General features: G+C 45.6%; 4 protein-coding genes across 6 annotated transcripts; all 4 read left to right on the top strand.

The window, feature by feature from the left end:
- Positions 1-32,336: 32,336 nt before the first annotated feature.
- On the top strand, positions 32,337-42,880 carry LOC141171606 (nicotinamide N-methyltransferase-like). 2 transcript variants are annotated; one of them, XM_073655278.1, is made up of 3 exons: positions 32,337-32,433; positions 34,655-34,862; positions 42,078-42,880. In XM_073655278.1, the coding sequence occupies exons 1-3, from the start codon at positions 32,388-32,390 to the stop codon at positions 42,502-42,504; spliced, it is 681 nt and encodes a 226-aa protein (XP_073511379.1). In that variant the 5' UTR covers positions 32,337-32,387; the 3' UTR covers positions 42,505-42,880. The 2 variants fall into 2 exon arrangements, with proteins under 2 accessions (XP_073511379.1, XP_073511380.1); XM_073655279.1 differs by lacking the exon at positions 32,337-32,433 and adding an exon at positions 32,454-33,053.
- Positions 42,881-60,203: 17,323 nt separating this feature from the next.
- LOC141172609 (nicotinamide N-methyltransferase-like) lies at positions 60,204-93,350 on the top strand. 2 transcript variants are annotated; one of them, XM_073657011.1, is made up of 5 exons: positions 60,204-60,361; positions 70,664-70,860; positions 72,536-72,743; positions 86,441-86,835; positions 92,743-93,350. In XM_073657011.1, the coding sequence occupies exons 2-5, from the start codon at positions 70,710-70,712 to the stop codon at positions 92,754-92,756; spliced, it is 768 nt and encodes a 255-aa protein (XP_073513112.1). In that variant the 5' UTR covers positions 60,204-60,361; positions 70,664-70,709; the 3' UTR covers positions 92,757-93,350. The 2 variants fall into 2 exon arrangements, with proteins under 2 accessions (XP_073513112.1, XP_073513111.1); XM_073657010.1 differs by lacking the exon at positions 92,743-93,350 and having other exon boundaries at positions 86,441-86,959.
- A 25,400-nt stretch (positions 93,351-118,750) lies between these two features.
- LOC141172608 (nicotinamide N-methyltransferase-like) lies at positions 118,751-125,116 on the top strand. Its single transcript, XM_073657009.1, has 3 exons — positions 118,751-119,033; positions 119,620-119,827; positions 121,577-125,116. The coding sequence occupies exons 1-3, from the start codon at positions 118,880-118,882 to the stop codon at positions 122,013-122,015; spliced, it is 801 nt and encodes a 266-aa protein (XP_073513110.1). The 5' UTR covers positions 118,751-118,879; the 3' UTR covers positions 122,016-125,116.
- A 195-nt stretch (positions 125,117-125,311) lies between these two features.
- LOC141171607 (indolethylamine N-methyltransferase-like) lies at positions 125,312-131,068 on the top strand. Its single transcript, XM_073655280.1, has 3 exons — positions 125,312-126,226; positions 127,434-127,641; positions 129,544-131,068. The coding sequence occupies exons 1-3, from the start codon at positions 126,073-126,075 to the stop codon at positions 130,016-130,018; spliced, it is 837 nt and encodes a 278-aa protein (XP_073511381.1). The 5' UTR covers positions 125,312-126,072; the 3' UTR covers positions 130,019-131,068.
- Positions 131,069-144,179: the final 13,111 nt, after the last annotated feature.

Genomic DNA, 144,179 nt, shown 5'->3' on the forward strand with positions numbered 1-144,179 from the left:
TTTACATAACTCATTTGAATTTGAACCCAAATATACGCATCATCCCAAAAAAATAATGGTAAGCCTGAGGCTTCCTGTTACATGAATAGTCTTATACAAAGCTGGGAGAGTGGAAACCCTACCTGCACTGATCTCACTGGAACAGTGGGATAAATAAGGTAACTCTTCCCTGAAGTGACAGACCTATGACAATAGCAGGAGATTCAATGGATCCCCCCCCATTCACAAAACAGGAAACTTACATTAAGGAATTTAGCCCCATTGATTACTTCAGCTCTTACTACGCTCCAGAGAAAGGGGTTCTTTTTGGAGAATGGACTGAATTTGTTTTACAAAATCTTTAGGAAACCTTCACTTCCAGGTAAAGATTTGATAGAATTTCTCTCTCAATGACACACCCATGGGTTTCAGGGAGCTGAGATATGTTGAGTTGTTTCGAGGGTCTTCATGGTGTAGAGCTGCTCTATCTGCTAGAGCTTTTTCTGTTTTCAAGGTAGCCAGTATAAATCTCACCTAAACTACTTATGGCACTACACTGAGGTAGAAAACAGCTATTCATGTGTATTGGTCCATCACAATCGGTCATATGATACCTTTTGTAATGACAGATGTTTTCACCTTTTACCTTTTCTTCAAGTGTGTTAATTCAATGATATATTGTGCCATGTTATCAAAACTGTCAGACTGTCATGCACATCATAGCGACGACTGGGTGGTAACATACAGACACATATAGCATAGACGTCTCCCGACAGAGTATTGAAAAAGAGATTAGTTACTTACCGGTAACGGGATTTCTCGGAGACCATTACAGCACCACGAGAGAGGGAATCCGCCCACCAAGGACAGGAAACCTACAGGCTTAAAAGGGGGTGGCCCTCCCTCTCGCCTCAGTTTGGATTACAGAGCATTGAGAGGACCGCCCGGTTAGTAGACATAGCAACATAATCATGAAACACAGTATATACATTTTCTTACAACACCAATGTGTGAGAATAAAGAATGAAAACAGATAAGAAGTGCTCCCAAAAAGGGGTGAAGGGAGGGAATATAAGGGTGCTGTGATGGTCTCCGAGAAATCCCGTTACCGGTAAGTAACTAATCTCTTTATCGGTCGACCATGACAGCACCACGAGAGAATTGCAGAGCTGAAGATTCTAGGGAGGGACCACCGCTTGGAGCACCCTTCTCCCAAATGTGAGGTCAGACGAAGCACCCAGATCTAGTCTATAGTGCTTATAAAAGGTAGATGGAGAAGACCAGGTAGCTGCCTTACATATATCCTCCATCAAGACGCCAGACCTCTCTGCCCATGAGGTTGCCACCGCCCGGGTAGAGTGAGCTTTCAGGCCATGCGGTGCTTCTTCTCCGCTGGATACATAGGCTAGCGTAATGGCCTCCCTAATCCATCTAGCTATGGTAGATCTAGAGACCTTAAGCCCCTTCCTAACCCCCTGATAGGAGACAAACAGGGAACTATCTCTCCTAAAGGGCTGAGTGACAGCAAGGTACCTAACCACACACCTTCTCACATCTAAAGCATGGAAATCTGCTTCTATCTGATTACTAGGGTTCGGACAAAAAGAGGGTAATATTACTTCCTGAAGTCTATGAAACCGGGAAGCTACCTTAGGCAAGTATGCTGGGTCTGCTCTAAGAATTATTCTGTCGTGCAGAACCTGGGTGAAGGGAGGGCCAGAGGACAGAGCCTGAATATCACCAATCCTCCTAGCAGATGTTAGGGCTACAAGAAGTGCTGTTTTGAGGGTAATAGATCTCAGGGATACAGAATCTATTGGTTCAAAGGGTGCCCCAGCTAACGCTTTCAGAACCAGGTTTAGGTCCCATGGAACGACATTCGTTTTGGTAACCGGCCTGGACCTACCTACTGCTTTTATAAAGCGGGAAATCCAATAGTTTTCTGCGAGGACACTCTTGCGCTCTTTTGCTGGCACATGAACGCCGAGTCGCGGTGACGTCATCGGGCCGCGACTTACCGAAACCCGGAAGTACGCGCCGCACGAGCTTCGCGCGAGGACGCATGCTGTCAGCGCTCCCTCAGGTAAGCCACGCTTTAGCGATGCACCGCGCTGCGTTCACCCAGGGCAGGGCGAGGGGACACAATCACCTTGGCCCTCACCCCCCCTCCCCGTACTTACGGAGGGTGATGGTAGGCTGTCACCCCCACTCGGGATGCAGACCCCACCGCACTTTTGGGGCTCAGCCAGGGCCTACATTCCCACGGGAGGCGCACCTGGCTTGAGGCAGAAAAGGGGATGCCATCCCAGACAGGGGCGCAGCCCCACTGCAAAAGGAACCCCCAGTGCTCAGGATGCTGTGCCTCTCCCATATAGGGGCGCACGAGCATAGGCCAACGCTGGAGCTGCCGTCCCCAGACAGGGGAGCAGGATTGACAGCCGTCGCCATCCACGTTCTTTTGCCTGCGACCGGCTTCCTCCATCAAGGACAGGAAACCAAACTGAGGCGAGAGGCAGAGCCGCCCCCTTTTAAGCCTGTAGGTTTCCTGTCCTTGGTGGGCGGATTCCCTCTCTCGTGGTGCTGTCATGGTCGACCGATGAATATTTTTTTTTACAAACCTAGTCATATTGTGCCACATATCAGAATATTTTGAGTCAAGCGCAAAACTAAAGTAGGACACCTCCTATTTTGATTGCATTTTGGTATTTGAATAATGTTATTTGATCATTTATTGTATTTATTTCTAACTCGTGCAAATATTTGGCTGAAGCTTAAAGGAGTTGTTTAGTTTCATAAACTATGGGCAATCATTAGTTTTGCTTCAACATATCAAAATGGGCAGTATTTGCTTACTGTTGCCCTTGCGGTTCCAGCACCACCTCACCATTGCTCCCAGCCGGTGCAAGGTTGCGTCAGTGATGTCCTATCTCCAGCGTGTGACCACTGCAGACAGTCACTGGGCTCAGCGGTGTTACTTGAGACAGATTGCACAGTACCACTGAGGTCAATGACTGTACATTAGACATCACCGCAGCAAACCTGTGGGCATACACGGAGCGGCAGCTCTGTAGTTGATGAAATGTAACTTGTGGGATGCATCCTAGGAGTTAACTCAAAGATAGCCTATTTACTAAATACAGTTTCTCTATTTACCCTATGCAGAACCTCTTCAATGTTGGTTGTCTTCCTGTAAGTTTAGCTTGTTTTGCACATTTCATATTCACAGTATCAAAACTTACTTCCTTGAGTTGAGCAAATCTCTTGAAATCTTGATTCGCGCAGATTTGCTCAATTCAATTGCATCTGAATGGAAGGGGTTAAAAGAAACCTCTTATACTCTCCTCCCCTCGGCCGGGTCTTCTATTCACTAGATCCCCCGACATCATACATATTATTGATGTTCGTCGAGCCCCATGTGATGTTGTGGAGGCTAGCAAATGGTAGACCTGTCCGGAGGACCAGAATAAGGGCGGAAGAAAAAAGATACAAGAGCCTATTAGAGGACCAGGGGTGGTACTATAGCAGGTATGGGGAGGGTCAAGGTGAGAGAAGTATAAGATTGGATTTTATTAAAATAAATTGCGTAATTTTTAGTGACTAATCCAAAAATTGAGATTTGGGTAAATGCATTTATTTTAATTTGAGACTAATTTTATTTTCTATTAATTGATTTTATCATCTCTTTTAGTCGCCCTTGGTATGGAGACACGTAGGCAGTAGGTGACTTCATTGGCTCAATATTATCGAGTTCTAAACGTTTATAAAACACGCTGAGAGAGTTCCTATCCTGATTTTACCTTTCTATAGAGATGAAACATGGCATGGATGGCATCAGCCATCAAACTGAAATTAAGTTGGAGGGGTTAGAATGGCCTTACAGTGATGTGAGTGAATGCGTTATGTTCAGCCCTTCGCTACGACACCGAAAATATATCTCCCATAAATACTGGATTAATGCAAACCCTAATATTCATCACTGACAACTGGCTCCAAAATGTCTCAGAACATTGCTTTGTTCAGAGGAAGCTCTTGCTTTGGAACGGTGCTTCTCCACCTCTGCATAAACGAATCCCTGTCTGGGTGGCTGGTTCCCATAACAGATCTCCTGTTGTAATTACCTGGTCACTGCAGGAGGTCCCTACTTTAATGGAGGTTGAAGTGTCGGCTCCCTCTCACTTCCCCAGTTATGGGATTAATTATATGTTCAATGTGATGGTGATATGTCCCCTCTCTAGAGATGTGGAGAAAAACTAAAACCATAAAAGACAACACAGCCCTATGAATTTGAAAAAAGTGTAAAATTTGCCTTCAGCCCCTTCCCACCATGTACATTGCATATCAGATGCGGGTGTATGTGACGCGCCCCCTGGGCCATGTGTGTGGGGGAATACCCAGAGCCGGGTCTCTGTGTAATGCTAGGGGTTGTAGTCTCCGTGGCGGCGACCCTGTCCCGTGGCTCAGGGTGGTCAAACTAGTGGCGGATCTGTTTCTTTGGTTTTATAATGTTTAAATGTTCGACTACACCACCCGTGGATTGCGGTCACTGAGAACTGCCGCTGCGGTGCAGACCGCTGAGGCTGATGTTGTGTGCGCAGCAGAGGGTAGTATAACTCCCCACGGGAGGAGTATAGCCTCAGGGCAGTGAGTGCAGATGGTGGGGGTGATGGTGCGCGGGAGCAACAGTGATGCAGTCCAGGGTCTTTACTCACAGTTTTACACTCCAAGCCACTTCTGCAGGTAATGGCTGCCCACGTCGTACTGTGCTCACCAGGTGAGGGGCTCGGCCAACTCCCAGGTACCTTTTTGGAATGGTTTTCAGGACCCCCTTTGTGTGTCCTTTTCTCTGGCCCGTCGTACCCCACAATTGACCACGTTTCTGTCCAGCTGCCTCGGGCCTTGGCGGGCAAACGTATGTTCAGTTTCCCTGGGCCCTATATGGTGCCTTCCTAACTGGTGTAGTGAGGGGCCATAATACGTGCAATGCCACTGCCTCCGGTTACTAGCTGAGGGTAGTTGCTCTCCTCCACTAGATGAGGGATCCGGTTCCCTTTCTTGGCCTGACCCCCCCTTACTCTGGTAGCGGCAGGCGTACGGTGGCGACTGACCGGTCCGCACCCCTGGGGTCCCTTCACTCCACTCCTGGAGCCCCTTCCGTTCCTCTCCTCTCTGTTTTCTCTTCTCCAGGCTCAGGCCTTGAGACTTGGCCTGCCTGCGGAGCAGAGCCCATACAGAGCCCCTGCTCCCAGTCTCGTTCTCTCCCTGCTCTCTCTCCTCTCTCTAACTCCAAGATGGTGCCCACCATATATACTCCTCCTTACAGTGCACCCGGGATCTACTCTCTCCACCCACACACTACTGGGTTCCCCCTTTCTAGGTGTTCCCTCCCCCCACTCCAGCCAGGGATAGGGGCAGTTGTGCTCACCCTTGGGAGCATTGTCGCCCTGTCCCCCGGAAATGATGTGTAGTGCATGTGGGTGTTAGGGTCCTGAGCCACACTCCATCCTTACGTGGAAGTGAGATATCACACCTCTGGGTGAGATGCAATACCTCTGTAGCGACCGAACCCTTGGGGCGCTACATATGAACCAAGCTTTACCTGTTGTTTATCCTCTTAAATGGCAGACCATAGCATTTAAGTGTCATCAGTCAGTAGCGAGGAGCAAATGTGGCCACCAAGTGAGGCGCCACCGCACCAGCCAGCTCCTTACCCATAATTCTCAAATCCGCACACCGCAATTGTTGCTCGTGTTTCATAAGTTATATTCCAAATTTATGTTTTATTTAGGAAGTGTGAAAGGAGACACACTCATCGACTTCGGAACTGAACCACAATTTATCATCTGCTCTCCGCCTGTGAAGTGTTCGACAACATCATAACTTCTGATTTTCTTGAGCAAAACCGAACTCAACTGAAGAAGTGGCTGCGAAGGGACTCTGAAGCCCTGGACTGGACTCGTGTCATCAAATTTGTGTGTGAACTGAAAGGTAACAGGTATATAATATAAAAACTACAGAAATGGTATATTGGGGTTTGGGTTGTAGTTAACCCTAATATGACACTCTTTGCAGTCTTAGAAGCCATATTGTACCTCTGTATGCCATATTATGAAGGTACTTATGAAGTTTTGCTTATAGGACAGAAGAATGTCTCTGTACAATGGTTTTGGAATTAGATCCCATTTGGCAAAGCACAAAAAGCCTAAAACTAAAAATTAATTGCAGATTACAAAGTGCAAGCCCCATGCTCGCTTGTCTTCCATGTCCATAAGAACTTATTCAACAAGACCACTTATAATCCAGAAGGAGTCAAACTCCGTATGGTGGGAAATTACATTTGTTTCTGTATCTAATGCATCACAGGAACAAATCTGTTTTCCTTGTGCTAGGTAATGGGAGAAAATTACTGTTGTCCCAAGAGGTGCTGGAAGTCCAATTGGAGGTCTACCGTCATATCCGGTAGTCAATTGCAAAACACCCGGGTGCCGGAGAGACTCAAACTTTGCCTCTACTAGAAGGGAAATGAATAACTTAAATAAGAAAACTTAATCTAGCATGGTTGGCAGCTAAAAAATTTGGATATCGGATGACCATGTTCTCAGAGCGCTCGGATCCAAGTCCTGGTTACTTTATCAAGAAGAGTAAAGCTGGTTTACCCAGCGCCACTCTGGTTTTAGATGTTGCATAATATAAAACAAGCACCGTCCACTTTATAATGAAAATGGAATCATGCTTTGGCCTTTGTAATTTACATGGGGTACCCCTTAAGAGTCAAGCAATATTTTTGGCTATTTTTTTTACTACTTGCATTCCAAGAGCTACACATTTATCTGTATGAAGGTTTGTTTTTCCCTAAAATGAGTATGGACCGAGTATGGATACCAGGCCGCCGACTCAGCCATGACGTGGTGGCCAGATTCCGCCTCCACATGCCTAAAAGGCTCAATTTCAAGTGCAAGTAAGCAGTATGGTATTTAAGCCTGGGGGTGGGTGGGTGGTTGGCTGCATACTTGCGCTTGCATTGCAAGGAATGGGGGAGGTACAATTGACACTGCCCTGGGACAAGGACTTGCACGGGGCTAGTTGCAAGTCTGCATCTTCTGATGCGGCAAGGATGACTTCTGATGGGCACACTTTTAGGTAGTGACCTGGGTGTCAGAGATGCTTTCAGGGGTCTTCCCCATGCTGTTCCCATGTCTTTTCAGTACTGTATGCATGTGTCACACAGCACATGGCCAGATAAGGTTGTAAAATGTTAAAATGACATTTCCCGGTGAATGCATTTGTCACTGTTGAAAGCAATACAAAAGTGCAAAAAAGCATAAAAAATGCTACTTGTGAACATAGCCCAAGGTGTGGAGGAGTATTTTTGTTTTTGGTTATTTATTTTACCCTATACACAAGTCTTTACCCTGGAAAGGAAGTTCCTTAACATATTTCACAGGAAAAGTTTCGGTTTCGTTTTTGAATGTTTTATTGTGAGCCCGTAAAAGTGGCTTAATACCTCTGACCATGTTGTTGACAGCAGTGACCTGGGGGTCAGAAATGCTTCCTGGGGCGATCCCCATGCTGTCCCCTTGTCATTTGAACACAGTCACTATCGTCTTGGGCACTTTTTAGGCTTTTTACAGACTGCCGGCGGTGCCGCCGCAAAAATGCTCGGGTCTCCCATAGACTAACATTGGGCTTGTTGCTCGGGTCGAGCACCCGGGTATCACGGTGAGCTCGACCCGAGCTCCGAGTACCCGAGCATTTTAGTGGTCGCGCAACACTAATTCTTAACCCTTTTTAAACATTTTATTTCCATCTCTGATGGAAATAAACAGTTTAAAAAGGGTTAAGAATCTTCATACTAGTAAGGTGTAAGCAATGACTTTTGTGTTTTCATTGGTTGTAAGCCATAATCAACATTAACAGAAATAAACAAGTGAAATAGATCACTCTGTGTGTAATGACTCTATATAATGAGTTTCACTTTTTGTATTGAAGAACTGAAATAAATTAACTTTTTGATGATTTTCTAATTTGGTGAGATGCACTTGTAAGATGTGTCACATTATATATAGTGTTGAGCCACCCCCGTAGTGTTCGAGTTCGGTTCGGTTCGTCGAACACCCGTGTGTTCGCCGAACTGTTCGTCGAACTGTTCGTCGAGCACCTTCGAACACCGTTAAAACCAATGGCAGGCAAACAAAAACACATAGAAACACATAGAAAACACCTTCAAAGGTGTCCAAAAGCTGACAAACTGCTCAGAAGACACAACTAACACATGGAAAAGTGACAAGTACATATAGTCATGCGAAAAGAAAAGAGGTGGAGGAGTAAAAGGAGGGGGAGACACAGATATAGGCATGTCATGCCCTTCTAAAATCCAAAAAGTGAGAAGCCGAGACGGCCAGTCCGCTCCTGCCCGTGCCACCTCCGTGTCGCCGGGTTTGTGCCAGAGCCGCGGTAAACCCTGACGGCCAGCCCCCCTCTCCCAATACTGGTGCCTGTCCGCTGGTGGGTCGAGAGAGCCCCCCTGTGGTGGAGGCAGCTCTAAGCTTTTTAATTTAAATTGTCCCTCTAATTTGAATGAATACACTTTAAATCCATTTACAAGGATCTATTGGAGGGCAAGTCTCATGCCAGCAGCCGCGTAATTCCAGCTCCAGTAGCGTCCACTAAAGCTGCTGCAGTTAAAAAGCTTTTATAAGGATCGAGCTCGGCTGTCCACCGCAAGGCATCCTAGTGCCAGTCCCAGCCCCTATGCCTTGGGGTGCCTCCTGATGCTCTTCACTAAGTATCCCGTGGTCCCGAAGCATTTCCTTTGAAAAAATTAAGTGTCCAAACTACAGGTGGTGTAGCTTGCTTAACAGCCGGGATAATCCGCTGACTAGCAGACACTGCTACTAGGCACAAAGTATTTCCTGGGCTAGATGCAGTTAAAAATTTGTAAGTAGATACTCTCGTTGGATGCTGAGAAAGCATTCCATAGAGTCTCCTGGCACGCCATATATGATTCTCTTAAAAAGCTTGGGGTAGGGGTCTAGGGGACCCTTTTATAGCCAAAATCACGGCCCTGTATCACAATACGTCACCTAGGCTGAAGATAAATGGAACTGTAGCACCGAGGGCTCAGTTGCTACAGACGTATTGCACCTCACCCAGAGGTGTGATATCTCACTCTCAGATAAGGATGGAGTGTGGATCAGGACCCGACACCTGCATGCATTACACCACATTGCCGTGGGGCAGGGCGACCAATGTGCCCCTGAGATGGGCACGACAGTCCCTGTCCCTGGCTGGAGTGGGGGGAGGGAACACTGAGGAAGGGGAACCCTGCAGTGCAGGAGCAGGGAGGAAGCAGTTCCTGGGTGCATTGAGAAGGGAGTATAAAAGGTGGGCACCATCTTAGTTCAGTGCAGAGAAGTCTGAGCAGAAGTGGCAGGGAGCAGGGGCTCTGCATGAGCTCTGCTCCGGAGGCGGGCCTAGTAACAGAGGCCCAGGCCTGCAAGAGGGAGAAGGAAGGAAGAGGAGCGGAGAAGGCTCCAGGAACGAGGAATGAAGGGATCCCAGGGGTGCGGACGGGCGAGTCGCCACCGCACGCCCGAATCCACCTGCGTGGAGGGGTCAGGCCAAAGGGGGAGACCGGTCCCCGAACTAGTGGAGGCAGGAAACGACCCTCAGCTAGAAACCGGAGGCTCTGACATTTTATGTGGCGCAGCCCCTTGCTCCACCCGCTAGGAAGGCACCACATAGGGTCAGGGAAACTGGCGCCAAGTTTACCAAGAGGAGGCCCGAGGCAGCCGGACAGAAGTGTTGGTAAGAAAGGCCAGACAAAGGACACACAAAGGGGGTCCTGTGAAGCGCTCCAAAGTTATCTGGGAGTTGTCTGAGACCCTCACCTGGTGAGCACAGTACGACGTGGGCAGCCGTTACCTGCAGACGTGGTCTGGATAATAAGAACTGTGAGTAAAGGCCCTGAACTGCATCACTGACTCCGTGTCGTTACTGCTGCTGCCCTGCACCATCACCCCCATCCTCCGCATACACTGCCCTGAGGCTATACTCCTCCCGTGGGGAGTTATGCTACGCTCTGCTGCACCCACAACACCAGCCTTAGCGGTCTGCCCTGTAGCGGCGGTTCACTCTGACCGCAATCCACGGGTGGCGTAGTCGGACATTTAAACATCAAAACCACATAAATAGTCCCGCCACTGGTTTGACCGCCCTGAGCCACGGAACCGGATCGCCGCCACGAAGACTACAACCACCAGCATCCACCAAAAAGGGTCCGGCTCCAGGTGTCCCAAGGCCCAGGGGGTGCATCAGAACATTTTCATCACCTTTCACAATCACCAATGGGACAAGGCAGGGATGTCCTCTGTCCCCTCTCTTATACATCCTAGTGACGGAGCACCTGCTCTCATCAATTCGCCATAACCCCAATATTAGGTGGATTGAGGTGGGAGGCACCGAGTACAAGTGCTCTCTATTTGCTGATGATGTCCTAGTATATATCACTCAATCACATATATCCATCCCTGCTGTTATGGCTGAAATAGATCACTTTGTTACATGGTAAAATTTTAAAATCAATGCAGCGAAGTCTGAGGCCCTCGATGTCTCCCTCCCTAAATCCATATAGGATTCCATCCAGTCCAACTTTCCCTTTGCCTGGCCCTCACAGGGTATCAAATACTTAGGAATTCCTATTCATAGAGACCTCTCCCATCTATGTTATCTTAATTTTGGGCCCTTTATTGAACAATTCCATACAGTTGGCAAGTTAGAACTGTGAGATTCACTACGTGCACCACTGGTATTTTGTGGAAAAGCACATGTAAGATTCTGCAACAGTCTCTGCTGATACTCCTGCATGCGTGCATCCCTTTCTATGGCAGGAATAATTTCTGCAAATTTACTTTTGTACCGGGGATCTAACAGTGTGGCAACCCAGTAGTCAGGATTATTTCTAATTCTCACAATTCGAGGGTCATGTTGCAGGTAGTGCAGCAAGAAGGCACTCATGTGTGTTGCGCATCCAGGAGCACCAAGTCCCTGTTGTGTTGGTGGCGAGGTAGCAATCATGCTTCCTTCCTCTGTCCTCTCCCCCCAACCTCGCACAACAGAAATGTGATCAAGGTCTCCCTCATCTGATGAGTCTTCCATCAGTTCGTCCTCCACTTCTTCCTGGGCTCCTGCACCTTCCTCACTAGTTTGGCTGCTACCATGCGCCCTGGTAAAATCATCTCCCCCACCCTCACATGCCTGCCGCCTTGGTGCTGCCGACCGTCTGGACCTTGCAGATGTTAGCCCTTCCACATACAACTCCTCCTCCTCTACTTCCTCCACCTCCTCTTGTGCCACCAACTGACTCCGAATTCTGTTTAACATGTGCTCCAGCATGTAAATCACCGGAATAGTCATGCTGATAATGGCATCGTCAGCACTAAACATCTTCGTCGCCATGTCAAAACTGTGCAGAAGGGTGCATAGGTCCCTGATCTGAGACCACTCCTCCAGCGTGATTTGCCCCACCTCTGAATCTCGTTGGCCCAGGCTATACGTCAGAACGTATTGCACCAGGGCTTGTCGGTGCTGCCACAGTCGCTGCAACATGTGCAGAGTTGAATTCCACCGGGTAGGCACATCGCATTTTAGCCGGTGAAGTGGCAGGCCCAACGACTTCTGTAGAGATGTAAGTCGCTGAGCTGCGGGATGCGAACGGCGGAAGTGAGCACACAGCGACCGTGCCCTCTGCAGAAGGCCATCTAGTCTGGGATAGTGGGCTAAAAATTGCTGGACAACCAGGTTCAACACGTGAGCCATACAAGGCACGTGTGTGACATTGCCCCGGCGAAGGGCCGCACCCAGGTTTGCAGCATTGTCGCACACGGCCTTCCCTGGTTTCAGGTCCAGTGGAGACAACCATTCATGAAATTGGTTCTCCAGAGCTGACCACAACTCCTCAGCTGTGTGACTCACATTTCCCAGACATTTCAATGTAAAAACCGCCTGATGACGTTGAGCCCTACTGCCAGCATAGTAAGGAGGTGTGCAGGATCCCTTCTGCGCAGTTAGAAAGCTTGTGGCATGACCAGACAGGCTTTGGGTGCAGGTGGAAGACCGAGAGGAGGTTGAGGAGGCAGAAGCAGTGGAGGAAAAATGACATAAAGAGGATTGACGCACAACTCGGGGGGACGGCAAGACTTGGACAGCAGCCCCTTGTCCTGCTGTCACCATAGTTACCCAGTGCCCAGTCAGCGACATGTAACGCCCCTGTCCATGCCTACTCGTCCAAGTGTCTGTGGTGAAATGCACCCTGTCACACACAGAGTTTCTCAAAGAAGCGGTGATGTTGTGTGCGACATGCTGGTGGAGCGCAGGCACACCTTTCTTTGAGAAGTAGTGCCGACTGGGCATCTGGTACTGGGGCACTGCGACGGACATAAGGTCTCGAAAATCCTCTGTGTCCACCAGGCGGAAAGGCAGCATTTCTGTAGCCAAGAGCTTGCAGATGGTGAAATTCAACCTCTTAGCTTTCTCATGGCTAGGAGGAAATGGTCTTTTACTTGTCCACATCTGAGGGACCGAGGGCTGGCTATTGTGCTTAGACGGGGTTGATAAGGGTGTCCCCGGCAAACTGCCGGTCTGTGAGGAAGATGCAGGCGGACATGTTAGGTTGCCTTGATCCAAAGGTGGTGCTATCGATGTCGGACAGCGCTCAAGACCAGCTGGTGTTACCACCTCCAAAGAAAATGATGACCTGCCAATCACGCTGGCTGTTGCGGGTAAAGAGGTGGCAGGTCTGCGCCCCAAAACAGGTGTGACTGCTGTCCCCCCAGTCACAGAGGATGAAGAGGCCGCGGATGCACAAGATATGGCAGACGGTGGTTGGCCCGGCCGGCTAGACCGCATTGTAGCACACTGAGCTTCCCACTGCAACTTATGCTTCATGTCCATGTGCCGGTTCATGCATGAAGTACTCAAACTATGTATTTTTTGGCCTCTACTTAGCTTTTGCTGACAAATGTTACAGATAACACGAGTTGGGTCATCTTTATCGATCTGAAAAAATGCCCAGGCTATGCAAGGCTTAGCACCCATGCGACCTGAAGAGCCACCACGACTTGTGGTGAGAGGCAGAGTTGTGTTTGAGGATGCAGTTGTTGACGTGCTTCCAGTACTACGTCTCTGTCCAGGAAGGCGCAACCTGACCTCGTCGTCACTAGCATCTTCCTCCACCTCCTCTGCTGACCTCATCTCTTGGCTGACTGTGGGTTGACAGTAAGTGGGATCTCCGACCTCATCATCATCACCCTGTGCGTTATCACACCCGTCGTCCTCAGAGCCAACCTGTTCCTGCCCTGACAAAAAACTAAAGTTGTCGCTCCAATCAGGTATTTGAGTCTTATCATCGTCTTCCTCATTGTCTCCACCAACAGGAGTTACAGTTTGGGAATGAGGGTCTACATTATGGTCAGAACCTTCTGCATCTGGTCCTGGATCCGACTCATAAAGATTCTGGGCATCAGTGCAGATCATTTCCTCGTCTGGATTCACAGAAGCGCTGGAGTCGACCTCTGATTCCCAGGCTATAGTATGAGTAAACAGCTCTGCAGACTCAACCATCTGTTCTACCTCATACTCAGACGGGCAGCTGGAGATTTGGGAGCTGTGAGGAAGCAAGTGCGATTTGGGTGACACCTTTGAGGACTGGAGTATTTGTGATGTTGAACTTGATGTGGAGGAGAGCCCACTTAAAGGAGCACTTGATATCCGTTGAAGCACCTGCTGTTTTTGTGCCTCATCTGGAATTTGTAGCGATTGGCGTGGCCGTAAGAAAGGGATCTTATCACATTGTCCGCTAAAAGAAGTAGACATTTTAGTTTGGCTGGAAGATGGTCTTTCTTCTGCACCTACCCCACGGACACAACCTTTTTTCCCCTTCCCAACACGCCTATTCCCCTTTCCACCAGCAGCAGGCCTTTTTCCACTCATTTTGGTGGTTAACTAATTCACAACTCTGGAGTTGTTTGCACAAAAAAACAATGGATGGTAACCGAGCAGAGCTGAGTGGCCAAACTGTGGTATTAGGCCAAAACTATTGGCTGGGTTAGATGCAGAAAAAAATTATTTTTAATTTGCAACCTGATGGAGGTCAGTATAGATGGACTAATAGACCAAGTCCCACACACCGCTAGAAGCCCAAATATTTTTTCAGAGCTAGATGCAGAAATTTTTTTTATTCAATTTGCAACCTGATGGAGGTCAGTATAGATGGACTAATAGACCAAGTCCCACACACTGCTAGAAGCCCAAATATTTTTTCAGAGCTAGATGCAGAAAAAAATTATTTTTAATTTGCAACCTGATGGAGGTCAGTATAGATGGACTAATAGACCAAGTCCCACACACTGCTAGAAGCCCAAATATTTTTTCAGAGCTAGATGCAGAAAAAAATTATTTTTAATTTGCAACCTGATGGAGGTCAGTATAGATGGACTAATAGACCAAGTCCCACACACCGCTAGAAGCCCAAATATTTTTTCAGAGCTAGATGCAGAAAAAAATTATATTCAATTTGCACCCTGCTGGAGGTCAGTATAGAAGGACTAATAGAACAAGTCCCACACACTGCTAGAAGCCCAAATATTTTTTCAGAGCTAAATGAAGAAAAAAATTATTTTTAATTTGCAACCTGATGGAGGTCAGTATAGATGGACTAATAGACCAAGTCCCACACACTGCTAGAAGCCCAAATATTTTTTCAGAGCTAGATGCAGAAAAAAATTATTTTTAATTTGCAACCTGATGGAGGTCAGTATAGATGGACTAATAGACCAAGTCCCACACACCGCTAGAAGCCCAAATATTTTTTCAGAGCTAGATGCAGAAAATTTTTTTATTCAATTTGCAACCTGATGGAGGTCAGTATAGATGGACTAATAGACCAAGTCCCACACACTGCTAGAAGCCCAAATATTTTTTCAGAGCTAGATGCAGAAAAAAATTATTTTTAATTTGCAACCTGATGGAGGTCAGTATAGATGGACTAATAGACCAAGTCCCACACACTGCTAGAAGCCCAAATATTTTTTCAGAGCTAGATGCAGAAAAAAATTATTTTTAATTTGCAACCTGTTGGAGGTCAGTATAGATGGACTAATAGAACAAGTCCCACACGCTGCTAGAAGCCCAAATATTTTTTCAGAGCTAAATGAAGAAAAAAATTATTTTTAATTTGCAACCTGATGGAGGTCAGTATAGATGGACTAATAGACCAAGTCCCACACACTGCTAGAAGCCCAAATATTTTTTCAGAGCTAGATGCAGAAAAAAATTATATTCAGTTTGCAACCTGATGGAGGTCAGTATAGATGGACTAATAGAATGATGCTATGCCCAAAAGATTTTACTTCACTAGGTGCAGTAAAAAAATTGGTATTCTATACACAGGTGGTATATCTTGCAACACAGATAGGCTACTCCACTGACTAACACACTCTGCAATAGGCCAAAAAGGATTAGCTTTGCTAGATTCAGCCAAATGCTGTGAAAAAAACTTGCACAGCACTGGCACAGACCTGCCTGGCAAAAACTGATAGGAACTGATGTAACCTAGTCCTGAAAAGGACTCCAATTACAATTAGTCTTTACTCCCACAATCTATCTATTTAAGAGCACAGACCTGCCTGATAAAAGTCGTAGGAAATGCTGTAACCTAGTCCTTAAAAGGACTGCAATCACAACTATTCCCTACTCCCAAGCTATCTGTATATTTGTGCGAAAATTGGCTTGAAATTAACAAGGTATAGCGCACACAGCAACAGCGGTGCCGTCTAACACGCAGCTGCAGCAGTGAGAAAATGGTGGCGACGGGGAAAATGGCTTGGTCTTATAGGGCAAGGACATGTGACATACACTGCCAATCACACATGCCCTTGCTTGTGTGAAAAAAAGCACTTCGCTCCGTGTGTGCGCTGCTGATAGGCTGACAGATTGCACCTCCCCACTGCAAATGCGGGAAAGAGAAAAAAAAATGGAGATCTTCATTGTTCCTGCAGAGATCCATCCCCTGCCCCTCCCCCCGCCCCGCTGTACACTCAAACTGCGTATTAACATTAATTTTCATCATTACTGAGAAAAAATCCAGTTATGATTTTGGTGCACGAACAGTTATCGAACATAACCTCGAACAGCCGAATTTTTCTCAAATTGTTCGTGTTCGCCGACCGGCTCGAACACCGCCCAAAACAGCTCGAATTTGAGATTGGCGAACAGTTCGAGTAGAACAACGCTCATCTCTAATTATATATACAACGTCTGCAAAGACAAATAGGAAGGAACCTCCGAATTGCATGCTCTTACCAGATTTATCGTTCATCCCTCGAGCATCCAAGAAATCCTCACGATCCAATCTTTCTGTTTTTCTATGGTCCAATGAGAATAATTTAATTTCTGTTTTACGTTACTTGCATGTCATAGTTTAGTATCAAATAAAGACGTCTGACATTTTGGAATGGATAATCTTTGTTGTGTTCAGCATCTGTATCTTTTTCATCCTTGAGCTACATAGGGATGACATGGCATAGGATATATTGGTCAGCGAGCGACCATTCAGCTTAAAGGGGATCTGTTATTCGATTTCACAATACAAACTGCATACATTATTAAATAGACCTAATGAGGCTGATGTACTTACTGTGAAAATCCAAATCAGAATGAGTGTATGGTCTCAATATAAAAAGGAGTATTTTAGGAGTTCAGTGGAGAAGTGAGAGACCTCATGAGTCCAAGTATATTCAGTCTATCGCCAACTACCCTGACTGACAGCTATGGCTTGTATTGAGCAGTGTGAGATCTCAGCAGCAGGGAGGAGGGACACTGAGGAGCTGTGAATCAGACTAGGCTGGAGGAGATTCAGCAGCAGGGAGGAGGAACACTAAGGAGCTTTGAATCTGACTATGTGGGAGGAGATTCAGCAGCAAGGAGGAGGGACACAGAGGAGTTGTCAATCAGGCTAGGTTGATGGAACCTCAACCGCAGCTGGGAGGAGCACACTGAGGAGCTGCCAATCAGGCTAGGTGGTGATGAAGCTAAAACTTTCAATTATGATTGCCCAGCCAATTTGACAGGGATTTCAAAGTAAGTACACCAACTCCATTGGGTCTAAGGGCTCTATTTAACCATGTATTTTGTAGTTTGTACTGTGAAATCCAGTGACAGATATCATTGACTTTTGCAAGGACCAAATTATGATTGTAACATCCCTGGCGGCGTGCTGGCATGGCTTACCACCTCCCACCAAGCAAGACCGCCAACTTGCCTATCAATCCAGGCTGCACTCTTTGCGCCAGTATCTGCTGTGTCTATTGTCTGATTGCTTAGGGCGGTGGCACGGTTACTGCCTGATTCTTATAGTTACTGTGTGCGCACTCCTAATGCCTCCCCAGCCTATTGCTGTGAGTCACTGGATACTTAAACTCCCTCCACCCAGTTGCAACACTTTTTTTTCAGTGTGTTCCTTGCAACTGAGTTGCCAGGTCCTGTCCTGTATTTTGTCTGTTCCGCCCCTGGGGGCTGTATACCCAGGCCTGTTACCTGTATCTGTGACTTCTAGTCTGTCTCCGCCACACTGGGGGCTGAGTTACCAGTCTCGTTCCTGTATGTTGTTCCTGGTTCAGTTCCTGTCTGAACTGTGTCCTAGCCTGTTACCTGTTTGTCTCTATGTCCGAATCTTCCCTTTTCCTGCAGTGTCTGAACCTGCACCTAACTCCAACTCGTTGTCTCTGAACTTCTGTTCGTGAGTTTTGCGTACACTCGTTACTTCATTGTAAGTACCTTGTGTGTATCTGGTTCTGCTTGTTCACTGCATCTGCGGTTTTGCTCTGCTCTGCTTGTCTACCGCACCTGCGGGTTTTGCTCTGCTCTGCTTGTCTACTGCACCTGCGGGTTTTACTCTGCTCTGCATGTCTACAGCACCTGCGGGTTTTTCTCTGCTCAGCTTGTCTACCGCACCTGCAGCTCCGTTCCTGTATCCCAGTCTGTACTGGTGCCTATCTTGCCTGCGTTCCTACCTGCCAGTACCCGCCTGTCTGAATGCAAGCCGTGCCTGCCAGTGCCCACCTGTCTGCATGTCAGCCGTGCCTGCCAGTGCCCACCTGTCTGCATACCAGCCGTGTCTGCCAATACCCACCTGTCTGCATACCAGCCATGCCTGCCAGTACCCACCTGCCTATATGCCAGTCTAACCTGCCTGTTCCTGCATTCCCCGGTGTGGGTGAACAGCTGTGACCGGGGTCTGACCTGGGGTAGCACCTGGTCACTCTGCTCGGTTCCTCCCTGGTTCACGGAGTTGACTGAGCCGCCGTGCGTCCTTGGTCGGACCGGGTTGATACTTAGTTATGCCCCTCCAGGCACTCCTCGGTTCATGGTCCAGTGGGATCACTAATCATGCTCATGCCAGTCTGTCCGGGCGTGTGCGTAACAGTTTGCTCAGGCCATGGTCCCCGTTGAGCCCCACGGCCCTTTGCTCTCTGAGACATTTGAATTCTTGTCTGGCGAATATGTGCACCAAGGAAAAAAATGTTCTCAAGTTGATGTCCAGGCGATTTACGCACCAGCCCAAATGGAGCTATCAGCACTCGTTCCTGCGAATCCACCATGGTACTATGGGGATCCAAAACAAAGCCGTGCATTTGTGGAGCAATGTGTGCTGCATTTCAAATTCTATGCTCACTATTTTCCCACTGATTGGGCTAAAGTAGCATTCATGATGTCCTACTTAGCGGGTGATGCCTTGAATTGGATCACCCCCCTATGGGAATCATGGGATCCTATCGTCTGACCTGCAGGCCTTCCTAGTGGCCTTTCTAATGGTCTTCGATGACCCTAACCCTGAGGCTTCTGCTAAAGCTTCCCTTCCCAGTATCCTGGAGCAGTACCGATGGGTGATGCGTGTAGGTAGCCCACCAGCTCTCCAGCCTGAAGACTGCTGCCCACACAGAATTTACACAAGATGACAATGCTCCACAGAATACTTCTCTTCCCAACCTCAAGAGGGAGTCCAGACGTGCAAGGCGTAGAGGTAAACCGTCACACCAGGTTCTGTCCTGCCAAAGACCTACTGTTCCCCAGCCTGTAGAGGCAGCTACCCGCACAGAATCCATGAAGGATGACCATGTTCGTCAGGCAAAGCAGAGGCCGGAACTCGGTCACAAAATCAGATTGCGTTCTCGCTGCAGTTGTTTGGGACACCCTGACGGTCTCTGTCCAGCGAAGGTTGGAGAATACCAAGACATTAGGCCTGTAGGAGAGGCTGCCCTTGGCGTTATTGTTTCCTCTCCACAGAAGACCGTGACTGTCTCCGTGGCAAGTGAAGGCCTCGGATTAACCGGAAGTTTTGGGCGTAAAGCCTTGAAGAGTCGGTGTCTGATTCCCGTTCGACAACTACAGAATCCGGTTTGGGCATTGTCAGCGGAAGGACGAGCCCTACTTAGAAACAGTCAAAATATGTCTGTACAAATTAAGCTCCAGATTGGAGCATTACACATGAAGAAGTTCACATTCCAGGTGCTGTCTGGTTTACCCACAGGTCGTCCAGAGCCGAGCGATCTAGTGCCCGCTCAGGTCTGGAGATCCTGCAAGGTGTTTCCTGGGGGACTGTTGAGGTACAACGGGTGTCCAGTCCCCATATCTTCAGGACAGTCAGCAGTGTCTTCTTCTTCTTCACCAGATCTGCTAGTCGCTGACTCGCTGCGCGCTGAAGTCTCCGAAGGAAGGGAAGCGGAGGCATTGTCCCCACACAGTCTCGACAATTGTATCAATGATCAGGCTTTAGGCACCGCCCTGCCTCGCAGATGTGTCATCTCAGAAACCAGTGTACATCAAGGCAGTGGTTACCCCCGAGTCTCTGCACCCCTCCAACCAGGTGGAGGATCTCCAGTTGTCCCGTGAATCTTTTGGGGTGCTACCCAATATTAACAAATGGAGAGAGACTTTCCTGTGTCCTGTTCCTGGTACTTCACTCACTTCATCTGTTGCTGAGGATGGCTCGATGGGAGGAAGCATCCTAGTCACCAAGATGGTGAGACCAGTTTCGCTCCCTCTAGTGGACAGAAGAGGTAATATTCTTGAAGAGAAGGCTCGGCCTCCAAATTCTCTGCAGAAAATCCTTGCTAGCTTGAAGAAGAGGGGGCGTAAAGGGGGAGGTACTGTAACATCCCTGTCGGCCTGCTGGCATGGCTTACCACCTCCCACCATGCAAGACTGCCATCTTACCTATCAATCCAGGCTTCACACTTTGCTCCACTACCTGCTGTGTCTCTTGTCTGATTGCTTAGGGCGGCGGCACGGTTACTGCCTGATTCTTATAGTTACTGTGTGCGCACTCCTAATGCCTCCCCAGCCTATTGCTGTGAGTCACTGGATACTTAAACTCCCTCCACCCAGTAAGGGGTGCCTGAGCAACACTTTTCTTCAGTGTGTTCCTTGAAAATGCGTTTCCAGGTCCTGTCCTGTATCTTGTGTGATCCGCCCCTGGGGGCTGTATACCCAGGCCTGTTACCTGTATCTGTAACTTCTAGTCTGTCTCCGCCACCCTGGGGGCTGAGTTCCCAGTCTTGTTCCTGTATGTTGTTCCTGTCTGAACTGTGTCCTAGCCCGTTACCTGTTTGTCTCTATGTCCGAACCTTCCCTTTTCCTGCAGTGTCTGAACCTGCACCTAACTCCAACTCGTTGTCTCTGAACTTCTGTTTGTGAGTTTTGTGAACACTCGCTACTTCATTGTAAGTACCTTGTGTGTATCTGGTTCTGCTTATTCACCGCACCTGCAGTTTTCCTCTGCTCTGCTTGTTCACCGCACCTGCAGTTTCACTCTGCTCTGCTTGTTCACCGCACCTGCGGTTTTGCTCTGCTCTGCTTGTTCACCGCATCTGCGGTTTTGCTCTGCTCTGCTTGTCTACTGCACCTGCGGGTTTTGCTCTGCTCTGCTTGTCTACTGCACCTGCGGGTTTTGCTCTGCTCTGCTTGTCTACCGCACCTGTGGCTCCGTTCCTGTATCCCAGTCTGTACTGCTCCCTATCCTGCCTGTGTTCCTACCTGCCAGTACCCGCCTGTCTGCATGCCAGCCGTGCCTGCCAGTGCCCACCTGTCTGCATGCCAGCCATGCCTGCCAGTGCCCACCTGTCTGCATACCAGCCTTGCCTGCCAATACCCACCTGTCTGCATACCAGCCGTGCCTGCCAGTACCCACCTGTCTATATGCCAGTCTAACCTGCCTCTTCCTGCATTCCCCGGTGTGGGTCAACAGCTGTGACCGGGGTCTGACCTGGAGTAGCACCTGGTCCCTCTGCTCGATTCCTCTCTGGTTCACGGAGTCGACTAAGCCGCCGTGTGACCTTGGTCGGACCGGGTTGATACTTGGTTACGCCCCTCCAGGCACTCCTCGGTTCATGGTCCAGTGGGATCACTAATCATGCTCACGCCAGTCTGTCCGGGCGTGTGCGTAACAGTGATCAGTAAACAACTTGGTTTGAGCTTCTCCAAAATGCCTTGGTGTTCCTGATTTACAGAGGTTAGTAACTACCAGAAGTGGTCCAAAGAAGGAAAATTGACAAGTGACGGTTACAGACTCCTGCGACTCTTTGGATGCAAATGGCACACAAAGGCTAGCTCATCTAAGTCCAACGTCACAGAACAAGGCTATGCTAGAAAGGGGATAAAGCACATCAAGAAGATTGCTAGCTTCAGATCCATCAAACTGCCCATGCTGACCGCTACCCACTGCAAACAGCACTTACAACGGAGACATGATTATTACAATAGGGTCATGGAGCAATGGAAAAAAGGTGGATTCTGGGCGGCTGGATGCATGAGTGCCATTAGTTAGGGAAGACATGGAGCCCAAATGCAATGTGGGCAAAAAGTAAGCACACAGAGGCAGTATGACGGGGCAATGCTTTGCCGGGAAACATTGGGCAGAACATGAAAAAATAAAGTTGTGCTGTATTTCTTTACATGTCAGAACCCATTTATACAGTCAAATCCCCAGATGGCTCCTGAATACAGAATATACAGTAGCTGCATTATCTGCAAACACTGGTGAATATGAAGAGAAGGCCACCAATAAGGCAGGTAGATTAGAGTAATAGTAAGTATACAGAATGTGTGTTTATGAGTGACAGCATATCTCCTATTCACTGTAAGGTGCAGGACCCGGCAGCAGGCACTAAGCAATGTACAGGGCTGCTCTGTGATCCGCTCAGTACATGGGTGACATCCAGCCATTACAGGAGCAGATATAAGCTGATCGGTGGGAATGTTGGAGGTCAGACCCTCACAGATCTGTTATTGATGGCCTAAGACCTGGATAGCCCTTTAATCTAGTGTATGAGTTTATACTGCAATATTGCCAGATAGCACAAGGTGTCTCTGTTGCAGCAGGAACCCAGAGGTGGAGGAGGATATATATACTGCTCAAAAAATGAAGGGAACACGTAAATCACAAATCAGATCTCATTGAGCGAAAATTACGTATTAATATAAATTTCGTAATTCATTATAAAACATTGAATGGAAACCAAAATCGGCTGAGTGTTGTAGTCCAAATCAAAGTAAAAAATTGAAATCACAGGCAAATCCAATTTTACGTGAATTTCTTCTCAGCAACTCATAATGTGACTCATTAGTTGTGACGATACAGCTTAAACTCTTAATTATGCTTGACATACTTTCTGATGTCAAGAGCAGTATACTTTTATTTTTATGTTGACTTTTTAACCTGTGTTCTTCTTTAGTTGATTAACACCGACCAGTATTTGTATAACCCTGAATGTTGAATTATATTCTTTTGGAAACCATTATGTTTACTATCCTAATGACAAATTGTACTAAAAATCAGCTAGAGGGTTCTTTACAATAGCCCCTGTGATACCAACTATGTAAATTGATTAGCTCCGACAATGAGACCTGGTGAGCCATGCACCTTTTACCTCTTACCTGTGAATGATGACCTTACACAGATGTAAATATAAACAGGTATGTCTATAGTAGTACAAGCAGAATCAAGGAGCATCAGAAAGACTTGACAAGGAGAATGAGAGACATCCTTCCGGAAAGTAGATGGATAGCATGGCAGATCCATCCAAAGAGACACAGATTTGGATTTCACATGATTCAGCCTAAGGGTACGGTCCTGACTGGAAAGATATGGATCTGCTTCATTGACCATAAGAGAGACCATGAATACATTTTGTGGAGACCAGGGTGGGATGAGGAAGTCACCCGGCCCCATGGATATGTTGTTTGGGGTTGCCAGGAGGGACCCACCGGTGTCCTGGAACTCATGGAAACATTCGGAGAAGCCAGATTGTGACCTGCCGGTCATCTGGCTCCATGGAAACTCTCGGAGAGGCCAGGTTGGGATCCTCGGGTCTCCTGTCCTTGTACCTTGATGGACTGCTAGCTTCCTAAGCTTGCCACTACCTCCTCTCTGTGGGGTCCAGAAGCGCGGGGCCACTGGTTGAGGTACTTGGCCCTGGAAGTCCCAAAGTCGCAGATGTTCAATCCCAGGCGGGTGGAGAAGGAAGGGTGAGACTATGTAATGTTGTACCATCTTGGGTATTTGCTGGGACTGTTCTGTGTGTTTATTGTCCGCTTTGTGGTTCAATAAAGTATTGCCACCCTATTTTACCATCACCCTGTGTTATCTGAGTAGTGTTACAATCACGGAAGACCCCGGGTCTTCACAGTAGTGTGTGCCGTCTCTACATAAATGTATGCTCTCCCGACAGCTCATCTAATCAGTAGTGTGTACGGCCCCTTGTGCCTGTATGTACACCCAATTACATCTGGCTATACTCCTGATGAGGCATGGGGGTTGTCCTGTGGGATCTCCTCCCAGACCTGGATCAAGGCATCAGTGGCTCATGGATATTCTGTGGTGCTGCTTGGCGGCATTAGATGCACTGATATGTAATGATCCAGAGGTTCTTAATTGGAGACAGATCTGAGGATCATGAGGGCAATTCCATCATCTAGGAACTGCCTACACATTCTGACCACACGAGGCCGGGCACTATCCTGCACCAGGAGGAAGAACCCAGGCCCACCCCACAAATGTAAGGTCTAACAATCCCTGTAAGGATTCCATCCCAGGACCTATCAGCAGTCAGGGTACCATTGGCTATCACATGGAGGTTTATGCTAGCCTCCAAGGATGTGCCTTGTCATATGATCACAGACCCACTGCCAAACCAATCATGCTACATTGTGTTACAGGCAGCATGACATTCACTACGGCGTCTCAAGAATCTTTCATGTCTGTCACATGCTCAATGAACCTGCTCTCATTGGTTCAGAGAACAAGATGCCAATGGTGGATAGGAGTTGCCTATTCTGCTTCTCTCTGGTGAATGCTAATTGAGCGGCACAGTGCTGGTCTGTGAGCAAACTACAGAATATAGGGTCCTCATGCCACTTTCATGAAGTGTGCTTCTTGCAGTTTGGTCATGCACACCGGTAGCTTCTGTAGACCATTTTGTAGAGTCTTGGCTGTTCTCTTCCAGTTTTTCCTCCCACAATGGAGCAAATACCGAGCCTGCAGTTGAGTTGATGCTCTTCTAGAGCCCTATCTGGCTCTCCTTGTGTAAAAGCCCATGTCCTGGTATCTGCTCCATGCTCTTGAGATTGTGTTGGTAGACACAGAAAACCTTCTTGTGACGACATGTATGAATGAGCCATCTTGGGAAAACTAGAAGACTTGTGCAATCAGAATGGGCTGCAGCAATTGACTTATGCTACCTGTAGTGTAAAGGACAAGAGCAAAATGCAAAGCTAGAGCGGAATCAGTTTCAGTCATGAAGGATAAGGAGAAAGTAATAGTCTGTGGTCACCACCTGCACCATTCCCTTTTTGTTGATTGTCTTGCTGTTCCTCTCCATTGCCCCTGTTGTCATCTTCATTTGAACCAAGCCAGTGACATTGATTCCCAATCACTTCTGCTTCCTAACTGAACAGATTGATATTCCTGGAGTTTAACTGACTTGGAATTAAACTGTGATGTGCAATTATAACCAACAATGTCTATAAACTGTTAACAGTAAATTAGTCAGTGTGTAGCTGAAGCCACATGACAGGCAAAGGTCCCTTGTTTTTGAGGACAGAAGAAAAGTTGGCCAGAGGCGTTGAGTGGTGTCGAAAGAAGGAATCTAACAAAGTGAAGCCTCAAGAGTATGTGAAATATTCCTGAAGAAATGACTGAGGAACGGGAGACCAACAAATATGAAAATAATGGATCACAGTGAGACTGTGCTATGAGTAGTAGAGGGCAGATGAGTGTTCGTACGTGACAGCTGCACCATGGCTTGTAGGCCGGAAGAGATTCCAGCATCGGCATAGGCGCCTGCAATAGCTCAATGCTGATGTACGTGAAAATAGTGTAATATTGATACGTTACGCCACACGAAGAACAGGGACATTTTTATATGGCAGCATTGTGGCTCCAGACTGGAGAGGGCAATGAGATAATTTGGTCTGGATTTGTTATTTTTGAGAATGTATGTGGGCTTCAAGCACAAGAACAAGTGAAAAATGCCCAAATAAAAGCTTCATAGTGGGAATTGTTGATAAGTGCCAGTGTTTTTGGGCACAAGACTCGAATATTGCCACAGAAGTGAAATCATAAACTCACTGGTAGAAAGAAGATGCATACTTTGCATGGACTTTGTGGTCATCATGTGCTGTTCTGAGACTCGACAGCTTTTTTGCATCTGAGGGTGGTTAGGAGCAATTCTGTAGTAGGTAGTGATATTATGGTAACAAAGAGTTGCTAAGCAGAACAATATTGACTGGCTGGTGCAGTTCGGCAGGTATCTCTTGGGTGGAGGTAGGGCATGTTGAGCCTAATCAAGGACTCACAGAAGCACAGAAGAAAGCTCGAAAGCCACTCGAGTCAACAAACCAACACTTAGTGGACCAGTGGAATATCGTAAGACCCCATGCTCTGGTAGAGAAAAGCTTGGAAAGAGAACAGCAAAGTTGTGTTGAGTGACATAGAAGTAACGTGACTTTAGGTGCATTCTGCGACCATCAATTGCATGTTCTTCTTCCAACTATAGACGATAGTTGGTGATTATGTTCTGTTAGAGATATTCTTTCAGCAGAAGTCCATAACCAAAACAGTTCTGCAAAGCAAACCATATGACCGAGGGTCTTTGCTGCCCATCTGAGAAACTCTTACAGGAATGGTTTGAGGAACATTACAAAGAGTTGAAAGTGTTGACCTGTTTTCCAAATTGGACAGATCTCGCGGTTGTGGAAGATAGTGTGCTTTTTAATATAATTTTTTATTATTGTCAATGCATTTAAAACAAGGCGTATTCATATTGGCACATCACCTTTTACCTGACTAAACTACCAGTGTCCACCATGAACCCAAGAAGTCAACCAAGCTTCTAATGAGAATCTAAGCCAAAGTGCAAGATCATTTTCATGCATGATAATGCCCCGTCTCATGCTGCACATAACACATCGGCATCTCTGGCTGCTATGGGCATAAAAGGGGACAAACTTATGGTGTGGCACCCATGCTCCCCTGACCTCAACCCCATTGAGAACCTCTGGAGCATCATCAAAAGGAGTGTCTATGATGGCGGGAGGCAGTTCACATCTAAGCAACAGCTCTGGGAGGGTATTCTGTCCTCATGCAAAACAATTAAAGCAGAAACCATCCAAAACCTGACAAATTCAATGGACGAGAGAGTTCAGAAGCTCCTTTCGAACAAGGGGTCCTATGTGCAAATGTAACATCACTTAGAATAAAGTTTTGAGTTGAAAACTGTTTGATTTCAGTTTGTAATAACCTGCTAATGCTTATAATTTCAAAAATGACCATTTTTTTGTTCTTTATTAAAATGAAAAGGTTGAAAACTCTGCTGTGCATAATAATTTGGAACATGCATTTTGAGTGCAGTTTGAGTTTTTTATTTTTTAAAAAATATACTGTTATCATAGGCAGTTTGTACAAAAACCTTTCAATTGTACTCTAATAGTTATTTGGAAAATTACAATAACTGCAATTCATATAGGTAATTTGGGAAAATCTGAGAAAATATTATTTGCATAATAATTTGGAACACAGTGTATAGGAGAACCATTGTTCGCTATTCATTGGCTCGTTGCAGCAGGATATTGGGAAGATTCTGTGACCTCAGAGCAGCAGTCGTTGTGAATACATTACTCATGTATAAAAGGGCATTTTTCAGTTTAATAATGTTCTGTACATAAAATGTGTTCTCATTCCTTTAGAGGCAGATAAACCAAATTGCTCAAGTCTTATCTAGATCATGTACACTGAGCATTTAAACTTAATTTGACCTTGGAAACATCTAGTTATTGCATAATAAAGTTGGCAGGAACAAACATGGCCTACAGTCCAACACAAACATTACAGCTCTCGGGATCCAGCTCGAATATTATCCTCGTATTACTCTGCAATGGAAGAAAATATCCAAGTGCACATTACATATCATAGATAGCATTGACGGTATTTGCATTTCAACAAAGGGGAGAAAGACTATTTTGGGTATATTTAGTTGCAATAGAAATTATCCACAATCCATTGCAAATTTGGTTTATTAGCAAAATTCGCAAACTTTCTGCAGTTTGCAATAAACCAGTCAAACAAGAACAATGTCAATAGCAAAAGTGATTTTTTTGCAAATTCACCATAAAATTCCACTTTTAGTGCTGTAGTGTCAGAATTATTCACCCCAGCAGGACCAGTGTGTTTAGTTCTTAGTGGAGCCCGTCTGGCTGTTATAACCTGCTGTAAATGTCAGGCATAGCCAGACATCGGCTTATGTCAGAGGTCCTGAGTAGAGATGAGCGGTGTTCGACTAGAACTGTTCGCCAATCTCAAATTCGAGCTGTTTTGGGCCGTGTTCGAGTTGTTCGACGAACCCGAACGATTTGCAAAAAATTCGGCTGTTCGAGGTTATGTTCGATAACTTTTCGTGCACCAAAAGCGTGTCCTGCATGTCTGACATTTAGAGCACCAATCATGCAGGGATTGTCTGCCACTCACTGTAATGCCACAGCCATGGTGGTTGTGGCATTACAGTGGTTGCCCAAATCGATGGGAACAGTGCTCACTCTGTCAGTGACGTGCATGAGGTGAGCTGAGTTCATTGGACATGAACTCGGCTCATCTGGATGCCGTCACAGCGAGACACTGAGGAGCGCAAGCATGCCTGCGCTTCTCAGTGTCTGCCACATGGCAAGCTGGATGGCAGCGTTCTGCTGCGATCCAGCCTGTCATCTCGATGTAGCAGAGCTGGAGCGGTCGTGGGAACCATGGAAAGGTAAGGATGAGGTTGCTTTATTATTTTTCTTTTATTGCAGGAGATCGTTGGCTTCAGCTGGAATGGGCGTGATGGTAAGTATGGTTTAATTTAGAACAATAAAGAATTGTGTGTTTATTTCAATTAAAGGACTTTATTCTGGGTGTTTGTGTTTTTTTTAACTTTGACTATGGGGTTAGTAATGGGGGTGTCTTATTGACGCCTCTCCATTACTAACCTGGGCTTGATGTCAGCTGGCATTATAAGCTGACATCAACCCCAACCCTATTACCCCACTGCCACCGCTACAGGGCAGTGGGAAGAGCGAGGCTAAGTGCCAGAATTGGCGCATCCTATGCATGCGCCATTTCTGGGGCGGCTGACGGCTGGTGTTTCTAGCCTGGGAAGGGGCAAATATTCATGGCACCCTTCCTAGGCTATTAATATCAGCCCCCAGCTGTCTGCCTAGCCTTTGCTAGCTACTAAAATAGGGGGGACCCTACGTCATTTTTTTGGGGGGGTCCCCCATTTTAATAGCTTGTAAAGGCTAGGTATTCAGCTGGGGGCTGATATTAGCAGCCTGGGAAGCTCCATGGGTATTACCCCCTTCCCAGGCTTCAAACATCTGCCCCAGCCGTCTGCTTAACCTCCGCTAGAGACTAAAATTACGGGGAACCCCACGCCAATTTTTTTTTTAATAAATCCTTTATTTTAACACTAAATGACAAGTACTGTAACCAACACTGTCACTGTACTTCTTATATATGTAACTGACATGTTTCTATCTATCTAATCTATGTGTGATGCTCTATCGTTCTGTTCTAAATTGTCGGGTACCGCTCCTGAATTGCCGGCCGGCTTTTTTAAAGAGACGGTGCATGAAAACACTAATTTTTTTTTAATAAATCCTTTACACTAAATGACAAGTACTGTAACCAACACTGTCACTGTACTTCATATATATGTGACTGACATGTTTCTATCTATCTAATCTATGTGTGAAGCTCTATTCCTTCTTGTCTAAATTGTCGGGTACCGGTGTATGCCGCTGCTGAATTGCCGGCCGGCTTTTTTAAAGAGAGTGTCTTCTGAGCAGTTTGTCAGCTTTTGAACACCTTTTGAAGGTGTTTTCTATGTATTTCTATGTGTTTTTGTTTGCCTGCCATTGGTTTTAACGGTGTTCGACGAACAGTTCGACGAACAGTTCCTCGAACATCCCGGTGTTCGACGAACCGAACCGAACCCGAACACTACGGGGGTGGCTCAACACTAGTCCTGAGGAATCTTAGCCCACTCTTTGGACCACTCTCTTGATTTAACCATATTTCCAGAATGCAATCAATTATCACAGTCAACAACCGCCCTAACCAGTCCAGGTATTTGATTTCAAGCACACCTGAAGCAAATAATGAAGACTAGAGATGAGTGGATCCGAGCTTTAAAGTTCGGGGTTTGTACCTAAACTCCGGACATGGACTTCTCCCAGAAGTCCATTTTATTGTTTGGAGTTATGGGGGAAGTAAAAGAGAGAATGTTCAGATAAAGTTCTGGTAAAGTTCTGATACCTGAACCGAACTTTGGACATAAAGTTTGGTCCGGTACCAGAATCCGAACTTCCATGGGTCTGCTCATCCCTAATGAAGACCATTGATTATTACATCAGGTTTGCAGGAGACAACATCCATCTGATTTGCAAATAATTCTAGAACTGCAGTAGCCAGTAAAAGTAACATTTTGAGGAATTTGGAGAAATGTAATTATTTTAGTTTTCATATAATGCATTAACCCCTTGTAGTCACAGCCAGTTTCACCATTATGACAGTGTTTTTTTTTACTTTTCTTACTGGAGTGTTCCAGAAGCCATAACTTTTTTATTTTTTTCAGTGACATAGTGACATGAGCGCTTGATTTTTTTTCCCAGATGAGTTGTGTTTTTGGAGTGACATCATTTTGGGTAGATATAACTTATTAACAAACTTTTGTTAACTTTTTATAGGAAGACATATAAACAAAACAGCAATTTTGCCATTATTTTGGTGTTTTAAATTTTACGCTATTGACTGCACAATTAAAGTGTTAACTTTTTTTTGTGGGTCAGTACTATTTTTGCAATACCAAATACTATGGGTTTATTTATTATTTATTACTTTTGCATACAAATTTTTTCTTCAGAGAGGAAGAAGTCTAGAACTCTAGCGCCATTGATGGGAAGCAGCGATCCTAAAAGTCAATATCGCCTCTTTAACGTGCCTTGCAATATGACTTAGGATAAAAGCCAAACAGAATCTCAATTTTCAGACACAGTGTTTTGGGGTTTTGCCCCTCATCAGTGCAAAGTATGAGATCTGATTTGGCTCTATAAGATCTGATTTGGCTAGACGAGAGGCTTTGGACTGGGGTCTAAGGGGTAACGTTTCTCCTTGTGGAAAGTGACAAGCCAAGCCTGGCAAGTCAGAAGGAGAAGACTTATAAGCCATGCATGTTCCACTAGGAAATTAAATATGCAAATTGTCTCTTTAGAGAGGAAGAGGACTAGAACTCTACTGGAAGCAGGAATCCTAAAAGTCAATATTGACTCTTTAACAAGCCTTGCAAAATGACTTGGGATACAAGCCAAACCAGAACCTCAATATGCAGACAAGTTATGGCAAAGTTTGAGATCTGAATTGGCTAGGTGAGAGGCTCTGAACTGGGTTCAAAGGGTAATATTTCTCCTTATGGAGAATGGCTAGCCAAGACTGGCATGTCAGAGTGAGGAGACTTGTAAGCCATGCATGCTCCTCTGGGAAATGGGGCTTGCCTTATTCAGAGAACCATAAGTGTCACATTTTTCCATCAGTGGAGCTGTATGAGAATTTATTTTTTGAGTGACAAGCTGTAGTTTTCATTGATGCTATTTTGTGGCTTTTTGGTCACTTTTTATTACATAGTTTAGTAAGCATAATAAACCAAAAAATTACAATTCTATATATTTTTTTTAAAACACCATTCACCATTAGATTTAATTGTCCTGATATCATTATTCTACAGGTCAATACAATATCAATTTTGTATATTTTTTTTTAACTGCTTTGCTACTTTTTCACAAAAAAAGACTTAAAAAAACCCCACTTTTTTGGTCATATTTTGATACTCTTTCTCGTAGGGAGGAGAAATTCCCCATATGTTGTGCAGCTGTCAGGACTAAGGGAAAACAGATTTCCATCCTAAATCATCACACTTTTCTGTAGATGGAGGCATGAGAGGGCTTGTTTTTTTGCACAACAAGCTGTACTTTTTCTTGATGTCACTTTTTGCGTACATACAACTTTTTGATCACTTTTTAATTATTTTTTTGAGGCTGTAGATGTGAACAAAAAAAAATATTACTTTGTTTTTATTTTTACAAAGTTCACTGTAATGGCCCCCGCATGGTTCCCCTTCTCTCTCCATGCGGAGTCCCCGACACACTAACCGCCCCAGCCGCAGCAGCATCCTTGCTCTTCTCCTCTTCCATCTATGCAAACCACACTGTTTTCTGGTGGCGTGCCTAGTGTGCGAGCGTTTGCGCTCCCCTGCTCTTAAAGGGACATTGTTGTTATTTTTTTTTACTTTAATAACCTTAAAAATAAGTAAGTTATAGATGTATGACCAGTACATGCAAAAAAGAAATTGAAAAATTGGAATGGTTATTATTGCCCAGAATGTTTCAAAGGAGAAAAGGTTAATAGTTTCAGCTGGTGGTTTTTGTATATGTTGCAAAAAAAACATTGTATTAAACATGATTAAAAAAAATTATAATAATTTATCATGATGGCGACAAATGAATAAAGAGTTCTGCATTTCATGTTGTGATTTTAGCTGGTTATTTAGGGTTAAAGAATTTGTATCAAGTGGGAAAGTTATCACATATTGATAACTGATCTCTGGGACACAAAAAAAATCTGAGAATGGGGCATGGAGTGCGGTTTGAATGGAGATTCAAAGGCACCACCACTATATTCAATGTCTATTGTTTGCTGGAGAAGTATGTTTGGTAGTCTCATCAACAATGAGTCACTGTGACTTCTCTGCGCCTGCACACAAGATCCCTGCAGTACAATGAACATAGAAGAACTGCGTTTTGTGCAAAACGTGAAGTGTGCAGGTATGGGATTTGGCCGCTGCAAGTGCATGTCACAGGGCACTGTGATGTGCAGGAGAGGGAGGGAACATTATAATTACCACAGGAGGTGGGGATTTCATCTGGGACCCGGGACTGGAACGCATCAGAAACCTGAATGAATGAATAAAAAGAAATTTCACAGCAACTAGATCTCTAATATGAGGCATACAGGTATGAATAGATTTACATTTCTATCACCTGTATGCCCATATTAGTAGGTTAAATAAATCCCAGGGGGTCACAGATTCCCTTTAAGACCTTATGTAAGTATTTTCTTTTTGAAGCGCTATAGGATCTATTATCTCGAAAATAGTAATCTAAGCCTTCATGATACATGAATAGGCTTATACCAAGCTGGGAGATTTGAAACACTATCTACACTGACATCATTGGATCAGTGGGATAAATAGGGTAACATTTCCCAGAAGCTACAGACCTACAAGGTGACACAATGGACCCACCATTCACCAAACAGGAAACATACATTATGGAATTTTGCCCCATCGATTACTTCAGCACTTTCTATGCTCCAGAAAAAGGGGTTCTTTTCGGTGAATGGACTGAATTTGCTTTAAAAAATCTTCATGAAACCTTTACTTCAGGTAAAATTACTAAGTAATCTGTAATCAAAATGGGCAGCATTATCAAAATGTAATCTATACAGGGATTATCCAGGTTTATAATCTTTATGACCTTTCCTTTTTGACATAATAATATTTGTTTTAATATTCTTTTAAATTGACTATAATTTGTGATAAAAGCATACTTAGATTTCCTCTGTCTTTATATCGATATAATATTACAATATCTACATTAATAGTGATGTATGATCAAATTACAATGAACAAAGCGTGTAAGAAAATATATTCACAATGTGACATGAAAATAGTAAAGTACAGGGGCGAAATTTGACCCCATAGCAGTACCAGTTAATTGCAAATAAAAAATCTCTCTAGACCAAAATTAATTGTGTCTTCACAAAAATTCTATTTAAAAAGTTTGTTTTTATGTTTGTTTTTTAATTCATGATAGTCATTCTGTTCAAAGCAAAAATGAACTGCATTAAGCCCTTTCTCCATTGAAGTATTACACAAGTGATATTGCACATTCAGAAGATTTTAATGGATATATTTGCATGAAAAAACAAACTCCATCAGAATAATAGTTTACAATGAATTGACATCTCATGCTTTGAGAATTTTCATGAATATATTCACATGTAGATATTTTAATGAATCCATAGTTTCTTGTGATCACTGTGTAGTGGCATTTGCTGGTAAATGCAGCTCAGTTCCTATTGAATTTATGTAATTCTTGGCAATGGCCACTACATAGTCAATTCAGTTGTGGTATTCAAGCTGCAGTGCTCATATCTAGCCACCATCGGAGCTGAGAACAGCTGAACAGTGGCAGTGCTGGGTGCCGGACATTCACCTATCCTGGAGATACGTTATCAATATCATAGGCCTGGAGAACTCCTTTAAGCCCTAGCTTCACTCAACCAGCTCTTCTTCACAAGCACACTGACTTGAAGCAGAGCTATGTGAAGTTATTGATGGGTCTCACCATATTTTTTACATGAAGCATGAACATTTTTCAACATGTTCAGTGTCAGACTGGGGTGCTAAGGGCTCAATAGTAATAATAATTTTGGGGCTAACTTCTCAGCTATATTTCCTGAGCCTTGTTTCAAAATTTCACTTTGCTTCTATTACATAATAAAACATAGTAGTTTTTTAAATGGATGATGAGATGCTACCCTTGACTGTACATGCTGCATTAAGTGTATTGTGCCACGCACTACTCATGTGGGGAGTTGGGAGTCCAATCCGGCACAGAGGCCCACCGGAAGATTCACCGGCTCTCTTGTGGGCCAGTCCAAGCCTTCATGCATGGTCAGTGTATGATTAGGAATGAGTTTTGAAGATAACAAAGCTAATATACTCCTCTGCTAGGCTACGTGAATGTGCAGAAGACATAGAAAATCTTAAAGTGAATTTGCTTCATTTGTAGCTGTAGGTAATGTTCCATGATTAAATAATGTCCTGTCAGTCCCACCAGTGTAATGGAGATCTGTGCAACCTCTAGTTACCTCCGTATAGCCTCCCTATAGGCAGCTCTGCTATGTGCATGAGGCCCCAGTCATGTTTAGACAAAACTGTTTCTCATATTTTATCATTTATATTCCATATTTATTCCTAAGGAAATGTGAAAGGAGACACACTAATCGACTTCGGAGCCGGACCCACAATTTATCATCTGCTCTCTGCCTGTGAAGTGTTCGACAACATCATAACTTCTGATTTTCTTGAGCAAAATCGAACACAACTACATAAGTGGCTGAGAAAGGATCGTGATGCCCTGGACTGGACTCATATTGTCAAATTTGTGTGTGAACTAGAAGGCAACAGGTACATAAAAGAGAAAATGATTGATAGATATTTATATGGTAGTTTTCTCCAAGCATTGAGTATACTTACATATACTGTATGTCATGTATGTCTACATAGAGGCATATAGGGATTTTTTTCTGTTGTATTTTAAAAAAATATTATGGCATTCTCCATTTGATGCTGAAGTACGAGGTTATTCGCCTCTAGAACTAATACACAAAAAAAGGAAAAATACCTCTGCACTATGGTCGCATAGGGAATTACCATATGGCCAGTGGTGTAACTAGAGTCTGATGGGCAATGGTGCAAGATTTGGAAAGGGGCCCTCCCCCATGCTGGTATATATATATATACAGTTTATATATACATGTGTATAAATATGTAAATATATAGTACTGACCAAAAGTTTGGACACATCTTCTCATTAAAAGATTTTTCTGTATTTTCATGACTATGAAAATTGTACATTCACACTGAAGGCATCAAAACTATGAATTAACACATGTGGAATTATATACTTAACAAAAAAGTGTGAAACAACTGAAAATATGTCTTATATTCTAGGTTCTTCAAAGTAGCCACCTTTTGCTTTGATGACTGCTTTGCACACTCTTGGCATTCTCTTGATGAGCTTCAAGAGGTAGTCACTGGAAATGGTTTTCACTTCACAGGTGTGCCCTGTCAGGTTTAATAAGTGGGATTTCTTGCCTTGTAAATGGGGTTGGGACCATCAGTTGTGTTGTGCAGTAGTTTGGTGGATACACAGCTGATAGTCCTACTGAATAGACTGTTAGCTGCTTTTTTCTTGCCATAATACAAATTCTAAGTAAAGAAAAACGAGTGACCAATGGCCCTTCATTACTTTAAGAAATGAAGGTCAGTCAGTGTGAAAAATTGGGAAAACTGAAAGTGTCCCCAAGTGCAGTTGCAAAAACCATCAAGCGCTACAAAGAAACTGGCTCACATGAGGACCGCCCCAGGAAAGGAAGACCCAAGAGTCACCTCTGCTTCTGAGAATAAGTTTATCCGAGTTACCAGCCTCAGAAATCGCAGGTTAACAGCAGCTCAGATTAGAGACCAGGTCAATGTCACACAGAGTTCTAGCAGCAGACACATCTCTTCAACAACTGTTAAGAGGAGACTTTGTGCAGCAGGCCTTCATGGTAAAATAGCTGCTAGGAAACCACTGCTAAGGACAGGCAACAAGCAGAAGAGACTTGTTTGGGCTAAAGAACACACGGAATGGTCATTAGACCAGTGGAAATCTGTGCTTTGGTCTGATGAGTCCAAATTTGAGATCTTTGGTTCCAACCACCGTGTCTTTGTGCGACGCAGAAAAGGTGAACGGATGGACTCTACATGCCTGGTTCCCTCCGTGAAGCATGGAGGAGGAGGTGTGATGGTGTGGGGGTGCTTTGCTGATGACACTGTTGTAGATTTATTCAAAATTGAAGGCATACTGAACCAGCATGGCTACCACAGCATCTTGCAGCGGCATGCTATTCCATCCTGTTTGCGTTTAGTTGGACCATCATTTATTTTTCAACAGGACAATGACCCTAAACACACCTCCAGGCTGTGTAAGGGCTATTTGACCAAGAAGGAGAGTGATGGGGTGCTACGCCAGATGACCTGGCCTCCACAGTCACCAGACCTGAACCTGACTCGCCCCCTGGGCCATGGGGCACCCGGAACCGGGCTTCAGTGCGATGATGGGGGTAGTAGTGGCAACCCGATCTCATGGCTCAGGGTGGTCAGACCAAATGCTGTGGCAGTCTATTTGTAGAGCTATGAATGTCCGACTACGCCACCCGTGGATTGCGGTCAGGGATGACCGCCGCTGCAAGGCAGACCGCTGAGGCTGGTGTTGGTGTGCAGCACAGGGATAGGATAACTCCCCACGGGAAGAGTGTAGCCTCAGGGCAATGTAGGTGGATGCTGGGGGTGATGGTGTAGGCCGCAGTAATAAGAGTTCAGAGTCCGCTTCAAACAGTCCAGGGTCTTTATTGTAGGTATTACTACTGACCCAACAGGAGTACCGGGCAGGAATGGGCCTGGGTGTCTGAGGGCATTCGGGCGAGCCCCACTGGTCAGGGTGAGTGTGATGGCCTACCGTTCTCTCTCTGCCCTTGCTGACTATCCCCCTTTTCGTGGTGTAATAGCCCACGTCCCTGAGCTGGCCGTGTACTTCGCCTGTATGGCTTGCGACTCGGACCTTAGGTACCTTTTGCTTTTCCATGCTGTACTGGTCCCTCTGTGTGTCGGAGCCTCCAGGCTTCTTAGGCCAAGGGACCTGAAATCCCTCGCGGGTTGGTTATCTGCTGCTGGGCTTGCAACCCTGACAGCCTCGGACCCCAATGTCCGGTAGTGTAGTTCTCTCAGCCAGGACCGGTTCTCGTCACCTCTGTCCCTGGCTCGCAGCTTCTCCTCAGCCTCACGGACTCCTTGGCTACAGCTGAACTGTCCCTCCTTCTCCGGGACTAGTCTCAGTCCTGAGCTTGGTCATCGAGTTCTCTCTAACCCTGCCCTCAGCTCCAGCTTTTATAGGGGCAGCCTGCTCCCCCTACTGGCCTGGGACAGGAGGTGCTGTATGCTAATTGTCCCTGACCAGGGAACCTCCCTTCTGCTCTTAGACACAGCCTTTAATATTTGTGGCATCCAGGCCTGGGGTGACACAAACCCAATCGAGATGGCTTGGGGTGAGCTGGACCGCAGAGTGAAGGCGTGAAGGCAAAAGGGCCAACAAGTGCTAAGCATCTCTGGGAACTCCTTCAAGCTTGTTGGAAGACCATTCCCAGTGACTACCTCTTGAAGCTCATCAAGAGAATACCAAGAGTGTGCAAAGCAGTCATCAAAGCAAAAGGTGGCTACTTTGAAGAACCTAGAATATAAGACATATTTTCAGTTGTTTCACACTTTTTTGCTAAGTATATAATTCCACATGTGTTAATTCATAGTTTTGATGCCTTCAGTGTGAATGTACAATTTTCATAGTCATGAAAATACAGAAAAATCTTTAAATGAGAAGGTGTGTCCAAACTTTTGGTCTGTACTGTATATGTCCCTCATCCTGATATAGATAGATATATACACGCGTGGTCAGAATTGTTGGTACCCCTCGTTTAATGAAAGAAAAACGCACAACGGTCACAGAAATAACTTGAATCTATGAAAATGAACAAATGAAAGTCAGACATTGCTTTTCTGCTTCCACAGAATTTAAAAAAATTTTTACTCATGAAATAGGCCTGGACAGAAATGATGGTACCTCTGAAAATAATGTGACAAAAGGGACATGTTAAATCAAGTTGTGGCCACTAATTAGCATCACAGGTGTCTACAATCTTGTAATCAGTCAGTGGGCCTGTATTTAGGGCTACAGATACTCACTGTGCTGTTTGGTGACATGGTGTGTACCACACTCAACATGGACCAGAGGAAGCAATGGAAAGAATTGTCTCAGGAGATTAGAAAGAAAATTATAGACAAGCATGTTAAAGGTAAAGGTTATAAGGCCATCTCCAAGCAGCTTGATGTTCCTGTTACTACAGTTGCACATATTATTCAGAAATTTAAGATCCATGGAACTATAGCCAACCTCCCTGGACGTGGCTGCAGGAGGAAAATTGATGACAAATCAAAGAGACAGATAATACGAATGGTAACAAAAGAGTCCAGGATAACTTCTAAAGAGATTAAAGGTGAACTTCAAGCTCAAGGAACATCAGTGTCAGATCGCACCATCCGTCGTTGTTTGATCCAAAGTGGACTATATGGGAGACGACCAAGGAGAACACGGTTGTTGAAAAAAAATCATAAAAAAACCAGACTGGAATTTTCCAAACTACATGTTGACAAGCCGCAAAGCTTCTGGGAGAATGTCCTATGGACAGATGAGACAAAAATTGAAGTCTTTGGCAAGGCAGATCAGTTCTATGTTCACAGACTGAAAAATGAAGCATATCAAGAAGAGAACACTGTCCCTACTGTGAAACATGGAGGAGGCTCTGTTATGTTCTGGAGCTGCTTTGCTGCATCTGGCACAGTGTGTCTTGAATCTGTGCAGGGTACAATGAAATCTTAAGACTATCAAGGGATTCGAGAGAGAAATGTGCTGCCCAGTGTCAGAAAGCTTGGTCTCAGTCACAGGTCATGGGTTTTGCAACAGGATAATAACCCAAAACACACAGCTAAAAACACCCAAGAATGGCTAAGAGGAAAACATTGGACTATTCTGAAGTGGCCTTCTATGAGCCCTGACCTAAATCCTATTGAGCATCTTTGGAAAGAGCTGAAACATGCCGTCTGGAAAAGGCAACCTTCAAGCACAAGACAAGAGGAGCAGTTTGCTCATGAGGAGTGGGCCAAAATACCTGTCGAGAGGTGCAGAAGTCTCATTGTCAGTTACAGGAATCGTTTGATTGCAGTGATTGCCTCAAAAGGTTGTTCAACAAAATATTAAGTTAAGAAGAACCATCATTTCTGTCCAGGCCTATTTCATGAGTTCAATTTTGTTTTAAATTCTGTGGAAGCAGGGTTGAAAAGCAATGTCTGACTTACATTTCTTCATTTTCATAGATTTTTAATTTCTTATTACTTTTGCCAGATTCAAGTTATTTCTGTTACCATTGTGGGTTTTTCTTTCATTAAATGAGGGGTACCAATAATTTTGACCATGTGTGTGTGTATATATCCTCTCCATCCTGGTATATATGCTCCTTATCCTGGGCCCCATCATGATATATATCCCCCATCCTGGTATATGTCCCTTATCCTGGGCAGAATCCTAGTATATATCCCCGATCCGGATATATATGTCCCTTATCCTAGCTCCCATCCTGGTATATATGTCCCTTATCCTGGGCCCCATCCTGGTATATATCCCCCATTCTGCCGCTGTTCTATAATGTATAGAAAAAAATAGACCATTAGACTCGCCTTCCCTCCGCTCTCCCACAACGCGGCGTCCTCTTCTGAAGCTGGCAGCTGACTTCAGAGTGCAAGCGACGGGAGCGCATGATGTCACTACCATGCTCCCCCAGTCATGTGCATGCTGACATCAGCTGCTGGCCTCTGACTGGCCAGCAGCGTGTATTGCCGCACATGAACCCGGTCTGTGCGCCGCAATACACTCCAGTTGAAGTTTGTGCGGGCGTTGGGGGGGTCACTCACCCTCATGGGCCCAGTCGTGGTCGTGACCTCTGCGACCGCAGTCTTTATGCCCCTGCATATAGCAATGCACAAAAAGCCTCCAACTACGTACTAGTTTCACGAACCACTGTGTAAGCTGCATGTACATAATGTCTCTCTTAATATATCACATAAGCACTGGAAAAGCTCAAATCTGTGTAGATAATTGCACTTCATTCTGGGTGTAATACTATATTCTATTGATGATCTGTAAAACTGATCTGAGCTACAGATGTGTAATTCCTCACTTTTCATCTTGGCTTGACATACCGTATCTTGAGATGTGCCGCATGAGAATTTTTTTTTTACTTAAATGCCTGTGTTTTGGGCTAATCATAATTTTTGCAATTGTGTCCATATCCTTTAAGGTTGGACACACCCAAATATAATTAATATTCCAGTGAGTATTGACTGCTCTGGTTCATTATTACATTCCAACATCCATTACCAGCATTTTCCTGGACCAGCCACCATAACCACTTGTGAAATGTTTCTTTTCTTAATTTTCCAGATCTACAAGCAATGTGCTATGACTACTGTCATGACTTTGTTGTCAGATTACCTGGGGCCAGAGGCTCCTTCCCTGTCTCCAACGCTAGTGGTGCCCTAACTATCCCTGTTCCCCAGAATACTTCTGGTGGTGAAGATGCTGGGGCCACATACCTTGCTGAGCTCCTGAATCAGCCCTTATCTGTCCCCTCCCCCACCCAGGGAAGTGGGGAGGAATAGAGTATATATATATATATATATATACACAAACCAGACAAACAAGGAAGGATGTACAAGGATAAATGAAAATGCCAATCATACAAATCATACAAATATGCACTCACAGACAACAGAGAGGAACATATGGAATTAATGGTATGGCTGTGTAGGGGCTTGACCCCCCCACCCCAATAAAATTATATTTTTTTTGTAGAAATCTGATAAGCCAGTCATGAGAAATCTAATGTAAAAGCCATATGAAAATCAGCCTGGAAATGCTCTGGGGTCTTGCTTCTGATGCGTTTCCTACCTGATTTGTATATGGCTTCTAAATTAGATTTCTCATGAATAGCTTATCGGATCTTTACAAAAAGGTATCATTTTTATTTGAGGACAAGTGACTCAACATTGCTTATATATGTAAAATTGTGATGACAGGTTTCCTTTAAGGATGAGCGAAACAGTCGAAATTAGAATTCAGCAATTTGTTTGAATTAGGCAGGAAACTTTAATTTGCATTGAAATTATTCTATGCAAATCAAATGTGCCTTATTATAATCTGATGTCTCTCCAGACCTCACCACAGCCCTCACTTTTCCATGTAGTTCCCTGTCCAGCCCTTACATTTTCAGTCTTCTCTTCAGAGATCATCTGTCTTCATCTTGACAGTATCAGTCCGGTCTTCAGCACCTCTGACGTTGACTAGGCTTCACACAACGTCATTATGTGCATTGCCACAAGATGTTATGTCGTTACAAGCCCTAGTCAGCACCAGAGCTGTTAAAGACCAGATTAATTCCCATTACTTATTGAACAAAAGATAAAGCGAGAAAGAAGGAGCTGGAAATACTTCTTTGGTTCATGATGGACTCGTGTGTTATAGAGGAAGCACCTTCATTTCAAAGTTAATTTAAATAAGTATCAACTATTTCATTATTCATGTGGTAGCACTGCATATGTTTTAAATACTCCCAGAAGCAGTGTATCATGTAATACACTACCCCCGCAGGAATAATAAAGTAGGAGAAATGAACAACGAGCAATGTTATTTGCTTATTTTCAGGGGGCTCCTCTATGGTAAAAAAATTAGCAAGATAAAATGCAATATGCTTTATTCAATTGTTTATTTCAAATTCGCTTTCCATAAAAGAGCATGATTTACAGAAGCAGATGTCAGGTGGCGAGAAAGATGGCTGGAAGTAATCACGCATGATGGAGCATGAGTAGTGTACTCATAGTATAAACTACACATCTACGGAGCTCAGTTTATTGATCAAAATGGTACTAAAATTAATGCAAGAAATTAATGACCAGTCTAATAACTTTTCTTGACAGTAATGAATGGGAGAAAAAAGAAGAAACGCTGAGGAGAAAAGTAACCAAAGTGTTGAAGTGCGATGCTCTTGCAGAGAAGCCGTATGACCCTGTGCCCATGCCAGAAGCGGACTGTCTGATTAGCTGTCTCTGCTTAGAAGCTCCATGTAAAGACCTGGAAGCCTTCACCAATGCTCTGAAAAAGTTTAAGGAGCTTCTTAAACCAGGAGGTCACATTCTAATTCAGAGCGTTCTGAACTGCACCTTCTACCATGTTGGGGAGAAATGGTTTTCCTCTCTGTCCTTAACTAAGGATGACCTGGAAAAAGCATTTACAGAGGCCGGGTATGGAACTGTAAAAATAAAAGTGACTCCACGGTCAGATAGGTCAAGGATGGACATCAGTGATTATGATAGTTTATACTTTGTCCATGCCCGCAAACCTTAAACTGATTAAAGTCCACCCATCCTCCTTTACCATGTATGCATAAGATTCAGCACAATGGGATCATCTTTAAAGGACCAGTTAAGTAGTCTTGTGTCAACAAGGAAAAATTCCAGTACTTCTAACAGACAGCGTAATTACCACAATGGTCCCCAAGTGACTCTATGTACTCACTATGATTTCATTTCTGGAAAAAAAATAATGCAAAAAATCCACTTGTCTAAATGAGTCCGCAGAAGTACTGTAGTGACCATATGGGCATTTGAGGAGTGTTTGAGGCCCCAATACCAAAGTAATGAATTGTGGTCTTGAGACCTCAAGAACTCCCCAAGTTCTCCATTAAAGAGGACCTTTTAGCAAGTTAGACTAGACAGGGCAGCTGAATAGATGAATAAAGCAATTTGTTTACCTCCTTGTGGTATAGTGTTTGACTACTACTTGCTCTAGTTGTTTGTAATCAGGCTTGGACTGGTCCACAGGAGAACTGGTGAATCCTCCGGTGGGCCACCACCCTCTTATATAAGCAGTACTTGGCACAATATACTTGAATCACTATGTAAAAACAAAGGCAGCATCTTATTCATTTGTCAATCTACCCAGTTCATTGTTATATAAATTTGTGATTGATGATAATTTCACATTTTCATGTAGCTGAAAAGTGGGGCCCTGGGGTTGGTTACTGGTGGGTCATTGACACTCCAGTCCAACACTGTTTGTAATTGACCTTGTTTCCAAGAGTCCAAATCATTCTCAGCCCATCTGTGATTCTAAGTCTATGCTTCCCAATCTGAGGAAAACTCATAAAATAAGGCAGAAATTCCTGATTTCAGTGATGTGTCACTTACTGGGCTTTTTGCTGTAGTTTTCTGCTAGCAATCTCAATGATGGACTCAGTCTAGCCCCACCCAGCGCCACTGATTGACAGCTTTCTGTGTCACTGTGCATAGGCAGAAAGCTTCTAATTAGTGGTGGGGGAATGGATAGCCAGCACTCATACAGATTGCAGACTACATAGCAGGAACCTATTATTGTGAAGAACTAGCTTCTACAATTGGATGTGTTTAAAAAAAATGTTCCTGTGCTGAGATAATCTTATAAATGTGCCCCTGCTGTGTACTGTGTAATGTCAGCGTCTGACAGTGCAGGAACATGATCTGATCATACCACATCTCCTGGGCAGGGGAGGAGGCAAAAGAGTATACAGACAGGACAGCAAGGAATCACAGCTGATTCTTTCTATAATTAGTTGTTCAGTAGTGGAGAGCTCCTTTAAAGCACCACTCCAGTTTTTTTTTTTTTTAAATATTGCAGCTCTGGAGTGATGCATTTAAGCTTGGGTCCCTGCACCTACTCTTATGCTTACAAGCCACCACTCCTCTCAGTCTCCAGCAGTTTGTGACCTGCCGGATGGCTCCAGTGTTTGTCGAGTGAGCCGGAGGTCACTTTTCGATGCAAGTCTATGAGAGCATCGTTCTGGCTCTCCTAGACTTGCATTGAACACTTGTGACAGTTACTTCTTATTTCCGGACAGTCAGAAGTGACAAGATGGTGCCGGAGTGGCATCTATTGAAGGTAAAGACACCAGCGGGAAAATATAAGACTAGGGTCAGGGACCTTAGATTAGAAGCACCACTCCAGAGCTACAATAAAAAAAAACACTGGAGTCGTGCTTTAAGTATTGTAAGTTCGTAGGTGTCAGGAAGTTTTTTACAATACTGGCATAGTACTGCTGGAAACCAGTGGCCATAGGAGCACAAGCAGGAACAGCATGCGGTAGAGGAAGTTCTTGGAGATGGCAAGGAGTTATAGGAAACAATCAGTAGATAAATTAGAACAGACTGGGTAAGAATGTTCAGGAGCTGGAGACTGAAGCTAAGCTAACAGCTAGACACAATACTCAAGCAATGAGTGAGAGATACATGGGGCTTTAAGTAGGCCCAAACAGGAAACAAGATAGATTCCATAAATTCAGAATCTGCCATCTTGGAAAAGGGCAATTGTAGAACACCACAGCAACCTCCACTGGTAAGGAGTGAAATTGCAGCACAATTATTAAAGTGAACAATAGCGGCCACTACTGGTCAAACTGTAGAAGGCAACAGAATTCCAAACACTAGGTTAAGCATCCATGAATCAGACTTTTTTGGTTTTCCAACACCTCTGTATCTATTGTAAAGAGATCTTTTGGAGTTTAGAGACTAAATCAAAACCTTGAACGCTGTTGTGTTCCTAAAACCATTGCAGAAGAAGAGTATGGCATCATAAGTTATCATACTGAATGAGGCCACTGCCATTAGGGAATACCACTGCCATGAAGAGGTGGACTTGGCCAATATGAGAGTAATCAATGTACATGAAAGCAAATATGTAAATGAAAAGTAAAGAAATAATGCAGAAAAAAAATGAAATGATGGGTGCGAACTCAGAATTAGACTGAAAGGATGAATAAAGGGAGTTCATGTACACCAAAGTAAACATTCATAAACTAATATTGGATATTACATCTTAGAATAGTATCAAAAGCAGATCCATAATGAAAATGAGATAAACAAGGAATAAATTATACCAAGGAGTAATAAAAGTATAATGATAAATATAGTAACATATGGGTATAGACTTTTACAAATCACTGTAGTAACAATATGGACATTGTGCGTATGAAGAAAGAATAGAAAAATGATGTAAAAACTCACAAATATATACGGTAAGTAATAAAGTAATAAAGTGGATGGGCTATAAGTAGTGTTGAGCATTCCGATAGTGAAATATCGGGTATCGACCGATATTCGCGGTATCGGAGTTCCGATACGGAGTTCCGATACTTTTAGAATATCGAATACCGGAGTCTGAAGTTCCCATAATACCTGCACTCTGCAGTGTCTCTGAAGGATGACAAGCTGGATGGCAGCGCTCAGCTTACTGTACTTGTCATTTAGTGCTAAAGGATTTATTAAAAAAAATAATAGTGTTTTCATGCACCGTCTCTTTAAAAAAGCCGGCCAGTAATTCAGCATCGGTACCCGACAATTTAGAATAGAAAGAATAGACCATCACACCTCCAGGCTGTGTAAGGGCTATTTGACCAAGAGGGAGAGTGATGGGGTGCTACGCCAGATGACCTGGCCTCCACAGTCACCAGACCTGAACCCAATCGAGATGGTTTGGGGTGAGCTGGACCGCAGAGTGAAGGCAAAAGGGCCAACAAGTGCTAAGCATCTCTGGGAACTCCTTCAAGATTGTTGGAAGACCATTTCCGGTGACTACCTCTTGAATAGAGATGAGCGTTGTTCGACTCGAACTGTTCGCCAATCTCAAATTCGAGCTGTTTTGGGCGGTGTTCGAGCCGTTCGGCGAACACGAACGATTTGAGAAAAATTCGGCTGTTCGAGGTTATGTTCGATAACTGTTCGTGCACCAAAATCATAACTGGATTTTTTCTCAGTAATGATGAAAATTAATGTTAATACGCAGTTTGAGTGTACAGCGGGGTGGGGGGAGGGGCAGGGGATGGATCTCTGCAGGAATAATGAAGATCTCCATTTTTTTTTCTCTTTCCCGCATTTGCAGTGGGGAGGTGCAATCTGTCAGCCTATCAGCAGCGCACACACGGAGCGAAGTGCTTTTTTTCACACAAGCAAGGGCATGTGTCATTGGCAGTGTATGTCACATGTCCTTGCCCTATAAGACCAAGCCATTTTCCCCGTCGCCACCATTTTCTCACTGCTGCAGCTGCGTGTTAGACGGCACCGCTGTTGCTGTGTGCGCTATACCTTGTTAATTTCAAGCCAATTTTCGCACAAATCTACAGATAGCTTGGGAGTAGGGAATAGTTGTGATTGCAGTCCTTTTAAGGACTAGGTTACAGCATTTCCTATCAGTTTTTGCCAGGCAGGTCTGTGCCAGTGCTGTGCAAGTTTTTTTCACAGCATTTGGCTGAATCTAGCAAAGCTAATCCTTTTTGGCCTATTGCAGAGTGTGTTAGTCAGTGGAGTAGCCTATCTGTGTTGCAAGATATACCACTTGTGTATAGAATACCAATTGTTTTACTGCACCTAGTGAAGTAAAATCTTTTGGGCATAGCATCATTCTATTAGTCCATCCATACTGACCTCCATCAGGTTGCAAATTGAATATAATTTTTTTCTGCATCTAGCTCTGAAAAAATATTTGGGCTTCTAGCAGTGTGTGGGACTTGTTCTATTAGTCCATCTATACTGACCTCCATCAGATTGCAAACTGAATATAATTTTTTTCTGCATCTAGCTCTGAAAAAATATTTGGCCTTCTAGCAGTGTGTGGGACTTGTTCTATTAGTCCATCTATACTGACCTCCATCACGCTGCAAATTCAAAATAATTTTTTGTCTGCATCTAGCTCTGAAAAAATATTTGGCCTTCTAGCAGTGTGTGGGACTTTCTCTATTAGTCCATCTATACTGACCTCCATCAGGTTGCAAATTAAAAATAATTTTTATCTGCATCTACCTCTGAAAAAATATTTGGGCTTCTAGCTGTGTGTGGGACTTGTTCTATTAGTCCATCTATACTGACCTCCATCAGGTTGCAAACTGAATATAATTTTTTTCTGCATCTAGCTCTGAAAAAATATTTGGCCTTCTAGCAGTGTGTGGGACTTTCTCTATTAGTCCATCTATACTGACCTCCATCAGGTTGCAAATTAAAAATAATTTTTATCTGCATCTAGCTCTGAAAAAATATTTGGCCTTCTAGCAGTGTGTGGGACTTTCTCTAATAGTCCATCTATACTGACCTCCATCAGGTTGCAAATTAAAAATAATTTTTTGTCTGCATCTAGCTCTGAAAAAATATTTGGCCTTCTAGCAGTGTGTGGGACTTTCTCTATTAGTCCATCTATACTGACCTCCATCAGGTTGCAAATTCAAAATAATTTTTTGTCTGCATCTAGCTCTGAAAAAATATTTGGCCTTCTAGCAGTGTGTGGGACTTTCTCTATTAGTCCATCTATACTGACCTCCATCAGGCTGCAAATTAAAAATTATTTTTATCTGCATCTACCTCTGAAAAAATATTTGGCCTTCTAGCTGTGTGTGGGACTTGTTCTATTAGTCCATCTATACTGACCTCCATCAGGTTGCAAACTGAATATAATTTATATCTGCATCTAGCTCTGAAAAAATATTTGGCCTTCTAGCAGTGTGTGGGACTTTCTCTATTAGTCCATCTATACTGACCTCCATCAGGTTGCAAATTAAAAATAATTTTTTGTCTGCACCTAGCTCTGAAAAAATATTTGGCCTTCTAGCAGTGTGTGGGACTTTCTCTATTAGTCCATCTATACTGACCTCCATCAGGTTGCAAACTGAATATATTTTTTTTCTGCATCTACCTCTGAAAAAATATTGGGCTTCTAGCTGTGTGTGGGACTTGTTCTATTAATCCATCTATACAGACCTCCATCAGGTTGCAAACTGAAAATAATTTTTTTCTGCATCTACCTCTGAAAAAATATTTGGGCTTCTAGCTGTGTGTGGGACTTGTTCTATTAGTCCATCTATACTGACCTCCATCAGGTTGCAAACTGAATATAATTTTTTTCTGCATCTAGCTCTGAAAAAATATTTGGCCTTCTAGCAGTGTGTGGGACTTTCTCTATTAGTCCATCTATACTGACCTCCATCAGGTTGCAAATTAAAAATAATTTTTTGTCTGCATCTACCTCTGAAAAAATATTTGGGCTTCTAGCTGTGTGTGGGACTTGTTCTATTAGTCCATCTATACTGACCTCCATCAGGTTGCAAATTGAATATAATTTTTTTCTGCATCTAACCCAGCCAATAGTTTTGGCCTAATACCACAGTTTGGCCACTCAGCTCTGCTCGGTTCCCATCCATTGTTTTTTTGTGCAAACAACTCCAGAGTTGTGAATTAGTTAACCACCAAAATGAGTGGAAAAAGGCCTGCTGCTGGTGGAAAGGGGAATAGGCGTGTTGGGAAGGGGAAAAAAGGTTGTGTCCGTGGGGTAGGTGTTAAAGCAACAGTAACATCTGCAGAAGAAAGACCATCTTCCAGCCAAACTAAAATGTCTACTTCTTTTAGCGGACAATGTGATAAGATCCCTTTCTTACGGCCACGCCAATCGCTACAAATTCCAGATGAGGCACAAAAACAGCAGGTGCTTCAACGGATATCAAGTGCTCCTTTAAGTGGGCTCTCCTCCACATCAACTTCAACATCACAAATACTCCAGTCCTCAAAGGTGTCACCCCAATCGCACTTGCTTCCTCACAGCTCCCAAATCTCCAGCTGCCCGTCTGAGTATGAGGTAGAACAGATGGTTGAGTCTGCAGAGCTGTTTACTCATACTATAGCCTGGGAATCAGAGGTCGACTCCAGCGCTTCTGTGAATCCAGACGAGGAAATGATCTGCACTGATGCCCAGAATCTTTATGAGTCGGATCCAGGACCATACGCAGAAGGTTCTGACCATAATGTAGACCCTCATTCCCAAACTGTAACTCCTGTTGGTGGAGACAATGAGGAAGACGATGATGAGACTCAAATACCTGATTGGAGCGACAACTTTAGTTTTTTGTCAGGGCAGGAACAGGTTGGCTCTGAGGACGACGGGTGTGATAACGCACAGGGTGATGATGATGAGGTTGGAGATCCCACTTACTGTCAACCCACAGTCAGCCAAGAGATGAGGTCAGCAGAGGAGGTGGAGGAAGATGCTAGTGACGACGAGGTCAGGTTGCGCCTTCCTGGACAGAGACGTAGTACTGGAAGCAAGTCAACAACTGCATCCTCAAACACAACTCTGCCTCTCACCACAAGTCGTGGTGGCTCTTCAGGTCGCATGGGTGCTAAGCCTTGCATAGCCTGGGCTTTTTTTCAGATCGATAAAGATGACCCAACTCGTGTTATCTGTAACATTTGTCAGCAAAAGCTAAGTAGAGGCCAAAAAATACATAGTTTGAGTACTTCATGCATGAACCGGCACATGGACATGAAGCATAAGTTGCAGTGGGAAGCTCAGTGTGCTACAATGCGGCCTAGCCGGCCGGGCCAACCACCGTCTGCCATATCTTGTGCATCCGCGGCCTCTTCATCCTCTGTGACTGGGGGGACAGCAGTCACACCTGTTTTGGGGCGCAGACCTGCCACCTCTTTACCCGCAACAGCCAGCGTGATTGGCAGGTCATCATTTTCTTTGGAGGTGGCAACACCAGCTGGTGTTGAGCGCTGTCCGACATCGATAGCACCACCTTTGGATCAAGGCAACCTAACATGTCCGCCTGCATCTTCCTCACAGACCGGCAGTTTGCCGGGGACACCCTTATCAACCCCGTCTAAGCACAATAGCCAGCCCTCGGTCCCTCAGATGTGGACAAGTAAAAGACCATTTCCTCCTAGCCATGAGAAAGCTAAGAGGTTGAATTTCACCATCTGCAAGCTCTTGGCTACAGAAATGCTGCCTTTCCGCCTGGTGGACACAGAGGATTTTCGAGACCTTATGTCCGTCGCAGTGCCCCAGTACCAGATGCCCAGTCGGCACTACTTCTCAAAGAAAGGTGTGCCTGCGCTCCACCAGCATGTCGCACACAACATCACCGCTTCTTTGAGAAACTCTGTGTGTGACAGGGTGCATTTCACCACAGACACTTGGACGAGTAGGCATGGACAGGGGCGTTACATGTCGCTGACGGGGCACTGGGTAACTATGGTGACAGCAGGACAAGGGGCTGCTGTCCAAGTCTTGCTGTCCCCACGAGTTGTGCGTCAATCCTCTTTATGTCAAAGTTCCTCCACTGCTTCTGCCTCCTCATCCTCCTCTCGGTCTTCCACCTGCACCCAAAGCCTGTCTGGTCATGCCACAAGCTTTCTAACTGCGCAGAAGGGATCCTGCACACCTCCTTACTATGCTGGCAGTAGGGCTCAACGTCATCAGGCGGTTTTTACATTGAAATGTCTGGGAAATGTGAGTCACACAACTGAGGAGTTCGTGGTCAGCTCTGGAGAACCAATTTCATGAATGGTTGTCTCCACTGGACCTGAAACCAGGGAAGGCCGTGTGCGACAATGCTGCAAACCTGGGTGCGGCCCTTCGCCGGGGCAATGTCACACACGTGCCTTGTATGGCTCACGTGTTGAACCTGGTTGTCCAGCAATTTTTAGCCCACTATCCCAGACTAGATGGCCTTCTGCTGAGGGCACGGTCGCTGTGTGCTCACTTCCGCCGTTCGCATCCCGCAGCTCAGCGACTTACATCTCTACAGAAGTCGTTGGGCCTGCCACTTCACCGGCTAAAATGCGATGTGCCTACCCGGTGGAATTCAACTCTGCACATGTTGCAGCGACTGTGGCAGCACCGACAAGCCCTGGTGCAATACGTTCTGACGTATAGCCTGGGCCAACGAGATCCAGAGGTGGGGCAAATCACGCTGGAGGAGTGGTCTCAGATCAGGGACCTATGCACCCTTCTGCACAGTTTTGAAATGGCGACGAAGATGTTTAGTGCTGACGATGCCATTATCAGCATGACTATTCCGGTGATTTACATGCTGGAGCACATGATAAACAGAATTCGGAGTCAGGTGGTGGAACAAGAGGAGGTGGAGGAAGTAGAGGAGGAGGAGTTGTATGCGGAAGGGCTAACATCTGCAAGGTCCAGACGGTCGGCAGCACCAAGGCGGCAGGCATGTGAGGGTGGGGGAGATGGTTTTACCAGGGCGCATGGTAGCAGCCAAACTAGTGAGGAAGGTGCAGGAGCCCAGGAAGAAGTGGAGGACGAACTGATGGAAGACTCATCAGATGAGGGAGACCTTGATCACATTTCTGTTGTGCGAGGTTGGGGGGAGAGGACAGAGGAAGGAAGCATGATTGTTACCTCGCCACCAACACAACAGGTACTTGGTGCTCCTGGATGCGCAACACACATGAGTGCCTTCTTGCTGCACTACCTGCAACATGACCCTCGAATTGTGAGAATTAGAAATAATCCTGACTACTGGGTTGCCACACTGTTAGATCCCCGGTACAAAAGTAAATTTGCAGAAATTATTCCTGCCATAGAAAGGGATGCACGCATGCAGGAGTATCAGCAGAGACTGTTGCAGAATCTTACATGTGCTTTTCCACAAAATACCAGAGGTGCACGTAGTGAATCTCACAGTTCCAACTTGCTAACCGTGGGACCGTCAAGTGTTCAGCACTCAAACCGTAACAGAACCACAGTATCTGCTGGTAACATCAATTTTGCGGAATCATTTCACCACTTTTTTAGCCCATCCTTTGCAAGGCCACAGGAGACAAGAAGTCTGACACATAGTCAACGCCTAGAGACGATGGTACAGGAGTATCTCCAAGTAAACATTGAAGCCATGACTGTGTCACTGGACCCTTGCTCTTTTTGGGCTTCCAATCTGGATAAATGGCCGGAGCTAGCCACTTACGCCTTGGAGATCTTGTCATGCCCCGCAGCCAGCGTTCTGTCTGAACGTGTGTTCAGCGCTGCTGGTGGTGTGCTGACAGATAAGCGCACGCGGCTCTCCACTGATAATGTAGACAGACTCACGTTCATAAAGATGAACAAATCATTGATCCGAAACGACTTTTCTACCCCTGTGTCATCCTGGGGAGAGTAAAAGCTTGATGATTGGTTAAAATCACCCTACCAACCGTTTTAAGCTTTCAAATTACTAATCATGTTTATCTGTATCTTGGCTGGAAAATAATTTGGGCTTTGTAGCAGTGTGCAGCACTGATTCTATTAGGCCATCTATAATAAGCTCCACCAGATTTAAAATTACTAATCATGTTTATCTGTATCTTGACTGGTAAATAATTTGGGCTTTGTAGCAGTGTGCAGCACTGATCCTATTAGGCCATCTATACTAAAGCTTCACCAGATTTAAAATTAATAATAATTTTTAGCTGCATCTAGCCCGGAAAATAATTTTGGGGCTCCGAGATGCGCAAGACACATAAGTGCCTTCTTGCTGTACTACCTGCAGCATGACCCTCATATTGTCAGAATTCGAAGTAATCATGACTACTGGGTTGCCACACTCTTAGATCCCCCAAACTTTTCGATCGACCTTTTCATTTTAATAAAGACCAAAAAAATGGTCATTTTTGAAATTATAAGCATTAGCAGGTTGTTAGAAACTGAAATCAAACAGTTTTCAACTCAAAACTTTATTCTAGGTGATGTTACATTTTCACATAGGACCCCTTGTTCGAAAGGAGCTTCTGAACTCTCTCGTCCATTGAATTTGTCAGGTTTTGGATGGTTTCTGCTTCAATTGTTTTGCATGAGGACAGAATACCCTCCCAGAGCTGTTGCTTAGATGTGAACTGCCTCCCGCCATCATAGACACTCCTTTTAATGATGCTCCAAAGGTTCTGAATGGGGTAGAGGTCAGGGGAGCATGGGGGTCACACCATAAGTTTGTCCCCTTTTATGCCCATATCAGCCAGAGATGCAGATGTTTTATGTGCAGCATAAGATGGTGCATTATCATGCAAAAAAATGATCTTGCTGTGAAATACACGGTTCTTCTTCTTGAACCATGGCAGGAAGTGCTGTTTGAGAAAATCCACATACATTATGGAGTTCACCTTTAGCGCCTTCAGGGATCCTAAAGGGGCCGACAATCTCTCTCCCCATGATTCCAGCCCAAACCATTACTCCACCTCCTCCTTGTTGGCGCTGTAGCCGTGTTTGCGTGGGGTGTCCATCAACCAGCCATCCTCCACTCCATCCATCTGGACCATCGAGCGCTGCACGGCACTCATCCGTGAACAAAACAGTTTTGAAATCAGTCTTCATGTAATGTTTGGCCCACTGGAGCCGTTTCTGCTTGTGTGAAGTGGCTAGAGGAGGTCGACAGGATGGCGTATGCACAGCTGCAAACCTCTGAAGGACCCTGCATCTTGTTGTTCGGGGGACGTTGGAGGCACCAGCAGCTTCAAAAACTTGTCTGCTGCTATGACAAGGCTTTTTTGCCGCTGCTCTTTCAACCTGACGTAATTGCCTGTAGGAAAGAGTCCTCAATTTGCCCTTATCAGCACGCACACGTGTGTACTGTGAATCAGCTACATACTTCTTGATTGCCAAGACACTTCATCCTGATCGCACAATGTTGATTGTAGTCATGCCTTGACCTAAACACTCCACAATTTGTTGCTTCTCAGCAGCCGACACATCCTTTTTCTTTCCCATTTTGGCAGAAAATGTAGGCTGCTTAATAATGTGAGACAGCCTTCTTAAGTAGTCTTGCCTTTCATTGGGCACACCTGCCAAACTAATTAGCACAGGTGTCTGCAATTGCTTACAGTGATATAAAGAGCCCTGACACACATCACCATCAATGAGTTTAACTGACAAACAAACAAATTCTTCCCTTATCACTCCTAAACACTTTTTGCATAATAATTTGGAACACAGTGTACATGTGCTTTTCCACAAAACACCAGTGGTTCACGTAGTGAATCTTACAGTTCTAACTTGCCAACCGTGGTCTGTATGGAGTTGTTCAATAAAGGGCCCAAAATTAAGATAACATAGATGGGAGAGGTCTCTATGAATAGGAATTCCTAAGTATTTGATACCCTGTGAGGGCCAGGCAAAGGGAAAGTTGGACTGGATGGAATCCTATATGGATTTGGGGAGGGAGACATCGAGGGCCTCAGACTTCGCTGCATTGATTTTAAAATTTGACCATGTAACAAAGCGATCTATTTCAGCCATAACAGCATGGATGGATATATGTGATTGAGTGATATATACTAGGACATCATCAGCAAATAGAGAGCACTTGTACTCGGTGCCTCCCACCTCAATCCACCTAATATTGGGGTTATGGCGAATTGATGAGAGCAGGTGCTCCGTCACTAGGATGTATAAGAGAGGGGACAGAGGACATCCCTGCCTTGTCCCATTGGTGATTGTGAAAGGTGATGAAGATGTTCTGATGCACCCCCTGGGCCTTGGGACACCCGGAGCCGGACCCTTTTTGGTGGATGCTGGTGGTTGTAGTCTTCGTGGCGGCGACCCGGTTCCGTGGCTCAGGGTGGTCAAACCAGTGGCGGAACTATTTATGTGGTTTTGATGTTTAAATGTCTGACTACGCCACCCGTGGATTGCGGTCAGAGTGAACCGCCGCTGCAGGGCAGACCGCTGAGGCTGGTGTTGTGGGTGCAGCAGAGCGTAGCATAACTCCCCACGGGAGGAGTATAGCCTCAGGGCAGTGTATGCGGAGGATGGGGGTGATGGTGCAGGGCAGCAGCAGTAACGACACGGAGTCAGTGATGCAGTCCAGGGCCTTTACTCACAGTTCTTATTATCCAGACCACGTCTGCAGGTAACGGCTGCCCACGTCGTACTGTGCTCACCAGGTGAGGGGCTCAGACAACTCCCAGATAACTTTGGAGCACTTCACAGGACCCCCTTTGTGTGTCCTTTGTCTGGCCTTTCTTACCAACCCTTCTGTCCGGCTGCCTCGGGCCTCCTCTTGGTAAACTTGGAGCCAGTTTCCCTGACCCTATGTGGTGCCTTCCTAGCGGGTGTAGCGAGGGGCTGCGCCACATAAAATGTCACAGCCTCCGGTTTATAGCTGAAGGTCGTTTCCTGCCTCCACTAGTTTCGGGGACCGGTCTCCCCCTTTGGCCTGACCCCTCCACGCAGGTGGATTCGGGCGTGCGGTGGCGACTCGCCCGTCCGCACCCCTGGGATCCCTTCATTCCTCGTTCCTGGAGCCTTCTCCGCTCCTCTTCCTTCCTTCTCCCTCTTCCAGGCCTGGGCCTCTGTTACTAGGCCCGCCTCCGGAGCAGAGCTCATGCAGAGCCCCTGCTCCCTGCCACTTCTGCTCAGACTTCTCTGCACTGAACTAAGATGGTGCCCACCTTTTATACTCCCTTCTCAATGCACCCAGGAACTGCTTCCTCCCTGCTCCTGCACTACAGGGTTCCCCTTCCTCAGTGTTCCCTCCCCCCACTCCAGCCAGGGACAGGGACTGTCGTGCCCATCTCAGAGGCATATTGGTCGCCCTGCCCCACGGCAATGTGGTGTAATGCATGCAGGTGTCGGGTCCTGATCCACGCTCCATCCTTACCTGAGAGTGAGATATCACACCTCTGGGTGAGGTGCAATACCTCTCTAGCAACCGAGCCCTCAGAGTGCTACAGTTCCATTTATCTTCAGCCTAGGTGACGTATTGTGATACAGGGCCGTGATTTTGGCTATAAAAGGGTCCCCTAGACCCCTACCCCAAGCATTCTAAGAGAATCATATATGGCGTGCCAGGAGACTCTATGGAATGCTTTCTCAGCATCCAACGAGAGTATCTAATTACAAATTTTTAACTGCATCTAGCCCAGGAAATACTTTGTGCCTAGTAGCAGTGTCTGCTAGTCAGCGGATTATCCCGGCTGTTAAGCAAGCTACACCACCTGTAGTTTGGACACTTAATTTTTTCAAAGGAAATGCTTCGGGACCACGGGATACTCAGTGAAGAGCATCAGGAGGCAGCCCAAGGCATAGGGGCTGGGACTGGCAGTAGGATGCCTTGCGGTGGACAGCCGAGCTCGATCCTTATAAAAGCTTTTTAACTGCAGCAGCTTTAGTGGACGCTACTGGAGCTGGAATTACGCGGCTGCTGGCATGAGACTTGCCCTCCAATAGATCCTTGTAAATGGATTTAAAGTGTATTCATTCAAATTAGAGAGACAATTTAAATTAAAAAGCTTAGAGCTGCCTCCACCACAGGGGGGCTCGCTCGACCCACCAGCGGACAGGCACCAGTATTGGGAGAGGGGGGCTGGCCGTCAGGGTTCACCGCGGCTCTGGCACAAACCCGGCGACACGGAGGTGGCACGGGCAGGAGCGGACTGAACGTGTCGGCTTCTCACTTTTTGGATTTTAGAAGGGCATGACATGCCTATATCTGTGTCTCCCCCTCCTTTTACTCCTCCACCTCTTTTCTTTTCGCATGACTATATGTACTTGTCACTTTTCCATGTGTTAGTTGTTCTGAGCAGTTTGTCAGCTTTTGGACACCTTTGAAGGTGTTTTCTATGTGTTTCTATGTGTTTTTGTTTGCCTGCCATTGGTTTTAACGGTGTTCGACGAACAGTTCGACGAACAGTTCGGCGAACACACGGGTGTTCGACGAACCGAACTCGAACACTACGGGGGTGGCTCAACACTACTCTTGAAGCTCATCAAGAGAATGCCAAGAGTGTGCAAAGTAGTCATCAAAGCAAAAGGTGGCTACTTTGAAGAACCTAGAATATAAGACATATTTTCAGTTGTTTCACACTTTTTTGTTAAGTATATAATTCCACATGTGTTAATTCATAGTTTTGATACCTTCAGTGTGAATGTACAATTTTCATAGTCATGAAAATACAGAAAAATCTTTAAATGAGGTGTGTCCAAACTTTTGGTCTGTACTGTAGATTAGATAGATAGAAACATGTCAGTCACATATATAAGAAGTACAGTGATAGTGTTGATTACTGTACTTGTCATTTAGTGTTAAAATAAAGGATTTATTAAAAAAAAAAAATTGGCGTGGGGTTCCCCGTAATTTTAGTCTCTAGCGGAGGTTAAGCAGACGGCTGGGGCAGATGTTTGAAGCCTGGGAAGGGGGTAATACCCACAGAGCTTCCCAGGCTGCTAATATCAGCCCCCAGCTGAATACCTAGTCTTTACTAGCAATTAAAATGGTGCACCCCCAAAAAAATGATGTGGGGTCCCCCCTATTTTAATAGCTAGCAAAGGCTAGGCAGACAGCTGGGGGCTGATATTAATAGCCCAGGAAGGGTACCATGAATATTGGCCCCCTCCCAGGCTAGCAACACCAGCCGTCAGCCGCCCCAGAAATGGCGCAACCATAGGATGCGCCAATTCTGGCACTTAGCCTCGCTCTTCCCACTGCCCTGTAGCAGTGGCAGTGGGGTAATAGGGCTGGGGTTGATGTCAGCTTATAATGCCAGCTGACATCAAGCCCAGGTTAGTAATTGAGAGGCGCCTATAAGACACCCCCATTACTAACCCCATAGTCAAAGTTAAAAAAAAAAACACAAACACCCAGAATAAAGTCCTTTAATTGAAATAAACACACAATTCTTTATTGTTCTAAATTAAACCATACTTACCATCACGCCCATTCCAGCTGAAGCCAATGTCTTCTGCAATAAAAGTAAAATAATAAACCAACATCATCCTTACCTTTCCATGGTTCCCATGATTGCTCCAGCTCTGCTACATTCACATGACAGGCTGGATCGCAGCCGAAAGCTGCCATCCAACTTGCCATGCCGCAGACACTGAGAAGCGCAGGAATGCTTGCGCTCCTCAGTGTCTGGCTTTGACTGCCTCCCGATGAGCCGAGGTCATGTCCAATGAACTCAGCTCACCTCATGCACGTCACTGACAGCGTGGGAAAATTCTGACTGACGTCACTGACAGCGCTTCAGCAGGAGAATTCTCCCACGCTGGGATGGCATTGAGATGACAGGCTGGATCGTAGCTGAGTGCTGCCATCAGGGCCGGCTCCAGGTTTTTGTTGGCCCTGGGCAAAAGAGTCTCAGTGGGCCCCTTTAGCACATACCACGATTCATGATGCACAGATACCACAGAGAAATCTATATATATATAGTACAATGCAAAGATTTCACTTACTACATTACATGAGCGATATCTATTGTAAATTCTACAATAGCTCAGAAACCGGCGAATCCTCACAGCTCACAGTGCAGACCAGACAGTATAGTCCTCCATACAGTTTAATGGACCCCATATAATGCTCCATACAGGATACTGACCCTCATAAAATGCTCCTTACAGGATACTGGTCCCCATATAATGCTCCATACAGGATACTGGTCCCCATATAAAGCTCCATACAGAATACTGGCCCCCATAAAATGCTCCATACAGGATACTGGTCCCGATATAAAGCTCCATACAGGATACTGGTCCCCATATAACACTCCATACAGAATACTGGCCCCCATAAAATGCTCCATACAGGATACTAGTCCCCATATAAAGCTCCATACAGGATACTGGTCTCCATATAACGCTCCATACAGGATACTGGTCAGTCAAGTTGGACAGTCAAGTTGGACAAAATGTCAAGTAGCCAATATTCCAGTTTATGCTATATGTATTTAATAGCTTTCAGATCAAGTCACGATGCAGACAGATCAAGCACTTTTAAACTAGAAAAAAAAACATTTTCCATGGCTGTCGCTTGTTCCGTAGGATTCAAAGAGAAGAATTCATAAAATTAGTAAATTTTAATTAGCATTTTCATGACCAAAAAATGTTCTGTGAAAAGTAGTCTATCATACTATGCTGGTCTAACGAAACAAAGAATATTCTACAGTTTGGCTTGTAAAGTCCAATAACACTAAAGGGACCAGGGTTCTGAGGTAAGAAGAGGCTGCTCCCACTGCTGTACACCCAGTCTATGTGATCTAATACTGGAGATACCAGGAGTGCTAAGGTAAGAAGAGGCTGCTCACTCTGCTGTCCACCCGGTCTATCTGATCTAATAGTGGAGATACTAGGAATGCTGAGGAACAAAGAGGTTGCTCACACTGCTGTCCACCCTGACTATCTGATCTAATACTGGAGATACTAGGAGTGCTGAGGTAAGAAGAGGCTGCTCACACTGCTGTACACCCAGTCTATGTTATCTAATACTGAAGATACCAGGAGTGCTAAGGTAAGAAGAGGCTGCTCACCCTGCTGTCCATCCGGTCTATCTGATCTAATAGTGGAGATACTAGGAATGCTGAGGTACAAAGAGGTTGCTCACACTGCTGTCCACCATGTCTATCTGATCTAATACTGGATATACCAGGGGAGCTGCGATATAAAGAAGCTGCTCACAATGCTATCCACCCTGTGTATCTGATCTAATACTGGAGATATCAGGGGTGCGGAGGTAAGAAGAGGTTGCTCACACTGCTGTCTATCTGATCTAATATTGGAGATACCAGGAGTGCTGAGGTAAGAAGAGGTTGCTCACCCTGCTGTCCACCCTGTCTATCTGATCTAATACTAGAGATACCAAGGGGGCTGAGGTAAGAAGCTGCTCACACTGCTGTCCACCCTGCCTAAGTGATCTAATACTGGAGATATAAGGGGTGCTGAGGTAAGAATAAGCTGCTCACACTGCTGTCCACCATGTCTACCTGATCTATTACTAGAAACACAAGGGATGCTGAGGTAAGAAGAGGCTGCTCACACCGATGTCCACCCTGTCTATCTGATCTAATCTTGGAGATATAAGGGGTGCTGAGGTAAGAAGAAACTGCGCACGGAGCTGTACACCCTGTCTTTCTCAATGGTGAGTGGCTGTGGTGACCTGTAGATAGCTTGTGGTTTAGGTTATTGCCAGGTGACCGCAGTGGAGCTTTCTACTGCGCATTCTCACAGGCTCTTGTCTTACTAATATTCTAGAACAGGTTTATGCCAGCATATCAAGACATAGACCTTTTAAATATAGTTTAGCGATAAGCTCCCTAAAGAAAATTATTTTTATTTTGCTCATTTAAAGCATTTAGGAATTTATTCTGAAAGTTTATTTTTTTCTATAGTTTTTTTATCTATTTCCCTTGCACCCCATTGAGTTAATAAACTCGTAAATTTCATTTTATTGAATCCTGTAAATTAATAGCAGCTGTTGAGGGCCGCCCAGCCATCTGCTGCTTTAGAGAACGCAGGCGGGCACTAAATGTGTATGCGTGGCGTCCCGGGCGGCTGCATCACAGCAAAGCAGACACTACTCAAGTTCTTCCGCCTACCGGAGAGAAGCTTCATCTGATGAGCAGTACAGGAGGACAGACCTCGTTTGATTCTTGTAAGTTTCGGCTCTGGATGGTGGTGGGGGCAGGAAATTTATACTTTTTGTAGAGTGAGGTGATGGCAGGACGCTGTTCACCTCTTGACAAGTCAAGGGCACAATCCTGAATTTTTCAATGGCCGCTTTGCTGAGGATCAGAAAAATTTAGTGCAGCAGTTTGACCCTTCATGCAGACTGATCCTGTACCGACTGCAAGACATCACAGATTGTATATATACTACCATCTATACAATGAGATGTCTGTAAGCCGGTGCAGGATCAGTCCAGTGCATATATTATCTATTGTCAGTGCACAATATAGTACATATAGTGCTGGTATATGACATACTGTGACTAGAGACATCAGATCTTATACAGTATATACATTGTTGTATGTATATACACCAACGAGCAAAAAGGTAGCAATGTTTTGAACTTTTGACTTTCAGGCTCCATATCTCACCATTCACTATGGATGGTGAAAAAATGACTCATAGTAAAGTAAAACACGTGGGAGAATTAAATAAAAATAAAAGATTAATTGGGGGACCAGAGATGGGGAACATAATTATTATGTCAAATTATGAGAAAACAAGGGGAAAAGTTTTTTTCCTTTGTTTTCCCTATAATTTTTCAAATAATTCTGTTCCCCTTCTCTGGTCCTCCATTTAATCTTTTATTTTTATTTACTTCTCCCCCTTGTTTTCCATTTTTTCAATATCCGTCATTCAAACATTATTTGATAAGTTAGCCATTCTATTTTTTATATAACCATTCACTCTTTCCCTTATCAGGACGTTATAACTCTCCCCGCCTTCTCTTCCTTCCTCTCCTTTGTAGCTTTCTCTGCCCACGAAGTCCACAGAGTACACATTCTATGAGGCATTCCCTGTTTCTTAGCACTACTGCACATGATCCACCTCACCCTGCGTTCGCGCGCTACTGCGCATGCATCACATGCCCCGCTTTCCAGACCTGGAGTTAGTACCCGCATCACTTCCATTGTAAGCACACCGGAAGTACCACTCTGAACGCCCATTTAAACAGCCACTGACATCAATAACGCCACTTCATCGCAGACAGTGCACACTGTCTTCCCCTGGCGCCCAGGTTCCCCTGGCGCTCTGATTTACGGTCAGAAGAAATCTTATATTCTCCATTTGGTTTTTCTGCCATTCTACATCCCAGTCATTCATGAGACTTGTTTCCCATAGCCCTCCTTGGGATGCCACACTACTGTGGTTAGCGCTCAGAAAGCAGTTACCTCATATATCTGGCATAACTGGACATAGGTTAGTACCATGATATATTTTAATACTCAAGTCCTTGGTTACCGTCTACTATCTTCATCTCTTCTTGCTTTTGTATAAGCATTTTTATCTCACCTGCCAATTCCTTCCTTACTTGAAATACACTATATATATACCAATGCATAGGATCGCCTCTATTCCTAGTATGTTTAGAAGTTCATGCTACCTTAATATCTATTGCTTCATAATGGTGCTTTGTTACAGACTATTATGAAACTATTATGTATTTTAGCACTTTACAGCTGTGTCTTTTGTGGTTTAGGCTGCGTGCCCACTATGCGTTTTTCAAGCGTTTTTGCCGCGGAATTTCTGCAGAGAAAAAGCTTAAAAAATGCTTGGTAAATACGTGCCCCATGGTCCTCAATGATCATTGCGGAAAAATACGCAGCATGTCCATTAATTTTGCAGACACACCATTATTGATGCCATTGACTTGCATTGGAAATGCTCGATATCCGCGTGAGCACATTTGCTCATACGGATATTATGCATTTCTATGTGCGGATGGTACCCGGGTCTGGAGAAGAGGAGACTCTCATCCAGACCCGGGTACCATAGAACCTGTTGAAAAAGAATTTAAAATAAAAAATAAAGATTATACTTACCTTCCGATGGCCCCCGGTGTTTTATCCGCTCCGTCCGGTCTGTTGTATGGGTTGCGGTGGGATGAAAGGACCTGCAATGACGTAATTTAGTCATGTGACAGGTCACGCGACCGCTGACGTCGGCGGTCGCGTGACCTGTCACATGACTCAATGACGTCACCGCAGGTCCTTTCATACCACCGCGATCCATACAACAGACCGGACGGAGCGGAGAAAACACCGGCAGCCATCGGAAAGTAAGTATAATCTTTATTTTTTATTTTTTTACCATTTTTATTCTTTTTTTTAACTATTAACTTGGTCACACTATATAAATTCATGCCGGTTGCATGGATTTATATAGTGTGACCAAGTTGTCAAGCACTTTTCCAAGTGATGCTAAAATCGCTTGGAAAGCGCTTGTCAACCTGCATGCGGAAATGCATGTGAAGAACGCTTCACATCCGCATCTCCCTGGCAGGAAAAACGCATGTACAATCCACATGCGTTTTTCCTGCCAGGGAGATGCGGAAAAAATATGCAGCATTTCTGCATCGTGGGCACTTAGCCTTATATTGTTTTTGTTATTTCTATTGTTAGGGTTTATATAATCTTATTTTTTCCCATTTTATTTATTTTATATCAATTGATATTATCATATGTATATTAGTACAGCACAATAACCCTATATATATTCCTTTTCTAGCGACATTTGAAAAAGACCCAGATTGGGTCAAAACGTAACCTATGATTTTTTTAGCCATCATTTCTTTTATGATATCCAACAATTTGGTGAATGACTATTTTGTGTTGAAATAAAAACAAGCACTATTTGCAATCCTCTGAGTGCGGCTGATTATCTTCTACTTGACTATTTTGATTTCTCCAGTCCAGCTGACACCCGCAAAAATGCTGAGTGCGCACATCATCTATTGCTCACCATCCTACTAAACAGTGCAGTTTTTTTTGCTCTGTCATTGCAAGTATTAATCAGTTTAGTTGATCTCCTGGAGCTCTTCAACATGGATTGTCTCAGCTGTTCTGTGTTGGCCACTCACCTCTGGTATAGATGCTCACCTCTGGCATTTGGGAGTTGCCAGTGATAGTTTTTCCACTTACTGGTTTGGAATTAAAGGAGAAGTTCAGTGTTTTGAGTAGGTGGGTAGAGGGTTTTTCAGGAGATTTCTGCCTGGAGTTGCTTTGCATGTTTCTCATTATCCTCTCCCATTTGGTTTGTGTCTCCTGTTCCCCCCGTTTCCCACTCTGCTTTTTGTGAATATATTTGTATGATAGTAGTTTTCTTTTATCAATGTCTATTTACCCCTGTCTGTCTAATTAGTGTTTTCCAATACACTTTGGCCCCTCAACCTTCCCTCTGACCCCCCCTCCACCACCGCCAGTAGGCTCACTTTGAATTACAAGACGCACCCCCATTTTCCTCCCAAATTTGGAAGAAAAAAGGTGCTTTTTTATAACCTGAAAAATATGGTAACTTTGTTTGTGGGAAAACTCTTTTAAGTCATTTCTCTATCTGTGGCGCCCATGCGGGTTCAGTCGCCACACAGGTACTGCATCTCACCCAGGGGGGTGGTACCCCACTCTCAGATAAGGAGGGAGTGCTGCCCTGGACCCAAACACTTGCATCCAACACTACACCATTCCAGACCAGCAGGAGGGGCAAGATGCATGAATCCACTGCTGAGCCCTGTCCCTGGTTGGAAGGGGGGGGACCAAGAGAGGGGGAATCATGTAGTGGGTGTGGGTGGAGGAAGAAGTTCAGGGAAGCACCGTCAGTAGGAGTATAAGAAGGAAGGGAACCATCTAGAAGGAGTTCAGTCAGAGCGAGTCCTGCTCAGGAGAGCAGTGTAGGAGGTCCAGGCTTCTGGCTCCAGTGCTTGGAGCAGGAGTTGAGAGGAGTAGAGAGGAGAGGCCCAGGAGAGAGAGTGAGAGAGGACGTGAGCAGAGGGAAGGCTCCAGAGACAGAGGGGATCCCAGGGGCACGGTGAGAGCAGGAAGCCACCTGTACACCCGAATCTACATGGACGTGGAGGGATCAGGCCACAGAGGGGACTGGCCCCTAAACTAGTGGAGAATAATCAGGCTCAGCTAGATAACTAGAGGCTACTGTACTTGCAAGGTGCAGCTGCCAACCACCACAATTACATCGCAGAAAAGGTGGCCGCATAGGGTCTAGGGGACTGCAGGTCGCCCAACAAGATCCGAGGCTACCGGCTTGGGACACTGATTGTGAGGCGCAGGGCAAGAGGGTGAGAGCCAGCGCAGGGAAGACGACTGAGAAAGGAACATAGAACGGGGTCCCGTTTAAGTACTCCTGAAATACTTGAGAGCTGCTGAACCCCTTCCTTGGTGAACACAGGACGACGTGAGCGGTTATAATCCAGAAAGTGTAACCTGAGGAACTTAGCAACTGTGAGTAAAATCTGAAGACTGCACCCCACTGTGTCCTTGAATAATTGCGCTCCATCACCAGACATGCATTACACAGCACCAGAAACATCTACCTCACAACATCATCATACACTGCCCTGGGGCTTAGCTCTGCCTGTGGAGAGCTGAACCAACTCCGCTGCGTCACCATCAGCTCCAGAGGATCTGCACCGCAGCGGCGGCTCCATATAGCCGCATACCACAGGTGGCGTCACAAACATTATCTCTAAGAACTTTATTCCCCTTTTACTTTCCCTTTAATTGACCGCCAAGGGTCACGGACTGGGTCACTGTCACCGTGACATCCCCCAGCATCGACCTGCCCGGCTACCAAGCACCCCACGGCCCATGGGGCGTGTCATACTCACATTCTTTGCACCCCAAAGAAGTGAAGATTATTACACAGCCAGTATACATTAAGAGAGAGTGGCCAGTAGATTATTACACTGGCTGTATGTGTAGCACCCTGAGGATTCGGCTGCTACAGGGGTATTACACCTCAAGCCAGAGGTGTGGTATTCCACTCCCGGGTAAGGATGGAGTGTGGAACTGAGCTCAGTAGGCTGCATGCACTACACACATCCCATTTCCGGGGGACAGATCAATGGTACTCCCACTAGAGAAATGTGCAGGTACGACAGTGTCTGTCCCTGGCTGGAGTGGGAGGGGGGTGGAACATCCCAGTAGTGTAGGGGCAGATAGGGGGAGCAGTCTGGGTAAAGCTAGGAGCTCATTGGGTGCTGGTCACCTGAGCTCACACATAGAGGGAGTATATAAGGTGGGAACCATCTTAGATCAGGGTCAGTCTGTCAGAGTTGAGTCAGAGAAGCAGAGCAGCTCAGCCAGCTCCAAGGCCAAGAGAGAGAGAGAGAGGAGAAAGAAGGACCCAGAGGGGGAGAAGAGGGAACTCCAAGAACCCAAAATTAGACCAGAGGGTGAAGAGTTGGCACAAGGGTACCGGATCCCAAGCTGGTGGAGGGCCCTAATCCTTAGCCAGAGACCGGAGGTCGTGGGCAGGATCTGCCACGACCACCCACTAAATCCACCCGGAAGGCAAACCGTGAATAGGGTCAGGGAACCCAGAGACAAGGGTTTTACCAACAAGAGGCCCGAGGGAGCCGGACATAGGTGGATCCCTGGTGGGGAAGGCCAGAGAGAAGGACAAGTCAGAAAGGGAGCTCAGGATCACGCTCCAGAATTACCTGGGGGTTGGCCGAGTCCAGGACCTGGTGGACGCAGCACGGCTCGGGCGGTCACTCAAGGCCGGAGTGACCAGAACAACAGCAGTAAGTAAAACCCTGAACTGCACAGCCCGACTCGGAGTCTGATTACCATCCTCACTGCACCACCACAACCACCACCCTCTACAACTGACCCCCTGAGGCTATACCCCTCCCGTTGGGGGTTATACTACCTGAGCTGCACACACACCACCAGCCTCAGCGGACCCTGCTGCAGCGGCGGCCGTAGTGACCGCAAATCAACGGGTGGCGTAGTCGACACTAAAGAACATCCAGTAACATCTGTAGGACTGCCACACACTGAGCTTGACACCCTGGGCACGGACCGGGTCACCGCCACTCGGAGACTACAACCCCCATCTGATCCGGCTCCGGGTATCCCCCAAACAACACTGGCCCAGGGGGCGCGTCAACTTTGGCGTAGTCGGCAGGATAACGTGCCCGCAACAACCGGGTACTGCGTGCCTGAAGAAAAGTTCACCGTTACCTTAAAAAGAAGTCTCCCGCCGGTTCCGGAGGGTCCCCGCCAACGGACCCCATCACAGGTCGTTTCCCGCCGGTTGCCCGCCATCTGCAGCCTTTTCCCGCCATCCACGGAGTTTCCCGCCACTGGGAGACGATTCCCGCCATTTCCAAAGATTTCCCGCCTTGGAAGAGCGGACGCCATTATGGGCGTGCCAGAGGGTGGCAAAAGGTCACCTCCCATCGTGGGCCAGGTCGAAGAATGGCGCCAAAAGCGGAAACCGCGCCCACCAACAGAGACTGTGATGCTGGAAGTGTCCATCAGCGTGAGAGAACTGCCCCTGGAACTGACAATCACAAAGTTGCCCCGGGACCACCCTCAATGTGGGCGGAGACAGAACAAGAGAACGAAGATGGGTGTCGCCTGGAGCAGTCTGGAGAGAGCGCACCCGGAGACAAGAAGTCTGGAGAGGAGTCCAGAGAAAGCCTACCCGGAGATGGAGGGAGAGACAGGCAGCACCGACCCAGTGGTCAGGAGCCTGCTGCAAGCAACAACCCCACTAGGCCTAGTGGAGGTCCTGGCACAGCTCCCCCGAGACCGGGAGTGTGCACAGACTGCGCTGGAGGGCCTCGCACGGAGGATGGCCCGGGTGCAGCGAGAGACGTTGGCGGAGTGGAGCCGAGAGATGGCCCAGCGGACCGAAACCCATCAGCGGAGCACGCCACCCGAGACGAGGAGACAGACCGCCTCTGAGGATGGTGCAGGAGGACTCAAGGCCGGAGACGGCGCCGAGAAGGGAGCTGAACAGATGGAGGCAGGTAAAGGGGACGTCATTACCCCGAGCCGAGAAGCCGTGAGCCTGCCCCAGCTCCCCGTCGCAGAGCCCGAAATTCCCCTGCCGTGCCCGTCGCTGCATCGTCACCGCCGCAGACTAGGCCTCAACCGGAAACCGCGGCCGCGACCCCTGTGACGTCACGCGCTTCGACCCTGAGCGCGGCAAAGCAGGAAATACCATCGGCCTGGTCGCAAGGCCTAGTACACCCGGGCGCCGCCATTCCAACAGCGCCCCCTACCTCCGCGGAGCCACCAGCCTGGTCGCAGGGCCGAGTAACCACGGGCGCCGCCGTTCTTACGGTGCCCTTTTCCTTTAGCGTGCCCCAAGCCTGGTCGCAAGGCCTGGTCAACCCGGGCGCCGCTACCACCACAGCGCCCATAACACCTAAAGTACCGCACCTGGGTGAGGACCTGTTCGCCCAGCATACGTGCCCGGATGGGCAGCCCCTTGTGTGGCCACCGGAGTTTCACCATCCCCGACTCCGGAAAGAAAGACCCCTAGATGAGCCCCTAATTCCGGTTCCGAAGCCCGTCAGGAGAACCCCGCTCCCGCTAGAAGAAGCACAATTCGAGTGGGACCCCACCGGAGGAGATCTCATGGGGTTCACTCAAGAAACGCGGGCAGCCGCAGCAGAGCGAGTGGAGTGCTGCCGCCAGCAGTTGGCAGACTTCGAGCGAGAACGGAGAGAGAGGCGGGTCCGAGAGCAGCGGCTGCAAGAACAGAGCGCAGGGCAGAAGAGCCGGACCAGGAGGAACCCCCGTGCAGCTCATGGTCCCCGTACCACCGGGACTGTGATTAAATTCAACCTGCAGCATGGGTGGGGCTTCATAAGAGACCATCATACCCCCGGCGACGTCTTTGTCACCCGCAGAGACGTAGAAAGCCATCTGCCGGAGGGACACAGAGGTCGTGACCTGTATGTAGGGGACGAGGTCACCTTCACCCGGCACAAGTGTGCCAAAGGACCCTACGCCCTCCATGTGCATCGCCTGACGGAGGAGGAGCTGCGGTGTGAGGAGGAGCAAGAGGACCCGGATGGGTCTGAAGATAAAAAAGGAGCAGGAGGACGCCGTCGTTAAAGTACGGTAAAGAGACTGTAAATAGTTACCCATCGGGGTACAGTGAACTGTTGTTGCTTTAAATATGTCCCCGTTGGGACAAGAGTGAACTGTTAACCAGTGTGTCCCTATTCCCAATACCTGGCCGAGGACTGAGAGCGGCCATACTTTCCCCTTGTATATAGTTGCGCTTCCTAAGGCGCCCCCTACCGGTTTTATAGGAAACTGTTGTTTTGCTTAAAGAGACTGTCGCACTTTACCCGGTCACAAGTTGCACCGTGGCCGGAGGAACAAGAATGTTATTTATATGAAAAGTTTATTGCTGATGATATATATATGATGTTTTCTATGTTTATGTTTATGAAAAAATTGTATGTTTTGGATGTTTTTTATATCTTACAGCCCGAGGACGTGCTGTGATTTACCAGGGGGGAATGTAGCACCCTGAGGATTCGGCTGCTACAGGGGTATTACACCTCAAGCCAGAGGTGTGGTATTCCACTCCCGGGTAAGGATGGAGTGTGGAACTGAGCTCAGTAGGCTGCATGCACTACACACATCCCATTTCCGGGGGACAGATCAATGGTACTCCCACTAGAGAAATGTGCAGGTACGACAGTGTCTGTCCCTGGCTGGAGTGGGAGGGGGGTGGAACATCCCAGTAGTGTAGGGGCAGATAGGGGGAGCAGTCTGGGTAAAGCTAGGATCTCATTGGGTGCTGGTCACATGAGCTCACACATAGAGGGAGTATATAAGGTGGGAACCATCTTAGATCAGGGTCAGTCTGTCAGAGTTGAGTCAGAGAAGCAGAGCAGCTCAGCCAGCTCCAAGGCCAAGAGAGAGAGAGAGAGGAGAAAGAAGGACCCAGAGGGGGAGAAGAGGGAACTCCAAGAACCCAAAATTAGACCAGAGGGTGAAGAGTTGGCACAAGGGTACCGGATCCCAAGCTGGTGGAGGGCCCTAATCCTTAGCCAGAGACCGGAGGTCGTGGGCAGGATCTGCCACGACCACCCACTAAATCCACCCGGAAGGCAAACCGTGAATAGGGTCAGGGAACCCAGAGACAAGGGTTTTACCAACAAGAGGCCCGAGGGAGCCGGACATAGGTGGATCCCTGGTGGGGAAGGCCAGAGAGAAGGACAAGTCAGAAAGGGAGCTCAGGATCACGCTCCAGAATTACCTGGGGGTTGGCCGAGTCCAGGACCTGGTGGACGCAGCACGGCTCGGGCGGTCACTCAAGGCCGGAGTGACCAGAACAACAGCAGTAAGTAAAACCCTGAACTGCACAGCCCGACTCGGAGTCTGATTACCATCCTCACTGCACCACCACAACCACCACCCTCTACAACTGACCCCCTGAGGCTATACCCCTCCCGTTGGGGGTTATACTACCTGAGCTGCACACACACCACCAGCCTCAGCGGACCCTGCTGCAGCGGCGGCCGTAGTGACCGCAAATCAACGGGTGGCGTAGTCGACACTAAAGAACATCCAGTAACATCTGTAGGACTGCCACACACTGAGCTTGACACCCTGGGCACGGACCGGGTCACCGCCACTCGGAGACTACAACCCCCATCTGATCCGGCTCCGGGTATCCCCCAAACAACACTGGCCCAGGGGGCGCGTCATATGCAGAGTGCACCAACAGAGCCTGTATTCAGAGTACTTCCCAACAAAAAAAATATATAAAAACACAAAAGCAGTGTTGGCTACCTCCTCCCCTGCCTTTTGCACCTACACCTCAACGTTTTCCTTAACCTCCTCTTCCACTTTGACCTCTGCCTCCTGGTTCAAGATTCTTATTTTTTTTTTTATACTCTGTTATTTTAAGTCATTTCCCTATTGACATTTGTTTGCAGGGCAATTATCCTGCTCTTACCCCCATTTTGCTTCCTATTGCAGCCCCATAACCCTTACTATGACCATTTTACAGCCAAAAGTTCGGGTCCCCATTGTCTGCCATGGGATTTGGAGTCAAATACCTGAACTGAACTTTGTACTACAGTTTGACAGAACCTGACAAACTTGAACATCCACGGGTCTGCTCATTCCAAATGGACAGCACTGGGACCAATGTTATTTTAAAAAGTTGTCCACTACTTTATATTATCCCCCCAATGTATCCTCCCGGGGCCCAGAAGTGTTTTTGCAAATACCTTGCGGTACCTTTTCTGCCTCTGAGCGGTGCTATTGCTTGCCGCTCAGATGCATGACGTGACCCGTCACTGATGTCACGTCAAGTGAGGCGTGACATCAGTGCAGCGTGCACTGGTGTCTACCATAAATCGGATGAGACTGAGCCATTCAAGTCTGTGACTGTCCTGATGAAGTTGATTGCTAAAATATATACGATTTATTTGTGTCACTGGCCGTTTCAGAAGCATCTAGCAGATAATCTGAGGATAATCCTGAGGACAGAACATCATGGCTACTACTTTTACCACCCAGCAACAGTACATTGATGAATTTGACCCGAAAGCATACTTACAGACGTACTTTGGAGCATGGGACGGAATCCATTTTGGAGACTGGACGGAATTTATTTTAAAAAATCTGTATGAAACTTTCATTAAAGGTGAGAAATTCAGCAATTGTTTATTACTCAAAAGGTTCAATTTTGACATTTATGGTGTCATTATTACTCATATGGCTAGTTTACTGGAGTACTTTTTCACTTTCATGTAAAATCCTGGTTGCTAGTGTTATGAATCACCTGGTGAGGTGGACTTGCTAAGCTGCAGGTCAGGATAAGCAGCACGGATCGGGGGTGTTGATGCAGAGGAGTTGAATAGGCCAGATGGCACATGGAGCACCAAGTATCAGTAGATCTGGATATACTGAATGGCACATAGATCAGTGTAGCAAGAGATAAGTACTTGGCACCTTGGATAAGCAGACATGAGTGTGCAGGCAGCATCTTGGAGCAGCAGGTCAAGGTATGTTGTCAGGCATCATGGTACTGAAGATTCAAATGTGTGAACAGCACTTGGAGATAGCAGAACTTAGATGGAAGATGGGTACCTTGTAGCAGAGAAGAAGGTGTGGACAGCTCATTTGACCATCAGAGCTGAGATGGCAGACAGGTACTTTGTTGTAGCAGAACTAAATGTGTGGCAGCACTTTGGAACAGCAGTGCTGAGACAGCAGCTAGGCAAGTTGGAGAAGCAAAGTAAAGCATGTAACACTACCTTGGAGCCACAGAGCTGAGTCAGCAGTCAAGCATCTTGAAGTAGCAGAGTGAAGGATGCGGTCAGCACCATGTAACAGCAGAGATAAGTCAGTAGTAAGCACCTTGAGTAGCAATAGATAAAGAGCCCGAGAGTGTGGACAACATGTAGGAGCAGCAAAGGAGTTTTTGACTATATATACTTACTACAGAGCCCAGCAATAAGTCAGTAGTAAGCACCTTGAGTAGCAATAGATAACGAGCCCGAGTGTGTGGACAAAATGTAGGAGCAGCAAAGGAGTTTTTGACTATATATACTTACTGCAGAGCCCAGCAATAGCAGAGCTGAGGTAAGCAAGTGTTAGACATCTTAAGAGGCCTACAAAGGGGACATCTTGGGTGCACGCCGGCTTACTATAATAACCCGATGCATAAAAGAGCAAAGAAAGCCATGGCAGAGGAGAAATGCACGGACTGGACATTCTTACTAAATTTAAAATGGGTGTTCCTTAGAGGTTTTAACCCCTGAAGAAAAACATTTTTTTATGCCTGTGTGATGCATTAGGTGCGATAGAGAAAACCTACTGTCACATGTACCAATTGTCTATCTCTATTCAAGTCAGCCCATATTCTCATATGAAAGTTTCAAAACCTTAAAGCTCGTTGCCTCATGTAATGCTGAGGACCACTAAGCTCATTGCCTTTTTGTGAGCAAAGCTCTTGAAGTGAACTCTATGTACACCTGTTTCCTTTCTTCATGAAATGAAAACCATTCTACCATGAGTGGTCACTACATCCTATGATATATCTAAGAAAGAGCCCACCATCTATATTTCATGTTTAATAATAGTGAAAAACTGAACCTACTCCCCCTCTTATAAAACCATCTACTGATAAATGGATCATGTCAGAGGTCACACCAAAAAAAACTGCACAATGACAATAGAAGTAATCAACTAGTAAATATGCACATAATGAAAATTGGCATAACCCAGATGAATATCCCTTTTAGTCTTGCGTACAATTGGCCGTAATTTGGAATTTCTAATTTTCCTTGTTAACCTATTTTACATTTTTTTGCAAGGTGGAGTAAGAGGGGACACGCTGCTTGATTTTGGCACAGGAGCCTCCATTTATAATCTCCTCTCGGCTTGTGAAGTGTTTGATAAAATCATCGTCTCAGATTTACTTGAAGAAAATCGTGTCGAATTTGAAAAATGGCTGAAGAAGGATCCAGATGCTTTTGACTGGACTCACATAATCAAATCTGTATGTGAGCTGGAAGGAAACAGGTAAAACGTTTTAATTGACTTTACTACAACTTTATACACTGCCTTGAAAAGGTATTCATACCCCATGAAAGTTCCCACATTTTGTCTCGTTACACCCACAAACTTAAATGTATTTTATTGGGATTTTATGTGATAAACAAACACTAAGAAGAAAGTATTTGTGAAGTGTAAAGAAAATGATAAATGATTTTCTAAATATTTTTAAAAATATAAATCTGAAAATTGTGACGTGCATCTGTATTCAGCCCCTTGTAGTCTGATGCCCCTAAATAAAATCCTGAGTGACGAGTTGCCTCCAGAAGTCATATAATTAGTAAATTGAGTCCACCTGTGTGTAATTTCTTCTCCATATAACTACAGTTGTTCTGTGAAGGTCTGTGTGACAACATTATGGATCAAACAGCATGATGAAAACCAAGGAGCCCACCAGACAGGTTAGGAATAAAGTTGTGGTGAAGAGTAAAGCAGGGTTAGGTTATAAAAAATAGCCCAAGTTCTGAACATCTCATGGAGCACTTTTCAATCCACTCTCTAATCTCTCTAATCCATCATCCAAAAATGGAAGGAGTATGGCACGACTGCAAACCTACTAAGACATCCACCTAAACTGACATCCCAAGTAAGGATGCCATGTTAGGACAGTGACCAGATGACCCCTCTGTTGCAACTGCTGCAGGGGAAGTGTAGCAGTAGCATTCAAATGAATATTCATCCATGTAATACATGGACGTCTCCAGTCTACTAAAGGGAAAGTCATTCTTTTGGAAAAGATCTTCACTTAAGCTCATCGTGGTGGGTCACAGAAGAAAACCCACTATTACTGTATGTTGTTCATATTGTCTAGCATCTACAGTGCTGGCCAAAAGTATTGGCACCCCTGCAATTCTGTCAGATAATACTCAGTTTCTTCCTGAAAATGATTGCAATCACAAATTCTTTGGTATTATTCTCTTCATTTAATTTGTCTTCAATGAAAAAAACACAAAAAGAATTGTCCTAAAGACAAATTGGATATAATTCCACACCAAACCTAAAAAAGGGGGTGGACAAAAGTATTGGCACCCTTTGAAAAATCATGTGATGTTTCTCTAATTCGTGTAATTAACAGCACCTGTAACTTACCTGTGGCACCTAACAGGTGTTGGCAATAACTAAATCACGCTTTCAGCCAGTTAACATGGATTAAAGTTGACTCAACCTCTGTCCTGTGTCCTTGTGTGTACCACATTGAGCATGGAGAAAAGAAAGAAGACCAAAGAACTGTCTGAGGAATTGAGAAACCAAATTGTGAGGAAGCATGAGCAATCTCAAGGCTACAAGTCCATCTCCAAAGACCTTAATGTTCCTGTGTCTTCCGTGCACAGTGTCATCAAGAAGTTTAAAGCCCATGGCACTGTGGCTAACCTCCCTAGATGTGGACGGAAAACAAAAATTGACAAGAGATTTCAATGCAAGATTGTGTGAATGGTGGATAAAGAACCTCGACTAACATCCAAACAAGTTCAAGCTGCCCTGCAGTCCGAGGGTACAACAGTGTCAACCCGTACTATCCGTCGGCGTCTGAATGAAAAGGGACTGTATGGTAGGATACCCAGGAAGACCCCACTTCTTACACCAAGACATAAAAAGCCAGGCTGGAGTTTGCCAAAACTTACCTGAGAAAGCCTAAAACGTTTTGGAAGAATGTTCTCTGGTCAGATGAGACAAAAGTAGAGCTTTTTGGGAAAAAGCATCAACATAGAGTATACAGGAAAAAAAAAGAGGCATTCAAAGAAAAGAACACGGTCCCTACAGTCAAACATGGCGGAGGTTCCCTGATGTTTTGGGGTTGCTTTGCTGCCTCTGGCACTGGACTGCTTGACCGTGTGCATGGCATTATGAAGTCTGAAGGCTACCAACAAATTTTGCAGCATAATGTAGGGCCCAGTGTGAGAAAGCTGGGTCTCTCTCAGAGGTCATGGGTCTTCCAGCAGGACAATGACCCAAAACACACTTCCAAAAGCACTATAAAATGGTTTTAGAGAAAGCACTGGAGACTTCTAAGTAGAGATGAGCGTTGTTCTACTCGAACTGTTCGCCAATCTCAAATTCGAGCTGTTTTGGGCGGTGTTCGAGCCGTTCGGCGAACACGAACAATTTGAGAAAAATTCGGCTGTTCGAGGTTATGTTCGATAACTGTTCGTGCACCAAAATCATAACTGGATTTTTTCTCAGTAATGATGAAAATTAATGTTAATACGCAGTTTGAGTGTACAGCGGGGTGGGGGGAGGGGCAGGGGATGGATCTCTGCAGGAACAATGAAGATCTCCATTTTTTTTCTCTTTCCCACATTTACAGTGGGGAGGTGCAATCTGTCAGCCTATCAGCAGCGCACACACGGAGCGAAGTGCTTTTTTTCACACAAGCAAGGGCATGTGTCATTGGCAGTGTATGTCACATGTACTTGCCCTATAAGACCAAGCCATTTTCCCCGTCGCCACCATTTTCTCACTGCTGCAGCTGCGTGTTAGACGGCACCGCTGTTGCTGTGTGCGCTATACCTTGTTAATTTCAAGCCAATTTTCGCACAAATATACAGATAGCTTGGGAGTAGGGAATAGTTGTGATTGCAGTCCTTTTAAGGACTAGGTTACAGCATTTCCTACGACTTTTATCAGGCAGGTCTGTGCTCTTAAATAGATAGGTTGTGGGAGTAAAGACTAATTGTAATTGGAGTCCTTTTCAGGACTAGGTTACATCAGTTCCTATCAGTTTTTGCCAGGCAGGTCTGTGCCAGTGCTGTGCAAGTTTTTTTCACAGCATTTGGCTGAATCTAGCAAAGCTAATCCTTTTTGGCCTATTGCAGAGTGTGTTAGTCAGTGGAGTAGCCTATCTGTGTTGCAAGATATACCACCTGTGTATAGAATACCAATTTTTTTACTGCACCTAGTGAAGTAAAATCTTTTGGGCATAGCATCATTCTATTAGTCCATCTATACTGACCTCCATCAGGTTGCAAACTGAATTTAATTTTTTTCTGCATCTAGCTCTGAAAAAATATTTGGCCTTCTAGCAGTGTGTGGGACTTGTTCTATTAGTCCACCTATACTGACCTCCATCAGGTTGCAAACTGAATATATTTTTTTCTGCATCTACCTCTGAAAAAATATTGGGCTTCTAGCTGTGTGTGGGACTTGTTGTATTAGTCCATCTATACTGACCTCCATCAGGTTGCAAACTGAATATATTTTTTCCTGCATCTACCTCTGAAAAAATATTGGGCTTCTAGCTGTGTGTGGGTCTTGTTCTATTAATCCATCTATACAGACCTCCATCAGGTTGCAAACTGAATATAATTTTTTTCTGCATCTAGCTCTGAAAAAATATTTGGCCTTCTAGTAGTGTGTGGGACTTTCTCTGTTAGTCCATCTATACTGACCTCCATCAGGTTGCAAACTGAATATATTTTTTTCTGCATCTACCTCTGAAAAAATATTGGGCTTCTAGCTGTGTGTGGGTCTTGTTCTATTAATCCATCTATACTGACCTCCATCAGGTTGCAAACTGAATATAATTTTTTTCTGCATCTAGCTCTGAAAAAATATTTGGCCTTCTAGTAGTGTGTCGGACTTTCTCTATTAGTCCATCTATACTGACCTCCATCAGGTTGCAAATTAAAAATAATTTTTATCTGCATCTACAGTACCTCTGAAAAAATATTTGGGCTTCTAGCTGTGTGTGGGACTTGTTGTATTAGTCCATCTATACTGACCTCCATCAGGTTGCAAACTGAATATATTTTTTTCTGCATCTACCTCTGAAAAAATATTGGGCTTCTAGCTGTGTGTGGGACTTGTTGTATTAGTCCATCTATACTGACCTCCATCAGGTTGCAAACTGAATATATTTTTTTCTGCATCTACCTCTGAAAAAATATTGGGCTTCTAGCTGTGTGTGGGTCTTGTTCTATTAATCCATCTATACAGACCTCCATCAGGTTGCAAACTGAATATAATTTTTTTCTGCATCTAGGTCTGAAAAAATATTTGGCCTTCTAGCAGTGTGTGGGACTTGTTCTATTAGTCCACCTATACTGACCTCCATCAGGTTGCAAATTCAAAATAATTTTTTGTATGCATCTAGCTCTGAAAAAATATTTGGCCTTCTAGCAGTGTGTGGGACTTTCTCTGTTAGTCCATCTATAATGACCTCCATCAGGTTGCAAATTAAAAATAATTTTTATCTGCATCTACAGTACCTCTGAAAAAATATTTGGGCTTCTAGCTGTGTGTGGGACTTGTTGTATTAGTCCATCTATACTGACCTCCATCAGGTTGCAAACTGAATATATTTTTTTCTGCATCTACCTCTGAAAAAATATTGGGCTTCTAGCTGTGTGTGGGTCTTGTTCTATTAATCCATCTATACAGACCTCCATCAGGTTGCAAACTGAATATAATTTTTTTCTGCATCTACCTCTGAAAAAATATTAGGCTTCTAGCTGTGTGTGGGACTTGTTGTATTAGTCCATCTATACTGACCTCCATCAGGTTGCAAACTGAATATATTTTTTTCTGCATCTACCTCTGAAAAAATATTGGGCTTCTAGCTGTGTGTGGGACTTGTTCTATTAATCCATCTATACAGAACTCCATCAGGTTGCAAACTGAATATAATTTTTTCTGCATCTACCTCTGAAAAAATATTGGGCTTCTAGCTGTGTGTGGGACTTGTTGTATTAGTCTATCTATACTGACCTCCATCAGGTTGCAAACTGAATATATTTTTTTCTGCATCTACCTCTGAAAAAATATTGGGCTTCTAGCTGTGTGTGGGACTTGTTGTATTAGTCCATCTATACTGACCTCCATCAGGTTGCAAATTGAATATAATTTTTTTCTGCATCTAACCCAGCCAATAGTTTTGGCCTAATACCACAGTTTGGCCACTCAGCTCTGCTCGGTTACCATCCATTGTTTTTTTGTGCAAACAACTCCAGAGTTGTGAATTAGTTAACCACCAAAATGAGTGGAAAAAGGCCTGCTGCTGGTGGAAAGGGGAATAGGCGTGTTGGGAAGGGGAAAAAAGGTTGTGTCCGTGGGGTAGGTGTTAAAGCAACAGTAACATCTGCAGAAGAAAGACCATCTTCCAGCCAAACTAAAATGTCTACTTCTTTTAGCGGACAATGTGATAAGATCCCTTTCTTACGGCCACGCCAATGGCTACAAATTCCAGATGAGGCACAAAAACAGCAGGTGCTTCAACGGATATCAAGTGCTCCTTTAAGTGGGCTCTCCTCCACATCAACTTCAACATCACAAATACTCCAGTCCTCAAAGGTGTCACCCAAATCGCACTTGCTTCCTCACAGCTCCCAAATCTCCAGCTGCCCGTCTGAGTATGAGGTAGAACAGATGGTTGAGTCTGCAGAGCTGTTTACTCATACTATAGCCTGGGAATCAGAGGTCGACTCCAGCGCTTCTGTGAATCCAGACGAGGAAATGATCTGCACTGATGCCCAGAATCTTTATGAGTCGGATCCACGACCAGACGCAGAAGGTTCTGACCATAATGTAGACCCTCATTCCCAAACTGTAACTCCTGTTGGTGGAGATAATGAGGAAGACGATGATAAGACTCAAATACCTGATTGGAGCGACAACTTTAGTTTTTTGTCAGGGCAGGAACAGGTTGGCTCTGAGGACGACGGGTGTGATAACACACAGGGTGATGATGATGAGGTTGGAGATCCCACTTACTGTCAACCCACAGTCAGCCAAGGGATGAGGTCAGCAGAGGAGGTGGAGGAAGATGCTAGTGACGACGAGGTCAGGTTGCGCCTTCCTGGACAGAGACGTAGTACTGGAAGCACGTCAACAACTGCATCCTCAAACACAACTCTGCCTCTCACCACAAGTCGTGGTGGCTCTTCAGGTCGCATGGGTGCTAAGCCTTGCATAGCCTGGGCATTTTTTCAGATTGATAAAGATGACCCAACTCGTGTTATCTGTAACATTTGTCAGCAAAAGCTAAGTAGAGGCCAAAAAATACATAGTTTGAGTACTTCATGCATGAACCGGCACATGGACATGAAGCATAAGTTGCAGTGGGAAGCTCAGTGTGCTACAATGCGGCCTAGCCGGCCGGGCCAACCACCGTCTGCCATATCTTGTGCATCCGCGGCCTCTTCATCCTCTGTGACTGGGGGGACAGCAGTCACACCTGTTTTGGGGCGCAGACCTGCCACCTCTTTACCCGCAACAGCCAGCGTGATTGGCAGGTCATCATTTTCTTTGGAGGTGGTAACACCAGCTGGTGTTGAGCGCTGTCCGACATCGATAGCACCACCTTTGGATCAAGGCAACCTAACATGTCCGCCTGCATCTTCCTCACAGACCGGCAGTTTGCCGGGGACACCCTTATCAACCCCGTCTAAGCACAATAGCCAGCCCTCGGTCCCTCAGATGTGGACAAGTAAAAGACCATTTCCTCCTAGCCATGAGAAAGCTAAGAGGTTGAATTTCACCATCTGCAAGCTCTTGGCTACAGAAATGCTGCCTTTCCGCCTGGTGGACACAGAGGATTTTCGAGACCTTATGTCCGTCGCAGTGCCCCAGTACCAGATGCCCAGTCGGCACTACTTCTCAAAGAAAGGTGTGCCTGCGCTCCAACAGCATGTCGCACACAACATCACCGCTTCTTTGAGAAACTGTGTGTGACAGGGTGCATTTCACCACAGACACTTGGACGAGTAGGCATGGACAGGGGCGTTACATGTCGCTGACTGGGCACTGGGTAACTATGGTGACAGCAGGACAAGGGGCTGCTGTCCAAGTCTTGCCGTCCCCACGAGTTGTGCGTCAATCCTCTTTATGTCAAAGTTCCTCCACTGCTTCTGCCTCCTCAACCTCCTCTCGGTCTTCCACCTGCACCCAAAGCCTGTCTGGTCATGCCACAAGCTTTCTAACTGCGCAGAAGGGATCCTGCACACCTCCTTACTATGCTGGCAGTAGGGCTCAACGTCATCAGGCGGTTTTTACTTTGAAATGTCTGGGAAATGTGAGTCACACAGCTGAGGAGTTGTGGTCAGCTCTGGAGAACCAATTTCATGAATGGCTGTCTCCACTGGACCTGAAACCAGGGAAGGCCGTGTGCGACAATGCTGCAAACCTGGGTGCGGCCCTTCGCCGGGGCAATGTCACACACGTGCCTTGTATGGCTCACGTGTTGAACCTGGTTGTCCAGCAATTTTTAGCCCACTATCCCAGACTAGATGGCCTTCTGCAGAGGGCACGGTCGCTGTGTGCTCACTTCCGCCGTTCGCATCCCGCAGCTCAGCGACTTACATCTCTACAGAAGTCGTTGGGCCTGCCACTTCACCGGCTAAAATGCGATGTGCCTACCCGGTGGAATTCAACTCTGCACATGTTGCAGCGACTGTGGCAGCACCGACAAGCCCTGGTGCAATACGTTCTGACGTATAGCCTGGGCCAACGAGATCCAGAGGTGGGGCAAATCACGCTGGAGGAGTGGTCTCAGATCAGGGACATATGCACCCTTCTGCACAGTTTTGAAATGGCGACGAAGATGTTTAGTGCTGACGATGCCATTATCAGCATGACTATTCCGGTGATTTACATGCTGGAGCACATGTTAAACAGAATTCGGAGTCAGGTGGTGGCACAAGAGGAGGTGGAGGAAGTAGAGGAGGAGGAGTTGTATGCGGAAGGGCTAACATCTGCAAGGTCCAGACGGTCGGCAGCACCAAGGCGGCAGGCATGTGAGGGTGGGGGAGATGGTTTTACCAGGGCGCATGGTAGCAGCCAAACTAGTGAGGAAGGTGCAGGAGCCCAGGAAGAAGTGGAGGACGAACTGATGGAAGACTCATCAGATGAGGGAGACCTTGATCACATTTCTGTTGTGCGAGGTTGAGGGGAGAGGACAGAGGAAGGAAGCATGATTGTTACCTCGCCACCAACACAACAGGGACTTGGTGCTCCTGGATGCGCAACACACATGAGTGCCTTCTTGCTGCACTACCTGCAACATGACCCTCGAATTGTGAGAATTAGAAATAATCCTGACTACTGGGTTGCCACACTGTTAGATCCCCGGTACAAAAGTAAATTTGCAGAAATTATTCCTGCCATAGAAAGGGATGCACGCATGCAGGAGTATCAGCAGAGACTGTTGCAGAATCTTACATGTGCTTTTCCACAAAACACCAGTGGTGCACGTAGTGAATCTCACAGTTCCAACTTGCCAACCGTGGGACCGTCAAGTGTTCAGCACTCAAACCGTAACAGAACCACAGTATCTGCTGGTAACATCAATTTTGCGGAATCATTTCACCACTTTTTTAGCCCATCCTTTGCAAGGCCACAGGAGACAAGAAGTCTGACACATAGTCAACGCCTAGAGACGATGGTACAGGAGTATCTCCAAGTAAACATTAAAGCCACGACTGTGTCACTGGACCCTTGCTCTTTTTGGGCTTCCAATCTGGATAAATGGCCGGAGCTAGCCACTTACGCCTTGGAGATCTTGTCATGCCCCGCAGCCAGCGTTCTGTCTGAACGTGTGTTCAGCGCTGCTGGTGGTGTGCTGACAGATAAGCGCACGCGGCTCTCCACTGATAATGTAGACAGACTCACGTTCATAAAGATGAACAAATCATGGATCCGAAACGACTTTTCTACCCCTGTGTCATCCTGGGGAGAGTAAAAGCTTGATGATTGGTTAAAATCACCCTACCAACCGTTTTAAGCTTTCAAATTACTAATCATGTTTATCTGTATCTTGACTGGAAAATAATTTGGGCTTTGTAGCAGTGTGCAGCACTGATCCTATTAGGCCATCTATACTAAAGCTTCACCAGATTTAAAATTAAAAATAATTTTTAGCTGCATCTAGCCCGGAAAATAATTTTGGGGCTCCGAGATGCGCAAGACACATAAGTGCCTTCTTGCTGCACTACCTGCAGCATGACCCTCATATTGTCAGAATTCGAAGTAATCATGACTACTGGGTTGCCACACTCTTAGATCCCCCAAACTTTTCGATCAACCTTTTCATTTTAATAAAGACCAAAAAAATGGTCATTTTTGAAATTATAAGCATCAGCAGGTTGTTAGAAACTGAAATCAAACAGTTTTCAACTCAAAACTTTATTCTAGGTGATGTTACATTTTCACATAGGACCCCTTGTTCGAAAGGAGCTTCTGAACTCTCTCGTCCATTGAATTTGTCAGGTTTTGGATGGTTTCTGCTTCAATTGTTTTGCATGAGGACAGAATACCCTCCCAGAGCTGTTGCTTAGATGTGAACTGCCTCCCGCCATCATAGACACTCCTTTTAATGATGCTCCAAAGGTTCTGAATGGGGTAGAGGTCAGGGGAGCATGGGGGTCACACCATAAGTTTGTCCCCTTTTATGCCCATATCAGCCAGAGATGTTTTATGTGCAGCATGAGATGGTGCATTATCATGCAGAAAAATGATCTTGCTGTGAAATACACGGTTCTTCTTCTTGAACCATGGCAGGAAGTGCTGTTTGAGAAAATCCACATACATTATGGAGTTCATCTTTAGCGCCTTCAGGGATCCTAAAGGGGCCGACAATCTCTCTCCCCATGATTCCAGCCCAAAACATTACTCCACCTCCTCCTTGTTGGCGCTGTAGCCGTGTTTGCGTGGGGTGTCCATCAACCAGCCATCCTCCACTCCATCCATCTGGACCATCGAGCGCTGCACGGCACTCATCCGTGAACAAAACAGTTTTGAAATCAGTCTTCATGTAATGTTTGGCCCACTGGAGCCGTTTCTGCTTGTGTGAAGTGGATAGAGGAGGTCGACAGGATGGTGTATGCACAGCTGCAAACCTCTGAAGGACCCTGCATCTTGTTGTTCGGGGGACGTTGGAGGCACAAGCAGCTTCAAAAACTTGTCTGCTGCTATGACAAGGCTTTTTTGCCGCTGCTCTTTCAACCTGACGTAATTGCCTGTAGGAAAGAGTCCTCAATTTGCCCTTATCAGCACGCACACGTGTGTACTGTGAATCAGCTACATACTTCTTGATTGCCAAGACACTTCATCCTGATCATCGCACAATGTTGATTGTAGTCATGCCTTGACCTAAACACTCCACAATTTGTTGCTTCTCAGCAGCCGACACATCCTTTTTCTTTCCCATTTTGTCAGAAAATGTAGGCTGCTTAATAATGTGAGAGAGCCTTCTTAAGTAGTCTTGCCTTTCATTGGACACACCTGCCAAACTAATTAGCACAGGTGTCTGCAATTGCTTACAGTGATATAAAGAGCCCTGACACACATCACCATCAATGAGTTTAACTGACAAACAAACAAATTCTTCCCTTATCACTCCTAAACACTTTTTGCATAATAATTTGGAACGCAGTGTACATGTGCTTTTCCACAAAACACCAGTGGTTCATGTAGTGAATCTTACAGTTCTAACTTGCCAACCGTGGTCTGTATGGAATTGTTCAATAAAGGGCCCAAAATTAAGATAACATAGATGGGAGAGGTCTCTATGAATAGGAATTCCTAAGTATTTGATACCCTGTGAGGGCCAGGCAAAGGGAAAGTTGGACTGGATGGAATCCTATATGGATTTGGGGAGGGAGACATCGAGGGCCTCAGACTTCGCTGCATTGATTTTAAAATTTTACCATGTAACAAAGTGATCTATTTCAGCCATAACAGCATGGATGGATATATGTGATTGAGTGATATATACTAGGACATCATCAGCAAATAGAGAGCACTTGTACTCGGTGCCTCCCACCTCAATCCACCTAATATTGGGGTTATGGCGAATTGATGAGAGCAGGTGCTCCGTCACTAGGATGTATAAGAGAGGGGACAGAGGACATCCCTGCCTTGTCCCATTGGTGATTGTGAAAGGTGATGAAAATGTTCTGACGCACCCCCTGGGCCTTGGGACACCCGGAGCCGGACCCTTTTTGGTGGATGCTGGTGGTTGTAGTCTTCGTGGCGGCGACCCGGTTCCGTGGCTCAGGGCGGTCAAACCAGTGGCGGAACTATTTATGTGGTTTTGATGTTTAAATGTCCGACTACGCCACCCGTGGATTGCGGTCAGAGTGAACCGCCGCTACAGGGCAGACCGCTGAGGCTGGTGTTGTGGGTGCAGCAGAGCGTAGCATAACTCCCCACGGGAGGAGTATAGCCTCAGGGCAGTGTATGCGGAGGATGGGGGTGATGGTGCAGGGCAGCAGCAGTAACGACACGGAGTCAGTGATGCAGTCCAGGGCCTTTACTCACAGTTCTTATTATCCAGACCACGTCTGCAGGTAACGGCTGCCCACGTCGTACTGTGCTCACCAGGTGAGGGGCTCAGACAACTCCCAGATAACTTTGGAGCACTTCACAGGACCCCCTTTGTGTGTCCTTTGTCTGGCCTTTCTTACCAACACTTCTGTCCGGCTGCCTCGGGCCTCCTCTTGGTAAACTTGGCGCCAGTTTCCCTGACCCTATGTGGTGCCTTCCTAGCGGGTGTAGCGAGGGGCTGCGCCACATAAAATGTCAGAGCCTCCGGTTTCTAGCTGAGGGTCGTTTCCTGCCTCCACTAGTTCAGGGACCGGTCTCCCCCTTTGGCCTGACCCCTCCACGCAGGTGGATTCGGGCGTGCGGTGGCGACTCTCCCGTCCGCACCCCTGGGATCCCTTCATTCCTCGTTCCTGGAGCCTTCTCCGCTCCTCTTCCTTCCTTCTCCCTCTTCCAGGCCTGGGCCTCTGTTACTAGGCCCGCCTCCGGAGCAGAGCTCATGCAGAGCCCCTGCTCCCTGCCTCTTCTGCTCAGACTTCTCTGCACTGAACTAAGATGGTGCCCACCTTTTATACTCCCTTCTCAATGCACCCAGGAACTGCTTCCTCCCTGCTCCTGCACTACAGGGTTCCCCTTCCTCAGTGTTCCCTCCCCCCACTCCAGCCAGGGACAGGGACTGTCGTGCCCATCTCAGGGGCATATTGGTCGCCCTGCTCCACAGCAATGTGGTGTAATGCATGCAGGTGTCGGGTCCTGATCCACACTCCATCCTTACCTGAGAGTGAGATATCACACCTCTGGGTGAGGTGCAATACGTCTGTAGCAACCGAGCCCTCAGGGTGCTACAGTTCCATTTATCTTCAGCCTAGGTGACGTATTGCGATACAGGGCCGTGATTTTGGCTATAAAAGGGTCCCCTAGACCCCTACCCCAAGCTTTTTAAGAGAATCATATATGGCGTGCCAGGAGACTCTATGGAATGCTTTCTCAGCATCCAACGAGAGTATCTAATTACAAATTTTTAACTGCATCTAGCCCAGGAAATACTTTGTGCCTAGTAGCAGTGTCTGCTAGTTAGCGGATTATCCCGGCTGTTAAGCAAGCTACACCACCTGTAGTTTAGACACTTAATTTTTTCAAAGGAAATGCTTCGGGACCATGGGATACTTAGTGAAGAGCATCAGGAGGCACCCCAAGGCATAGGGGCTGGGACTGGCAGTAGGATGCCTTGCGGTGGACAGCCGAGCTCGACCCTTATAAAAGCTTTTTAACTGCAGCAGCTTTAGTGGACGCTACTGGAGCTGGAAATACCGCGGCTGCTGGCATGAGACTTGCCCTCCAATAGATCCTTGTAAATGGATTTAAAGTGTATTCATTCAAATTAGAGAGACAATTTAAATTAAAAAGCTTAGAGCTGCCTCCACCACAGGGGGGCTCGCTCGACCCACCAGCGGACAGGCACCAGTATTGGGAGAGGGGGGCTGGCCGTCAGGGTTCACCGCGGCTCTGGCACAAACCCGGCGACACGGAGGTGGCACGGGCAGGAGCGGACTGGCCGTGTCGGCTTCTCACTTTTTGGATTTTAGAAGGGCATGACATGCCTATATCTGTGTCTCCCCCTCCTTTTACTCCTCCACCTCTTTTATTTTCGCATGACTATATGTACTTGTCACTTTTCCATGTGTTAGTTATGTCTTCTGAGCAGTTTGTCAGCTTTTGGACACCTTTGAAGGTGTTTTCTATGTGTTTCTATGTGTTTTTGTTTGCCTGCCATTGGTTTTAACGGTGTTCGAAGGTGTTCGACGAACAGTTCGACGAACAGTTCGGCGAACACACGGGTGTTCGACGAACCGAACCGAACTCGAACACTACGGGGGTGGCTCAACACTACTTCTAAGGTGGCCAGCAATAAGTCCAGACCTGAATCCCATAGAACACCTGTGGAGAGATCTCAAAATGGCAGTTTGGAGAAGGCACCCTTCAAATATCAGGGACCTGGAGCAGTTTGCCAAAGAAGAATGGTCTACAATTCCAGCAGAGCATTGTAAGAAACTCATTGATGGTTACCGGAAGCGGTTGTTCGCAGTTATTTTGGCTAAAGGTTGTGCAACCAAGTATTAGGCTGAGGGTGCCAATACTTTTGTCCGGCCCTTTTTTGGAGTTTTGTGTGAAATGATCAATGATTTGATTTTTGCTTCATTCTCTTTTGTGTTTTTTCATTGCAAGCAAATTAAATGAAGATAATAATACCAAAGAGTTTGTGGTTGCAATCATTTTCAGGAAGAAACTGAGTATTATCTGACAGAATTGCAGGGGTGCCAATACTTGTGGCCAGCACTGTTGATGTTGGTTGTCTAATGTTTCATTAGCATAACAGTAAGTGAAATAATAATATTCTTGCATTTTTAAAGGGATGATTGCAACAAAAAGGCAGAGAAACTCCGCAGTAAGGTGAAAGAATTCCTGAAATGTGACGCTCTTAAGAGAAACCCTTTCGACCCAGTCGTTGTATCACCAGTGGATTGTCTCCTGTGTTGTCTCTGTCTCGAAGCTCCGTGTAAGGACATAAAGTCATACTGTGAAGTTCTGAAAAATTTCAAGGACTTGATAAAACCTGGAGGTCACCTTATAATTTCAAGTGGGCTAAATGCTACTTTTTATCTCGTTGGTGACAAGCGGTTTAGTACATTGACCCTAAAAAAGGAAGATCTGGAGATGGCCTTCAAAGAAGCTGGTTACCAGATTGAAAAAGCGGTGTTTGCGCCACGTGTGGATAAATCAAGGATGGATCTTGTTGATTTTGAAGGTACATATTTTATTCATGCCCGAAAACCAAAGTAACATCAAATTCTTCAGCATTGCTTTGAAATGTAAACATATTATGCTAAATTGATAAAAATTACATGTGAAATAAAAGTAAGTGAACCCTTTGGAATTATCTAATTGGTTACTAATGTGTTTGATTGTTATCAAAGTTGCAATTATAGACAAATACAATGTAACTAAAAATAAAAAATTCTTTATTTGGCGCATCTAGTAAAAAGTGGAGCCTTGAGCTCAATATGTCCCGTTTTTAGCGGTTAGCTCTGCCAAATATTTCCAGAAGCTGCTAATAAGATTTGCTCTATATTATGGAGGACTTTTGGACCATTCTTCCCTGCAAATGTTTTTCAGTTCTTCAATATTTCTAGGATAAATTGCATGTATAGCCCCCACAGCTAGGGATGAGCGGACCCGTGGAAGTTCGGGTTCGTCGGGTTCAGCCACACTGTAGTCCAAAGTTCAGTTCGGTTACCAGAACTTGACCCTGAACCCAAACCCCATAGAAGCCAATGGGGACTTGAACTTAGGTGCTGTGAAATGGTCATAGGGCTAGGGGGTTGCAAAAGGTGGCAAAATGTAGGTAAGAGCAGTACAATTGCCCTGCAAACAAATTTGGATAGGAAAAGGACTTAAAATAACATGGAATAATGAAAAATAATAACCTTGAACTAGGAGGCAGAGGTCCAAATGGAGGAGTGGAGCAGTGCCGTGTGTGTAGGTTACTGTACTTGTTAATAAATTAAAACATAAATGAAAAAAAACAATGTGGGGTCCCCCCTATTTTTAATAACCAACCAAGGAAAAGCATACAGATATGAGCTGGTCTTATTTTGCTGGGAAGGGACCATTATCCATCGACTTTCTCAGCCTATTAATATCAGCTACCATCTGTCTTCTGTTACGGGTCCGGGGGGTGGAACCTCTGTGCCGAGGTGCAAGGAGGGACCCAGAGGGGCTTAACTAGGTATCAACTCAGACCGACCCTGGTCGTACGGCGGCTAACGACTCCGTGACCAGGGAAGGGACCGAGCAGAGGGACCAGGTGCTACCCTGGGGACGACCTTGTAAGAGAGCAGGTGGCTCCCACGGGTCAGCAGACTGGGACTGACTGGTATAGCGGATGGGCACAACAAGCAGACAGGAGTCTCTGGGTTAGCTGACAGGTGGTCACGGCACGTGACGGCAGAGCAGGCTGAAGTCTCTAAGTTAGCAGACAGGTGGTCACGGCAAGTGACAGCAGAGCTGGCTGAAGTCTCTAGGTTAGAAGACAGGTGACTAGCAGGTGTTTCCTGGTAAGCAGGCGGACTTTCCCATAGACAGACTGGCGGGTTGAACGGAAGACAGACTGTCTGGCTGAAGAGTAGACAGGCTGGCGGACTGGAACAGTAGTCAGGCTGGCAACTGGACCTGAGGACTGAAGCAGAGGTGAGTATACTGTGCAACAACTATTGCTCGGGCACCTCCATTTTGGAGGAGGTGCCTTATATATGGGAGGACCCTCGGCTATTGACCGGGGACTCCTTAGGACGGCACGCGCGGCCCCTTTAAGAGAGGGGGAGCGCACGCGCGCGTGCCCTAAGCACAGTGCCCGGGAAGCTGCGCGCGCCGGCCGCAGCAGGAAGAGGAGCGCAGGAGGACGCCCCGAAAAGCGGGGAGGTGAGAAGGACGGCGTCTCTGCCTGGCAGGGGGCAGAGACGCCGATGCTACATCTTCTTTGCCTCAGCTGGTTATTAAAAATCCCCACGTCATTTTTTTTCGGATCCCCCCATTTTTAATAACCAGCAAAGGCAAATCAGACATCTGGGGGCTGATGTTAATAGTCTGGGAAGGTCCATGGATATTGGCCCTTTCCCAGCATAATAAGAACAGCTCACAGCTGTTTTCTTTCCTTTTGCTGGTTATTGAAAATAGGGGGAAAGCCACGTTATTTTTTGCATTTATTGATTCATTTATTAACAAGTACAGTAATCTACACATGTAAGGCACTGCTCCACTCCTCCACTTGGACCCCTGCCTCCAGGTTCTAGATTGTAATTTTTTAGTTCATTTTATTCTATGTTCTTTTAAGTCATTTCCCTAAAAAAAAGTTGGCTACCTCGTCCCCTGCCTCTTCCACCTACACTGCCACTTTCACCTCCACCTCCTCCTCCACTTGAACCTCCGCCTCATGGTTCAAGATTATTATTTTTTTTTATTCAATGTTATTTTAATTCATTTGCGTTTCTACATTTGTCTGCAGGGCAATTGTCCTGCTCTTACCCCCATTTTGCTTCTTTTTGCAGCCCCCTACCCCTTACTACCCCCATTTTACAACACAAAAGTTTGGGCCCCCATTGGCTTCTGTTGGCTAAGAGCTGGTCTAAATTATGCTGAAAAGGGCTCAATAACCATGGCGCTTCCCAGTCTATTATTATCAGACCCCAAGCTGTCTGCTTTGCCTTTGCTTGTTATTATAGATTAGATGGTGGCCCGATTCTAACGCATCGGGTATTCTAGAATATGTATGCGGCCGACCGGGCGCGACTAATCAGCGTAGCAGTGTTTAAATGGGTTGTGCACTACTTTAAATTAACCCCCCAATGTATCCCCCCGGGGCCCCTAATGAATTTTGTAATTATGTCATGTTGTCAATACTGCTTGTGACAACATCGCTGACCACGCACAGCCAGCACGTAATTCCCCTGGCTGCAGCTGGCTCTTGCTTCCGCTTACATCACGACTATTTGCGGCTGCAGCCAGGGGTCTCCTGTTCCGCGTACCATGGTGAATGAAACGTGACAGAAGTATGTCACACTGTGACTGACAGAACGTGCTCACTGAACGTGACAGAAGTACATCACACTCTGACTGATCATGTTTAGTAAACGTGACTGAACTATGTCGCACTGTGACTGACAGAACGTATTCATTAAACGTGACAGAAGTACATCACACTCTGACTGACAAAACATGTTCAGTACGTCATGGGCAGTTGGTGAGTCACATGACCACATGGGCAGTGTCAGCCCTGCTATCTCCCGACTTGTTCTGAAATCCTGCGTCGCTGATTGGCCGCGGCCGGACAAATCAGCGACGCGGGATTTCCTGGACAGACAGACAGACGGGATAAACCGATTATATAGTAGATGGGGGACCGTAAAAAAATGAGGTGGGGTCTCCCCTAATTTTAATAACCAGCTAAGGCAAAGTAAACAGCTGGGGGCTGATATTAATAGGCTGGGAAAGTCCATGAATATTGGCCTCTTCCCAGCCTAATAAGACCAGCTGCCCCAGAAATAGCACATCCATTAGATGCACCAATTCTGGAACTTATATAAAAAATGGAATATTCGTGGTCTATAGCCACGCTGCCAGCTAATGAATGTACGTCGAATGCTAGAGATAATGTAAAATAACGTTTTTTTTTTCCTTTTCTACGCGTTTCGAAGTGTAACCCGCTTCTTCAGAAAACAAAAACCATATCCAGAAAATGAGGACGGGGCTCCATAGGTCATTCATGGTCATGTCTCATGGGCAATGACGTTACTGACATCATCACCTGTGAGACATGACCGCGAATGACTTATGCAGCCTCAAAAACGAGTTCTTAATTAAATCTTTACCAGGGTTTTGGATCAACTCCAATAAACTCTTAAAAAAACTGAGTGAACTTAGCTTTAGGTGCATTACATTATTAAAATGACGGCCTCAAGTTAAAGTACCTCTATATTTTGTATAAAAGCAGCCTAAAATATTGAGGGGATGATAAGTTTTCATGGATATGTAAGGAAGTAGACAAGAGAAAAGACGAGTATGATTAGTGTCTAATGAGTATCAGTGGGTTAACATCGCAATTTGCAGGTCTAAGGCGAAAATGAAAGTAAAGAAAGAATTATATTAGTAGGAACCAAAGAATGAAGTACATTTTTCCCCAGGGAAGAGTTATAGAAGATGATACCCGGTCAGGTGATACCTGTGTTGCAGTTACTAATTATAAAAAGTCCTGGCTGTGCCGAGAAGAGGAAGTTGGTGCCAGAACATGGACCAGGCAGATCATGTGGCTGCAGAGAGCGCCAGTAGAAGATCCATGAGCAGCACCAGTAGAAGATCTGTTAATAGCGCCAGTAGAATACCGTAAACAGCACCAGTAGAAAACCATGACCAAATCCAAACCAGGCTCAGGAGACAATCCAGCTGTAGCAGAGGGCCGTTCCTGTTGGCCGATGCTTCCAGTATAAACGTACGGTACAGCATGTGAGCTGGGACCGTGCTTCAGGGAATGGAAGTGGCCAGTGCGACAAGCACACTGTAATCCCAATGACTCGCATATCTAGGACTTTCGGCACAGTGGGAAATACCGGTGACCCCCGTTAGAGCCAGTGCAGATCAGATGTGTTTATAGAGACTACGATAGGGACGGGCCTTGTACTGAGAGTGATGCCCGTGAAGTTGAGACATAAAGGCATTAATAGTTGTTTAACTGCTAGATAACAAGAATGGTGTATGTAATAGAACATTGCAGAGATATTGTATTTAGTCGTATTGCTGTGTCACAATGTACTATTAACCCTGTTACTGTTACAGGCAATATAGTGCTTACTTGTGTATATATATACTTATAAATAGATTTTTTTTGTGTGTTAGTCAAATAGTGTTGGATAAGTACCACTGTCTCCTCATTGTCTGCGTTGTTGCATCCAAGTAACCTGCTTCCAGAGAGAGGGACTTCTATTTTTTTACCACAGGGACACTGTGGCTGACAGTAAAGGAGATACAGTGTCTAACACTGTGGCTGATGCTTGAAGGGGCACTGGGGATGACAATTAGGAGGTCACTGAGACTAGGTACTATGGCTGGCCCTATCGGTGTGTGGATGACAATTTGGAAAGCTCTAGCTGATGTTTATGGGGTCACCGAGGATGACCCTTAAGGGGGACACAGGTTGAGACTTGAAGGATGCTTTGGGGATGACACTTTTGGGGGTATTTGGGATGACACTTAGGAGACACTGATAATGACAGTACATTGCAACAATATTGCTATGTTGACCAGATAAAGAACCAGTTGTTAACAATTTTAATCTCACATCTGAATGGTCGTCTCCCTTCTGGCTTCTCCCCAACCAGCTATACTTGATTGATATCTCTCTCGAAAAGGTGCAGTATTTCAGAGGAAACTCTAGTCTGTTATCATGGAGCCTTTTGCTATTTCATAGACGTTTGATGAACATATGCAAAAAAGAAATTGAAAAATTGAACTGGTCATTATCGCCCAGAATAGTTTGAAAAGGAAAAGGTTAATAGTTTCAGCTGGTGCTTTTTGTATGCGTTGAAAAAAACCATTGTATTAAAAATTATAAAAAATTATAATAATTTATCATGATGGCGATAAATGAATAAAGAGTGTTTCACTTCATGTTTATCGTGATTTTAGGTGGTTATTTAGGGTTAAAGGATTTGTATCAAGTGGGAAAGTTATCACCTATTCATGGGACAGGTGATAACTTGCTGATCGCTGGGACCCACATACATTTTGAGAATGGGGCATGGAGTGCTGTTTGAATGGAGATATTAGCTGCTCAAATGTACCACCACTAAATTCAATGTCTATGGTTTGCTGGAGAAGTATGTTTGATAGTTTATTCAGCAATGAATGAAGCGGTGTTCATCTTCAGCTATACTTAGACAGGACTCTGTATAGCCCCATTCTTGGGTCATTGGGGGACCCAGCAAAGGGACCACTAACCATCAGCAAGTTATCACTCATTCCTTAAGTCCTTATGTAAGTATTTTCCTTTTGAAACGCTATGGCATTTAGTATCTCGAAAATAGTTAATCTAAGCCTTCATGATCTATATATAGGCTTATACCAAACTGGGAGATTTGAAACACTATCTGCATTGATATCATAGGATCAGTGGGATAAATAGGGTAACATTTCCCAGAAGCGACAGACCTACCACCTACCGACTATTTCCCAGAAGCGACAGACCTACAAGGTGACACAATGGACCCCCCAATCACCAAACAGGAAACTTACATCAAGGAATTTTGCCCCAACGATTACTTCAGCACTTACTAGGCTCCAGAAAAAGGGGTTCTTTTAGGAGAATGGACTGAATTTGTTTTAAAAAATCTTCATGAAACCTTTATTTCAGGTAAAATGAATAAGTAATCTGTAATAGAAATGGGCAGGATTATCAAAATTGAATCTATAAAGGGGTTATCCAGGCTTATAATCTTCATGACCTTTCCTTTTTCCTTTTTAATATTATAATATTTGTTCTAATATTCTTTTAAATTGAGTATAATTTGTGATAAAAGCATACTTATATTCCTTCTGTCTTTATTTCTGTATGATATTACGACCTCATCTACTTCATTAATAGTGATGTATGATCAAATTACAATGATGAAAGCATTTAAGAAAACATATTCACAATGTGACATGACAATAGTAAAATAATAGCGAACAGGGGCAATTTTTGACCCCATTACAGTACCAGTTAATTGCAAATAAAAAAAATGTTTAGACCAAAAATAATTATGTGTTAAACAAAAATTCCATTAAAAAAGTTTGTTTTTTTGTTTGTTTTTTCATTCCTGATATAGAGTCATTCTGTTCAAAGCAAAAATTATCTGCACTATTTTTTTTCTCCATTGAAGTATTACACACTGAAGTGACATTGCATATTCAGAGGATTTTAATGGATATATTCATATGAAAAATCAAATTCCATCAGAATAATAGTGGATAATTAATTGACATCTCATACTTTTAGAATTTCATGGGTGTATTCACATGTAGCTATTTTAATGAATCCATAGTTTCTTGTGCTCACTGTGTAGTGGACTTTGATGAGAACTGCAGCTCCGTTCCCATTAAAATTATGTAATTCTTGGCAATGGCCACTACATAGTCAATGGAGTTGTGGTATTCAAACTGCAGTGTTAATATCTGGCCACCATTGGAGTTGAGAACAGCTGATCAGTGGGAGTGCTGGGTGCCGGAAATTTACCTATCCTGAAGATGCGTTATCAGTAGTGTTGAGCGATACCTTCCGATATCAGGAAATATCGTATCGGATTGGATCGGGCCGATACCCAAAAAGTATCGGATATCGCCGATTCCGATACCGGAAACCAATGCAAGTCAATGGGACACAAATATCGGAATGAAAATAAACCCTTTCTTTCCTTGTAGGTAGTGTTGAGCATTCCGATACTGTAATATCGGGTATCGGCCGATATTCGCAGTATCGGAATTCCGATACTTAATTCCGATACTTTTACAATATCGAATACCGGAATCGGAAGTTCCCATAATGCCTGCGCTCTGCAGTGTCTGTGAAGGATGACAAGCTGGATGGCAGCGCGATCCAGCCTGTCATCAGAATGCCATCCCAGCGGGGGAGAATTCTCCTGATTGTTTAAAAGCCGGCGCGCGGTAAAAAGCCGCCGGCTTTTAAACAATCACACAGCCCCATTCTGCTTCCCCGCAGCCTCCCACCCCGATCCTCCGCTCCCCTCGCCACCTCCCATCCCGATCGTAAGTTAGGACCGGGCAGGGAGCGCAGCACCAAGGAGCGAAGGACCCGGGCGGGGAAGCCGGCAGTGAAAAGACTTCACCGCCGGCTTTCCCGTTCTGTGCTGCGCTTTCCCGCCGGTTATTTCAAATGAACAGCTGAGGTATCAGGTGATGCCGATCAGCTGTTCATTTGAATTAGCCGCGGTGCCCTCAGAGGGTTCATGTGAGTTCATGCTTGACTGCATGAACTCACATGAACTTTCCCACGACCGCACAGGTCAGCCACACCTCACAGACCATCAGACCGGTCATGATTAGTGTGTGTGCGGGGTGTCTGTGCGGGGTGTCTGTGTGCGGGGTGTCTGTGTGCGGGGTGTCTGTGTGCGGGGTGTCTGTGCGATGTTTGTGCGGGTGTCTGTGCGGGTGTCTGTGCGTGCAGGCAGACATAGGCCGATGTGACACTACTACTCCCATCGGCCTATGTCTGTCCCCCGTCCACTCGTGCCAGCAGGATCAGCTCGATGGGAGCAGTAGTTCCCATCAGTCTGATCCTGCTATTTAAATTGCCCTACTGTGCCCCAATAAATGTTAAATACATGTCATTGGTGGCCAGTGGTTACCTACAATAAATTAGTTCATACATTACCTGTCCCCGCCGATCGCCACCTAAAATAAAGTAAAAAATAAAAAACTACACCTATACTCACCTAGACACCTAATTCCCCGAAGCCATCGATCTCCTGTAATAAAATATAAAATAATAAACCACAACCTTATCCTTACCCCTCCGGAGTAGTCCACGAGTGTCCCACGAAGATCTCCAGTTCAGAGCAGCCACATAGAATGTGACCGCTCTGAACCGCTGCCGCCGCTAGAATGACGGGGCCGTAAAGCAGCCCCGTCATTGCATAAGCGGGTTCACCGGAGTTCAGGCAGCGCTGCTCCGGTTAGCTGCTTTACGGCCCTGCTGTATCGTGAGAAATTCCCACGGTACAGCACTGCCGTAAAGGAGGTCTCCGGAGCTGCGCTGCCTGAATGCACTCCGGTGACCTCAGTCAGTGGCTCCCGCTGCCGGGAGCGGACGTGTTCCCGGCAGTGTGAGCTTACAGCAGCCATGCACAGCTGTCACCATCTCCAGATGTGACAGCTGTGCATGGGAGATCAGCACAGGAACGTGGACAGGTAACTATTATTTTTAGTGAACTAAGAATTAAATAAAATGGTGTGTTTTATTTCAAATAAATTATTTTTTTCTGGGTGTAGTGTGTTTTTTCTTTTTAACACTTTGTAGGTTAGTAATGGGGGTGTCTTATAGACGCCCATCATTACTAACCTGGGCTTCATGGCAGCTGGCGCTGACATGAACCCCACCACTATTACCCCCTGCCACCGCACCAGGGCAGCGTGGAAGAGCGAGGCTAAGTGCCAGAATTGGCGCATCCTACGGATGCGCCATTTCTGGGGCGGCTGACGGCTGGTGTTTCTAGCCTGGGAGGGGGCCATTATTCATGGCACCCTTCCTGGGCTATTAATATCAGCCCCCAGCTGTCTGCCTAGCCTTTGCTAGCTATTAAAATAGGGGGGACCCCACGTCATTTTTTTGGGGGGGGTCCCCCATTTTAATAGCTAGTAAAGGCTAGGTATTCAGCTGGGGGCTGATATTAGTAGCCTGGGAAGCTCCGTGGGTTTTACCCCCTTCCCAGGCTTCAAACATCTGCCCCAGCCGTCTGCTTAACCTCCGCTAGAGACTAAAATTATGGGGGATCCCACGCCATTTTTTTTTTAAATAAATCCTTTATTTTAACACTAAATGACATTTGAGGAGTTAATAAAGATGCAGTCCCTAAATTATTATTTATTTTTTAATTAATTTTTCCCAAAACTTTTGACGTGGGCTTCGCCATATTTTTGTATGCCAGCCAGGTACAGCATCCAGCTTCTATGAACGCGCCATTTTCCGGGGCGGCTGCGGACTGCAATTTTCAGCGGGGGGGGGGGGGAGGGGGGCAGAAAGCTTGGGCCTCCCTGCGCTGCGGATTCCAGCCCCCAGCTGCCTAGTTGTACCTGGCTGGACACAAAAATAGGGAGAAGCTCCACGTTTTTTTTTTTTTTCATTATTTCATGAAATTCATGGAATAATTAAGAAAAAAAGGGCTTCCCTATATTGTTGTGTCCGGCTAGGTACAAATAGGCAGCTGGTGGTTGGGGGCAGCCCGTTCCTGCCTGCTGTACCTGGCTGGACACAAATATAGTGCAAAGCCCCACGTCAATTTTTTTTAATTATTTCAGGAAATTCATGAAATAATTAAAAAAAAATTGACGTGGGGCTTCGCTCTATATTTGTGTCCAGCCAGGTACAGCAGGCAGGAACGGGCTGCCCCCAACCACCAGCTGCCTATTTGTACCTAGCCGGACACAACAATATAGGGAAGCCCTTTTTTTCTTAATTATTCCATGAATTTCATGAAATAATTAAAAAAAAAAAATGCGTGGGGCTTCGCCCTATTTTTGTGTCCAGCCAGGTACAACAAGGCAGCTGGGGGCTGGAATCCGCAGCGCAGGGAGGCCCAAGCTTTCTGGGCCCCACCCGCTGCAAATTGCAGTCCGCAGCCGCCCCGGAAAATGGCGCGTTCATAGAAGCGCTATCTTCTGGCGCTGTACCCAACTCATCCAGGGCCCTGGTGCGGTGGCTCACTGGGTAATAAAGGGGTTAAGGCCAGCTTGGCATTATCAGCTGGCCCTAAGCCCGAAATTCATGGGGTCACGCCAGTATTAGACATGACCGCCATGAATTTCTAGTAAAGTATTTAAAAAAAACACAAACACCCAGAAAAAAGTCCTTTAATTGAAATAAAGACACAATTCTTTATTGTTCTAAATTAAACCATACTTACCGTCACGCCCATTCCAGCTGAAGCCAACGATCTCCTGCAATAAAAGTAAAATAATAAAGCAACATCATCCTTACCTTTCCATGGCTCCCACGACAGCTTCAGCTCTGCTTCATCGAGATGACAGCCTGGATCGCAGCAGAAAGTTGCCATCCAGCCTGTCATCCCGCAGACACTGAGAAGCGCAGGCATGCTTGCGCTCCTCAGTGTCAGGCTGTGACGGCATCCCGATAAGCCGAGTCTCTCACGCTCACCGCATGCGCAGGAGAATTTTCCCACGCTGTCAGTGACGTGCATGAGGTGAGCTGAGTTCATTGGACATGACCTCGGCTCATCTGGATGCCGTCACAGCCAGACACTGAGGAGCGCAAGCATGCCTGCGCTTCTCAGTGTCTGCGGGATGATAGGCTGGATGGCAGCGTTCTGCTGCGGTCCAGCCTGTCATCTCGATGTAGCAGAGCTGAAGCTGTCGTGGGAACCATGGAAAGGTAAGGATGATGTTGGTTTATTATTTTTCTTTTATTTCAGGAGATCGTTGGCTTCAGCTGGAATGGGCGTGATGGTAGGTATGGTTTAATTTAGAACAATAAAGAATTGTGTGTTTATTTCAATTAAAGGACTTTTTTCTGGGTGTTTGTGTTTTTTTTAAATACTTTACTAGAAATTCATGGTGGTCATGTCTAATATTGGCGTGACCCCATGAATTTCGGGCTTAGGGCCAGCTGATAATGCCAAGCTGGCCTTAACCCCTTTATTACCCAGTGAGCCACCGCACCAGGGCCCTGGATGAGTTGGGTACAGCGCCAGAAGATGGCGCTTCTATGAACGCGCCATTTTCCGGGGCGGCTGCGGACTGCAATTTGCAGCGGGGGTGGCCCAGAAAACTTGGGCCTCCCTGCGCTGCAGATTCCAGCCCCCAGCTGCCTAGTTGTACCTGGCTGGACACAAAAATAGGGCGAAGCTCCACGTATTTTTTTTTTAAATTCATGAAATTCATGGAATAATTAAGAAAAAAAGGGCTTCCCTATATTGTTGTGTCCGGCTAGGTACAAATAGGCAGCTGGTGGTTGGGGGCAGCCCGTTCCTGCCTGCTGTACCTGACTGGACACAAATATAGGGCTAAGCCCCACATCAATTTTTTTTAATTATTTCATGAATTTCCTGAAATGATTTTAAAAAAATTGACGTGGGGCTTCGCACTATATTTGTGTCCAGCCAGGTACAGCAGGCAGGAACGGGCTGCCCCCAACCACCAGCTGCCTATTTGTACCTGGTTGGACACAACAATATAGGGAAGCCCTTTTTTTCTTAATTATTTCATGAATTTCATGAAATAATTAAAAAAAAAAATGCGTGGGGCTTCGCCCTATTTTTGTGCCCAGCCAGGTACAACTAGGCAGCTGGGGGCTGGAATCCGCAGCGCAGGGAGACCCAAGCTTTCTGGGCCACCCCCGCTGCAAATTGCAGTCCGCAGCCGCCCCAGAAAATGGCGCGTTCATAGAAGCGCCATCTTCTGGCGCTGTACCCAACTCATCCAGGGCCCTGGTGCGGTGGCTCACTGGGTAATAAAGGGGTTAAGGCCAGCTTGGCATTATCAGCTGGCCCTAAGCCCCAAATTCATGGGGTCACGCCAATATTAGACATGACCACCATGAATTTCTAGTAAAGTATTTAAAAAAACACAACACCCAGAATAAAGTCCTTTAATTGAAATAAACACACAATTCTTTATTGTTCTAAATTAAACCATACATACCATCACGCCCATTCCAGCTGAAGCCAACGATCTCCTGCAATAAAAGTAAAATAATAAAGCAACCTCATCCTTACCTTTCCATGGTTCCCACGACAGCTCCAGCTCTGCTACATCGAGATGACAGGCTGGACCGCAGCAGAACGCTGCCATTCAGCCTGTCATCCCGCAGACACTGAGAAGCGCAGGCATGCTTCCACTCCTCAGTGTCTGGCTGTGACGGCATAAAGATGAGCCGAGGTCATGTCCAATGAACTCAGCTCACCTCATGCACGTCACTGACAGCGTGGGAAAATTCTCCTGCACTCAGCACTTCAGCGTGAGAATTTTCCCACGCTGTCAGTGAAGTGCATGAGGTGCGCCGAGTTCATTGGACATGAGCTCACCTCATGTACGTCACTGACAGCGTGGGAAAATTCTCCTGCACTCAGCACTTCAGCGTGAGAATTTTCCCACGCTGTCAGTGACGTGCATGAGGTGAGCTGAGTTCATTGGACATGAGCTTACCTCATGCACGTCACTGACAGCGTGGGAAAATTCTCCTGCACTCAGCGCTTCAGCGTGAGAATTTTCCCACGCTGTCAGTGACGTGCATGAGGTGAGCTGAGTTCATTGGACATGAACTCGGCTCATCTGGATGACGTCACAGAGAGACACTGAGGAGCGCAAGCATGCCTGCGCTTCTCAGTGTCTGCGGGATGACAGGCTGGATGGCAGCGTTCTGCTGCGGTCCAGCCTGTCATCTCGATGTAGCAGAGCTGAAGCTGTCGTGGGAACCATGGAAAGGTAAGGATGAGGTTGCTTTATTATTTTTCTTTTATTGCAGGAGATCGTTGGCTTCAGCTGGAATGGGCGTGACGGTAAGTATGGTTTAATTTAGAACAATAAAGGATTGTGTCTTTATTTCAATTAAAGGACTTTTTTCTGGGTGTTTGTGTTTTCTTTTAACTTTGACTATGGGGTTAGTAATGGGGGTGTCTTATAGACGCCTCTCCATTACTAACCTGGGCTTGATGTCAGCTGGCATTATAAGCTGACATCAACCCCAGCCCTATTACCCCACTGCCACCGCTACAGGGCAGTGGGAAGAGCGAGGCTAAGTGCCAGAATTGGCGCATCCTATGGATGCGCCATTTCTGGGGCGGCTGACGGCTGGTGTTTCTAGCCTGGGAGGGGGCCAATATTCATGGCACCCTTCCTGGGCTATTAAAATCAGCCCCCAGCTGTCTGCCTAGCCTTTGCTAGCTATTAAATTAGGGGGGACCCCACGTTATTTTTTTGGGGGGATCCCCCATTTTAATAGCTAATAAAAGCTAGGTATTCAGCTGGGGGCTGATATTAGTAGCCTGGGAAGCTCCGTGGATATTACCCCCTTCCCAGGCTTCAAACATCTGCCCCAGCTGTCTGCTTAACCTCCGCTAGAGCCTAAAATTAAGGGGAACCCCACGCCAATTTTTTTTTTAAATAAATCCTTTATTTTAACAGTAAATGACAAGTACAGTAATCAACACTGTCACTGTACTTCATATATATGTGACTGACATGTTTCTATCTATCTAATCTATGTGTGATTCTCTATTCTTTCTATTCTAAATTGTCGGGTACAGATGCTGAATTGCCGGCCGGCTTTTTTAAAGAGACGGTGCATGAAAACACTATAAATTTTTAAATAAATCCTTTACACTAAATGACAAGTACAGTAAGCAACACTGTCACTGTACTTCATATATATGTGACTGACATGTTTCTATCTATCTAATCTATGTGTGAAGCTCTATTCTGTCTGTTATAAATTGTCGGGTACCGCTGCTGAATTGCCGGCCGGCTTTTTTAAAGAGACGGTGCACGAAAACACTAATATTTTTTAAAATAAATCCTTTACACTAAATGACAAGTACAGTAAGCAACACTGTCACTGTACTTCTTATATATGTGACTGACATGTTTCTATCTACCTAATCTATGTGTGAAGCTCTATTCTTTCTGTTGTAAATTGTCGGGTACCGGTGAATGCCGCTGATGAATTGCCGGCTTTTCATGTCATTCTACATTATTCTTAGTTGTTTTACTTCATGTAGAATTAACCTACAAGGAAAGAAAGGGTTTATTATCATTCCGATATTTATGTCCCATTGACTTGCATTGGTTTCCGGTATCGGAATCGGCGATATCCGATACTTTTTGGGTATCGGCCCGATCCAATCCGATACGATATTTCCTGATATCGGAAGGTATCGCTCAACACTAGTGCTAAGGGCTCAATAGTGTTATCGATTTTGGGGGCTAACTTTTCATCTACATTTCCTGACCCTTGTTTTCAAATTTTGCTTTGCTTCTATTAAATAATAAAACATAGTAGTTTGTTAAATGAATGATGAGATGTTACCCTCGTCTGTATATGCTGCATTAAGTGTATTGTGCAAAGCACTACTCATGTGGTGAGTTGGGAGTCCAGTTCTGCAGTGTCCCACCGGGAGATTCACCTGCTCTCTTGTAGGAGAGTCCGAGCCTTCATGTATAGTCAAGTGTATGAATAGGAATGAGTTTTGCAGCTAACAAAGCTAATATACTCCTCTGCTATGAATGTGCAGAAGACTTAGACAATCTTAATCCCCTTACGACTTATGATGTATAGGCACATCATAAGTTGCCTCCCCCTGTTTGATGCGGGCTACGGTGATGAGCCTGCATCTTTTCCGACATACAGTACAGACCAAAAGTTTGGACACACCTTCTCATTTAAAGATTTTTCTGTATTTTCATGACTATGAAAATTGTACATTCACACTGAAGGCATCAAAACTATGAATTAACACATGTGGAATTATATACTTAACAAAAAAGTGTGAAACAACTGAAAATATGTCTTATATTCTAGGTTCTTCAAGTAGCCACCTTTTGCTTTGATGACTGTTTTGCACACTCTTGGCATTCCCTTGATGAGCTTCAAGAGGTAGTCACCGGAAATGGTTTTCACTTCACAGGTGTGCCCTGTCAGGTTTAATAAGTGTGATTTCTTGCCTTATAAATGGGGTTGGGACCATCAGTTGTGTTGTGCAGAAGTCAGGTGGATATACAGCTGATAGTCCTACTGAATAGACTGTTAGAATTTGTATTATGGCAAGAAAAAAGCAGCTAAGTAAAGAAAAACGAGTGGCCATCATTACTTTAAGAAATGAAGGTCTGTCAGTGCGAAAAATTGGGCAAACTTTGAAAGTGTCCCCAAGTACAGTTGCAAAAACCATCAAGCGCTAGAAAGAAACTGGCTCACATGAGGACCGCCCCATCAAAGGAAGACCAAAAGTCACCTCTGCTTCCGAGGATAAGTTTATCCGAGTCACCAGCCTCAGAAATCGCAGGTTAACAGCAGCTCAGATTAGAGACCAGGTCAATGCCACACAGAGTTCTAGCAGGAGACACATCTCTTCAACAACTGTTAAGAGGAGACTTTGTGCAGCAGGCCTTCATGGTAAAATAGCTGCTAGGAAACCACTGCTAAGGACAGGCAACAAGCAGAAGAGACTTGTTTGGGCTAAAGAACACAAGGAATGGACATTAGACCAGTGCAAATCTGTGCTTTGGTCTGATGAGTCCAAATTTGAGATCTTTGGTTCCAACCACCGAGTCTTTGTGCAACGCAGAAAAGGTGAAAGGATGGACTCTACATGCCTGGTTCCCACCGTGAAGCATGGAGCAGGAGGTATGATGGTGTGGGGGTGCTTTGCTGGTGACACTGTTGAGGATTTATTCAAAATTAAAGGCATACCGAACAAGCATGGCTACCACAGCATCTTGCAGCGGCATGCTATTCCATCCGGTTTGCGTTTAGTTGCACCATCATTTATTTTTCAACAGGACAATGACCCCAAACACACCTCAGGCTGTGTAAGGGCTATTTGACCAAGAAGGAGAGTGATGGTGTGCTACGCCAGATGTCCTGGCCTCCACAGCCACCAGACCTGAACCCAATCGAGATGGTTTGGGGTGAGCTGGACTGCAGAGTGAAGGCAAAAGGGCCAACAAGTGCTTAGCATCTCTGGGAACTCCTTCAAGATTATTGGAAGACCATTTCCAGTGACTACCTCTTGAAGCTCATCAAGAGAATGCCAAGAGTGTGCAAAGCAGTCATCAAAGCAAAAGGTGGCTACTTTGAAGAACCTAGAATATAAGACATAAGACATATTATCAGTTGTTTCACACTTTTTTGTTACGTATATAATTCCACATGTGTTAATTCATAGTTTTGATGCCTTCAGTGTGAATGTGCAATTTTCATTGTCATGAAAATACAGAAAAATCTTTAAATGAGAAGGTGTGTCCAAACTTTTGGTCTGTACTGTATGTCAGCTGATTTTATCAGCTGACATGTGCCCCTAGCAACTGAAGATGGAATCACAATCCATCCTTGGCTGTTATCATGTTAAATGCCACTTCAATCTCCGACAGCAGCACTAAAAATGGCCGTGCCGGAAGTGCATCATAAGACCTGCCCATCAGAGTGCCAGTCACATGATCGCGGGGCACCGATGGGTTGGCATGACAACTCAGGGTCTGCAGGAGATCCCTGTGATTGTCATAGCCGATTTGCTATGAGAGCCGATGTCATGCCAGGTGTGGGAAAGACTAGTGCAACACAGAGGGAAGAGAGAAAGGGATCCCAAACACTAGGGAAAGGGGGGAGTGGCCTAGTGTCACCCTGCCTCAACTACCGTCCCTATATTGCCTTTTCAGCAATCGCCGCACACGTGCCTCGCCCTGTCTTTCCCTGGCGTATGACTAAGGCTAGGGATGGGAGGAGCTGAGCACTAGTCGATCTCCACTAAACTCTATAGACAATAAGGGTAGACAAACGGGAAGATTGTTTAGCTTTAGACGACTCCAAATGTGCACTCGGCCTCAAGCTCCAGAAAGGACGAAGTACTGCTCTTGCTAAGCCTTCACAAGCCTTCTCTCAGACACACCAGGTATTTATACACCCAGGCCAGAGAGCTAATTAGCCAGAGGGAGGTAGCTGCTGAGTCCTAAATGCAGCCTCTCATCTAAGAAGATGTCTGTAATGCCAAATGCAGAGATCTCCTGCAACCAACTGCAGGGCGACTGTCTGTCACTTCTGACATACCCGTGACAGTATACCGCCACCCTCTACGAGTGGCCTCCAGACACTCAGGACCGGGTTTCTCAGGAAAAGTGGTGTGGAATGAGCGAACCAATCTGGGAGCGTTCACATATGACGCTGAAACCCACATCCTCTCCTCTGGACCATAGCTTTTCCAGTGCACCAAGTATTGTAGAGAATGACGTTGCAGATGAGAATCTACAATCCTCGAAATCTGGAATTCTAGATTACCATCAACCATTACTGGGGGCGGTGGAAGAGGTGAGGTCTCTAGAAATTCCACATACTTTTTGGTTAAGGACCTGTGGAACACGTTGTAAACCTTAAGGGCCTGAGGAAATTCAAGACAAAACGCTGCTGGGTTAATGATGGCGGTTATTTTATAGGGACCAATAAACCTAGGTCTCAGCTTCCAAGAAGGAACTTTCAATCTTATATTCCTGGTAGACAACCACACAGTCATTCACATTCAGGTCCGGACCTGGCAAGCGTTTTCTGTCAGCCATATGTCTCCCATGATCTTTAAATTGCTCAGAGCACCCATCCATACCGGGGAGAGCAACGAAGCAAACCGTTCCTCCTCAGGGACTCTTGAAGCTCCTCTTCCACTAAAGGTACCAAACTGTGGGTGATAACTGTATGCACCGAAGAACGGTGACCTGCCAGTGGATTCTTGCCGATGATTATTAATGGCAATTCTGTCAGCGGTAAGTAGGATACCCAATCCTCCTGATTTTCGGAGACGAAACACCTGAGGTAGGTTTCCAAGTTCTGATTGACACCCTCGGTCTGACCATTCGACTGAGGGTGGAAGGCAAAAGGAAAGGACAGCTGCACCCCCAGTTGAGAACAGAACTTGGAAACAAACTGGGTCCCCCGATCTGAAACCACATTGGAGGGAACCCCGTGAAGCTTCACAATCTCATTTATGAACACCTGAGCAAGTGTCTTGGCATTTGGAAGTACAGGCAATGCGATGAAGTGAACCATTTTACTGAACCTATCTACTACCACCAAGACCATCGTTTTGCCTGCAGAAACTGGTAGGTCAGTAATAAAATCCATGGACAAGTGTGTCCATGGCCTACTAGGGATAGGTAGCAGAAGAAGAGTTTCAGACGGACGGGTATGCAAAACCTTAGTACTCGCGCAAATACTACAAGCAGCTACGTGTTCAATCACATCCCGATGCCACCCTGGCCACCAAAAATGACGAGAGAGGAGGTCCGCGGTTGCCTTACCACCTGGATGCCCAGCAAGCACAGAGTTATGATGTTCCTTAATTACATTGCAGTGCAGATCAGATGGTACAAATAACTTCCCTGAAGGGCAGGAGGCAGGGGCATCCCCATGTGCCTCCAACGCCTCACCTTCCAGTTCAGGATAAAGTGCTGAAATGACCACCTCTTTCTGTAATATCGGGGCAGGGTTCTCATGGTCACCACCACCAGGGAAGCTCCGGGACAAAGCATCAGCCTTGACATTTTTGACCCCTGGATGAAAAGTGACAACAAAATTGAACCTAGTAAAAAACAGGGACCATCTGGCTTGCCTAGGGTTTAAACGTTTAGCTGACTGGTGATTTGACAGGTTCTTATGGTCAGTAATAACAGTAATAGGATGGACAGCCCCCTCCAATCATTGTTGCCATTCCTCGAATGCCAATTTGATCGCCAAAAGTTCCCTATTACCCACATCATAATTTCTCTCAGGCGAAGACAATTTTTAGAAAAGAAGGCGCATGGACGCCATTTACCGGGTGACGAACCCTGAGACAACACAGCCCCAACCCCGACATCCGACGCATCAACCTCCACAAGAAAGGGTTGAGAAACATTGGGTTGACTGAGTATAGGTGCAGTGGCAAAATGATTCTTTAAGTAAGAAAAAGCATGGAGGGAAGCATCCGACCATTTGGAAAAATCAGACCCCTTCTTAGTCATGTCAGTAAGGGGTTTCACTATAAAAGAGTAATTTTGAATGAATTTCGGGTAAAAATTAGTAAAGCCCAGAATACGTTGCAGAGCCTTCAGGTTCTCGGGGCGTTCCCAATCAAGGACTGTACGGATCTTCTCTGGATCGTTCCGAAAACCCGAAGATGACAACAAGTACCCAAAAACTACACCTTCTGATCAGAGAAAACACATTTTTCTAGTTTGACATAAAGTTTGTTATACCTTAATACCTGGAGTACTTGCTTAACATGCCCCCGATGAGTCTCAAAATCAGGTGAGTAAACCAAAATATCGTCCAGATAGACCACAACAAACCTCCCACCAAATGATGTAAAATATCATTCATGAACTGCTGGAATACCACAGGTGCATTTGTCAAACCAAAGGGCATAACCAGACTCTCGAAAAGTCCTTCCGGGTTATTGAATGCTGTCTTCCATTCGTCCCCTTCTTTGACTCTAACCAGATTGTAGGCTCCCCTTAAATCCAACTTGGAGACTACCTTAGCTCCTACAACCTGGCTGAACAAATCAGGAATCAGAGGAAGAGGGTATTGATCACGGATGGTAATTTGATTTAATTCCCAGAAATCTAAACAGGGACATAGACCACCATCTTTTTTCTTCACAAAGAAGAACCCTGCCGCCACGGGCGAAGATGAGGGTCTGATATGTCCCTTCTCCAGACTTTCTGCAATGAAATCCTTCATGGCTTGTCTCTCAGGACCAGAAAGATTATACAGTCTGGACTTAGGTAGTTTATCTCCGGGGGTCAGGTTAACGGGACAGTCATAAGCACGATGAGGAGGCAAATCCTGACACCTCCTCTCAGAAAAAACATCCTCAAAACCAGACAGAAAAGCAGGTAATATTTCCATAGAGACAGTAGCAAGGGAAATATCTAAACAGTTCTCCTGGCAGTAATCTCCCCATTCAATAATCTCCCCGGTTTGCCAATCCACTAATGGATTATGTTTAACAAGCCAAGGTATACCCAAGACAATCGGAGTGGGAAGATTGTCCAGGACGTAGCAAGAAATTATTTCACAATGAACTGACTTCACCCTCAGTTTTACATTATGTACAATCTGAGTAATTGCTTTCTGTACAAGTGGCGCCGAGTCGATGGCAAAAATGGAAATAGGTTTACCTAAAGTACAGCAAACAAGACACAGACTCAGAATCCACCATGCTGACTCCGGCTCCACTGTCAACAAACACAGAAATGTTCTCGGTTTTGCTCTCTAGCACCACCTCTGCTGTCAGGACAAAGTGGGAACTGCAGTTTGGCCACAAATGCACCCCTTGTTTATCCAACTCCAGACTACTAAGAGTTAATTGAGTCTCCTTTTGTTTAGGAATTGAAGGACAGGTCCCAACAAAATGTCCCTTTTGCCCACAAAAAAAACATACGCCTTTGTTCTTGCGATTCTCCGGGGAGATGTATGATGCAGAGACACCCCAAACTGCATGGGTTCCTCTACCTCCCCCAGCACTGGTTCACTCCCAGACCGCCTTCCTGGCAAAGGTATACAACCCCGACAAGAAGGCCCCAGAGAAGGTGGTCTCACCCGTCTTTCCTGAAGGCATCTATCAAGACTAGTGTTGAGCCACCCCCGTAGTGTTCGAGTTCGGTTCGGTTCGTGGAAGCATTATCCACTATCCAACCAACAACCTTTTGACACTGTTCTAGGTTCAATAGTGGTGTGATGCGGTCCCCTAGGAATTGGGACAGGAAGGTCAGGCGAGAAGATGTGGGTGTTTGTTGTGGCAGAATTTCAGCTTGCCCACGGCCTTGTCCTCGGCCTCTACGTGCACCATCATGTCCAGTTCCCCGTGACTTGCCGCGTGCCTTGCCTATTTTAAATGGAGGACAGTATCTTCCACGCTCACTACAAATGACTGAGTTTGGAGCGAACATATATGTTATCCGTGTGATGGAGAAAACAGAGTTATACCTGGCCTTTAGGTAACTAGTTTTAACAGCAAACTGCTATGAATTGATTCACTGACACACTAAAAGAAAAAATTTTAATGGAGGCCAGAAATGGCAGAATTTTCTGACAACGTATATGTGATCCGTGTGACGGAGAAAACAGAGTTTTAAATACCTGGCCTGTAGGTAACTAGTTTGAACAGCAAACCGGTGTCAAAAACTTCGCTGACACAGTGAAAAAAAATTGGAATGGAGGACAAAAATGGCAATATTTTCTGAAAACGTATATGTGATCCCAGTGATGGAGAAAACACAGTTTTAAATAGCTGGATTTCTAGCGCTGTAATATGGAAAGGACCTGGCTGTATTCTGCAGTGCCAACAAGCAAATGGCGCAGAAAAACGGTGTTCTCTGGATTGCTTTTTAAGCAAATAATGAGGATTAAGATCCAAAAAAAAGTATTCCTGGCCCCTGAGACCTGGGCCTTTGTATAGAAATATCTAACAGCAGCAGAATAGTGTTGAGCCACCCCCGTAGTGTTCGAGTTCGGTTCGGTTCGTCGAACACCCGTGTGTTCGCCGAACTGTTCGTCGAACTGTTCGTCGAACACCTTCGAACACCGTTAAAACCAATGGCAGGCAAACAAAAACACATAGAAACACATAGAAAACACCTTCAAAGGTGTCCAAAAGCTGACAAACTGCTCAGAAGACACAACTAACACATGGAAAAGTGACAAGTACATATAGTCATGCGAAAAGAAAAGAGGTGGAGGAGTAAAAGGAGGGGGAGACACAGATATAGGCATGTCATGCCCTTCTAAAATCCAAAAAGTGAGAAGCCGAGACGGCCAGTCCGCTCCTGCCCGTGCCACCTCCGTGTCGCCGGGTTTGTGCCAGAGCCGCGGTGAACCCTGACGGCCAGCCCCCCTCTCCCAATACTGGTGCCTGTCCGCTGGTGGGTCGAGAGAGCCCCCCTGTGGTGGAGGCAGCTCTAAGCTTTTTAATTTAAATTGTCCCTCTAATTTGAATGAATACACTTTAAATCCATTTACAAGGATCTATTGGAGGGCAAGTCTCATGCCAGCAGCCGCGTAATTCCAGCTCCAGTAGCGTCCACTAAAGCTGCTGCAGTTAAAAAGCTTTTATAAGGATCGAGCTCGGCTGTCCACCGCAAGGCATCCTACTGCCAGTCCCAGCCCCTATGCCTTGGGGTGCCTCCTGATGCTCTTCACTAAGTATCCCGTGGTCCCGAAGCATTTCCTTTGAAAAAATTAAGTGTCCAAACTACAGGTGGTGTAGCTTGCTTAACAGCCGGGATAATCCGCTGACTAGCAGACACTGCTACTAGGCACAAAGTATTTCCTGGGCTAGATGCAGTTAAAAATTTGTAAGTAGATACTCTCGTTGGATGCTGAGAAAGCATTCCATAGAGTCTCCTGGCACGCCATATATGATTCTCTTAAAAAGCTTGGGGTAGGGGTCTAGGGGACCCTTTTATAGCCAAAATCACGGCCCTGTATCACAATACGTCACCTAGGCTGAAGATAAATGGAACTGTAGCACCGAGGGCTCGGTTGCTACAGACGTATTGCACCTCACCCAGAGGTGTGATATCTCACTCTCAGATAAGGATGGAGTGTGGATCAGGACCCGACACCTGCATGCATTACACCACATTGCCGTGGGGCAGGGCGACCAATATGCCCCTGAGATGGGCACGACATTCCCTGTCCCTGGCTGGAGTGGGGGGAGGGAACACTGAGGAAGGGGAACCCTGCAGTGCAGGAGCAGGGAGGAAGCAGTTCCTGGGTGCATTGAGAAGGGAGTATAAAAGGTGGGCACCATCTTAGTTCAGTGCAGAGAAGTCTGAGCAGAAGTGGCAGGGAGCAGGGGCTCTGCATGAGCTCTGCTCCGGAGGCGGGCCTAGTAACAGAGGCCCAGGCCTGCAAGAGGGAGAAGGAAGGAAGAGGAGCGGAGAAGGCTCCAGGAACGAGGAATGAAGGGATCCCAGGGGTGCGGACGGGCGAGTCGCCACCGCACGCCCGAATCCACCTGCGTGGAGGGGTCAGGCCAAAGGGGGAGACCGGTCCCCGAACTAGTGGAGGCAGGAAACGACCCTCAGCTAGAAACCGGAGGCTCTGACATTTTATGTGGCGCAGCCCCTTGCTCCACCCGCTAGGAAGGCACCACATAGGGTCAGGGAAACTGGCGCCAAGTTTACCAAGAGGAGGCCCGAGGCAGCCGGACAGAAGTGTTGGTAAGAAAGGCCAGACAAAGGACACACAAAGGGGGTCCTGTGAAGCGCTCCAAAGTTATCTGGGAGTTGTCTGAGCCCCTCACCTGGTGAGCACAGTACGACGTGGGCAGCCGTTACCTGCAGACGTGGTCTGGATAATAAGAACTGTGAGTAAAGGCCCTGAACTGCATCACTGACTCCGTGTCGTTACTGCTGCTGCCCTGCACCATCACCCCCATCCTCCGCATACACTGCCCTGAGGCTATACTCCTCCCGTGGGGAGTTATGCTACGCTCTGCTGCACCCACAACACCAGCCTTAGCGGTCTGCCCTGTAGCGGCGGTTCACTCTGACCGCAATCCACGGGTGGCGTAGTCGGACATTTAAACATCAAAACCGCATAAATAGTTCCGCCACTGGTTTGACCGCCCTGAGCCACGGAACCGGATCGCCGCCACGAAGACTACAACCACCAGCATCCACCAAAAAGGGTCCGGCTCCGGGTGTCCCAAGGCCCAGGGGGTGCGTCAGAACATTTTCATCACCTTTCACAATCACCAATGGGACAAGGCAGGGATGTCCTCTGTCCCCTCTCTTATACATCCTAGTGACGGAGCACCTGCTCTCATCAATTCGCCATAACCCCAATATTAGGTGGATTGAGGTGGGAGGCACCGAGTACAAGTGCTCTCTATTTGCTGATGATGTCCTAGTATATATCACTCAATCACATATATCCATCCCTGCTGTTATGGCTGAAATAGATCACTTTGTTACATGGTAAAATTTTAAAATCAATGCAGCGAAGTCTGAGGCCCTCGATGTCTCCCTCCCTAAATCCATATAGGATTCCATCCAGTCCAACTTTCCCTTTGCCTGGCCCTCACAGGGTATCAAATACTTAGGAATTCCTATTCATAGAGACCTCTCCCATCTATGTTATCTTAATTTTGGGCCCTTTATTGAACAATTCCATACAGACCACGGTTGGCAAGTTGGAACTGTGAGATTCACTACGTGCACCACTGGTATTTTGTGGAAAAGCACATGTAAGATTCTGCAACAGTCTCTGCTGATACTCCTGCATGCGTGCATCCCTTTCTATGGCAGGAATAATTTCTGCAAATTTACTTTTGTACCGGGGATCTAACAGTGTGGCAACCCAGTAGTCAGGATTATTTCTAATTCTCACAATTCGAGGGTCATGTTGCAGGTAGTGCAGCAAGAAGGCACTCATGTGTGTTGCGCATCCAGGAGCACCAAGTCCCTGTTGTGTTGGTGGCGAGGTAACAATCATGCTTCCTTCCTCTGTCCTCTCCCCCCAACCTCGCACAACAGAAATGTGATCAAGGTCTCCCTCATCTGATGAGTCTTCCATCAGTTCGTCCTCCACTTCTTCCTGGGCTCCTGCACCTTCCTCACTAGTTTGGCTGCTACCATGCGCCCTGGTAAAATCATCTCCCCCACCCTCACATGCCTGCCGCCCTGGTGCTGCCGACCGTCTGGACCTTGCAGATGTTAGCCCTTCCGCATACAACTCCTCCTCCTCTACTTCCTCCACCTCCTCTTGTGCCACCACCTGACTCCGAATTCTGTTTAACATGTGCTCCAGCATGTAAATCACCGGAATAGTCATGCTGATAATGGCATCGTCAGCACTAAACATCTTCGTCGCCATTTCAAAACTGTGCAGAAGGGTGCATAGGTCCCTGATCTGAGACCACTCCTCCAGCGTGATTTGCCCCACCTCTGAATCTCGTTGGCCCAGGCTATACGTCAGAACGTATTGCACCAGGGCTTGTCGGTGCTGCCACAGTCGCTGCAACATGTGCAGAGTTGAATTCCACCGGGTAGGCACATCGCATTTTAGCCGGTGAAGTGGCAGGCCCAACGACTTCTGTAGAGATGTAAGTCGCTGAGCTGCGAAATGCGAACGGCGGAAGTGAGCACACAGCGACCGTGCCCTCTGCAGAAGGCCATCTAGTCTGGGATAGTGGGCTAAAAATTGCTGGACAACCAGGTTCAACACGTGAGCCATACAAGGCACGTGTGTGACATTGCCCCGGCGAAGGGCCGCACCCAGGTTTGCAGCATTGTCGCACACGGCCTTCCCTGGTTTCAGGTCCAGTGGAGACAACCATTCATGAAATTGGTTCTCCAGAGCTGACCACAACTCCTCAGCTGTGTGACTCACATTTCCCAGACATTTCAATGTAAAAACCGCCTGATGACGTTGAGCCCTACTGCCAGCATAGTAAGGAGGTGTGCAGGATCCCTTCTGCGCAGTTAGAAAGCTTGTGGCATGACCAGACAGGCTTTGGGTGCAGGTGGAAGACCGAGAGGAGGTTGAGGAGGCAGAAGCAGTGGAGGAAAAATGACATAAAGAGGATTGACGCACAACTCGTGGGGATGGCAAGACTTGGACAGCAGCCCCTTGTCCTGCTGTCACCATAGTTACCCAGTGCCCAGTCAGCGACATGTAACGCCCCTGTCCATGCCTACTCGTCCAAGTGTCTGTGGTGAAATGCACCCTGTCACACACAGAGTTTCTCAAAGAAGCGGTGATGTTGTGTGCGACATGCTGGTGGAGCGCAGGCACACCTTTCTTTGAGAAGTAGTGCCGACTGGGCATCTGGTACTGGGGCACTGCGACGGACATAAGGTCTCGAAAATCCTCTGTGTCCACCAGGTGGAAAGGCAGCATTTCTGTAGCCAAGAGCTTGCAGATGGTGAAATTCAACCTCTTAGCTTTCTCATGGCTAGGAGGAAATGGTCTTTTACTTGTCCACATCTGAGGGACCGAGGGCTGGCTATTGTGCTTAGACGGGGTTGATAAGGGTGTCCCCGGCAAACTGCCGGTCTGTGAGGAAGATGCAGGCGGACATGTTAGGTTGCCTTGATCCAAAGGTGGTGCTATCGATGTCGGACAGCGCTCAAGACCAGCTGGTGTTACCACCTCCAAAGAAAATGATGACCTGCCAATCACGCTGGCTGTTGCGGGTAAAGAGGTGGCAGGTCTGCGCCCCAAAACAGGTGTGACTGCTGTCCCCCCAGTCACAGAGGATGAAGAGGCCGCGGATGCACAAGATATGGCAGACGGTGGTTGGCCCGGCCGGCTAGACCGCATTGTAGCACACTGAGCTTCCCACTGCAACTTATGCTTCATGTCCATGTGCCGGTTCATGCATGAAGTACTCAAACTATGTATTTTTTGGCCTCTACTTAGCTTTTGCTGACAAATGTTACAGATAACATGAGTTGGGTCATCTTTATCGATCTGAAAAAATGCCCAGGCTATGCAAGGCTTAGCACCCATGCGACCTGAAGAGCCACCACGACTTGTGGTGAGAGGCAGAGTTGTGTTTGAGGATGCAGTTGTTGACGTGCTTCCAGTACTACGTCTCTGTCCAGGAAGGCGCAACCTGACCTCGTCGTCACTAGCATCTTCCTCCACCTCCTCTGCTGACCTCATCTCTTGGCTGACTGTGGGTTGACAGTAAGTGGGATCTCCGACCTCATCATCATCACCCTGTGCGTTATCACACCCGTCGTCCTCAGAGCCAACCTGTTCCTGCCCTGACAAAAAACTAAAGTTGGCGCTCCAATCAGGTATTTGAGTCTTATCATCGTCTTCCTCATTGTCTCCACCAACAGGAGTTACAGTTTGGGAATGAGGGTCTACATTATGGTCAGAACCTTCTGCGTCTGGTCCTGGATCCGACTCATAAAGATTCTGGGCATCAGTGCAGATCATTTCCTCGTCTGGATTCACAGAAGCGCTGGAGTCGACCTCTGATTCCCAGGCTATAGTATGAGTAAACAGCTCTGCAGACTCAACCATCTGTTCTACCTCATACTCAGACGGGCAGCTGGAGATTTGGGAGCTGTGAGGAAGCAAGTGCGATTTGGGTGACACCTTTGAGGACTGGAGTATTTGTGATGTTGAAGTTGATGTGGAGGAGAGCCCACTTAAAGGAGCACTTGATATCCGTTGAAGCACCTGCTGTTTTTGTGCCTCATCTGGAATTTGTAGCGATTGGCGTGGCCGTAAGAAAGGGATCTTATCACATTGTCCGCTAAAAGAAGTAGACATTTTAGTTTGGCTGGAAGATGGTCTTTCTTCTGCACCTACCCCACGGACACAACCTTTTTTCCCCTTCCCAACACGCCTATTCCCCTTTCCACCAGCAGCAGGCCTTTTTCCACTCATTTTGGTGGTTAACTAATTCACAACTCTGGAGTTGTTTGCACAAAAAAACAATGGATGGTAACCGAGCAGAGCTGAGTGGCCAAACTGTGGTATTAGGCCAAAACTATTGGCTGGGTTAGATGCAGAAAAAAATTATTTTTAATTTGCAACCTGATGGAGGTCAGTATAGATGGACTAATAGACCAAGTCCCACACACCGCTAGAAGCCCAAATATTTTTTCAGAGCTAGATGCAGAAAATTTTTTTATTCAATTTGCAACCTGATGGAGGTCAGTATAGATGGACTAATAGACCAAGTCCCACACACTGCTAGAAGCCCAAATATTTTTTCAGAGCTAGATGCAGAAAAAAATTATTTTTAATTTGCAACCTGATGGAGGTCAGTATAGATGGACTAATAGAACAAGTCCCACACGCTGCTAGAAGCCCAAATATTTTTTCAGAGATAAATGAAGAAAAAAATTATTTTTAATTTGCAACCTGATGGAGGTCAGTATAGATGGACTAATAGACCAAGTCCCACACACTGCTAGAAGCCCAAATATTTTTTCAGAGCTAGATGCAGAAAAAAATTATTTTTAATTTGCAACCTGATGGAGGTCAGTATAGATGGACTAATAGACCAAGTCCCACACACCGCTAGAAGCCCAAATATTTTTTCAGAGCTAGATGCAGAAAAAAATTATATTCAATTTGCAACCTGCTGGAGGTCAGTATAGAAGGACTAATAGAACAAGTCCCACACACTGCTAGAAGCCCAAATATTTTTTCAGAGCTAAATGAAGAAAAAAATTATTTTTAATTTGCAACCTGATGGAGGTCAGTATAGATGGACTAATAGACCAAGTCCCACACACTGCTAGAAGCCCAAATACTTTTTTAGAGCTAGATGCAGAAAAAAATTATATTCAGTTTGCAACCTGATGGAGGTCAGTATAGATGGACTAATAGAATGATGCTATGCCCAAAAGATTTTACTTCACTAGGTGCAGTAAAAAAATTGGTATTCTATACACAGGTGGTATATCTTGCAACACAGATAGGCTACTCCACTGACTAACACACTCTGCAATAGGCCAAAAAGGATTAGCTTTGCTAGATTCAGCCAAATGCTGTGAAAAAAACTTGCACAGCACTGGCACAGACCTGCCTGGCAAAAACTGATAGGAACTGATGTAACCTAGTCCTGAAAAGGACTCCAATTACAATTAGTCTTTACTCCCACAATCTATCTATTTAAGAGCACAGACCTGCCTGATAAAAGTCGTAGGAAATGCTGTAACCTAGTCCTTAAAAGGACTGCAATCACAACTATTCCCTACTCCCAAGCTATCTGTATATTTGTGCGAAAATTGGCTTGAAATTAACAAGGTATAGCGCACACAGCAACAGCGGTCCCGTCTAACACGCAGCTGCAGCAGTGAGAAAATGGTGGCGACGGGGAAAATGGCTTGGTCTTATAGGGCAAGGACATGTGACATACACTGCCAATCACACATGCCCTTGCTTGTGTGAAAAAAAGCACTTCGCTCCGTGTGTGCGCTGCTGATAGGCTGACAGATTGCACCTCCCCACTGCAAATGCGGGAAAGAGAAAAAAAAATGGAGATCTTCATTGTTCCTGCAGAGATCCATCCCCTGCCCCTCCCCCCGCCCCGCTGTACACTCAAACTGCGTATTAACATTAATTTTCATCATTACTGAGAAAAAATCCAGTTATGATTTTGGTGCACGAACAGTTATCGAACATAACCTCGAACAGCCGAATTTTTCTCAAATTGTTCGTGTTCGCCGACCGGCTCGAACACCGCCCAAAACAGCTCGAATTTGAGATTGGCGAACAGTTCGAGTAGAACAACGCTCATCTCTACTCGTAAATCCAATATGAATGTCAATATTACAGCTTTACAAGGGACAAATCATTAGAAAAAATAGTGTACTACAAACAATATTATCAACTAGTAACCATATAGTGGTAGATACTAGTTCTGCAGACCATTTACCTTATTTTCCCTTTTCTTCTCCATCCAGCCCTGATCGTTATGAAGACTTCATCCATGACTCGTCTCTGTAGAATGTAATGCACAGACACGTTTTACTAATCGCTTTCCCAGCACCTTCCGCACTTTTCCCTTATGTACACAACTTATATAGTGCTGTAACCATCCATAGTGCCCTAGAAATTAATAATGCCCCTCCTTGGTGACTTGCACAGTAATAGTACTCTTATTTTCTGCCCCAGACAGTAATAGTGTCACCTTTAGATTTCCACACAGTAATAGTGCCCCTATTGTTCCTTCATATAGTAATAGTGTCTCCAATATCCCTCCATGTAGTAATAGTGCCCCTGAGTCAGTACCCACACACAGTAATAGTGCCCCCTCTGTTCTTCCATATGGTAATAGTGCCCCCATGCAGAAATACTGCCCCTTTAGTGACAATGCCCTATATAGTAAAAGTGCCCCCTCTGAACCGCACATAGTAATAGTGCCCCCATTGTGTCTCTCATTGTACCTCCATATGGTGACAACGCCCACAAAATAGTGACCCATAGTGCATCCGTATAGTAATAGTGTCTCTATTGTATCCCCATATAGTAAAAGCACCCCCTTTTACCTCTACATTGTAATAAACATAAAATCAGCTATACCAGAAACTGTTGTATATTGTGTGTCTATCAATACAAGAACCTAGAAAGGGACACATCAACTAGAGTATAATGATAAAATATTACAATTATATTAATCAATTAAAATAGAATACAAATATGGGGTAAGGGAAATAGGAACAGGGGTGTCCAACAAAAGGAAGCACTGGGGGGTACGGAAATGTGGTATCAATAATGAAAATTCATAACTCCCAGCTCGACATCACCATATAGCTATATATAAATTAGCATAGACAATGCTATTACGCCAATAGTATACTGCCATAAGCATAACATAGGGAACAAGTAAAGTGCATAGTGCAACAATGATATATCTCCCTTGTATCAATTACTAGTAAACAATAGGACTTATAATAAGGCAAAACTTATGGCAGGCAAACATAATGTGTATGATGTCAAATCAGAGTGGAGCAGAGTAAAGTGAGTAAGATATAAACATGATACTAATCCCCTGGGTGCCACCTCTCATCCGACGCGCGTTTCGCTGATGCTTTGACAAGGACCTTTAGATTTCCATATAGTAATAGTGCCCCTATTGTTCCTTCATATAGTAATAGTGTCTCCATTGTGTCTTCATGAAGTAATAGTGCCCCGGATTCTGTACCCACACACAGTAATAGTGTCCCGTCTGTTCCTCCATATGGTAATAGTGCCCCCATGTAGAAATAGTGCCCCTTTAGTGCTTCCATTAAGTAACAGTGCCCCATATAGTAAAAGTAGCCCTACTGAACCGCACATAGTAATAATGCCCCCATTGTGTCTCTCACTGTACCTCCATATGGTAACAACGCCCACAAAATAGTGACCCATTGTGCATCCGTATAGTCATAGTGTCCCTATGGTATCTCCATATAGTATTAGCATGCTCTACATTGTAATAGTGCATCCTCTGTGCCTCCATATAGCACTAGTGCCCCCTTTATGTCCCCATGTGGTAATAGTACCCCTATTGTGCCTTCACTTAGTAATAAATAATTATCCCATTGTATCAATATATAGATTAGCAATAGTGTCCCTTCTGAGCCTCCACATTGTCACAGTGCCACCAAATTTCAATAGTACCCCTATTATGCCTCCACATTGTAATAATGCTCCTATTGTCCCCTAGTATTGGTCAACTGCTTTTGTGGACTATCAGTTTTAAAAGGTTTTCAATTGCTTCTTACCAATATTGTTTATATTATATAATTTTTTAATTTAAAAACCGTAGCATATGGGTATCTTCTGGTGTTGGAATATGCTAATATTGGCTATTTTGTCATCCTTCTGTACTTCTAGGTTCACCCACACTTCACCTGGCCACAATCTAGCAGCCAGGGGTAAACTAGGAGACACACCAGTCCCTAGTTCGGGCAGTCGGGCAACCGATCTAACGGTTATTAAATATTTATCAGTGATATTAGTTTTGGCTAGAATACCCCCTTCATCTGTGTAAAGTGTCCCAATCTATTGGTTTACTTTGAGAAAGCCTATATCTAATGAGGGAACGGGATGGTATGATTCTGCCCATCTCACTTTATTTCTATCTAGATGGTTATTGTACTTTTACCAGAAAGGGTTAAAAGGAGTGGCTTTCCTCCAATTTAGAATTCTGATTGCAATGCAAATTGCTTCGTATTTCAGCTTTGCACAGAAGTTTTTGGCCAGATGCCACCACTTTACTGCGACTTTTAGCCTGTTCACTCCTGTACACAGAGACGGCTCAGCCAGACAATCGAAAGTACATTGTGTTCAGTTTACAACGAGGACTGCAAAAATGGAGACAGCATTTACTGATAAAGACACTTATCAAGATATCTTTGATCCAGAAGGATACTTAAACACCTATTATAATCCCAAATCAGGACTATTAGTGCTTGATGGATTCCTTGACTTTGCCCTGAAGAAGCTCCATGAGGCTTTCTGTAAAAGTAAGTACCACAGTTTTGAGTATATTGGTTTATAAAGTTTTTTTAAACTTTTTATAGCTGCACGGTTGGTCAAAGTCACAGCTCTGTGTCCCTATAATCTAGAGATTGAGTTCTTTTTAGAGTATTGTGGTTGGCACTCGTGACTCAGATGGTGGGAGTAATGGCAGAGTCAGTGAAGTCCGTGTTAACGGACATGGTATAGGCAATCTCTTGGTATGCTGCTTAGGCATGTAGGAAGCGATAAGACGCCCGATATCATTAATATTCAAAAAGTTACAGATTATGTTGTCCCTGCATTTTATAATACTGTAAGGGGATGCCCAGAATTAGAAAAAAAGATCTATTTTTCATTCCAAAAACACCACTCATATCCATAGGTTGTGCCAATATTGGAACAGAGATGAGCGGCAATTACGGAATCTCATGGAAAGAAAGTTCTGTTTATGGTTAACTTTCAAACCTTTTTCTAATCATGAACAATCCTTTTAAATATTCTGTTGTGTTAAAATACTTTTTGTCCAATCAATTCAGGTTGGAACTGCAAACTTCAATGAAATAACACATATAAACCCTTTTTACCTTAAAGGAGGTGTCAAGGGTAAAACACTGATTGATATCGGCCATGGACCGACCATTTATCAGGACCTCTCAGCTTGTGAATCTTTTGATGAGATCATTGGTGCCGACTACACAGATCGCAACCGAGAATATTATGAAAGAAGCCTGAGAAATGAAGCTGGAACGTTCGACTGGACCGACGTGATTCAAAAAGTCTGCGCCATGGAAGGGAAAGGGTACGTGCCATTAATTTACTACTCTAGTCTTTAAAAGTTGGGTTGAATGTGAGATGTAAATAACTACCTGGGTGTCATAGAAAACTTTATATAATTGTAAGTCATAGGGTTTATTGTGAGAGATTTCTGTGTGGACGGCTTGTTTGTTTTTATTCTCCATTGGGTTGGGGAATTTTACATTTTTTTGAAGTTACCCATCACATCCAAGAGAAGATGGCGATGGCATCAACAACAAGAGTCATAAAATGCAATTATCCTGACCCAGGACTGGAGGAGATATCAAATAAAGGGGGGATGAGCAAGAAAGGACCATTTTTTAAAAATGTAAGACTTTGGATGTTGAGCATTTTTGGAGGGGTCAATCAAATTAAAGACCTGTCCTGATTTCTACCTCCTCCAGGCACTGGATCCTATATGCAAAACATGAGTGTTAGGTTGCGAGTTTGTTTTTTTTTATTTTAAGAAGCTTGTTTGTGATCTTTTTCATCTTCTTTGATTTAATTTTTTAAGCATTGTGACTGTGTTCATCATATTAAACTACTTTTAGTAAGTTCTGTCTTGTGTTCTTAAACTAATCCATGTGATGTTTGTTTATGTGGTTAGAAGTGATGGAGTAACTGAAGGCTTCCGAGAAGTGCTAGCTCTTGAACCAAAATTTAGTGGTGTCAATTTTGAGTGATTATTCCTAAGTATGAGATGTACATTGGGGGTGTTTTAATAATTTTAGACAGATTAAGTGGTCTTATAGTAGTTACCCCCATCACACCCACATGTCATGCTAGTGTCATGGGTGTGTCAGGTGTGACAGACAGTCGCTCTGGAACCAGCTGCAGAAGGTCACTGCGCTTGGCATTGCAGACACCTTCTTGATCCTCTCATCTCTTTAGTATGGTTATATCCTAATTCCTTTAATACCCAGCAGCAACCTCCACCTTCTGCTGCTGATTGACACACCCTTGCTTGATAGTTAAAAACTCTCAGTTTCTCTAGAGAGGCACGGGTGATAGTTCTATGTACCTCTGTGTTGGCTTGGAGCACTAGCAGTTGGCTAGTTTCTTCTCTGGTGCCCTTGGAGGACAGTTAGCATTATCTCTCTGGTGTCTGCTCAAGATAAGTGTTTCCCCTTTGTTTGTTTACCTTGTTGTCTTTAGTTTGTAGTGGGGCTTGACTAGTGCTCACCTTGTACCCTCCCTATCTAGCGCCAAGCTCTAGGGGCATTCAGGGCTTAGGGTCCTGCTCAGCAATAGGTGTGGAACCTATGTAGGGACGATAGGGTAGGCAGGGTTATATTAGATCTGCCTAGGAGTCTCCACTCCCCCTTTCCCTAGTGTTTGGGTTTAATTCCCCTCTTCCCTTCATGTTGCACTTAGTCTTTCTCTCACCTTGCGTGACAGCTAGCTCTAGCAAGGATGGTCATGACACTAGGGACTTAAAAAAACATGTGTTTCCTAACCTAAATGATTCTCTTTAAAAAATGGGACATTTTACATGATATTAAATCATTGGTTTCAAGATGAGAAAAAGAAAAGAAAGAAGGAAAAGAAGGAAGGAAAGAAAGGGAGGAAAAGAAAGAAGGGAACGAAAGGAAGGAAGGTAGGAAGGGAAGGGAAGGACTTCACAGTAAGTTTCTAGTTACATTAGGTTTGGAGGACAAGCCTTGATCTTAGCTGTTTCGTTAGCTCATGATATGGACTGTTAGGAGACACTGGGATTTGATTGATTTCAAGATTATCTCTGATTCCGTTTCAGGACGTCAGTAGAAGAGAAGAAGGAAAAGCTTAAAAATACAGTGATGAAAACTCTGAAATGTGATGTCCTCAACAGCAATCCACTAGAACCGCTGGTGCTGCCCAAGGTGGATTGTGTGATGTCTCTCGGTTGTCTGGAGTGCGCCTGCAGCGATCTGGACACCTATCGAAATGTCCTTAAAAATGTCTCTTCTTTGTTAAAAATAGAAGGGCACTTAATCATAATGGAGATTCTTAACTGCAGCTCATACTTATCCGGGGGTAAGAGGTTCTCCTGTCTGGTACTTACAGAGGACTTCATGCGAAGTGCTATAACTGAGACGGGATATGAGATCGTAGATCTGGAAGTCATCCACAGAAAGTACAATGAGGAGCAGTACGAGCTGTGCAACCATGACTCCAGCTTGTTTGTTCTGGCTCGCAAGGTTAAAGATCCTTAGTGGGAGCCGGAGAAAGAGAAAAAGTCTCATCTATGAATATTCGCTTATTTCTAAATTAATGCTTAGTTATGGAAATTTCCAAAACATGAATCATGTAATTTTTCAAAAAGGAAAGACTTAAAGGGGTGGTCAGGTAAAAAAAAAAGTAACTTATTATGGGGTACTGACCGCTGAGACCCACACCAATTGGCTGAACTGGCACTGTTATCCCAATTATGGTGGAGCAGCAGAACACATGATAGACCGCCGCTCCATTCATTACTATCGAGCTGTTGATCACTGCATTCGACTTTTTCTGGCAACTCCTTAAAAAATGAATGGAGTGGAGGTCACACATGTGCACTGCTGCTCCATACTAATTTTGTTAATTGGTGCTGGTCCCAGCGGGCGGACCCCCAATGATCAAGAAATTAATCAATTCTGTGCATAGGGGATGACTAGGGATGAGTGGACCCGTGGATGTTCGAGTTCATAGGGTTCATCGGTTCAGGTACCAGAACTCTAGCCAAACTTGCACCCGACCCCATAGATGTCAATGGGTAACCAAACTTTGGTGGCGTAAAAAGGTTGTAAAATTGTCATAGTAAGGGCTAGGGTCTCACTCGCTTTCCACTAAAATGGACTTCCAGGAGAAGTCGGTGTTCCGAATTCAGCACCGGACACTAGGTGTCCGATACGAACCCCAAACTTTACAGTTCGGTTTCGCTCATCTCTAGTGAAAACTTGTTTTCATCGGACAAATCGTTTAAGGCTCCTACACACATCAGATTAAAAGGCCACCGATTTAGGCAAAACTGGCTATCTGATGTGTATGGGGGGGTCTTACAACTCTCCCTGGCAGCTGATGGATAAAGAAGGATCGGACCGTTGGAATTTCAATGGTCGATTCTTTTATTTTCAGTGAAAATAATCCATTATCAGAGATATGTGGCAGATTCTTTCTCCTTCCTCCCCATCGAAAACAAAAGCGCTCAAGTATATGGGGAATCACAAGAGATAGTGCCTGTGTTTGGCTATCTTTAGGGCTCCAATGCATAGTGCAGAGAGCCTCTACCTAAGATCTATCTATAAAGTCATAAAAAGGGAAATTTATGGGGCAAAGACGAATGAAAGAAAATCATCAAAAATAGAAACTGTCCCTCCAAAAGAAGGACACATTTGGGAAGTACGACTCAGGTTCCGTTTTTTTAAGAGTATTTTGTCAGTCATACTCATGCGCAGAGATAACATTAGCAGTCACAGGGCAAAGACTTTCACTGACGCTCAGTACTCTATTAGGGTTGCACATAATTAGTAAAGCATAGCCCCTTTCATCTAGAAACGGCGCCACCACAGGTTGTAAGTGGTATAGCAGCTCAGCATCATTCATTCCAATGGAGCAAAGCTTTGTAGCAAATAAAGGGCTTTTAACGAAAAGATAAAATGTACATTTCTAATTACACATATCATTCAATATGAATAATAGGCACTGTGAAGTGCAAATGACTATTTTGTATCATGCACCTATTTTTATTACTAATCACAAATAAAGCATGCATCTTTATGAAACTTATTATGGTATGTTAGAATTTTTTAAGGGGAGCCTGTCAGAAACGTTCAACCTCTCCGAAATAATTAGTATGATTGTGTAACCCTTTTAAAAATGAGCTAGTCGATCTCAAAGCACTGCTCCAGTAACAAGGAATCTGTTTTTTTAGTTCTATCTGGAAGTGCAATGGGGTGTGACGATGCACTTACAGCTTCTCAGCCTCACGTTGTATTGCTCACCTAACACCACCCTGCTTTGGATGATTGACAGGACACTGGACAAGTTCCAGGGCAAACAAAGTGTGAAACAGCCAGAGAAGGGTACTGCAAGGTAAGAAATACAGCGTGAGGCTGAGAAGCTAGAAGTGCATTTCCACACACAATTACAACACGGAATTTTTCGTTGCTGAAGCATCATTTTGTTCCACAATTTGACAGATACTACCACAGTGAACAAATTAGTTAACAGAAGTTACACTACATAAAACATAATTTTTATTACTTCAGTTAAAATAGAAAGACAATGGCCAAAAAAGACCTCAAATTTTTAAACAAAAATAGAGATGACGGGAACAGGAGGGGGGAGTTATATAATAATAATAATAGCAGCTAGGAGTACGGTCGTGTAGGCCTGGGCGGGATATCGTTTCAAAGGGATATTGCCCTGTTCACCTCTATTTTGAGTCCTACCTAGCCACGGAGGTTGGGACCCTAAAAAACACAATTGGCGCCCCCGCTCAAAGCAGAGTGCCCTAAAGAACCCTGTTATGCCCTGCAAGTGGCATTTTCTAATAAAATAACCAATATAAAAGACCAAATGCTGTCTGATGGGCACCACTTTGGATACCGCACATGCACTGGAGCACTTTATCATTTGATGCCACTCCTAGCTATATTGGAAGCTAAGTAGACATCTTATTATAAGGATATATCCCTTTGTATGTACTCCTGATGAACCTATTAATGATGAAACGCGTTGAGTTAGAGTATGCTATTTTGAATTACCCTTTGAATTAGAATATATTACTTTGGGCTGTATATATGTAATCTTAAGCCTTATAGGAACTAATTCCCTCAATAGGGGGTTGATGCATAAGATATGCCAGTGATTAGAAAATGTATTTCTTATTAAACTAAACCTTATGCCTGATCACATAGGCAGAAAACTGCCAATCAGTGGTGGGGGCTCAATATTCAGAGAAATTGAAAATCTGCTTCAGATTAAACTGTAATTTAATCAAAACTGCAGCAAGGAGCCCAGAAAGTGACACATCACTGTAATCAGGGTATCTGTCTTCACATCATGCTGCTCTCAGATTAGTTGATGAAAACGTAGTGACAGATTACAGTTAAAGGGGTGGTTGACCCCTCTGTATTTTGCTACATCAATTTTTGAACCTTTTATAACTTCCTGCATATTGCTTTGTTTCCTTTGGAGCAGTTATTACCCCTCTACCCTCATGTCCTTTTTAGGGACCCTTCTTTCTGTGCCTTCACGAATTCTGACCAGTATTATGTGTTATTATTATACTTAAATAATTAATAAAATTCTGGTTTATATTTTCTAAGTACAAGGTTGTATGACTCCGTTCTTTGTAGGAATTATACATTTAGGAATTAGGTAGATAGGGGGAAGTGTAAGGTATTGTGTAATAAAGGAAATTACAAAAGTGGTTAGGGTATAAGGATATTTGGAAAATACATTTTAGGGGCTGGACCAACCTTTTAAAGGGAATCTGTCAGGAGGTTTTTGCTATGTAATCTGAAGACAGCATGTGGTAGAGGATAAAACACAGATTTCAGCTATGCCTCTCTTATCAAGCTCTGAGGTTTTGTTTGCTTACAATGATTGTTTTAGCCCCAGTAGCTCATCATTGCCCGGACTAGCTGGTCATGTGAGCTCTGGTCTGACACGCCCCTTCCTATGATAGGCACCTCACTGTCTATGGACATTGCATATACAGAGTCTGGTGTGGGCGGGGTTAGCTTCCTCAGCTCTGCTTCATTGCTAAATCTAAAAAATCTGATTGTGTGAGAACCACTGCATCCAGTAATCTAAATGATACATCGTTGGATTCCGCATGTCTTTGCCTACATAAGGCTGCTCTTTGATTAGGCAGCAAAAACTTGCTGATAGATTCCCTTTAAGCTTTGCACATATGACTTTGGCCAGATGCCACTACTTTACAGCAAATTTTAGCCTGTTAGCTCCAGGGAGAAGGCACAGTCAGACATATTGATAGTACATTTTGTTCTTAGCTTCAGTCCAAAAAACATAAGTAAGCGCTAGTGGCACCAAGCACTATCATCAGTGAATATAAGATCTGCAAGGGCTAGGAGGAAGAAAGCAGCAGTGGTGCTCAGTAAATAGAAATAAACTATCATTATAAGAGAGAAGAAATTACGGCACTCACCACGCTGCATAGAATACTTTCTTTATTTCCAAAATAAGTGCATATCACGGTTAAGAGTTACATGGTGCAGTACTGGGTAGTGTTCTCAGCTTCGGTTTACTTTGAGGACAACAAAAATGGAGACAACATTTACTGACAAAGACACTTATCAAAATATCTTTGATCCAGAAGAATATTTAAATACCTATTATAATCCCAAATCAGGAATTTTTGTGGTTGATGGGATTCTTGACTTTGAACTGAAGAAACTCCATGAGGCTTTCAATACAAGTAAGTAAAGCACATGTTATTATATTATAATACAAAGGGTTTTTTTAACTGTTTTTATAGCTGAACAGTTGGTCAAAATCAAAGTTCTGTGTCCCTATGTTCTAGAGATCGTGTTGTTTTTTAGATTATTCTGGCTGCAACTCGTGACTGGGATGGTGGGAGAAATCCTGGGGTCAATGAAGTCCAAGATAACTGACATTGTATAGGAAAGCTCTTGGCACACTGCTTGGAAGTGAGAAGACACCCAATATCATCATCCATCCAAAAAGTTATAGAGTATGTTGTCACTGTATTTTATATATTAGAAAAACCCGGCACTCAAGGATTCAGTGAAAAATTATTTAGAGTTTTTAATTAAGTAAGTACAATAAAATTGACAAACGCTTGTTCAATGGTGGACACCGCGTTTACACTGGACTGCATACAGGAGAGCACACCACAGCCATTACCACGGACGTACCATTTCTGGTTTATACTCCAAAGTATACATTGACAGTTTTCAGTTCAGCAACCGTAGTGGATTCTATCCACCCTCATGACCCTTGCCTTGTACACTGATGAAGGTCCTGAGGGACCGAAACGTTTGTCAATTTTATTGTACTTACTTCATTAAAAACTCTAAATAATTTTTCACTGAATCCTTGAGTGCCGGGTTTTTCTAATACATTGTATTCGGCTTGGTACCCTACCCGTGCACCAAGAACTGATCAGGAGTGCGATAGTTTTTGTATTTTGCATGTCACTGTATTTTATAACACTTTAAGGGTTTGCTCAGAATTAGAAAAAAGGATCTGCATTTCGTTCCAAAAACACCACTCATATCCATGGGTTGTCCCAAGATTAGAACGGGGATGAGCTGTTTTTATGGACAATCATGGATATTTATTTATTTATTTTACTCACTTATATAGCGCCATATATTCCCCAGCGCTTTACAGACATTATGGCCACTGTCCCCATTGGGGCTCACAATCTAAATTCCCTATCAGTATGTCTTTGGAGTGTGGGAGGAAACCGGAGAACCCAGAGGAAACCCACGCAAACACGGTGAGAACAGATGGATATCAGTACTACAGTTGATCTTTTTTTATAATCCAAAAAAAACCTTTAAATATACTGTAGGTGACAAAATACATTTCATTCAACAATTCAGGTTGGAACTCCAAACATCCATGAAGTAACACGTATATACCCTTTTTGCTTTTAGGGTGTATACGGGGCAAAACATTGATTGATATCGGCCATGGACCAACCATTTATCAGGATCTCTCAGCGTGTGAATCTTTTGATGAGATCATTGGTGCCGACTACTCTGATCGCAACCGAGAATATTATGAAAGAAGCCTGAGAAATGAAGCTGGAACATTCGACTGGACCGATGTGATTCAAAAAGTCTGCGTCATGGAAGGGAAAGGGTACGTGCCATAATTATATAACTCTAGTCTTTAAACTTTGGATTCAAGGTAAGAGGTAAGAGGTAAGAACTACCTGCGGATTTCAAAACCTTGTGTAATATAAGTTATGTGCTACATCCTATATGATTCTCTTGCAAAAAATGTGACTAATTAATAGCTACCAAGAGAGGCTAAGAATATTTTTAAATCTGTTTATGTAATGCAGGAAAGGCTCTCCAAAATATGGAAAAATCAACTCTTTTAGCTAATATTTGGGCTGGTATTCTGAAACGTAAATGTAAGGTACAGCATGTATACTCAAGCATCAAGTTTTCTGTTTCTAAAGTTCAAGGTTGTTACGTATTTTAAGAAGCCTATAATCCAAAAAATGATTCCAATATAATTAAGAGTACACAGAAAAAGCCTAATATACCTTTTAGGTGTTACTCCAATTTAATAAAAATTCAGACAAATGCATATACACAATACATATTTTATTGAGATACACAACTACAGAATAAAAATAAAATGTTAAAGTTAATAGTAAAAACAAGATACAATGAAAGCAAGAGGCAAAATAATGAAGATAAGATTACAATACAAAAGGTAGCCAACAGATGGGAGATGCAGTGTTACGGTGACTAAGAAAACTACAATCCTATTTTTTTCCTCCTTACAGCTTTTACTGATCGTGTAAATTAATTTAATATTTTAATAGATTGCATTGTTACACACGCCAAGATAACAAATATGTATATATATTTTTTATTTTTATTACATTTATTTTTAACTGGGGAAAAGGGGGGTGATTTGAATGTTTAAGTTTTTTCATATTTAAAAAAATATCTTTATTTTTACATATTTTTGTCAGGCCATTTAGGGGAGTTGAACCTGCGATTATTTGATCATTTGTACTATATACAGCAATGCTATAGTATTGCTGTGTTTAGTAAAAATCGTACTCTATTATAACGTCCAGTCTGTGGCTGGACACCATAGGAGTAATCAAATGACAGGCACAAGAGCATGCCGCCAGTTCCTGGATGCATTAGCAACCCATCAACTCTCTGTGATACAGGGGAGGAAGGATATGGGTGTCAAACAAATGTTGGGTCTGGATTGAGACGCTTAAAGGTGTATTCCCATCTCCAAGATCCTATCCCAATATGTGGTAGGTGTAATAATAATATTAGCAAATAACTGCAATTAGAAATATAGTATAGTTTTTCTGATTTGCTATGTCTCTTTCCTCATGTGCAGGCATTGCAGGACCTTAAGTATCCATAGTTATGACCACTGATATAGTGACAGTTAGTTAGCTACTTGCTAGTGGTCATAACTATGGATACCGAAGGTCCTGTAATGCCCTGCATATGAGGAAAGAGACATATGGAATCAGAAAAACTATACTACATTTTTAATGGGAGGGATTTGCTAATATTATTATTATTACACCTACTACATATTGGGATAGGATCTTGGAGATGGGAACACCTCTTTAAATGCCACTGTCAGTTATTAACTTGAAAGGAAGGGAGAGAAGGATAGAAGGGAAAGAAGGAAGAAAGGAAGGAAGGGAAGGGAAGGAAGCGAAGAAACTGACGGAAGGGATGGAAGGAAAGAAGAGCAGGAGGGATAGGAAGGAAGAAAGGTAAGGTAAGGAAGGGAAGGAAGAGAACAGAAGGAAGGTAAGGGAAGGAAGAGAACAGGAGGAAGGGAAGAAAGAGAACAGAAGGAAGGTATGGGAAGGAAAAGAGAGAAGGAAAGTAAGGGAAGGAAAGAAGTAAAGAAGAAGGAAAGATGGAAAAGAGGGAAGGTTAGGAAGGAAGGAAGAGAAGGGAAGGATTTCACCACAGTTACTTTCTAGAAAATGGGACACGTTACATGATATGAAATAATTAATTTCAAGATTATCTGTTTCAGGACGTCAGTAGAAGAGAAGAAAAAAAAGCTTAAAAATACCGTAAAGAAAACTCTGAAATGTGATGTTCTCCAGAGAAACCCACTAGAACCGCTAGTGCTGTCCCAGGTTGATTGTGTGATGTCTCTCGGCTGTCTGGAATGTGCGAGCACCGATCTGGACACCTATCAAAATGTTCTTAAAAATGTCTCTTCTTTGTTAAAAATAGGGGGGCACTTAATCATAATGGAGATTCTTAATTGCAGTGCGTATTTATTCGGGGGTAAGAGGTTCTCCTGTCTGCTGCTGACAGAGGACTTTACACGAAGTGCTATAATTGAGGCAGGATATGAGATCGTAGATCTGGAAGTCATCCCCAGAAAGTACAACGAGGACCAGTGCGAGCTGTGCAACCACGACTCCGTCATATTTGTTCTGGCTCGCAAGGTTAATGATCCTTACTGGGAGTCGGGGACAGAGAAAAAGTCTTACCTATGAATATTCGCTTATTTCTAATCTATGCATAGTTAGTAATACTTTTATATTAGTTCCACAAAATCATGTCCTATTGACATTTGTTAAAATAAACCTTTGTTGATTCAAACCCTTTAAGACTAATATCCAAACCAGAGTCTTCTCTAGGAAATGTCTTGGATTTATCTATCTAGTCTTAAAGAAGAACATTTATGGGACAAAGAAAGATGTAAAAAATTGCCAAAAGTCAAAACTGTCCCTCCAAAGGAAGATAAAATTTGGTATGTCTTCCTTTGTTCCTACATAATTCCATTTTTGGAACGAATAAAGAGTATAGAGACATCATAAGCAGTCACAGGGCAAATACTTTTATTGATGCACACTGCCAATTGTAGCCTTGCTCAAGTGTTGTGTGTTTGCCCTGTGCTCCTAGTCTTGTATTCTGATCTTTGCCGCTATACCTTGGATTTGCCGTGACCATCCGTTTGCATAGCCATTTTGTCCAATCAGGGACAGGGAGTGCTGGAGATTCCTCCATGTGTCTCCTGTTCTGAGTAATTACCTGGCTATTTAGCTGGCTTTCTGCCTTAGATTTCTGCCTATTGTAACCTTGCACAAGTGGTGAGTGTTTGCTATGTGCTCCCAGTCTTGTATTCTGATCTTTGCTGCTCGACCTTGGATTTGCCTTTGACCATCCATTTGCCTAGCCCCTTTGTCGTGATCTGCTACCTTCTTGGATTTCTGACGTCGGACTGTTACTTGACTACGCCTTTGTCTCACCCATCTATCTATGATGCAACCTCCTGGCTTTTGACCTCGGACCATTTGACGATGCAGCCTCATGGCTTGTCTGTGAATAGTGACTAGTGTCACAGGTTGCACATTACTAGAAAAAGCATAGCTACTTTCAACTGAAAACAACACCACACCTGTCCACAGGTTGCATCTGGTATAGCAGCTTAGTGCCATTCACTCTCATGGAGCAAAGCTTAATTAAAGGGCTTTAAATGGAAAGATAAAATGTACATTTGTAATTACACATATCAAACAATGTGAACAACAAGCAGTATGAAGAGAAAATGATATATCATGACTATTTTATATCATGCACCTATGTCTGTTACTATTTCCAGAATAAAGCATGCACCCTAATGAAACTTCTGGACTTTGATGTATTAAAATAAAATGTTAACATGAAAGATTGCTGTGAGAACTGCGGTTCTCAAAATGAAGCTCAGTACTTGCAGTATATAGTTCACGTGCTCAAAGGATCACAGGTTCAAGTCCCACAAGGGACTAAAAAAATTAAAAGAAAAGTTTTAAAAAGAAGTTAAAGGAAACCTGACTCTTTGGAACACACTGTTTACCTGCAGATATGGGGATAATCTGCAGGTTTATAGCATTACTATGCTGTTCGGCCATCTTACTGAAAATGCGGCTACTGGGAGAAAAGGAACCCATTTCGTCCCAGGAGCTGCCGGCTTTTAGTTATAGATGTGAGCATGGAGTGTCTACAGTCACAGCTCGCTTTAACAATGGATGTGTGAACTCGGACTAAGGCTGGTTCGAAACATCTGAGAATCGTGGATTGTAGTCATATCACAACTCTCAGCCTGACCGCCGGGTCTCTCTTTTGCCCAAGGCTGGGATCATACATACAGTTGTTGTCGCTGATGCTCACCATATAAATGCCAGTGTCAATCACTGACAGCGGTATTTAAGCTCTGTGATCTGGCCAGGGCGTTCGTATAGGAACCAGTTGGTCGCACCACAATGCAATCGCAGGGAACTGATGGTTTGCCATGGTAGCCTGAAGGCCCCCATCATTGCCATGTTCATTCTCATGTGAAGTCTAGCCACAGGTTGGTCTTCATGGGAGACAAAGATTTTTACTATATAGAGCAATCATGAAGTACCCTATAAAAAATGGACAAGTAAAAAAATCTATATTAGAATGTAGAAATAGAAAATTAGATTTTTGGGGGCATAGAAGTATTTACATAAAAATATATAGATATAAAGAAGCATGAATATTCAAATCACCCCCATTTTTCCCAGTAAAAAGCAAAGAAATGTAAAAACAAATTACATATTTGGTATTGACTCGTCTGTAAAAGTTCAATGTATGAAAATAGAAAATTGTCTAACTCGTAGAGAAAAAAAAGCAAAGACCCAAAGCTGATGGGTTAACAAAACGCTATAAAAAGTGATCAAAACCTCGTAGGTATCCCAAAATAGGATTAATAAAAACACCCGCCCTCACACAGCTTTTTTGATGGAACAGTAAAGAAAAAAAAAAGCTATGGTGGCACAAATCAGATTTTTTTTAACGCAGTAAAATAATATAAAAACTATACATATTTGGTATCGGCGTAATTGTACTGACCTGGAGAATCATATCGCCTGGTCAATTTTAGTGCATTATTAATTATTAATTATTTTTTACCATTTTTCAGTACATTATATAGTAAAGAGAATGGTGTCTTTGAGTGTTGAGCGAGCACTAAAATGCTCGGGTGCTCGAAGCTCGGGCCGAGCTCACTGTGATACTCGGGTACTCGACCCGAGCAACGAGCCCAATGTTAGTCTATGGGAGACGCGAGCATTTTTGGCGCGGCACCCCCGGCAGTCTTTTAAAAGCCTAACAAGTGCCCAAAACGATAGTGACAGTGCTCAAATGACATGGAGACAGCATGGGGATCGCCCCAGGAAGCATATCTGATGTACAGGTCACTGCTGTCAATAACGTGGTCAGATGTATTAAGCCACTTTTAAGGGCTCACAATAAAACGTTCAAAAACGAAACTGAAACTGCTTTCCTGTGAAATATGTTAAGGAACTTCCTTTCCAGGGTAAAGAAGACTTGGGCATAAGGTAAAATAAATAACTCCCCCAAAAAAATACTCCTCCACACCTTGGGCTATGTTCACAAGTAGCATTTTATATGCGTTTTTGCACTTTTGTATTGCTTTCAACCGTGACAAATGCATTCACCGGGAAATGTCATTTTAACATTTTACAACCTTATCTGGCCATGTGCTGTGTGACACATGCATACAGTGCTGAAAAGACATGGGAACAGCATGGGGAAGACCCCTGGAAGCATCTCTGACACCCAGGTCACTGCCTAAAAGTGTGCCCATCAGAAGTCATCCTTGCCGCATCAGAAGATGCAGACCTGCAACTATCCCCGTGCCCAGGGCACTGTTCAATTGTACCTCCCCCATTCCTTGCAATGCAAGCGCAAATATGCAGCCAACCACCCACCCACCACCAGGCTGCAATACCATACTGCTTGTTTGCACTTGAAATTGGGGCTTTTAGGCATGTGGAGGCGGAATCTGGCCACCACGTCATGGCTGTGTTGGCGACCTGGAATCCATACGCAGTCCCCAGCTGCCCGGCGGCTGGGTGTCCATACTCGGTCCCCAGCCGCCCCGCGGCCGGGTGTCCACACACGATCTCCAGCCGCCTGGGGGCAGCCGGGTGTCCATAAATGGTCCCCAGCCGCCCCTATTTCTCCTTGGAACATCTCCACACACACTTTTCTTAGCCCGGCCTGCTTTAGGGCAGCATTGGAAGAGCCCACCAGAGAACCAGACTCCTCCGGTGGACCCTGGCTTCTCCATCAGGGGAGTTGAGAGTGCCAAGGTGAGGACCATGATGATGATGATACAAGTTAGCATCTGCTTTGTTTTCTTGGAATGCAAGTGTGTCACCCTGGCCTGGATGCCACAAAATGTGAATAAAGCTGTGTCTGAGAGCAAGGGGGAGGTTCTCTAGTCAGGGGAACATTAGCATGCAATGCCTCCTGTCTCAGGCCAGTAGGGGGAGCAGGCTGCCCCTATAAAAGCTGGTACTGGGGGCAGGGTTAGGGAGAACTGGATGGCCTGAGACTTGTCCCAGAGCAGAGCAGGGACAGACAGTTGCACTGCACCTAAGAGGAAGTGTGGCAGGAGGAGAGCCACAAGCCAGAGACAAGAGGCGAAGCAAGCCTGTCTTGGCAGATAAGAGACTGACTTTACCAGACTTTGGTGTCTGAGGCTGGGAGGATTCTACATCCTCCAGCAGAGAACCAGTCCGCAAGGGACTGTATATTCCTTGGCCTAAGAAGCCTGGAGGCCCTGCCACAACCGAAGGGACCAGCAAAGCCGTACAAGGCTGGGAGCAGAAAGGAACCCACGTCGCAGGCCATACAGGCGAGAATACACGGAAAGCTTGGAAACGTGGGCTGTTACCCTATAACGAGGAGATAGCCAGAAGGAGCACAGAAAGCACGGTAGGCCTACACCCTCACTCTGACCAGGGCCAATTTCCCCGTTGCTCTCAGACATCCAGGTCCCCTCCTAGCTGGGACTGTTTATGGGTCAGTTTACCTGTTTCAGTAAAGACCCTGGACTGCAACCTATTGTCTGTGTGCTCCTTTGCGCCTCCAGCACTACCGGTACTGGGACTCTCACCACCATCACTCCCACCATCCACTACACTGCCCTGGGGCCGCACTCTTCCCGTGGGGAGTCACGCCATCCCAGCTGCACACCTCATCAGCCCCAGTGGTCTGCCTTGCAGCGGCGGTACCTAATGACCGCAAATCCACAGGTGGCGTAGTCGGACATTATCAATAGCACATAACGGACTACCACTGGCCTGACCACCCTGAGCCACGGAACCGGGTTGCCACTACTACTCCCACCGTTTCCCTAATTGCCCGGATCCGAGTGCCCCACGGCCCAGGGGGCGAGTCACAAGCGCATGTATGTAGTAGCGGCTAGGCCTGAAGTGGTCAGCGTTTTGGCGCATATCCTACCTCCTCTGAGGATTGCTAGATGTTTTCCTGCTACTATTCCAGTTCTATGACTCCCGTTAAAACAAAGCTTCAGGTGATAAAATGATGGATGAGGTAGTGGCAAAGGAGAAAGAGCAGGAGGAACAGGGACCATTCACATCAATATCAGGCCTGTCAACCACATATGTCTTGTAAGATATGTTTCTGTAGCAAAAGGAGCGGTTCGGCTACACAGTTATAGGGCATACAGTGAGTGCAATGCCTACCAAAAATTTTGAGGCACTCCAATGCCCCTTGGAAATGACATGGAGGTCAGAGGGCCTTAACTAAACCATTTTTTCCATTTGTAGCAACTGGGTCTCCTGTACACTGTTATCCTAAGCAGTGAATGGAAGGCTTTCCAAAAATTATGAGGAACTGCAATGCCCCTTGAAACAGACGTGGATTACAGCATACTAAAAACCTTCTACCCATTATTGGGGAGTGGGTCTCCCTTAGTTTTCACCTTTGCATTGAAAAGCAAAAGCAGACTAAAATTAGGAGGAAATGCAATGCTCGTTGGATGAGTCGTGGAGGTTAGAGGTAATTAAAAACAACATTTCAATGCCCCTTGGAAGAGCTGTGGAGTTCAGAGTGGCTTAATAAGACACTTTTAATGCCCCTTTGAAGAGACGTGGAGGTCACAGTAGCTTAAAAAGACGGTTTTAATGCCCCTCGGAAAAGTCGTGGAGGTCCCAGTAGCTTAACAAGACGGTTTGAATGCCCCTTGGAAGAGACGTGGAGGTCACAGTAGCTTAACAAGACGATTTTAGTGCCCCTCGGAAAAGTGATGGAGGTCGCAGTAGCTTAACAAGATGGTTTTAATGCCCCTCGGAAAAGACGTGGAGGTAACAGTAGCTTAACAAGACGCTTTTAATGCCCCTTACAAGAGCCATACAGTACAGCATCTTATAAATATTATTCCCATTATTGGGGAGTGGGTCTCCCATAGTATTTGCTTATGCCTTCCAAGCAAAAGCTTCCCAAAATTAAGACGGAGCAACTTGCAATGCCCCTTACAAGAGCCATGCAGTACAGCATATTACAAACATAAGTCCCATTATTGGGGAGTGGGTCTCCCATAGTATTTGCTTATGCCTTCCAAGCAAAAGCTTCCAAAAATTAGGAGGAAATGCAATGCCCGTTCGAAGATTCGTGGAGGTCCCAGTAGCTTAACAAGACGGTTTTAATGCCCCTTACAAGAGACGTGGAGGTCAGAGTGGTATAACAAGACGCTTTTAATGCCCCTTACAAGAGACGTGGAGGTCAGAGTGGTATAACAAGACGCTTTTAATGCCCCTTACAAGAGCCATACAGTACAGCATCTTATAAATATTATTCCCATTATTGGGGAGTGGGTCTCCCATAGTATTTGCTTATGCCTTCCAAGCAAAAGCTTCCAAAAATTAGGATGGAGCAACTTGCAATGCCCCTTACAAGAGCCATGCAGCACAGCATATTACAAACATAAGTCCAATTATTGGGGAGTGGGTCTCCTATAGTATTTGCTTATGCCTTTCAAGCAAAAGCTTCCAAAAATTAGGAGGAAATGCAATGCCCGTTCGAAGACTCGTGGAGGTCCCAGTAGCTTAATAATACAGTTTTAATGCCCCTCACAAGAGACGTGGAGGTCAGAGTGGTATAACAAGACGCTTTTAATGCCCCTTACAAGAGACGTGGAGGTCAGAGTGGTATAACAAGACGCTTTTAATGCCCCTTACAAGAGACGTGGAGGTCAGAGTGGTATAACAAGACGCTTTCAATTCCCCTTACAAGAGACGTGGAGGTCAGAGTGGTATAACAAGATGCTTTTAATGCCCCTTACAAGAGACGTGGAGGTCAGAGTGGTATAACAAGACGCTTTTAATGCCCCTCAGAAGAGACGTGGAGGTCAGAGTGGTATAACAAGACGGTTTTAATGCCCCTTACAAGAGACGTGGAGGTCAGAGTGGTATAACAAGACGCTTTTAATGCCCCTTACAAGAGACGTGGAGGTCAGAGTGGTATAACAAGATGCTTTTAATGCCCCTTACAAGAGAAGTGGAGGTAAGAGTGGTATAACAAGATGCTTTTAATGCCCCTCAGAAGAGACGTGGAGGTCAGAGTGGTATAACAAGACGGTTTTAATGCCCCTTACAAGAGATGTGGAGGTCAGAGTGGTATAACAAGACACTTTTAATGCCCCTTACAAGAGACGTGGAGGTCAGAGTGGTATAACAAGATGCTTTTAATGCCCCTCAAAAGAGACGTGGAGGTCAGAGTGGTATAACAAGACAGTTTTAATGCCCCTCAGAAGAGACGTGGAGGTCAGAGTGGTATAATAAGACGGTTTTAATGCCCCTTACAAGAGACGTGGAGGTCAGAGTGGTATAACAAGATGCTTTTAATGCCCCTTACAAGAGACGTGGAGGTCAGAGTGGTATAACAAGATGCTTTTAATGCCCCTTACAAGAGCCATACAGTACAGCATCTTATAAATATTATTCCCATTATTGGGGAGTGGGTCTCCCATAGTATTTGCTTATGACTTCCAAGCAAAAGCTTCCAAAAATTAGGACGGAGCAACTTGCAATGCCCCTTACAAGAGCCATGCAGTACAGCATATTACAAACATAAGTCCCATTATTGGGGAGTGGGTCTCCCATAGTATTTGTTTATGCCTTCCAAGCAAAAGCTTCCAAAAATTAGGACGGAGCAACTTGCAATGCCCCTTACAAGAGCCATGCAGTACAGCATATTACAAACATAAGTCCCATTATTGGGGAGTGGGTCTTCCATAGTATTTGCTTATGCCTTCCAAGGAAAAGCTTCCAAAAATTAGGATGGAGCAACTTTCAATGCCCCTTACAAGAGCCATGCAGTACAGCATATTACAAACATAAGTGTCATTATTGGGGAGTGGGTCTCCCATAGTATTTGCTTATGCCTTCCAAGCAAAAGCTTCCAAAAATTAGGAGGAAATGCAATGCCCGTTCGAAGACTCGTGGAGGTCCCAATAGCTTAACAAGACGGTTTTAATGCCACTTACTAGAGACGTGGAGGTCAGAGTGGTATAACAAGACGCTTTTAATGCCCCTTACAAGAGACGTGGAGGTCATAGTGGTATAACAAGACGCTTTTAATGCCCCTTGCAGGAGCCATACAGTACAGCATCTTAAAAATATTATTCCCATTATTGGGGAGTGGATCTCCCACAGTCTTTGCTTATGCCTTCCAAGCAAAAGCTGACAAAAATAAAGACGGAGGAACTTTCAATAATGGCAACACGGACCACGGTCACCCTGGTGGTATAGTGGTGGTGGAGGCTGAGGATAAGGGGAAGAACATAAAACAGCCAAAATGAGGAAGCGTATACCCATGTGTGCGCGTCAAGCGGTGCATGTGAATACACCTCCCAAAATAACACAGTGGATTTGACTTTATGTTACTCTGCTGTCATTTGGTGGTGATGAGAAGTCTGGCCCAATCCAGCCCTTGTTCATTTTGAGAAGGGTCAGCTTGTCAGCATTGTCAGTTGACAGGCTGCAGCGTCGGCGTCCCTGCCTCCTGCTAGGCAGGGACGCTGTTCCCCTCACCTCTCCGCTCCGTGCCCGGCGTCTTCCTCCCGCTCTGCTGGCAGCGCGCGCTGCTTCCCGGCAAGGGTGCTTAGAGCGCGCGCGCGCTCCCCCTCTCTTAAAGGGGCCGCGCGCGCCGTCCTAAGCAGTCCCCGGCCAATGGCCGGAGGACTTCACCATATATAAGGCACCTCCTCCAAAATGGAGGTGCCCGAGCAATGTTGTTGCAAAGCCTTCACTCTGCTTCAGCCCTCAGGTCCCGTTACCAGTTACCTGCCAGTCACCTGCCAGATTCCTGCTTGTTACCTGCCAGTCACCTGCCAGATTTCTGCCTGTTACCTGCCAGATTCCTGCTTGATACCTGCCTGATATCCACTTACCTGCTTGCAAGCCTGCGGTCCGATGGTCTGCCTTCCGACACCTGTCAGTCTGTCTATGGACCAGCCTGCCCACTCACCTGGGAGCGCTCACCTGCTACCTGCCTGCTAGCCTACCTGGAGGCTCTGCCGTCACTTGCCGTGACCACCTGCCTGTCCAGAGACTCTTGCCCGCTCACCTGGGAGCGCTCACCTGCTACCTGCCTGCTAGCCTACCTGGAGGCTCTGCCGTCACTTGCCGTGACCACCTGCCTGCCCAGAGACTCTTGCCCGCTCACCTGGGAGAGTCCACCTGCTACCTGTCTGCTAGTCTACCTGGAGGCTCTGCCGTCACTTGCCGTGACCACCTGCCTGTCCAAAGACTCTTGCCCGCTCACCTGGGATCATCCACCTGCTACCTGTCTGCTAGTCTTCCTGGAGGTTCTGCCGTCACTTGCCGTGACCACCTGCCTGTTAAGAGACTCTCGCCCGCTCACCTGGGAGCGCTCACCAGCCGCCTGCCTGCTGTCCTTCTACCCAGAGACTGTCCCTGTCACTTGCCGTGTCTACCTGCCCTTCTACCCAGAGACTGTCCCTGTCACTTGCCGTGACTACCTGCCCTTCTACCCAGAGACTGTCCCTGTCACTTGCCGTGACTACCTGCCCGTCTTCCCTGGGAGCCACCCGCTTCCTTACAAGGACCGCCCCCTTGTATAGTTGCTCAGAGGTTCCACCTCCCAGACCCGTTACAGTTTGCTCGGGCCATGGAACCCGGTGGCACCCAAGCTCCCTCGCTCTCGGACCTATGTCATGAACTTTCCCGTCAGAGGTCCCAACAGGAGTCCATCCTGAGTCACCTGCGTCGTGTTAACTCCCGCCTGGACACATTGACTACCTCTTCGGGAGCTGCCTCCACTCGCACACTTACTACCCCGGCACCGCCGCAGCCCATCAACACCATGGCATCTCTTCCCGGTCCCCGCCTCTCCGCCCCTCCTCGTTTTGGCGGAGATCCCAGCCAGGCACGTGGCTTCATTAACCAGTGCACTCTGCACTTCGAACTGTTGACACACCAGTTTTCCAGCGAACGAGCCAGAGTAGCCTTCATCATGTCCCATCTCACGGGAGAGGCACTGGCTTGGCTAAATCCTCTATGGGAGAGAGGAGACCCCCTGGTGTCCAACCTGCCAGCCTTTCCCACGGCCTTCCGGAAAGTCTTCGACGAACCAGGACGGAAGACCTCATCCGCATCATCTCTGCTACGCCTCCGTCAAGGAAATCTCTCCGTGGGCCAATACGCCATACGGTTCCGTACCCTTGCTTCGGAGCTGGCCTGGGATAACGACGCCCTGGTGTCTGTCTTTTGGGAGGGTCTGTCCGGCCGTATTAAAGATGAACTCACCGGTCGGGACATTCCTACCACTCTCGACGACTTAATAACACTTGCCACCCGAATTGACATCCGGTTCCAAGGAGCGCGCCAAAGAGGTCACCCGTGAGAGGAGGTTTCCACGTCTAGCCCCTACCTTCCAGAAACCTGTCACTTCTCCCGTTACTACCCAGGCGCACTCACCTGAGCCTATGCAGGTCGACCAGACCAAGATGGTCAAAACCCGTCAAGAGTTACGCCGAGCCGAGGGGAGCTGCTTCTACTGTGGCAGTAAGGAGCACCGGATCCGTTCCTGCCCGGAGAGGTCGGGAAACGCCTGTGTCTAGGATCGCTCAGAGAGGTCGTCCTAGACAAGAGTAAACCCTCTCCATCTCTGTTGCTGTCGGTCTCTATCATCTGCGGGGAGAACCGTTATTTTGAACTAGCCCAACTTGACTCTGGAGCTGCCGGAAATCTCATTTCTCAGTCTCTGGTAGAGAAATACTGCATTCCCACCAAACCTCTAGCTGTACCCTTATCTGTCGCTGCCGTGGATGGGGGCCTCTTACCACATCCCATCCAACTCATCACCGAATCCATAACCCTGCAGATGGGAATGCTGCACTCTGAGAGCATCTTCTTTCATGTTCTGCCTGGACTCTCTCATGCCCTCTTACTAGGCCTACCTTGGCTTCAGAGACATGCACCCGTGCTTGATTGGCAGACCGGAGAAGTCCTTCGCTGGGGACAGGTCTGCCATAAGACTTGTTTGGTTCCCGTCCATCCTGTCCGTCCTTCTCCTACTCCAGCCAATCTACCTGGTCTTCCGGCTCCTTATTGGTCGTATGCGGACGTCTTTAATAAAAAGGAGGCAGAGACATTACCCCCTCATAGACCATACGACTGCCCAATCAACCTGATGCCCGGTGCTACTCCTCCCCGTGGGTGCATTTACCCTTTGTCCGCTGCTGAGACCCGATCCATGTCAGAATATATTGAGGAGAATCTGGCCCGGGGATTCATCCGGAAATCTACCTCCCCGGCGGGAGCAGGCTTCTTCTTCGTCAAAAAGAAGGACGGCTCACTCCGTCCCTGTATAGACTATAGAGGCCTTAACCAGATCACGGTGAAGAATAAATACCCCCTTCCGCTCATTCCGGAATTATTTGACCGTCTGAGGGGGGCTAGAATCTTCACCAAGCTGGACCTCCGTGGGGCGTATAACCTGGTCCGTATCCGTCAGGGGGATGAATGGAAGACGGCATTCAACACCCGGGACGGCCACTATGAATACCTGGTAATGCCCTTCGGTCTCTGTAACGCTCCCGCCGTCTTTCAAGAGTTGGTCAATGACATCTTCCGGGACCTTCTCTACTCCTGCGTAGAGGTGTACCTGGACGACATCTTGGTCTTCTCTCCGGATCTTCTCACTCACCGGAGGGACGTTCGTCAGGTCCTGCTCAGGCTCAGGTAGAACCACCTCTACGCTAAATATGAGAAGTGCCTCTTTGAGCAGACCTCGCATCCGTTTCTGGGCTACATAATCTCTCAGACCGGCCTACGAATGGATCCTGAGAAACTGTCTGCCATCCAGAAGTGGCCCCGACCAGAGGGGTTGAAAGCTATTCAGCGGTTCCTGGGTTTCGCCAACTACTACCGCCTCTTCATACCGCACTTCTCTTCCCGGACTGCCCCAATCTCTGCGCTCACCCGTAAGGGCACTGATCCCAGAGAATGGCTGCCCGAAGCAGAGGAAGCCTTTCTTTCCTTAAAACAGGCTTTCTCTTCCGCCCCGGTGCTGCATCGTCCGGACGGCAACAAACAATTCTTCCTGGAAGTTGACGCCTCCTCCTCTGGAGCCGGAGCGGTACTTACCCAAAAGTCGCCTTCCGGAAGAATGGTAGCTTGCGGCTTCTTCTCCAAACTCTTCTCCTCTTCTGAGCGCAATTATTCTATAGGAGATCGAGAGTTATTGCCATTAAGCTGGCACTGGAGGAGTGGCGTTACCTGCTCGAGGGGGCTCTTCACCCGGTAATTATTTACACGGACCACAAGAACTTGGCTTACCTCCAGAGCGCCCAGAGACTTAACCCGCGCCAAGCCCGGTGGTCCTTGTTTTTTGCCCGCTTTGATTTCGTTCTTCATTTTCGCCCGGCAGACAAAAACATCAAAGCTGACGCCTTGTTCCGATCCTTCCTGGTGTCTGATCTAGAGGAGGAACCGAAGCACATCATTGATCCCGCCAGAGTAATGCAGGTGGCTCCCGTGAATCTAAATCGTCTCCCTCCTGGTAAGATGTTCGTAACAGTACCTGATCGGAAGAAGGTCCTACTCTGGGGTCACTCGTCTAAGCTAGCTGGCCACGCCGGTCAGAAAAAGACCCTCCAGCTTATTACCCGGCATTACTGGTGGCCTACCCTGCACAAGGATGTAATAGACTTTGTTTCAGCCTGTGTGTCCTGCGCCTGCAACAAAGTTCCGAGACACCTGCCAGCCGGTCGCCTCATTCCTCTTCCAGTACCTGCTGGCCCGTGGCAGCATATAGCTATGGACTTTATAACGGATCTCCCTGTCTCTGCCGGTTGTACGGTCATTTGGGTGGTCACTTACCGCTTTTCCAAGATGGCGCACTTCATTCCCCTGCCGGGTCTCCCGTCTGCACCCGAACTGGCTAAAGACTTTATCCGCCACATCTTCCATCTCCATGGCCTGCCCCTCCACATCGTGTCGGATCGTGGGGTTCAGTTCACCTCACGCTTCTGGAGACCCACATGTAAGCTGCTTGACGTCACCCTGGACTTCTCCTCCGCTTACCACCCACAGTCCAATGGTCAAGTGGAGCGGATCAATCAGATCCTGACCAGTTACCTCCGGCACTTCGTTAATGCCCACCATTCGGACTGGGTGGATCTCCTTCCATGGGCCGAATTCTCTTACAATAATCACGAGAGCGAATCTTCCTCCAAATCCCCGTTTTTTGTAGTCTTCGGTAGTGTTGAGCCACCCCCGTAGTGTTCGAGTTCGGTTCGGTTCGTCGAACACCCGTGTGTTCGCCGAACTGTTCGTCGAACTGTTCGTCGAACACCTTCGAACACCGTTAAAACCAATGGCAGGCAAACAAAAACACATAGAAACACATAGAAAACACCTTCAAAGGTGTCCAAAAGCTGACAAACTGCTCAGAAGACACAACTAACACATGGAAAAGTGACAAGTACATATAGTCATGCGAAAAGAAAAGAGGTGGAGGAGTAAAAGGAGGGGGAGACACAGATATAGGCATGTCATGCCCTTCTAAAATCCAAAAAGTGAGAAGCCGAGACGGCCAGTCCGCTCCTGCCCGTGCCACCTCCGTGTCGCCGGGTTTGTGCCAGAGCCGCGGTGAACCCTGACGGCCAGCCCCCCTCTCCCAATACTGGTGCCTGTCCGCTGGTGGGTCGAGAGAGCCCCCCTGTGGTGGAGGCAGCTCTAAGCTTTTTAATTTAAATTGTCCCTCTAATTTGAATGAATACACTTTAAATCCATTTACAAGGATCTATTGGAGGGCAAGTCTCATGCCAGCAGCCGCGTAATTCCAGCTCCAGTAGCGTCCACTAAAGCTGCTGCAGTTAAAAAGCTTTTATAAGGATCGAGCTCGGCTGTCCACCGCAAGGCATCCTAGTGCCAGTCCCAGCCCCTATGCCTTGGGGTGCCTCCTGATGCTCTTCACTGAGTATCCCGTGGTCCCGAAGCATTTCCTTTGAAAAAATTAAGTGTCCAAACTACAGGTGGTGTAGCTTGCTTAACAGCCGGGATAATCCGCTGACTAGCAGACACTGCTACTAGGCACAAAGTATTTCCTGGGCTAGATGCAGTTAAAAATTTGTAAGTAGATACTCTCGTTGGATGCTGAGAAAGCATTCCATAGAGTCTCCTGGCACGCCATATATGATTCTCTTAAAAAGCTTGGGGTAGGGGTCTAGGGGACCCTTTTATAGCCAAAATCACGGCCCTGTATCACAATACGTCACCTAGGCTGAAGATAAATGGAACTGTAGCACCGAGGGCTCGGTTGCTACAGACGTATTGCACCTCACCCAGA

The sequence above is a fragment of the Phyllobates terribilis genome, unplaced genomic scaffold (genome assembly GCF_046119375.1).
Source record: "Phyllobates terribilis strain yellow unplaced genomic scaffold, ASM4611937v1 Scaffold_12__6_contigs__length_324123572, whole genome shotgun sequence".
Lineage (NCBI taxonomy): Eukaryota > Metazoa > Chordata > Amphibia > Anura > Dendrobatidae > Phyllobates > Phyllobates terribilis.

Excerpts from the sequence above, each read along its gene's own strand:
- LOC141171606 (XM_073655279.1), top strand. The coding sequence starts at position 32,903 with ATGGACCCACCATTCACCAAACAGGAAACATACATTATGGAATTTTGC. Across the intron at positions 33,054-34,654 it reads TCATGAAACCTTTACTTCAG|GAAATGTGAAAGGAGACACA; the intron begins GTAAAATTACTA and ends TTTATTCCTAAG. Across the intron at positions 34,863-42,077 it reads TGTGAACTAGAAGGCAACAG|TAATGAATGGGAGAAAAAAG; the intron begins GTACATAAAAGA and ends TTTTCTTGACAG.
- LOC141172609 (XM_073657010.1), top strand. The coding sequence starts at position 70,710 with ATGGCTACTACTTTTACCACCCAGCAACAGTACATTGATGAATTTGAC. Across the intron at positions 70,861-72,535 it reads GTATGAAACTTTCATTAAAG|GTGGAGTAAGAGGGGACACG; the intron begins GTGAGAAATTCA and ends TTTTTTTGCAAG. Across the intron at positions 72,744-86,440 it reads TGTGAGCTGGAAGGAAACAG|GGATGATTGCAACAAAAAGG; the intron begins GTAAAACGTTTT and ends GCATTTTTAAAG.
- LOC141172608 (XM_073657009.1), top strand. The coding sequence starts at position 118,880 with ATGGAGACAGCATTTACTGATAAAGACACTTATCAAGATATCTTTGAT. Across the intron at positions 119,034-119,619 it reads CCATGAGGCTTTCTGTAAAA|GAGGTGTCAAGGGTAAAACA; the intron begins GTAAGTACCACA and ends TTTACCTTAAAG. Across the intron at positions 119,828-121,576 it reads TGCGCCATGGAAGGGAAAGG|GACGTCAGTAGAAGAGAAGA; the intron begins GTACGTGCCATT and ends ATTCCGTTTCAG.
- LOC141171607 (XM_073655280.1), top strand. The coding sequence starts at position 126,073 with ATGGAGACAACATTTACTGACAAAGACACTTATCAAAATATCTTTGAT. Across the intron at positions 126,227-127,433 it reads CCATGAGGCTTTCAATACAA|GGTGTATACGGGGCAAAACA; the intron begins GTAAGTAAAGCA and ends TTTTGCTTTTAG. Across the intron at positions 127,642-129,543 it reads TGCGTCATGGAAGGGAAAGG|GACGTCAGTAGAAGAGAAGA; the intron begins GTACGTGCCATA and ends TATCTGTTTCAG.